Raw genomic sequence first — 112,013 nt, forward strand, 5'->3', positions numbered from 1 at the left:
ATTTAACATAAAAGGGGCTACATAACATTCTTTCTATCCATTATTTATATTATTAAAAAAATCATTAAGAAAAATAAAAGGAATAGATGTTATTTCACACTCGAAAGAAAACTAGACGACGAAATGATTGAAAAAATTGATAAATAAAGGACTTTTATTATAAAGTTTTAAAAGTTGGGCAATCCCAGGGCAATCCTGAAAGAGCTTTGTCCCTATAAGTTGAATTGGCCTTTTCACTAAGAGGTGTTGCTAACTGAACCAATCTTTCTATATTCGTTATCATCACTTATCAAAAATTACAGGCCTAAATTTTTTTATCAAGTTAAATTACAACCCTAATATCTATTTTAAGGTAAAATTAAAACCCTAAATATCATTCCCCACAAATGATGCATTTTGTACAAAATCTCTATGAAAAAGTACCACTTGTTTTTTTGGGTACAAACATGAAAAGCTCAAGAAGATCATGGTTCAGTTAAAAAAGTCAGGAAAATCTAGCGACACCTACACGTTTACGTTACGCAGGGAAACATTCCCTCTCTAAACTTTGTTGATCAGGGCCCCAATGACAGCAAAGAAAATGGAATCCAAACAAGAGAGGAGGGAAATTTCCCAAATAGAAAATATTTTTGGAGAGTTTTTAGATTCTTCTGCATACCACCCAACCCAACTCTCCGATTTTTCACAAACCCCCCTGCTGGACCCTTTCATCTCCACCCCTTTCCTTCTCTCTCTCCTCTCTCTCTCTCTAAATAAAAACAACAACACAAAACACTGCGCCTTCTTCTTTCTTCTCTCTATCCGTCAATAGCACCAAACAGGAAAAACAATCAGAAGCAGAGAGAGAAGCCGAAACCAAAACCAAAACCAAAACCAAAACCAAAACCGAAGCCAAAACCATAACCAAAACGGGCTTTGCTTCTCTGCAATTCCTTCTCCAGCAGTATCTGTATTCTTTCATCTCCGATGAAGACTAGCCAATCGGAAGCAGCTTCATCGTCGTCCAACGCAGCCTTCTCCGACCCACCACAGCAACCGCTGGCGGTTCCTGCGACGACATCGTCATCGGCCGCATCGGAGAAAACGGCTTTTCCATCGATTTCACCTGCAGAAGAACCCGCCGGGTCTCGTGAAGGAGGCGGCCAGGAATCTGTTTCCGTGGAGCGTCGAGGAGATCATTCTGCGGTTTGTCGATGGACGGTCGTTAATTTCCCTAAAGTGAAAGCTAGGGCACTATGGAGCCGCTACTTCGAGGTGGGTGGATATGACTGTCGTCTCCTCATTTACCCAAAAGGAGACTCTCAAGCCCTTCCTGGTTACTTCTCCATCTATCTTCAAATCATGGATCCTCGGGGTTCATCTTCTTCAAAATGGGATTGTTTTGCTAGTTATCGCCTCTCCATCGTTAACCATCTCGACGAGGCCAAGTCCATTCAGCGGGACTCGTGGCATCGATTCTCAAGCAAGAAGAAATCTCACGGTTGGTGTGACTTTACCCCTTCTTCCACAATTCTTGATCCCAAAGCTGGTTTCCTCTTCAATAACGACTCTGTTCTTATCACCGCCGATATCCTCGTATTGAATGAATCTATTTCCTTCACCCGTGATAACAATGAGTTACAGTCTTCTTCGTCCTCCTCCTCGGTTGTCGTCGCAGGTCCTGTATCCGATGTATTGAGTGGAAAGTTCACTTGGAAGGTCCGTAATTTCAGTCTTTTTAAGGAGATGATCAAAACCCAGAAGATAATGAGCCCTGTTTTCCCTGCTGGAGAATGTAATCTTCGGATTAGTGTCTACCAGAGTTCTGTCAATGGGGTTGAGTATCTCTCAATGTGCCTGGAGAGCAAGGATACCGAGAAGTCTGTCGTTCCCGACCGGAGTTGTTGGTGTTTATTCCGAATGTCGGTGTTGAACCAGAAACCTGGGCTTAGCCACATGCACAGAGACTCGTATGGCCGCTTTGCAGCGGATAATAAGAGTGGTGATAATACAAGCCTCGGTTGGAATGATTACATGAAGATGTCGGACTTTATTGGGTTGGACTCCGGGTTCCTTGTCGATGATACTGCTGTATTCAGCGCATCATTCCATGTGATTAAGGAATCAAGTAACTTCTCTAAGAATGCGGGGTTGCTTGGCGGGAGGAATGGTGGAGCGAGGAAGCCTGATGGACATCTGGGTAAGTTCACTTGGAGGATTGAAAATTTTACGAAGTTGAAGGATCTCCTGAAGAAGAGGAAGATAACTGGTCTCTGTGTCAAGAGCAGGAGGTTTCAGATTGGTAACAGGGATTGTCGTCTCATTGTTTATCCCAGAGGTAAATTCATAACTTGCTCCTTTTATTTGCTTTGTATTCTGAATTTAGTGTTCAGTTTATTAATGCTATCAGTAGCTTTTAAGGACCATTTTCAGACATAGTTGCTGTATCACTAGGAAAAAGGTTCTGTACTACTTGGGATCATTGGGTTGGATATAAATGAAGCTTTTAGGGTTCTCCCTGTCTACTAGAAACTATTCTAGCAAAACTTCTTTTCAATTGTTTTAGACTGTAAAAGGAAAGACAACTGATGGAATTTCCACTTGCATTTGATGCCATCAGGGCAGTCTCAGCCACCATGCCACCTTTCTGTATTTCTTGAAGTCACAGATTCCCGAAATACCTCCAGTGACTGGAGCTGTTTTGTTAGTCATCGATTGTCGGTTGTGAACCAGAAGATGGAGGAGAAGTCCGTCACAAAGGAGTCCCAGAACCGTTACTCCAAGGCTGCAAAGGATTGGGGATGGCGTGAGTTTGTGACGCTTACCAGTCTCTTTGATCAGGACTCTGGGTTTCTTGTTCAGGACACTGTCGTTTTCTCGGCAGAAGTGCTTATCTTGAAGGAAACATCCATGATGCAGGATTTTTCTGCTCAGGACACGGATACAAGCAATGTAGGTTCCCAAATTGATGGTGTTGGAAAAAGAGGGTCATTTACATGGAAGGTTGAGAATTTCCTAGCCTTCAAGGAAATAATGGAAACCCGAAAAATCTTTAGCAAATTTTTTCAGGCTGGTGGGTGCGAGCTTCGGATTGGTAAGTAGATGATGCTGGTTTATTTTTTCTGCTCATAACTGAAAACTTCTAGATGTCCAATTTGCCTTGGTGTTTTTATATCATGGTTGTCTCAAACAAGTCATTTGTTCTGCTACTCAATTATGCCTATCTATATTAATTAAAAGTTTACAAAATCATGATGCAGGTGTTTATGAGTCCTTTGATACTATCTGTATATACCTGGAGAGTGATCAATCTGTTGGGAGTGATCCAGATAAGAATTTTTGGGTCAGATACAGGATGGCGGTGGTGAATCAAAAGAATCCTGCTAAAACCATGTGGAAGGAGTCATCTATCTGTACGAAGACATGGAATAATTCAGTTCTTCAATTCATGAAGGTCTCTGATATGCTGGAAGCAGATGCAGGATTTCTTGTGCGTGATACAGTTGTTTTTGTTTGTGAGATTATTGATTGCTGCCCATGGTTTGAGTTTTCAGACTTAGAGGTTAGTTTTTTATGCAAATTTCATACATTTACCTTGTGTTTGTCATAGAATTTATTCTTGTAATCGTAGTCCTTGAGGTTCAGAATGTCTTGCCAATAGCTTTCCTTTTTCTCATTAAATTTTGATGGACCTGCTTGTCTTAGAAAAAGAGCTATTAACCAAAGAAGGAAAATGGTTTTTTTCTCAAAGGAAGGGTTGATTGCTTTTATCTTATTTTTGGATAGCTGATTGAATACTATTGACAAGAAAACATAGGTTAATGGTACATTGGCAGCAGCAACAACAGTGCTCAAATAATCGAGCCTGAGATATAATATAAAGATTACATATTTCGGTGCCAACCCCCCCCCCCCCCAAAAGAAAAAAAGAAGAAAAAAAAGGAAAAAACCTACAGGGGCCAGGGAGAGAGCAACAAAGTAGCATAACATACACAATAATCAAATGGTTGTCTCATGAAACAAATCTGCAGCCAGATAATTCCTTGTTTGGCTAGACCATCCACTGTTTTGTTGGTCCCTTTGGATTCCAATTCTCTATTTCCCCCGCCTCAACCAAAACATTGTTGCAACAAGCATCTAAATTGACTTTAATCCCAAATATGAAGATAGGATTTCAGCTATAGTTGAATCATCTTCTCCATTGCAAGTATTGCCACTTTTTTTTTAGAAAAATACATGACCGGTATTGTCATGTTTTCATGCCTTCTTGATGTATCTCTCTATTTTAAAGCGTGATGCCTTTACCTTTGGTTTGAGGCTTCCTCTTGTTAACAGGGTACTTAATTATTCTTATTATGCTTGTCATTGGTAGGAGGTACCTAATTTGGCTGTTGGAATGCATGGTCTATTGGCTAATCATTTCAGCTATGCCCTACTGAGGCAGGTCATATACGCAGTGGCATTGATATGAAACCTCCTGTCTAGACTAATATTGAATCACTCAAATATGAATTACAGCAAAAAATTAAAAGCTAAACCTGGTTTTGATGGTGCCAGTCACCCCCTACATCATTCATACATTATTGCCCTCAGCCAATGGCTGCCCAAACCTTGCATAGAATAACCGATACCCATTTTCACGTGTTTCCCTCTATTTATAATCCGTTTAGTCATGGTAACTCCCCCTCACTCTATTTCTTATCCCAGGGCCCTATCAGGCATAATCCAGTATAAATCTTCAGCATTGCTTTTGCTTGCTATTGTATATACTTTTCTTTTGCTTTCTGTATTGGTGATATATGATTTCAGCTCCCCAAAGATGGGAAATAAGAGAAAGTGGAGGGGGTTTTTAAGGACAAAATACAAGAACCAAGTTCTCAGCTTCTTCTTCTTTCTCTCTTTCTTTCTTTCTTTCCTTCCTTCTCCTTTTTTTTTTTGGGGTGGGGTGGGGTGGGGGGGGGCGGTAATGAATTGCTTATTATAAGATTTGTTTTCTGTTATTTTGGTCGATTTGTAGCTGCACTCCGGATGACAAATTTTTTCCTCAATTTTGTGCATGGATATAACTTTCAAGATGTTGGGATCTTCTCATCCATATTACACTAAAAAATATTACATATTAGTGATCAGTACATAACTTCTGTGAATTCTTTTGCCTGAGATCAGTGCACTCTAATTTTTTGGAACTTTATTGAGATGCTTTTTGGATGGCTTCATACCTTAAGATCTTTTATATGCTTGTATCTTATTATAATGTTCTAATTAATTTAACTCAGAATCAAGTGTATATATTTATTTCATTACTTCATTATACACATTATGCGTATTGTGCTATTTACTGATCTCATAGCAGCAATTTTAACTATCTTTTTTTTTAGTTCTTTTTGTTTTATGTATTTTCCACTGATGAACATCTGGTTTTCCTTAGCTCAGGTTTATGCTTCTGAGGATGATCAAGATGCGCTGTCTACCGACCCTGACGAGCTTATTGATTCTGAAGATAGTGAAGGAATTAGTGGTGATGAGGAAGACATCTTTAGAAACCTTCTTGCTAGAGCAGGATTCCATCTTACATATGGAGATAATTCTTCACAGCCACAGGTCACTTTAAGAGAAAAACTTTTAATGGATGCTGGTGCAATAGCTGGCTTTCTTACTGGGCTTCGTGTCTATCTTGATGACCCTGCTAAAGTAAAGCGCTTGCTTCTCCCAACTAAGCTTTCTGGCAGTAGTGATGGGAAGAAGGACGTTACGCGGCCAGATGAGTCTTCTCCCAGTGTGATGAATCTTCTGATGGGGGTTAAAGTTTTGCAGCAGGCGATTGTTGATCTACTTTTAGATATAATGGTTGAATGCTGCCAACCTTCTGAAGGAAGATCTGGAGATGATTCTTCTGATACGTGCTCAAAGCCTTCCCTAGATACCAATGGTGCTGGCAGTCTATCAGAATCCTGTAGGGAAACCGGAGCAACAGAATCAGTCCAATTTCCTGTCTATGAGAGGTTGGACTCTGCGGCAGATGAAAATACTCATATATATGCTGTACAAAGCTCGGACATGAATGGATGTGATGTACCTGAAAAGGCTTTTCCTGGACAGCCTATTACTCCTCCAGAGACATCTGCAGGGGGTCTTCCTGTTGACAATTGCTTCATTCGATCTTCCAAGGTACACCATTTGTATTCGATTTTGAAAGGCTTTTCAAACTTGATTTTCAGGAACTAACTGGTAAACGCATTGCTTTTAAGGCAAAGTGCCCGGAGCAGTCGGAGGAGCTTTTGGAATTGATTGTAAACTCCCTGCGAACAATTGATGGTGCTGTTCCACAAGGTCCTCCAGAGCCACGGCGAAGGCCTCAATCTGCACAAAAGATTGCTCTAGTAATTGAGAAAGCCCCTAAACGTCTGCAACCAGACCTAGTTGCTTTAGTACCCAAATTGGTTGATCATTCTGAGCACCCACTGGCTGCTTGTGCACTTCTAGATCGACTTCAAAAGCCAGATGCAGAGCCCGCACTTCAACTGCCGGTAAGTACTTCGTTATATCTGTTTTCATGTTCTTCTCCCCACTCAATTTACTGGGTATTCTTTTGGTCTTTTTACTAGTAGTTGTTAATACGTATTTAGGGCATGTGTTTTTATTTTTGGATTAGTGTGCGTCACTTTGTTGTTAAGTTTCTTCATGACCAACTTAAATATTTTTTATTTTTTAAATTCTTGTAGGTTTTGGGTGCCCTTGGTCAATTAGAATTTGGTAGTGAAGTGTGGGAACGTGTTTTATATCAGACTTTCAAGCTGTTGACAGATTCAAATGATGAACCACTTGCAGCAACCATAAGTTTTATATTCAAAGCTGCGTCAAGATGCCAGCATCTTCCTCAAGCAGTATGACCAAGATTTGAAAATTTCATAGATATATGCATATTTTCTATAAATTTTACTGGTGTTCTGTTTTAGAAGATATTCCACATTATTTATTGTTATATTTTTTGGTGTCTTTTTGGTAGGTCAGAGCTGTTCGGACCCAGCTGAAAAGTTTGGGCACTGAAGTGTCACCTTGTGTCCTGGATGTTCTAGCCAAAACTGTGGGTAGTTGGGGTGATGTCGCTGAAGCAATGTTGAGAGATATTGATTCTGACTATGAGCTCGGCGAGAACTGCTTAATGACAGAATGTGGGCTTTTCCTGTATGGTGAAAATGGATTTACTTCCGAAGGGTTGCATTTGGTAGAGGAGCAGGTTGTGCATGCTGGTCGTCATTTTGCTGATGTTTTTGTTCTCATAGAGATGTTGTCCATACCTTGCCTTGCTGTTGAAGCTTCTCAAGTTTTTGAGAGAGCCATATCTCATGTGTCCGTATTAGATCAGTCTATAGCCATGGTTTTGGAAAGACGCCATGCCCAAAGATTCAGTATTAATTTTAGATCTGTTGCTGAAAATTTTCAACAGAATAATTCAGTAGAGAGAAAGAGCAGTGAGTCAGTTTCAGTCCCAGAAGATGATTTTGCTCCTGTTCTTGGTCTTGCTGAAGCATTGGCCCTCTCTAAGGACCCTCGAGTACAAGGGTTTGTGAGGATGCTATATGCTATATTGTTTAAGCTGTACGCTGATGATAGATATCGGGGCAGGATGTTGAAGGGACTTATTGACCGGGCCACCAGCACTACAGATAACTGTCGTGAAGTGGATCTAGATTTAGATATTTTGGTGTTTCTGGTCCATGAGGAACAAGGGATTGTCAGGCCAGTTCTAAGCATGATGCGGGAGGTTGCTGAGCTAGCCAATGTGGATCGGGCTGCTCTTTGGCATCAGTTATGTACTATTGAAGATGAAAATATCCATGCTCGCGAAGAAAAGCAAGCTGAACTTGCCGATATGGCTAGGGAGAAAGCTATTTTATCCCAAAGGCTAGGCGAATCTGAGGAAACTAATAACCGTCTCAAGGTACCTGAGTTTATCTCTATTATCCACGTTGGTAGTGAATTTCTTTCATATTCTGCTAACTTGAAAAGGGATTGTGGATGATGATTCTATTTGTGAAAATGGATGGCAGGTGGAGATGAAGGCGGAAATGGATCGCTATGCTCGGGAAAAGAAGGAGCTTCATGAACAGATACAAGAAGGTGAGAATCAACTCGAATGGCTACGGTCAGAAAGGGATGATGAAATTTCAAAGCTCTCCACTGAGAAGAAGGTCCTTCAGGACCGTCTCTATGAAGCTGAGGCTCAACTTTCACAGTTGAAGTCTCGAAAACGTGATGAACTGAAGGTAATACATATACCCTCTCATTCCGGCAAATTGTTGCTGCTTCTATTTAAGTTTGCAAGTAAGCCACTGGTGAAGTTTAGTACATGTGATAGGTTTCTAGAAGCCTAAGGGATTAGGTTTCAGAAACTCAGTGACTCCAGAATTTTACTGATATAAAGTGACTGGAGTTCAAGAATCAATGATAGCAGTCATCTATACATCAGATTTGAATAAATGGGTTGCCATCTTCAGGTATTGGAACAGATATAAGAAGTTGAACTTGAGCCAAAAATCAGATCACAAGTTTCAAAAAAGCCGTACTTGATATTTAGTGTGATACCCCTCATATCTTCAATGGGTTACTCTCTTGTTACAAGGGGGTCTAGAGCTCACAAACTATTCTGTTTTACCCCCATTTTGCAGAAAGAATTGGCTTATGATTGCTATAACTTGGAAGTTCTTTGTGAAAGAAGACCAAGATGCCAGGAGGCATCATATGAAAGCCATGTATTGGAAATGTTTGGTTTTTTTTTTTTTTTTGGTGGGGGGCGGGGTGCGGCTCTTTTCTCCTGTAGCAGGAATCAAAGATAGCCACCCTAGCTTTAGGTGCAAGATTTTGCAAGCCAGGAGAACATCAAACCACGTGGAAGTGCTGAAGTGAAGGGGCGACATGTCTGATAGGTGACGCTCTATTGATCATTGCTCTCACAAAGTTGAAGATGGAACCAGGTCACTCACAATGGGAAATAGAATTTCTAATGTGTCTCCTCATATTTGATGGAAAGACAAAGATCCAGTCTACTCTCTAGAGTGCAGACTTCAAGCTGGGCTTCTCTTCTCTTATCTCACTCCTGTCCTCTTTCCTCTTCTCTGCTAGGAAATTGAAGAAATTGAAATTTTGAATTGAAGGAGAGGAAGACAGCAGTGTCCCATTGATTTCAGAATTGAGAAGGAAGGAGATTCGAGAAGGGCTTTAGTCCTTACTACCTTAGTGCTTAGGCTGCTTCTGCTGCTGATTCTTAACTGATTCGGGAAGGGTAAGACTTAGATTGATTATGGAGGGATTCCAAGATACCTACTTTCTATGTTCACCAGCTAATCTGTAATCGTATCTTGATTTGGGCTTTTGAACATGGAAGTAACAGTGTCACTCCAGTCCCGTCATCCGCCTTGAGGGTGACAGTATCTTCATTTCTGGGGCACCTGAGCATCTTGGATGTGTTATTGAAGTTCATGCCTAGTGACAGGTTCTAGTTGCACCAGTATCATTTGAACTTTGGAGCTCTTTGACCTCAGGAGGAGGTATACTAGAGCAACATGGCTCAAATCCATAGCCCAGAGCAAGAATCTAGTGGCTAAGGAGTCAAATTTAGCATCCAGCCAGGTCCTTGATCTCTTTCAGCACCTTCATTAATTTATGCCCCTGCTCAAGCGTCAGTTCCAACATCTTCAGCTTCTTTTTTTACCGCAGTTATTGTATTCTTAAACCAATGAACTTGTGAAGGCTGAATGCTGTTTGATGCAGTCCATCAAAGAAGGCTTATTTTGCTAGGAACAGGTCTAGGATTGGGTTTTTGATCCATGAGTTTTCAATGTAATACGCCGCTTTTATACCTATCCTATGGCTAATGGGAGGAATTAGCTTCTTCTTTTTTTATATTTTAATTTTAATTTTTAAAGTTTATGTGGTGACAGTAGTTTTTCCATCATAGTGTTTACTTGGGTTTGATTGGGAGACTATAAACCCATCCATGTTTTGAGTGTATTCCTTCGGTATTTCAGTTTCTTAGTCAGTCTAGGTTACTTAATAGTGCATTTGGTTGAGCCTTTTCTTGTAAGTGTTCCGAGTCCACTTTTGAGTCTTTTATATGAAGTTCTAAGGGCCAAAGCATTCGACATGGATTTTTTATGAATGAAAAGCTTTTTGCTGCTCCTTTATTCTTCTCCATTGAAGATTTATCATGTACCCGATCAGGCTAAATGAATCAGTGCTTGATCCGATTGACATCTTGCACTGGGAAGCCGGGTGGTTTGTCTGTCTTCTTTTTGTGTCTCTGTAATACAGTTTCAGTCAACTATTTTTCCACCCATTTCCAATCACAGGAATCCTCCCAAGCCTTGGCCAAGTGTTTGGCTGTCCCAATAGGGAATTCAATCCAAGTTGGGGGTAATTCTGCCCAGCCAATCACTCTAAATCCTGCTACCGCATTAATCCCTAAGCCTAGTTTTGTTGTGTTTTCTCAGAAACCTTGTGAGTTGTGGCTGATGCTGTTCTAACTTGGTTGGTTGCTGAATTCAATTTAATACTTAGCAAGAATCAGAAAATTAACAACTCTTCTTGATGTTAACCCCATTATCCTAATTCTTGTAAATGCTACATTGTTTTCTTGGTTCCCTCCTACAGTTTCTTGTTTAATGAGGTGTTTTCCTCTAATATTTTACCCTAGTTTAGAAACTCAATTTAAACTATCCTTCCATAAAGATGGTTGGTCCCGAGAAAAGATGGAAGACAAAAAAGAGAGATTCTAGGGTTCGGAAGGAGAAGGAAACATGGTGAGAAAGCATTAAGACAAATGACAGGGAAGGAGTTTTCTAGTATGATTCAGAATATGTTTCAACTAGATTGCTTCCAGTCCAGTCCAAGGTTGTCAAAGCGTTAAGGCGACCAAAGCGGTTGGGGCTCCGTCTAGGCGGCAATAAGGCGACCAAAGCGGTTGGGTCGTATTTTTTCAATACAACTACTTTTAAGCTAATAAATTTGTATTATAAGCTAAACAAACATTCAAGAATCACATTCATCTAAAAAAAACAAGCATTCAAGAATCATAATTATGAAAGATTATTCAAAAAAGAACACAAACATAAATTCATTTCATCAAGCATCTCTAATAAAACCAAGCATTCAAGAATCATAATTATGAAAGATTATTAAAAAAAAACACAAACATGAGTTCATCTCATCAAGCATCATAACAATGACTATAAACTATATCAAATTATAAGTATGAAAATGAAAGTAGTAATTTTACATTTTTACCCTCTATGATAGTGTGATGCCAAATAAGTGCCTTATCCATTTAATGATTCATTGATTCCCAATTCCAAAATGACTAACTATTAAGTTTGTATACGGCTTTGTAGAATAAAATTTGATTTTTGAAAAATCAAGAAAAAATATTATCATGTACAAAATGTCAAAAAGGCGATTGTTTTGGCGTCTAGGCGTCAATAAGGCGCACAAGGTGATAAAGTGGTAGCAATTAGGAGAAAGAAAGGGCAAAAAAACTGCATGTTAACAAAGCGGTTCAAAACAAGGCCGTTGGAAAACCGCCTTGCCGCCTAGGTGGACGCTTCGACAACCATGGTTCAGTCTCATTGGTTGGGTAATCTGGTTTTTATAGGTTCAGCCTGAATTGAGCTGAAACTGAATTGTTCTAAAAGCGTTAATCTAAAGCAGTTCCATCACGCCATTGGTTTGGGTTTGGTTGAGGTTAATTCAGGTTGTTGGGTACCAGTCCACATTTAACACCCTTATGAGCAATTTAGGACTGAAATTTTTTGTGTTGATCCTTAGTGCAATGGTGATGTTGCTCCATTGCTAACTAGTGGTTGTAGGAACAAGTTGGGAAAATATGACTCTCCCCAGACCCCAGCAGAGGCAGGAGTCTTGTGCGATGGGTTCATGCTTTTATTGATGAATCTTTCTTTCATTGGCATGCATTGTCTTAATGTCAGAGATTGCATCCGTGAATTTTTTTTTTTTTTTTTTTTGTTGTTGTTGTTGTTGTTGTTGTGTGTGTGACATGTTTCACTGGTCAACAGCGTCTCCATGTTACAAGCATGGTAGTCTTCCTGGTAGTGATTTGCTTTTGCTGATATTGAAAATTCTGCTTCTGCATAATTTACTTTTGCACGTGTCTTGTCTGACATTTTGCTCCCAAACTTCAAGACCATTGATCTATGTGGTTTTTCTGGGGGGTTCCATTGACTAGTATCTTATCTGGAGACATGCATTTCAACTTCAAGGTGTACTGACAAATGATAAAAAAAAATCTGTTTCTTAACTATTATGGTGGAGTAATGCCTTTTTCTTAGGGAGCTGAATTTAACTTGAATATGACATTCTAATGGCGCAGAGAATAGTGAAAGAGAAGAATGCTCTTGCTGAAAGGTTGAAGAGTGCAGAAGCTGCACGGAAAAGATTTGATGAAGAACTCAAGCGTTATGCCACTGAGACTGTGAGCCGAGAGGAAGTCCGTCAGTCACTTGAGGATGAAGTCCGGCGATTGACACAAACAGTTGGACAAACTGAAGGAGAAAAGAGGGAGAAGGAAGAACAGGTTGCTCGATGTGAGGCCTACATTGATGGGATGGAAGCAAAATTACATGCTTGCCAGGTATTCCAAACCCCACCCCCCTTCCCCCTGGGTGCATTTCATGGGTTTTGTAATTTGTTAGTTCTTTAAGTTGTTCCCATGAATGAGAGTCGTCCAACATGGTTTTCTGCAAGCTTACATCCAGTGGTTACTGTTTCCATCATATAGTTCAAATTTATACTCCTGGTACTGGTGTGAGTTTATTTCTGCTAAATACCTGTATCTGGTGACTCTCATACACACTATTCGCCAGAAATTGTTATATCCCTTGAGTATCATTTCTGTCCATGTCTTGTCTGACCACTTTGCCCCAAACTATTGACCATAAATAGACCTAACCCTAACTCATACTGGATCTAGGTTTGGAAGAACTTTGTTGACTTTATTTTCTTTTAAGTTACACTTTATTCTGAAGTTTAAAGGTTGTCTTAGTGAGGCCATGAGAGTGTATACTTCTAGGAGAAAAATTGGTATCGAGTATTTAGGAGACTCAGCACTCTTGATTTTGTGACACCGTCTTCCTCAGTTCTTCCTCAGGCAGATTGCAATCAGGAAGTTAAATTTGTCTAGTCCTCTCATGAGGGCTACCTCAAATGTTTGTTCTATAAAATATTTAGTTTTCTGAGGGTTTCTTCCAGATGCTCTAACGCATGGCTGTTGGGTATCAAGTCTTTGTGATTGTGTGAGCGGAAGCCGTAATGTTTTAGAATTGACTTTCTAATACACTGATTAATCCACAAACATTCCTACAGAATATGAATTACTTTCCTGGCAAGAGGAAAGTCTATAATTAGATTCTTGATGGACTATTGCTTGTACATAATCACATGTTAGGAATGATTAATCAGATAATTGACTTACAGAAGCCAGTGAACTCAAGGTCCACGGGGGAAAACTGTATCATGGAGAGAACTCTTATTGTCTAGGCAGCTTTTGGTGAGGAATGATATGGTCTCCTCTTTGTCAAACCCCCCCCCCCCCCCCCCCCACCTTTTCCTTTTTCAACTTACACCATAGTTCTTTTTCTAGTGGACGATGAGAAGTCTGAAAGTATCACTTTGGTTCATGGTGTCTTTTCAAAAAACAAAACCTTGTTTGATCCCACTTCAAGATGTGGTACATCAGGGGAAATTTTGTATATCTTCAATTTCTCATTGTATTTTCGACAACCACCTGTATCACTGAATGAACTTGGTAGGTCCACTGTTTGCTTTGATGGCCTTCTCCAATGACTAGAAACTCAAACATGAAATTATTGGTTACTTGCAATCACCTGTATCACTGAATGAACTTGGTAGGTTCTCTGTTTGCTTTGATGGCCTTCTCCAACGACTAGAAACTCAAACATGAAATTATTGGTTACTTGCACAATGGTCTTAATTCTTGAGTGGCTTTTGGGGTCTGTCACCAGTTGTGAGGCCTCAAGGTGGGAATCAATGCTTCATATTACGTTGGAGCTATTCTGCTTGTTCAGTATGAAAAATTAGCACTCACAAAAGTAGCGTGCAAATTATAGTTAACCTATTTTTGGAAAAATTATTGGAGATGATGTTGTAGACAACTTGATCATATTTATTATTACAAGATGACACATTTAATGACATTCTTTAATGTCAAGACTAGTTAGATGCACAAGGGAGTGCATCACCATGTCAGGTAGTCATCATTGTAATCAATGTAAAGGGGAGAAGTTGGGTGGGGTGCTTAATTGTACACAGTTACGGAGCTTAGGCCATGATGATTTGACGGCAGATTTTCTTCTGATTCTCTTCACAATTTACTAAATTTGCGCAGACAGATTTGGTTTTTCAGTTGCACTGGATTTTCATCTGAGGCAATCTGAAGTTTATTGAGGATTTTAAATCATTAAATTCCATTTGGCCATCATTTGATTTATTTGTGTCTCTTTCTTCCCTTTCCCTCCAACTTTGATGTACATGTTTAACTAAAGAAAGCTGTTGCTATCTTGCAGCAATATATTCACACTCTGGAGGCTTCTCTTCAAGAAGAGATGTCACGCCATGCCCCTCTTTATGGTGTTGGCTTGGAAGCTTTGTCATTGAAGGAGTTGGAAACGTTGTCACGTATCCACGAAGAAGGGCTCAGGCAGATCCATGTACTTCAACAGAGGAAAGGGAATGCTTGTGGTAGTCCTCTGGTGAGCCCCCATAGTCTCCCCCACTCCCATGGGATATATCCTACGGCTTCCCCTCCCATGGCTGTTGGAATGCCTCCTCCGCTTATCCCAAATGGAGTTGAGATCCACAGCAACGGGCATGTCAATGGTGCAGTGGGGCCTTGGTTTAATCCTAGCTGAAGCATGTACTGGACTGTTGGTGCAACTCTGTCCAAGTGATGCTGGCATTTTGGGTTACCAGTAGAGCTCTGTTAGTTTCCATGCTAAAGGGCTTTTCATAATTTTTTGTTGCCTCCTCAATTCTTCTAATATTTCATTTTGGCCTTCTTTTAGAGTCACTTGTTGGCATTTGAACTGGTAGGACTGTCGGATGATCTGTTAAATAAATAACAGAAAGTGGGGGAAATGCATGGTGAAGGAGGAGAAAATAGCATTGTAATAATCAGAAAATGTAAGAAAGTGGAAAATCCAGTGGAACTATCAGTTGAAATTGCCACATTTCTTTTAGTTGTCGGTAAAGCATATAGGGAAGATTATGGAAACCTTTTTCTTTCTCTCGCTTTTATTTGAAACTTTCTATCACTTGGCTGTTACCAGATCATACATTGTGGCCTGGCCCAGACCTTTGGAAACTTCCTTGCCCTGCCCCAGCGCTGGTGGCATTGTGTTAACATACAAGCAGATCCTCTCCCGTGTGGGTTCCTTGTCCTCGTCACCGTGTATCTGACAGATGGACGGATGTGACGCGCGTCGGTACGCTCATCATGTGTGCCATCTGTCATTGGTGTGGAAGAGGATCCGGGTCTTCAGCCCCCTAATGTTGCTTTCTTGTGATAAATCCAGTAGAGATGCGATCGGAAAGACTGGTAGCTTTAACATGGACAATGCACGTTCCTTGAATATAATCATATATGGCTTAGTCAAAGATAAGATCAAATGACAACTCACATAAACTATATCGATTTGTTTCTTCAACAGTGAGTTCGAGGTTATCAACTTTTCATATGAACATATCCGTGAAACTGTCTCTAGCTTATCCTTTTACTCAAGTATACTGTTTTCAGGTCTCATATATCTTTAGTAATTGTAATTCTGGAAATGTCAATACTTATCAAGGAGATTACTGGTTTTAAAACGTAACTCAAACCATGTTTTGTAAACTTATTGTATCATGGCCATCTAAACGGGTTTTTCATTTTCTTTATGAATAAACCTGCAGTCACCAAGCCAAATGCATAGAAATTTGAGGGTTCATGTGAAATCGGAAGAAAAGGACTTGTTTGGCTGCAAACTCTGAATTGAAGAGTTCTGCGACGTATGACTGCAGTAAATACGTAGTTCCTTAATTTGTTTTTTCCTTCCTAGGTTCATGGATGAAGATGGTATAGGACAAACAAAATGATGTCGTATACAAGTGTTTTACGTTTGCCATGTGTCACTTTCGTCCATGTCAATCAACACGTGTAGAAAAGTCTCCAAAAAACAATGATTGTTCTCGTCCACGTATATATATATATATATCATATATGACCTGGGCAATGTGGAAATATATCAAATATATCATGTGCCACAAAGAAAGGTCAAACAAAGAGGCAGCAAATCAACAGCATGAAACAAGATTTCAAGAAAGAGAGAAATACCTGATTTTGAGGTTGTCCATGAGTTGAGGGAGAAGCCACAAAGAAAGGAAAAAGGAGAGAGTAGAGTTTTCCAGTTTTCCTCAACCATTAAACGATCAAATCATCTGTGGACTATATTTTACATTTGACTTTCATACGTGTTTTCTCTTCTCTCATCCTCATCCACCTCCTTTCAAATTTCAAACCTGGAATTTTTAAGAACTTCTATGAATCCGCATATAAGAAATCGTACTCACAACCTCCCGCTTTATCTCTCCCTCTCTCTCTCTCTCTCTTTCTTTCATATAGAACAGCAGGAGTTCTTCTACCACCTCTTACAGGTCTTCCTTTTTCTGTCATTACTGCTTTCCATTTTTCTCTTTCTTCCTTTCCTGGGATTTGTTAACAGGTTTGTTCTTTCAGATCGAACCCAGATGGAATTCTCTCTTCTTTCTTGATAATTTTCGTTTCAGTTTCATATTTTCTGTTGGATTTTGGCAGCATGAAGCAAGTTTGTTGGCCTTACTTTGATCCTGAATTTGAGAACCTCAACGAGAGGGTTAATGGTCCCAGGTCAGTTTTATCACTAACTCTTTCTCTGAAATTAATGTTAGGTAACGAAGAAATTAATTAGAAGAATTTAATCCTTCTAATCTTCTGATCATGCCTTTCATGTTCTTCCCATGCATGCAGTTGCAGGGTTTGTATTGAAAATGAGAGCTGCAGCGAGTGCACCGTAATCAAGGTAAGAAAACAGGATTGAGAATGAAAGCATTGAAGCAATTAACCCATTTCATTTGATGATGTTGCATGTTAACATGGATTGCTGGGTAGGTTGACAGCGTGAACAGGCAGGGCCTCCTCTTGCAAGTGGTGCAAGCACTATCAGAAATGGATCTCTCCATCACAAAGAGCTACGTTTCATCCGATGCTGGATGGTTTATGGATGGTATGTATATATGCTAACCCATCACTCACACCCCACATTAAATGGTTTATCTGGTCTATGAATCCATTTGATGGGTCCTATGTTTTAATTGCATGTGGGACCTATGAGAGTCTGGATCTCCTTGATCACCATTGATGTGCCATTCAAACTCATGCACCCAATCACCATTAATACTGTTACTTTTTTTAGGATGTTTGTTTGTTAGAGGTATTTGAGTTATATTTCATACATATTCCAATGCAGGTCATCAGATTAGATTGGTTATCATTCAGAGTTCAATTAATCGTAGAATGTAGTGTTGTCTATAAATACTAGTTGGAAACAATGGTCAGGGTATTCTAAACTGGATGCTTGGAATGTAATGCTTTAAGTAAATCTTGTGCTTAAACTCTAACCCTAATCCTAACTTGTGTTTGTGCAGTATTTCACGTCAGAGATCAAGATGGCCGCAAGCTTACTGACGAGAAAGTCATTGGTTATATCCGAGAGGTAATGTACTCTTCCAGTATTTGGAAAACAATAGTAAATTTCGATCATATATATCTTCATACAGCGATCGACGAGGTCCAAGACACTCTAGGAGTGATTCATATTCTTCTCGCAGGCCATTGTAGCTAGAAGAGAACCTGAACAGGTGAAGAATGGGAGCAACAGGAAGGCCATGAGTCCTAGGACCATAGACCCAGAGGGTGCAACCGAGCATACGGCCATAGAACTAAGTGGAAACGATCGACCGGGTCTATTCTCAGAGATATCGGCAGCACTTGCTGACCTTAGATGCAATGTAGTTGAAGCTCATGCATGGAGCCATAACGAACGCCTAGCCTGTGTGGCCTACATCGAGGATCAGCTCACACACAGCAGAATCGACGATCCACATAGACTGGCTATCATTGAAGACCATCTCTCCACTGTTCTTCACGCAACCACCAACCCTGTTTGTGACCCTTTTGGGGCTCAGTGTGATCAGGGAGGAGTCAAGACCGCAGGTCTCCCGGACAGTGGAGATGGAACAACAACAAATGTGGAACGACGGCTTCATCAGCTCATGTTTGCTGGTAGAGACTTCGATGGGCCTTCAGGGTCAGGGACCCTGAGCGTATCGTCTTCATCAACTTCTTCCATCGAAGGCGACGACGAAGGACGAAAGATAAATATTTCCATTGAGGAATGCAATGAGAAAGGTTACTCAGTTGTGTTCGTAGAGTGTAGGGATCGGCCAAAGCTCATGTTTGATACTGTGTGTGCCCTTACTGACATGCAATACGTGGTCTTCCATGCTTCCATTTCCTCTCATGCCGGCTACACATTTCAGGTATGCTACATGGCATCTTTTTTTTTTTTTCTTTCCCAGCTGCATGCTTCATTGCTTCATGAGGATAACAAGTTCTGCTGTATCCAAGAGGACTTTAACTAAACTCGCTAATATCCAGGAATACTATATCCGACATGTAGATGGGTGCACTTTGAACACAGGAAGCGAGAAGGAACGTCTAGTGAAATGCTTAGAAGCTGCCATAGAACGAAGAGTATGTGAGGTGAGCAAGAAATGAATTCTGGTTGCAGTCATCTAAAAAATTATTAGTGTCATATATATGGACATGTTAATCTTAAGTTGATTTTCGATCTCCTTCCATTTTAATTAGGGTGTTCGTCTGAAGTTACAAGGACATAATCGAGCAGGATTGTTGTCTGATATCACGAGGATGCTTCGTGAGAATGGGCTTGTAGTTGTTAGAGCAGATGTAGAGACGAAGGGAGAAGATGTTGTGAATGCATTCTATGTTAGAGATATGTCAGGAAACAAAGTAGACATGGAGACTGTAGAATCCATGAGAAGGGAGATGGGGCCAATAGCTCTCGAAGTGAAGAATGAGTCAACTAGTAGGCCAGATTCCCCTGAGAGATCTCGTTTCTCCTTGGCTGACCTGCTTAGATCACAGTTGGCACGCTTCTCACAAAACTTTATTTCAATTAGGTGAAAGACTACATGAAAAATGAAGTTAACCAAGGAGAGAGATGGAAGCAATTGATTATTTGAAGAATGAGAAATCAGAAGAAGACGTTCAGACTTTAATTTGCCCTGGACCCTTGAAGAGCAGCTTAGATCTCAGTGATCAGTACAGGTATATAGGTACGTAGGAAGAAGGAAGGTCCATCCACTGCATTTGATGTACATATATACATAGCTGTTTTTACTGTGTATGCAATTTTTCCTGTACGTATTTCACTTGTACATAAATAAACACCATCGCATTAATTTGACCTCTTGGCAGATCATGTCTTCAATTCTCGTAGTAAAAACTAGAAGTACATGGTAGACTTCTATGCACTCTTCACATAGAGGTGGAGTTAGGATTTAACATTGTGAGGGATCAAGTGCCGATAACACACAGAGCATAACAAATTTTGTATTCTTTTTTTTTTTTTTAATTGTTAAAAATTGTCTTCAAACTATACTATATTTCACACATGGAAAGAGGGTTTGAAGAGAAATTTCAAAATTTCATGAAGGTAATGAGGGAACCTTCAATAAATTGGAAAGAATTGGGGGAGCGCATTGGTCCTCTGGCTACAATGTAGCTTTGACATTCCCTCATACTTTTGCACCATATATTTGGAGTTTTAGCAAAAACAAAAATATTTAATAGGAGACCCTGCGTGAGGCTCACTGGGCCCACATTTTATTCATTTTGTTTTAAATTGCTTGGGAACTGCGTAATTAATGCACAATATTTGCAACGAGTTTGTAGCACAGTGCTGTGCATTAAAAATATGGGGGTGAACTGCGAAGGAGCACACAGTCCAATTGGGTTTTTGGGACGCAATGCATGCTTATTTTTTGCTCATAAAAGGAATTTCTACCTTTAGAGCCGGACGCCGAAGGAGCTCCACAGAACGCTGCCAAAGACGCCGTTCGTGTAGAACGGCGTTCGTGTAGCGTTGTGGTTTTCCTTTAGCGACAGAAGCCCAAGACAATGTCAAAACGTGCGCCTTCCGTCGCAAAAGAGGTGTACCTATTTAAAAGGATAGTACGTATTTAGTTTTCCCATTGGGTTACTTTTAGGGATGGAGGACAGAAGACTGGCACGCGCGTGTAGAACTTAGTCGCGGCAGCAGTCGTCAAATTCGCTACGTTTATTTCAGCCAAACTAATGACCGCGTGTGTTTTGCATTTTGGGGACATATTTGCGTCGCTAAAGTATTATATACAAAAACAAAGAGTAGTTAATTAAAGAAAAAATATATATAGTAAGAAAGGAAAGTACATCGTTTTCCCTTCAATCCACTATCATTAGGATATTACTCGAGATGAGATGTGTAAAAGATAGTACTGCAGACTAGCTTTTGATTTATTGAACAATGTTTTGATAGAATCTAGTGATATAATACGCTTTAAAGACAAATTCCTACTAAGTCAAGGAATGGTATTCATTTCCTTGAAAAGACCATGCATATACCTATAATACTACTAGATACATAAATTATGCACACGTTGCTAGTATGATACTCTTTTTTGGTATGGTACTCTTGATACAATTATTTGTTCCATTGTATCTCAATGTTACCTTTTTTATACCGTTGTCTGTTTTTTTTTTTTTTTTTTTTTTTTTTGAATCTAAGGTTCATCCGGGCCAGCTTGCACGCACTACGACTACATCCTTAGGGGAACTTTTATATAATTAATAAAGGCGGGACTTCGCCTTTAACCCTGAGAGGATTCGAACTCTGACCTCCTATGTGGAAGCATTGGTCTTTAAAAGATATTGAAGGAGATCACTCAGAAGGAGTGATACCATATAGGCAGCAGGTATTTTGCTCCTTTATTTAGAAGAAATCTCCCAATGAGTGCCCTATTGGTTATAAGATTCGTGATATTCGGGTACAAGAGATTTACCTTAAACCTTGGATTAGAATATTACAGTTGGTTTGAATCCTCTCATTAGGCGTTTCCTGGAAGAGCCTCTGTAAGGAGAGGCCCAAGTTGGAGAGGACCCAAACTTGGGCGGCAGTGGGGAAATATTTTCAACACGAGATTGCCCAGATAACCAATATCCTTAATTTTCTGTCATGATATTCTTTGAATGACCAATAGGCAAACAGATACGATAGTGGTTCCCTAACCATTTGTAGAGTGAGGAACAAAACATGAACTGGAAGCATGCAGTAAATAGGAGTAGAGATATTGACTCACCATCACGGAGTAATCATCAAAGATGCACTTTGCCCCTCTGCAGGTTCCAAAAGCCATAGTTATTCACACCAAGAGTGACTATATACAGAATACACATAAATGATCCATCAAATTCGATCGAGTGACTGATCATGTCAATTCATTTTGATTGATTATCAATCTACATAAATATGCTTATTTTGCTGGTTCAAAGCTGTAGGTATAAACCAGGAAAAATGGCACAGAACTTTACAGGAACTATTCATGAAGCTGCTAACCATTCAGTCGAAACCATCAACAGTAAGCCAGTCATTTGACTCCTCACCTTCAGAACCTTTCTCGCTAGGAATTGGTTGAACTACCTTTTTCTTCTGAGAATCAGAGTTTTCACTCAGTTGAACCCACTCATTGGAGCCATTTGGTGAGGAAACTCCTACATCCTTTCCTGTATTCAAGGCCGGTGGTCTAATAGATGCATTATCATCGTCATCGTCCTCCTCCAGGTCGCTGAAGGAAACATCCTCTTCATATACAACCTGTTTCTGAGGAGCAGTTGAGGTCTCTGTCTCATCATCTTCTTCTTCTTCATCAAACCATTGTTCTGAGATTTCCTGTTCAGCAGTTTCTATGTGATATGGTGCATTTACTGTGTCAGCCTCCTTTTCCTGAATTGTGTTGCTCTCTTCTTTAATTTTAGTATCTTTATCCCTCACTTCTGTAGATGAATCATCATCCATAGAGCTCCCCAACTGTTCGTTTACTCTCTTTTGCACTTCCTGACGCAAAACATCTCTTGCTTCAATAACCTGTAAAGAAGTCTAACCAATAGTGGTTAGCATAAGTCAAACAGAGTGTTTTGAATATTAGTTTCCCTATTAAAGCCATTAGTTGTTGGAAAAATGTGATTAATGTATGTCAAAATGACTAGTCTTTAAAAATCATTCTAGTTTAGGTGAAATTTCCTTTTTCATGGCTTTAAGGTAAGTATTGCTATGCCTCTATGATATGGAAATCGGATATTGCAAATGATCCAATCACTCATGAGAGTTCTGTTTGATGATACAGCAAAACCAGGTTGTCTTCTGATCAGGCTTCTTGTTACCAAAATAAATGTTCAAAAACTTAAGAGGGAATCATAGATATCCATATCGGATTTTTATTTGCAGCAGCCGCTGCTGGGCTGCTGCCAACGGTGGTGATCGTGCCACATAATCAAAATAAGATCGAATGGTTGAGAATCAAATGGAGGGGATTTACCTGTAAATATTATTTTTTAATTTTTCATTTTAAGGGTTTAAAATTTACTGATTTACAAAATTGGACCCTCATTTACCCGACTCCTAAATTCCTCTTTCATTTTCCCTGACTCTTCTCTCTCTCTCTCTCTCTCTCTCCACCGGTGGAGATGGGTTGCAAAGGGAGGAGTACCGGTGGAGTAAGAGAGAGAGAGAGAGAGAGAGAGGGTCAAGGAAAATGAAAGAGGAATTTAGGAGTGGGGTAAAGGAGGGTCTGATTTTGTAAATCAATAAATTTTAAACCCTTAAAATTAAAAATTAAAAAATAATATTTACAGGTAAATCCCCTTGATTTGATTCTCAACCGTCTGATCTTACTTTGATTATGTGGTGTGATCACTACCATTGGCAGCAGCTGCTGCAAATAAAAATCCATATCCATGGTAGGAAGAGGTTGACAGCCTACTTTTTCCTAGCCTTTGCTGACATCATAAAGTAAATATGCTCTCAGAAAGCAAGGAAACAAAAATTTTCCATGTAAACATTAAGAATGGCAAAAGTGAATTAAGTCTGTGGCATGCTAATCATTGCCACCTAACTGTGGCTATCCACATTCAATGAATGCATTGCTTCTTCAGTGCCTAAGGGAAGGATCAATAATAAATAGTACTTAATAAAACATATCAGCTAATAACTAAAGAAGCGTAAATAATTGTCAGTTATGTTATTTGTTCCTAGGTAATCTTCTTCCATCTCCTATAGGGTTTTGCTTGTGCCCCCTTTATCCTTTTCTCTGTTGGGCATCAAGCGACCATTCATCTTGCATCCATGAACAGGACTTCTCCTTTGGTGTTAGGTCTTTCCCTCAAGGTTCTAGAGAATGTCTTTCGTTTTGCCATGGTGTTTAGCCTGTGCCTTAGGATTCTAGTGAAGTCACCAGTATGATTTTACCCCTTGATGCTTTCTATTAGGGATTCATCTCCTTTCTCAATGTGACACTTACCAACAAAAAGATATGAAATAAAAGCAAATCATACAGTTGGAACAAACAAAAATGAGGTGGCACCACTCTGCTCCACTAGTTGATTACTTGAACGAGGATCATAGATTGGCACAACACCTGCTCAAGATATGCAAAAACAAGCTTCAAAGTATTCCAAATCACGTGTAAAATATAGGCAATAGACTACAGATGTTGGAGGCTACATTGTGACTTTCCAATACAAGTGATTAAATAAGCCAAAAGGACATCCTAAAGAAACAAAATCCCCCCTCACTCCTTTGGAAGGAGTCCTTCCATCTCCATGTTGGCGCAGGATCAGGGAGACCACTTTTTCCGAGGTAACTCAAAAGAGTAATCACAGCCACTGTGATCAAAATAAGCAACAGCAAGGACAATGGACTCGTTCTTCCAACCACAAACTGATTCAGGCCATCACTCATCGATCTTCTCCAGCCCACCCTCCCACTGCAAACCCTCCATCCTAACATGTTCTAGGTTGTAACTGAATTCCTCTTCTCTATGCAGCTCTAAACCCTGGCTTAGGCCTTGTATCTAGTATGGCCTCAAACAGAGCTGATTGGAAGGCTAAAATCCATATAGCCGATCCCATTTAGTTGGGACAATGCTTGTTGTGTTGTGTATGCAGCTCTAAACCCTCTGCATATCTGTACCAGAGCACTCATTAGCGTGATGAGTTCTCTCTTGTCCAAAGAACAAAGAAAATGTACCCACTATCTTTCCCTCTCAGAGTGCCAAGTTAGAGTTCCCCTCCCCTGCTTTCTCCCACTCTGCAGCAACACTCCTTGCCCTGGATCCCTAACGATTAGGCTTTTTCTTCTCTTCCCTCTCCTGTTCCCTCCTGTTACTGTCAAGGGTCTTTTTTTTTTTGGTTATTTATTTATTTATTATTTCTTTGCAGCCACAAGATGGTGACACTTGACACTTGCCCATCATGCTACATGCTAGCCAAGTGTCAACAATGTTTGATTGGACAGGTTGCTCCATCTAGGCTGAACCACGAATGCCCAATCTGGGAGACTGGAATGCTTCAGATCAGGGTTTGTGATAGAAAATCTCAATCTGATTCATCCGATTCAACCAATCTGATTTTTTATCCTGGTCCTTTGACTCATGTAAGGCTAATTGGATCTTTGACCAACTTCACACAACTGACATCAGTTAAAAGTCAGACAAGTGATCTTATTTTTCAGCAAGAGATCATGGCTCATACATTTTGAGGACACGCACATGAAAAGCTAATGCACCAGTAAGGATATGGTGAAAACCAGCAGATGAAGATGATAAAAGGACAACGGGAAGCACAAAAACAACTTGTTTTGAGGAGGTGAGAAAGCACATAACTGGCAATGATTAAAAGCTACAATGGCTCTATCAGATAAGGCTCAGTTGATGATGTGAGTATATCAGCTGCTAACTTTATGCTACTCACAAGTCATGGCCCTTATACCTACGATATGCACAACATTCCAGAAGGCTGTAATCCATACACATTGCTGTTCACACCCAACCCCCTCCCCCCAAAAAAAAAAAAAAAAAACACCCCAAAAAGGGGAAGGGGGGGGGGGGGACACACCAAAGAGAAGCACAAGAAAAGAAGTAGTATTAACTAGATCATCCTAAACATCCGATTAGCTGCATGATTTTGAATAATCACTTTATTAAATAATCAAATATGAAAATAGTCCAACATATGAAAAGTTAGAAGCTTACAATGAGCAGACTGATGTGAGCTAGAGTTACACCTGATCCAAGAAACAATCTTATCAAGTGTGATTTAACTCTTACAGGACACACAAAGTTCCATCCTTGTAACTTCCCGAATATGAGCCACTACCATTACTTGTTGTGTATAGGTTTAACTTCAAATCCTATGGCTAGGGTATCAAACAAGCTCCACCTTACATAGATAAAGATATGATAATTTTATTAGGGAACCAAAAACGATAATTCTCTTTCTTTGATCAATTTGATTGTGAAAAATATATTATTTTTACTATACCTTTAGAGCTCATAAGAAAGAAGATACAAACTAAATAGTAACTGCCTAAAGACATGGCATACCCTCCTTTTTAATGGCAGAAAATAAATCCTCAATCTAGTAGATAGTCCAAGACTAACTGAAACCCCCCACACTAGAGAGATCTTCCACCGGATACTTAATCCAGGAAGGCCTAAAACTCGGTTTCTGCTAAATTTGGAACAAAAATCTATTCTTTTCCTGGTAGTTTTCTTTTTTTAATTAAAAATTTTTTAATTAAAAAAGAAAATTGTATCCTTTTGGACAAAGAAGTCTTGCCTGAGGAGTAGATAGAAGCTTAGAATCATGTTCATCCAGCCTTGGGTGCAACAGAATAAAATATATCAGCCAAAAGTGTCCCTCTTTCATGTGACTCGGGCAAAGCCTAACCCTAAGAGCTGCCAAACTTGGAACCAAGTCTTCAACACAAGAAACATGTTCCAGTTGAGCTTCAGACATTTCAAAATCTGCAAGAAACCATGATGACAAAAAATGTAAAATTCATAAGCAAAAACAATGTGTTAAGCTTTGGTCACGGCCTACAGCTTATAAGCAAAACAGTGTTGTGTAAAGCTTGAGCATGGTGAATAGTTAATTTTTTACAGAAAAGGGGCCAAAAAAAAACAATACTAGATCAATTTTTAATATCCCTTTTGGGGAGTAAGGAGTTAAGGACATAAGACATATGTCAAAAAGAAATATAGTAGTCTGGTTTGTGGAAATAAAACTCATCTTCCATGAACTTAGGTTCTGTCTCAAATTTTATTGGGAAAATTACGTGATTAGCTGCTTTTAGGTTTCCCTTTACAAAAATAGCCACTCAATGTTTCACTATACAAAATTAGCCAAAACTGAGTTTGCATTTACAAAACTAGCCAAAATATTGATTTTTCACCTTTTTGGACATTTTTAACCCCTAAAACTGATCACATCGAGTGGGAAAATCACTATTTTGTCCAAAAGGGAAAAGTCATTATTTTTTCATACCCTTTGGACAATTTCACCCCTATGCCGGTATGGTCAATTTTAGGGGGAAAATGTCCAAAGAGGTGAAAAAACACTATTTTGGCTAGTTTTGTAAATGCAAACTCAATTTTAACTAGTTTTGTAAAGTGAAACATTGAGTGACTATTTTTGTAAGGGGAAACCTAAAAGCAGCTAATCACGTAATTTTATTTTCCAAATTTCACTTTTTTTTGGAAGTACTAAAACCTAAGCTTTAGCGACAATTATCTATTTGTTATAAGACAAACTCAACTATAGTAGTGGTCCTAGTGGATCAACCAGCCACCTCAAATGGCTAAGACAGCATCATTATCGTAACTTCAATCAAAGTATTTGTCCATTTCAACATAATGAATTTGAATGTTCCCTCACCGAAAACTGCAAATTTGGTAGGAGCTTCATAACTCAGAGAAGAGATTCTAAAAAAGAAAAGTGGATATTTATTTGTTTTGGTGCTAGGTGTGGGCGGGATTGGAGGAACATTTAATCCAGTAAACAAATAAAAGACAAGCGATGTGAACGAAGTGAAATCCATAAGCCACCAAATAACTAATCTGTGTCATCAAGAATGTTGGCCAAGAGTCAAGGGCCCTCCAAAGAATAAGAAGCCCTTAACAAAAACCCTGATGGATCCACTTCAACCTGGAAAAGTCTAGAAAGTTAGTCATTAACAGAGCACCTGCTAACTTCAACCTCCATTTTCACTTTATTTTATTTTGTTCCCTAGAGTAGAAATTAAAGAAAATGAAAAACAGAAAACCCAAAATTAAATCTGTAGTTCCATCCCTTCCTACCAAAACAGTAATAAACACCCTATGTATTCGCTATTTATAAGAGAAAAACAAAAATCTAGACAAACGGCAGACCAAATCAATGAATTTAACGAGCCACTCTTCAACCCCAATTTGGTAAAGGTTCTAATTAAATGATAACAGCAATAGTTACGAGGAGTGGATGATGCCATAATTTCCAAAATCTCACCTTGCATAATTATTAAGCAAAGAGATAGTCACCCAAATCACAGTTCAGATGCAACAGAAACGAAGGAATTGGATCTTATTACCATTATCAAGGGAGAGGGGGCAATCCGTCCAACATTCGGGTCGCAGTGATAACTCCCGAACAAATAACAAAATCTCCTCCGTAATACCAACAATGTCGCCATATTGATCCTCCAGAGAAGACTCATCAACATCTCCAGCTTCTTCATCATCATTATCATCACCGTCCTTTGGAAACTGCAAGAAATTGGAGGCCAAGCGAGAGATTTCGTTAACAGCCTTGTTGGTGGAGAGTATAGAAAGCCCAGACTTGAAGCTGCCACTGATCTCGGCAAAATCATTGCGAATGCCGACAAGTCTCTGAGAAGAAGAATCTTGGGTGGTGGCAGTGGAATCCAAAGTAGCCTCAGAAGAAGAGCTGAGTGAAGGGGGAGAAGGGGGAGAAGGGGGAGAAGGAGGAGGAGGAGCAAGGAAAGAGGCGACTCCCCATAATTGCCGACCAATGGTTTTCCCCAGCTCCGATAGGTCCTCTTTTACTCTGCCGCCCTGAGGAGACTTCTCTTCTGCTTCTTCTTCTTCTTCTTCGTTTCGAGCTGAATTCTCTTCATCATCTGAATGTTCTTCATCTTTGAAGAGATTAGGGAGTTGAATTGAAAGCCAAGACATTATCAGAGTTCGAATTTACAAGAAAGGGCGACCATAGAGAAGTGAACAAGGAAGAAAACTCGAGACGAGATTGAAGATGAAAGCAGGTGTCTTTCTCTTTCCTTCTTTGTTTCTTTCTTCTCACGTTCTAGGTCATTGCGTCTCTGATGGATAATAATTTTTTTATTTATTTTAGATTCCTTTTCTTCTCCATGTCTGTGTCCGAATTAGTATTAATTGATTTACGTTTACCCCAAAAAAACAATTTTATTTAATTGGACGAATTTCAATCTATCTATATGGTTGTTTTCCAGCAGTATCCTTATATGTATTCCATTCAATTAATATATTAAGAAAAACTTTACCCAAAAAAAAAATTTTTAAGAAAAACTTAATTTTATTTTTAAAAAAATAAATCACGGTGAACGGGTATTATATAGAAATCCATAACAGGAATGAAATTTCTGCCTGGTCAATGTACTGCAGAACATTCTTACCGAAAAAAAATGTAGTGCAGCACATCAACTGAACATCACATATATGAAAATTTGTTGTAAAGCACATGATAAGTTGAAATAATGCTTGTGGAGTTTTTTCATAGGAACTTATATGACATTCTTTTGTTCTCAAAGAATAGAAGGAAGGACAGTATGTGTTTGTTACATCGGTGTATTCTTTTGTTTCTTAACAACGAACCAATGAGACAAAATAATCTACAGAGCAGAATTTGAGAAACATGTTTGACATGTTCTATCGGAAGAACAAAGATTTACAATGAGGTCTCCCAAAACCCCCTGCTCAATTGCTCATAGGACCCCCCCCCCCCCCACCGTCTTGCTCTATTACATTGCTAAAAAAATGAGATGTTTTCCATGTTGTGGGCTAAATCGGGGAATATTTCTAAAATGGGTTTTGTCAAACATCTATTTCCAAACAAAGAAGAGTCTCTAAGCACCAAAATTGGTATCTTAGATAAAAATGTTACCAATCAAATACAAAGGCATGAACTGAGTATCAACAGAGAATAGTGTAGTCATCGCCATTAATTGCCTCGTCTTTACGGCCCAATGTCAAAGTCATTCATTATACCACAAAAAGGTTGACTCCCTTGAAAATGACCAACACTTCTTAGTGAAAATGTTAAAGTTTGATCGTGTATGTAATAGTTCCCACCCTTGATATATATAAAATCACCTAGTTTAAAGACAAAAAGATAATTGAGAAGAACATTATACGTTTTCAGAAGGATTACAATACAGTGGTAGTAAATTTTAATGTTGAGCAAGGATTCATAAAAAAGAAAAAATTTTAAAAAAAATTATCATCTCAAGTAAGATAAATTTAACGTATTTAGCTCATTTAATAATTTTTTTCTTCTTAGTGTTACCAAACTTGGTTACACCGGATGCTTAGACTGTTTAGTTCATTTGGGTTAAAAAGTACATAATTACCATGATCAACTCAACGAATGCCACCAATATCCAACTATAACCTAAAAGTAAATGTGAAAAATGAAAGAATCAAAATGCATCCTTACTCTCTTTATATGCAAATGTGATAACAGAACACAAGTACAAACGGGTATACAGCAATCAATTTCCAGTGAAGAGAACAAGAATTAAGTTTCCAACCCTAACACAGAATGCAGGTTAAATCTTCACAGCATCTCCAACGTATTATTAGAAATCAATTTTTTTTCCCACAAAAATAATCAATTACCTAGACCTTCAATCCCTAAGAACTACTTAAAACATTCACCTGGTAGTAACTGCACATATGGTACACCTGTTCAGAAACCATTCCTTTACCATCCTCCAGAACCATCAGATCTCATCTGCTTGTCCTTCATTTTCATCTATATTTCTCATGCTCTTAAGGCAAAACAATGGCCACTGGTCCTTACTTCCTACAAAAGGCCTGTGTATGGATTGTAAGCTTGAGACTGCGTACCAGACCAATGCTGGTTGCTTGGAGCTCCGTATGGATTACCAAAAGGATTTGAAGGCTGCTGCTGCTGCTGCTGCTGCTGCTGCTGGACCCATCATCATCTGTTGCTGCAGCATGAACGCTTGCTGTTGCTGAGCCATCGCTGCTATTTGAACAGAATGGGGTGCTGCCACGGTGCTGGAGGCAAGGAATGGATCATGCGCTGGTTGATGCATCATAGAATTTGGCACAGGTGCTGGCTCCCATGGATTATAGCTCACACTCTGGCTATTTCTCCTAAGTGCGTCATCATATAAGCTGTCCAATGTAAGCTTGTCCAGTCCTCCCGCCTTGTCCAACAAGTTAATAAGCATTAACATATATGGCCACAAACACCAAAAAAATAAATGACTAGTTGTCTCTAGTCTCAAAGAAGAATCACTAAAGAATCTGACTAGGATTTTTTCTTTTCATTTTTTTGGGGGAAAAGGGGGGGGGGGTGTTGGCTAGCCAAGACCAAATCATGTTTCTGGTGAACACTTAAGAGAAAGTAATGGAGATTAGAAGCACGTGCTAAGTAGGAAGCTACCAATTAAATTTTAATTTATCAGATCAAACCATGGATTGAGAAGATGGAACTGGTGAAATGCAGCTCTTTTAAACATATGAAACTTGCAGCGGCGAATAGAAAGATACCAAAGAAGATCAAACAGTGTCATCAAAAGCGCATTATGTAGCTGTCAAACTGATTTGGCCAGTTGTGGGAGGTGATTCAGTTATTTGAATTTGAATCAGAATATATCAATTAAAAAGTATGATTTTTCTGATATTTCAATGATCATATATCCCAAGGAAAGAAATTCTGACATGCTACAATATGCCATGCAGTGATGGACACTACAAAAGTATGATTTTTCGAATGGCACATTAACAGGAAATCCTGGGCCTAAGAACAATGGGAACTGTAATTGTAAAGCAGGCTTTGCTTATGGGATATTCCCAAGAGGTAGCAGCTTTTTTCAACACCCAAGTTATTGCAACTATTTATGCGCCCAAAACATTGCAATTTGGGCATGGTTTGTCGGAAAAATGTTTGCAGAGATGTACACATATTGTTGGTTAATGATATTTTTAGGGGAAATTTCCCATATGGCCAAATTTTAAAAAAGATTTACTCAATAAAAAATTCTTATAAAATTTTACTTAAATGGATCCTATTTTTTAAAATAATTACCACATTCCAAATTTTGTGAAATTTTTTCCCACCCAACTAATATTCTACCCAGATTACCTGTATAAAACTTTAGAAGTGCTTACCAATTCCTTCAATCTTTTGACATTTCTAGGGCCGACAATATCTTGTCTTTTGTAGCTGTCAGTCCTCTTATCATTCGTTAGTTTCATTGTTTGCAATGAAAGACTTGAGGGCAACTTGGGTAGTTCATGGTAGAATATTAGTTGGGAGGGAAAAATTATCACAAAATCTGAGATTTGGTAATTATATTAAAAAATAGAATCCATTTAAGTAGAACTTTTTCAAAAATCTGAACATCAGGGAAATTTTCTCTATTATATTTTATTCAACTCAGGTACAAATCATCATCTAAAGCACCCTGTGGCTCAGAAGGTCCTTTTTTTTTCTGTCTTCTCCATCCAACACCCACACCCCCTTTTACATGTAAGAAAAATATGTGGTCCTGTTCAGGGGAAAAGTGCATGGAAGCATCAACAGGGGTTGGATTTTTCACCTTCTGAGGAAAGTGAGGCAGACATTTCGCACCCCGTGCACAGGGAGCCAGATTTTCTTTTAGGTCTCTTTTTCCCACGAAAATTAACCTACTGCCAATCTGGCATGTAACCTACAGCACGACTGACCTAGTTCAGAGTTTTTAAGTCCCATCATCCACGAATGTCTAACCCTGCACCACCCATACTTAAATTTCTTAACATAGTTTCCTAAGATTTCCTAGCTTGAGCATTCAGAGAAAACCCATATCATGCAAGGATAAAACATTGTTTGTCCAAAACATCCATGGATGCCTCTTCATTTAGGAAAAATATTACTTCATGTGGAAATATATAACCTCCCAACATCTAATAACGTAAATAACTTGAAGGGACTCAGCAACATATTCCACACACAAAAGAATGCAAGATATAAAGAGTAATACCAGTTTGCTTGCAGCTGTGGCACTCTCATTTGAGCTTGGAGCAGTTACAAGTGCCAACTCCCAGCCTGTAGCTCCATTTGTATAATCAGGAGCAGAAGCATAATTTGTTGATGAATTATCTGCAAGGAGATAAATCATAAATAGACATTCAGATATTATTAAAAGGTCCAGAAATTCAACTGGACACTTTTATCTAATTTCAGAGAAACCTAATCTTGTCCATACACGATCCACACTTGAGTAGTTTGAGTCAGCAAATCCCTTCCATTCAATAACGTTTACAGAGCTCAATGGTTTCACACTCCCAAATGTTGGCCCACATTAAATTTCTAAGAAATCCTTTACCCTTTTCACTACCCATTTCATGTTCCCAATTACCTTAACAGGACCTTTTTGTTAAGGGAAAAAAGAATTCCTCATAGACTTAATTGATTTGTTTGAGTCAATTAAACTTGGCAGAAGTCAAAATTCAAGGCATTAAGCATTCATACTTAATGAGTTCTGACTTCTGAGCTAATGGTTTCACACTAATTCTGAAGAACTTACCAACTGGAACAATAGCCAGAGCCAAGGCATTCTTCTCATCAAGTTCTGATGCAGCTGGGACAGGATCATCCAAATGCTGCAAACCAAGGAAAGTACTCTCAAGAATGCCCCAGAAAAATTTTACGCAAAAATTTGATTTATGATAGACACATGTTTCTCATGGAACAAAAGGTTGAGAAATTACCAGCAGATCAGGTGGTTCTGAAACAGAAGCCTCCAATTGAACAGGTCCTTCAGGTTCAGGTTCAGGTTCCGGTGGAGGCAGAGGTGGGGAGGTCGGTGGGTGTACTTCTTGCACTTCTGGGGTTTTCTCATATTCTATTGCCAGGACCTCCTTGGGTGCAGCAATTCTCTCAACCACCTGTTGCATGAAAAGAAAAACTTTTTACTTTGGGGCAGTGGCACAACTTCATCAAGTAGTTATCCATCAATTTTATTCTATCAATTCCATCCCCAGACAATTTCATCAAGGGTACACAGTAGAATAACTTGATTTATTTTATTTAAACAATTAAAGACGATTAGTATTCTACAAGGAACAAAGAAAAAAATCGAACCAAAAGTCCATGAAACAAAAACAGAAATTCCCCTGGAAATTTGTCATATTAAGCAAGAACTTTAAGGGAATCATAGTAAACTGCAATTTTTTGACATAAATATAGGAAGAGATGAGGCTAGTTTGTAGTTACTATGGAGGCCTTCTGGTTCATTTCAATCTAGATCAGTATTGCCAAGGCACAATCTAGGTCAGAACTGATCATCAGTACCATAGTTATCAATGCATCACCTAGGAAATGACTAGGAGTCCAAAGCCCCTTGGTCACCATACGTGCTTAGGTGGGTGTCTTGCACACCTTGTTGTTGTGGCCTTACTTTTGGACCGCCTCTATCAAGGCGCCATGGCTACTATGGTTGGCATTACATCTTCAAAATGGATGCTCCAAGCTCATTAGTGCATGCAGCCATCACAAGGACACATTATTATTTTCTAAATAAATAGCATATTACATTCTTTCCTTTCTTTTGGTATGAACTAAATATCATGCCGAAACTTTAATGTTCCCTAAAACTTCTACCATAGAAAATAGTTTAAATGACAAGAAGAATTCAAATACCTGATCGTTCCTGACTGATGAAGCTAGAGGAGCATCTCTGACATACTCCTCCATGGTTGTCAAAAATGATGCTGGCGGCTGCATTGTTAACAAGTAACTCAAAACTTTATTCAACTGATAGTAAGTAACCCGAATTTTTTCTTTGGGCATTAACTGAAAAACTGTTACTGCACACAAAGCAAAGGAGACGCCCGGGGGGGGGGGGGGGGGAGGGAAGGAGAGCCAATACACAAACATACTCAAGAAATTCACACCTGTTCAATTTTTGTAAACTTTTCTCCACGTCCAAGATCAAGGCTTTTACATATTTCATAAAATTCTGACAGTCTCTCTGCCTATACAACCAGAGGATAGCTATGTGTAAGGGACAAACGGACAGAGAACAAGAAGAAATTTCACACTCTTACTAAGACACGTTAGTCCAATCTTTTCCAGTAAAAATCAAACAGCTGAAATGGTGAAAGGGTACAATAGATACCTGCTGACCAGCCCTCCGGTATATCTCAAGAGCCCTAACAGCATCATCACGTGGCATTTCAAAGAACTGTAATTCCCATAAATTGAGCAGGACATGTTAAACAAAAAGCCAGGAATTTTGATTAGTAAATGAACATTTAAAAGAACAAAATACCTTGTCCATCATATTAACTGTACCGTCACTTATCGCCTGATAAATCTTAACGCTCTCTGAGGCTACCTATTGAAATGTAAAGTTAAAATCATATAAAAATTGCTATCAGCAAGCGACATATGCTAAAACTTCAGAAATAAACTTATCACCATTGAAACAGCCAACTGAATGATGAAATTGTAAACTGCTGCTCCTTGCGGCTGTATACAAATTTTAAAACAATATTAGCATGCAGTATATACCAAAAGGTGCACAGAATATTTAACAGTGTCAAAAAGGCAGGCAGAATTAAGGTGGCACAACTCATATTTGAACTACACCAGTAAAGCAGAGGAGGTACCTGGCAGCCAAGAACACGATGCAGAAGCTGTTGCAAAGCTGGTAACTGCACAAGCAATTCAACAGTATCCAGTTCCTTGGTTCTCTGTTAGCAGCATGGGATATTATTTGAGAAAATGGTATTCTGAGTGCGTGCAGAATGAGATCACTATACTAAGGCTCTTTTTGGTATCAATTATCATTGTCAATTATGAGAAATTTTCATTATTTTATTGTTTGACACATTCTGATTTGTTTTATTAAAATAATAGAAAAACCTCCAAATCCTAATGCTTTTGCCTTGGTGAATTCATTTCTTCTTTGTGTAGTTTGTCTTGTAGATGGGAATGTCATACCTCTTTTACACCTCTTTTCCTTCTTTCCCTTGTTTCTTCTTTTTACTCTTTTCTGCCCACTTTTTTCCTTTCTTTTTTTTGTTTCCCCCTTTTCTTTTGCCTGTTCTGCTTTTTTTGGCTGGGTTGTGGCAAAGCCTTAAACTTTACATTATCAAAGATTAAAATATAATAAAATAAAAGACGAATTGATCCTTCATTGCTCTAGATTGTAATATATTTTAAACCAACAATCAAGGACATCTCTAAAAGGAGGAGGGAAGGCATCCGGTTTGGATCCTCTCCTTGGAGGGGCTCTCCCAATGAGTTTTAGGATTCAGCCAGGTACAATATTCTAAGCCAAGGGCTAGGGTAAATCCAACAAGTGCTCTTGGATTAGAAGAGTACACATGGCTGAACCCAATAACTCATTAGATTCAATGGGAGATTCCCTCCAGGGAGAAGCCAAATACGAAGGGGTCTACATTGTTGGTGGGCTTTGAACAGGTCAAGAGTGCCTTGAGGAATATTGTAATCATATAAAGTGCAATAAACAGAATAAAATAAGGGGAAAAAAAGATTTCTGTAACTTGGCCTTTAAAAAAAAAAAGATCTTTGGTAAAACCCTTGGTTAATATTACTTACAAGGAACTTATAAAAACATAGAAAAGAATGAAGCAAAGGCAAAGACAAAAGCAGCACAAAGAAAAAGAACGAGCAGCACAGGGAATGGCATACTTCAAATCTAAAATTTTCCCAAATAGATGATCCATGCAACTAAGAATTTCCAGCGAGTTAGACCACAGTGTTTTTTTTTTTTTTTTTTTTTTTGATGAATAAATAATTATATTAAAGAAGGAAAAGGGAAACAAGGTCTTTAAGAAGGAGACCGGAAAGGAGAACTAAGACCCTAGGAGACAACAATGAGCCAATTCCAAGGGGTATCATCAACCGAGGGATGGGGAATAACCATCAATCTAGAAGAAACATCAAAATAGATGAAATTCCAAATCCTGTCTATGGATCGGGATTTGAAGGTCCATCTCCTGAGATTGTACTCCCACCAAAGGTGGTGGATACAAGCACTGAACACTAGCTTGCCAATTTGATCGCAAATGGAGGAGCCAGAAAAGTTTCTCAGGATCCAAGACTAGTCCCAAGTAAACCCAAAAGATCGCCTCGAATGGGGCTAAGGGGGTTTAGGGTTATAGGGTCTAAGGAGGTTCTAGGCAGAGGAAGTGGAAAAGGTTCTGGAAGGGGAAGGGAGCCGACAAGGAAGGTCGCTAGGGGAGTTTGAAAGAGGGGGAAGAGAATCTCAAACCTGTGTAAGAAAGGGGAGGGGGACCAAGGACCAGACACCATTAGAGATGAAAGTGGAGAGGGGGTAGACTTGGGGATACGGGAGTCATAGACTATGCGGGGACCAAAGTGATCATAAAGAATGCCCATCGGATGCCACGAGTCAAGCCAAAAGGAAGTGGAGGATCCGGAGGAGATGATGGTAGAGATAGCGGAGATGGCTCGGGGGCGCAGCGAGAGGATCTTCTTCCAAACCCAGGAGGGGTTGGAGGGGATCTAAGAAGATAAGAATAGACCCACTTAACCCAAATAGAATCATGCTTTGAGGCAATTTTCCAAATGAGCTTGAGAAGGCAGGCAAAGTTAACATCAGAGATCCGACGGATGCCCAGGTGTTAGAGTGTAGCACATGTGTATTGTTAAAGTGTAGCACATGTGTATTTTTTCACATATTGTACTGCTGTCATATTCTATAAATATAAGATTGTGATCTCATATTGAGATCAAGGATTTTCAGTCATTTAATATGGTATCATCACCGAAGGTTCGTTCCTGAGGTCTTTTATCCCTGCTATCCTACGCTCCTTTTCTCTCTCTCTTATCTTCTTGATTCTTTACTCGATTCTTTGGTCTTTCTTAACCTAAATGGCCTATGATTCTGTTACATCTGCTTATGCTCCTTCCATGGCTGCTCCATCCATGGCGTCTCCATCTGGTTTGTCTTCTCCATCAACGAGTTTTCCCAATATTCATCATTTTCTTTCAATTCGGTTAACTCCTGAGAACTATCTTGTCTGGCAGAGTCAATTTCTCCCTCTGCTTCGATGTTCTGGCATGATGGGTTTGATTGATGGTACTAACCCTAGACCTTCACCGATTTTGAATCCTGATTCGGCTTCACCAACCGCAAATCATGAATCCCTCACTTGGCAGTATCAAGATCAACTTCTTCTTAGTTGGATTCTGTTGAGCCTCACGAAACCTGTTCACTCGCAAGTCGTTGGTCTTAGCACCGCTGCTGAGGTTTGGGTTGCGTTGTCATCGGCGTTTGCTTCGTCTTCTCAGGCGAGAGTTATGCAGCTGCGTATGCAACTACATCATGTTAAAAAGGGTTCTGATTCCATGGCTAACTATTTGCTAAAACTCAAGAAGATTTATAATGCTCTTGCTCTCGCATCACAGTCGGTTTCCGATTCAAATCTGGTGTTGTTCATTCTTGGTGGTTGTGAGCTCTGAGTATCAGGCGTTTGTCACTTCTGTCACTACTCGTGACACTCCGATCAAGATTTCTGATCTGTATGGTCTTCTCTATTGTGAAGAGATGCACTTGTCCTCTGTTTTGCAAGATCTTACAAATGTTACTGCTCAAGTGGCAACTACCTCTGCTTCTCGTCTGTCTCGCGGTGGTTCTGCTTCCCGTTCTTTCAACTCTCAATTTTCTAATGGCTGTTTTGGTGGTCGTTTTGCGTCCTCTGGAGGGCGTCATGGAGGTCGTCTTGGTTCTTCCCTGGTTTGTCAGATCTGCGATCGTCCTGGTCATAATGCAAAGTCTTGCTTTCATCTTCAACGCTATGCTTCGCGCTCTGCTTTGGGTTCTACTTCATCTTGGAACTCTCTCGAGCTAGTATTGCTACTGCAAATCATGGTGTTATGAATTGGATACCTGATTCGGGTGCTACTCATCACATCACTTCTGAGTTGGGTGCTCTCAATTCTCCGGCAAAGTATCTTGGTCCTGATTATATTCGTCTTGGTGATGGTTCAGGTCTGTCCAACTCTCATACTGGCTCTTCATCATTCTCGGTTAATGATCATAGTTTTGACCTTGATAATGTTCTTCATGAGCCTCTTGCTGCTCATAACTTGTTGTCTGTACATCGGTTTGCTTGTGATAATGATGGTGTGATAATATTGGTGCACTCTATTTGACGGCAAACCCTATTTTTCATGCTCGAATGAAGCACATTGAGGTTGATTTTCACTTTGTTCGTGATAAGGTTGCTAAACATGATCTTTGTGTTCGCTATGTCTCTACCAGTGATCAACTTGCTGATATTCTCACTAAAGCTCTCTCCTCCGCTTGTTTTGGTATTCTACGTTCCAAACTCAAGGTTCTTGAGGGACCCTTGACTTTGCGGGAGGGTGTTAGAGTGTAGCACATGTGTATTGTTTTTCATATATTGTACTGTTGTCATATTCTATAAATATAAGATTGTGATCTCATATTGAGATCAAGGATTTTCAATCATTTAATACCAGGCCTCCATCCAAAATATGCCGACAGATGGATGACCAACTAACAGGGTGGATGAAGCGGGAGGCTTCATGTCCTTTCCAAAGGAAGGCACAAGAACAAGGATTCCATAGCCCGAATAATCAATTTAAGAATGGAGAAAATTCTGCACCAATAGAGATAGGAAGATTGAAGGACGGAGCGGATGAGAACTACTCTACGCAAAGCACAGAAGCTTGCCCTTCCAGAGTTGAAGCTTCTTTCGAATATGATCAAGCATCGGGAGGTAGTGGTGGCGGGTGAGCCTACCAGGGATGAGCGGCAGACCCAAGTAGGTCACAAGGAAGGAACCTGACTTAAAGCCAGAGAGCTGGAGGAGGGAGATCCGGGTTTGATGGGGGATAGCGGAGAGAAAGAGGGTGGATTTATCGAGGTTGACACAGAGGCCAGAGAGAGATTCAAATTGGGAGAGAGCCGAGAGAATGGAAGAGCTAGAAAGGTGGTCCGCTTTGGAGAAGATCATGAGATCATCAGCAAAAGCAATGTGAGTGAGGTTAAGGGACTTGCACTTGGGGATGGGTGAGATAAGACGCTGATCAGTTTTGGATTGGAGGATGCGAGAGAGGACCTCTAAGGCTAAGGAGAAAAGGAAGGGAGAGAGGGCAACCTTGGTGAATGCCAACACGAGAAGGGAAGAAACCACCCAGGGAGCCATTAGTTATGATGGAGAAACGGGGAGAAGAGATACAAGTCTCGATCCAACGGATGAAAGGAGGGAAACCCATGGAGAAGAGGACATCATTGATGAAGTCCCAGCGAATAGAATCAAAAGCTTTGTGAAGAAGATCAACCTTAAGGAGCGCAGCCGGGAGTGGTCGGATCTATCAAATCCGCGGACAATTTCCACGCAGAGGAGGATGTTGTCCGCAATACTCCGGCCCGAGATGAATGCCGATTGATACGGGCTCACGAGGGAAGGCAAATCTTTTCTAAGCCTATTCCCTAGGACCTTAGAAATGAATTTGTAGAGGAGATTGCAAAGAGAAATGGGGCAGAAATCATAAAGGGTGGAGGCTCCAAGTTTCTTAGGGATGAGGCAAAGGAAAGTTTGGATAATGAATGAGAGTTGAGAAGGGTTGAAGAAGAAGCTATGGATGGCATAAACAAGATCCTTCTCAATGAGATCCCAAGAGGCAAGGAAGAAACCCATGCTGAAGCCATTAGGACCAGGACCCTTATTAGGCTTGTGGGAGCGAATGGCAAGAAGAATTTCTTCCGAGGAGGGAATGGCACATAGAGAAGGGATGAGCGCAGGATCAATGAGTTTGTTGATGAGGTTAGATGGGAGGGGCGTATGGGGAGGGAGGGAGGGGGAGCAAGGAGATTAGAGAAGTAGGAGACGATCTCAGCCTTGATGCCAGCAAGGGTCAGAAATGCAAGAACCATTATTGGTGATGAGGGAGGGGATGGTGTTGAAATTTATCCGAGCTTTGAGAGATCGATGGAAGTAGGCGGAATTGGAGTCTCCGAGCTCAAGCCACTTAATTCTAGCTTTCTAGCGAAGAAAGCTTTCCTCAGAGGAGAGGAGGGAGGAGAGCTCGGAGGAAAGGAACCTCTCCTCTTCAGAAGGGAAGGGTTGTAAGGGTCATTTTGGAGAAGGTTTTGGGCATGCTGAAGACTCAAGCGGCAGGAAGAGACCCTCGAAGAGATATTACCAAAAGTAGAAGAATTCCAGGAGCGGAGGGCTTCCTTTGTGTTGCAAAGCCTGCGGGCAAAGGCAATAAGCGGGAGAGAGTGGCAGTGGGCAGGCTTAGACCAAGCTTCCAAGACAGTGGGGATGAAAGAGGGGCTCAAAGTACACATGTCGAAGAATTTGAAGGGCTTTTGGCCAAAGGAAGAGGGGGGTTGGGGGGGAAGATGGACAAGACAGGGGAGTGGTCAGTCTTATGAGCACTAATGAACCCCAACTTGAGAAAAGTGCAGAGAGGTTCACTGATTTCACGAAGCAACCAAGGCAGGCTCTGCCTTAAGATGTTCTAGCACCCATGCAACCAGCCTCACTGCCATCTTTACATCCAGATATCAAAGACTTGGTAAATCACTAAGCCTATGTCGACAGAATGTAGTCCAACAAGGTGTTGGAATTCATCTGGCACATTTACTAGAAGAAAAAAAATAAATGTCAAAAGTATATACCAAGAATCCTACATTTGTTACAACTTGGAAAAAATAATCAACCCACCAATCTTCATTTGGAATCCTACTATTGCTGGAAAGTTGAAAATATATCTAGTGTGTAACTGTAGCATCCATATGGAAGCCTGAACTTCCAAGTAGCTAAGACTTGACCAAGCCTAGATTCTTAGCAAAAAAGGAATCTGCTCCCCCTTCCCTATCTTGGCATCTCCTTGGACCTGACCAAGGCTGGTTCCCATGTCATTTAGGCTGTGCAAAACCTTAGCAACCATACATAGAAGTATCCACATGTTTATAGCAATCTCAAACTAAGGCTTACAGTACAACAAAATACAATTCAAAGTTTGAAGTCAAATCACCAAGTCTTCCCATAATCAAATGCAGTCTCAAGAACCCACCTTGGATCTGATTAGAATGTCCTGACCAAAATTTTGAGTAACCTTTTGTACTAGCAAACAATAATTGGTATATATATAATATAGTACCAACACAATACCTAAAACAGTACATGAAAGAAACCCCATCCTTTATATACCATCAATTCATTGTACTCTGTCTTCCTATTTTATAAATGCAATAGTCTATTAATAGTGTTTTATGCTTTAAAATTGTATTTTGTACATATCTTAGACATTTCCATATGTTTCTCGACCATTTCCATATGAATATAGCAAGGTTTAAAGTATCGGTATCGAATATCATATCAATCAGGTGATTTTAAGAGACGTATCGTTCTACATCGAGTATTGTGTCGCTTTGGCTAATGTATTTTAATATAATTCAATGGAGAGACATATCGAGATGTATCGTATCGGTTGGGTCAAATATGGATACGTGTTGGCTAGTATCGTATGGTGTCGTGGGATACTTTAAACCTTGGAATATAGTACCCATGTATCTTGAGCCTCTCTAACCAACACAATAATTCTTTTAATTATTATGCTTCCAGTACCAATGCGTTAAACCTTGTTCCTAAGTCCTGACACCTTCCCTACTCATAGCTTCAAATTCAACAGTCCCAACACATAGGAATAACTTTACTTCCAAGTCCAAAAAGGCCAGCAAACTCCTCACAACAATACTGCTTGACTTGTGCTAGTAAAACAATCTGAACTATTGAAGAATATCAACATTAGCTGTGAACAAAGAAGATATGCTACATTTGAACAACAAAAGAAGGTTCAAAGAGGAGATGTAATGAACAAAAGGAGAGAGCAAAGAGATGTCAAAGGTTTCAATCAGAGCAAAAACAAAGAGCACCCATTTTTTTATTTTTTTAACAAGATAAAATGAAAGAGCATGTAGTATTGACATAAAATTAATTTCTTACCAGTCGATCTGTTTCAACATCATACATCAAGATACGGAAGCATTCGAGCTTCTCCTCTAAGAATAAAGCATATGCACGGACAAATGCAGAATAATCCCATGCTGGACAGACATAAACAGATATTGTCATGCACCAATTTATTCCTTTAGAATACTGGACTTCATCTAATTTCAGAACAACGAGTACCATTTGGACTGGAATCATCTCTAAAATGAGCCAAGTTGAGCATATGGTTTTTGGTCCTTCCATAATTAATGAGTTCTTCTCGGAAGGTAGCATCCACTTCTCTTAGAGCACGATGTATCAAGATTAAGGTTTTTAATGCCACCTAATTACCAAAAAGCACTGAATCAGTTATAAGAACTATTATACATTATTGGAGTAGAAGGAAATCACCATAACTCAGAAAATGATGATTATACCATCAATCAATTCAAGATACTGAGCCCAAAAATAAATGCATGGAATGAGAGCTTCACAAACTACAACAATATAGACTGTAGGAAAAAAGAACTTCATGCCGAGGACCTAATACTTTAAAGAGATTTGGATAAACAAATGAATATATGTTATGTAATAACTGAATAAATTGCCACACTAATGACCAAGGTGAATCACACATAAATATTCCTTCACCTATAACAAGTGAAGACAAAACTTCTTCTTTTTTTTTTTTTTTTTATTGATTTTTCCTTGTTTATTCAATTACATCGTCTAGATTCCCTTTTAGTCTGTAACTCTCAGACACTCCCTATGATTCCTTCTTTTTTTTTAATTAAAAAAAAAAAAAAAAAAGGGTCAGTCTCCACCACTATGGGTTTTCTGTTGTGTTCAAGGCCATTATCCAATTAGAGCTCATACTTTCAGTTCTTATCAACTGTAAACAGTATTTCCACCAGCCTAGTCCCAAGCTAACCTAACCATCTAGCTTGTTCATGATTTCCAAACTCCATAGTAAATTCTGTTATTCACATTCTGGCCTAATATGTGTGTGTGGAAATAGCCAAAGTAAGTTTGCTCACCAATGGAAAAATTAGAAATGAGTTCATATCCGGAGTGACAGAATTGAACATGCAAACCAAAGAAGAGAAGAGAGGACAAGAGCTGGGAGAACCAGCAGAATTGCTTGGGACAGAATTTGATTCCTGCAGTTCCCCCCTAAACCCTTAATTATAGCGCAGCAGAGTGACAAAGAAAGGATTCCTAACCCTACGAGGAAACAAAACTAAATTTACAATTTGGAAACAAAACTCAGACTAACTAAGACTGGCTCAAATTACAGTAGAATACCTTGCTCGAATTACATAATTAACAGCACTCGTGCCCCCATTCCCCCCCCCCCCAAAAAAAAAATGAAGAAGAAGAAGAAGAAAAAAAGCTGGAGTATGCATGTATCAAAAGAAGGCTTTAGCCTGGATCAATAAAGACAAACATTAATAACCACATAAAATTTGCAGATTAATAGTAGTGATAGACACCAGCAATAGGGCTAACAGCATTCAGGTAGCAGTATCAGCTCAAGCACATAAATTGTCAGCAGGCACCATAACAACCATTGGGTTGAGCGCATCTAATTAGCAAAGAGAAAAATAGGCAGTGGTGAACACCAATTGGAATCCATGATATCATACACCAACAGCGATATCAAAGCACTTCACAAAGAAAGCTAGTAGGAGATAACACTTCACATCAAAGATGACTAGTAGACAAGAAACTTCTCAAAGAAAGATAAGTGTGGCATCCAACTGCTACATCAAAAGAACTTCTCAAAGAAGGTCGGTAGCAACTAGTTTCCTACCCAAATAAACGCGAACATTGAGCCTCAAACAGAAGTCTCAAATAAGAACTCTAATAGTGTATAAGCAGTATAGCTTATTGTAGACCAGGCAACATCAAGTTGTTGCAGACTAGACAAATGCACAGATTATTGCAAACCAAATAGGCAGATTATGGGTTATTGCAGGCCACAGAACATCAGATTGCTGTAGACCGAATAAATATGAAATGTTGAGGACACAAAAAAATAAATAAGAGTAATCTTTAAATGAAAACAGCCTTGAGGATAAGATAAAGAAATATCTTCAATAGCAGAAAAGAAAATAATAATCAGTCACCAACCCCTTACGTGCAACATTATTTATACGTGGAAAAATAATGACACAATATAAGCATCTCAAAGGATGAGGCCTCACAAAAATAAATCCGATAATCAAGATTAGCGCTGCAACAACATCAATAATCCACCAATTCACCCCTTCACAAGATTTATAATCATCATGCAAGTAAGATCCTATAAAGAACTCTCAGTCTCCCTTTGTAGTAGCAATTAATATCCATAAAAATACAAAATCTTCATAAATTGTTAAATCCCAAGTATGAAATAGATAATGGAAGGGGCTAATGGCTGAACCATGATTAAAGAAATGTCAAAGTGGCCTCACTTAAAGGTTGCGAATTTGCAATCTAGTATGGAACGGTTGTGGTATGATCGACCACTTGTAATAAAGTTCACTTTCAATTACAAGCTCAATCCAAGAGCAATGGGTAAACAGGGAAAGATCAAGAAATTAAAGGACAAAACAGTTACTAACGTGAGAAGATTGAGTAATACCGAAGTTTGAGGTCAATGGTGGATAACACGGCGGGCATGAACTAATTATGCAGTTTGAGAAACCAAAATAAAGTAACCAAGAGAAGGAAGCAGCAACCCACGCAAACAGCAATTTAGGGGGAGGTTCCACTCAATAGACAAGGGTAAAATAAGGACAGCACATAATTAGAACTAAAAGATGAAGGGAAAAGGTATCTAAAGACCTAACAAACAAAAATCAACTTCAAATAAATACCCAATTAAAGATTGTCTTCAACCTTCAGTGATGAACAGAGCAGGGAAGTCCAGGATGCAAGCTCTCTCATATGGTCCCAAAGGAACCTAAAATTTCAGGCGATAACCGAGGGGATGGGAGCAACCCAGCAACAGAGAAACAAGCCGAAGAAGACAGCAGCAAATATGGGAGACCCAGTTAGGGTCTTCATTCAACTCTACAGCAACAAACCAAGCACTCGATTACAAACAATCCTAACAGATTTAGAAGTCCAAGGAAATTCAATAGCAGCAAACCCAGCTAGTTGAATCAGATTCTGATATTTCCCAATCGGACGACAGCAATACCAGATAAGCAGTAGCAGTAGCTTCCAAGACACCAACTATCTCTCTCTCTTTTCCCTTTCTTTCTTTCTTGTTTTTTGTTTTCAAAATCACAGAGAACTTGCCTTTCTCAGTGGCAGATTTTCTTGCTCTTCTTTTTCTTCATTGTTCTGATACCATGTAACAGAGTTTAATATGCAAACCAAAGAACTGAAATAAAGAAGATACGGAAACAGGGGAACCACTTGGGACACAAATTGATACCTTCAGTTTCCCCAAAAACCTTTAATTATACTGCAGTAGAGTTACAAACATCGGTCCTAATCCTACTAAGAATCAGAATTAAATTCAACTTTGAAACAAGACTTAGAGTCTAACACTAACTAGTAGCAACTCTAATACAGTAGAATACCTAAACAGGACTCTAAATTAGAATGGAATATTCTACTTGAGATACAAAATTAACATCTGGGACTTCAAAGTAGCAAGAATAGGACCTTGACACTTGAAAGAAAGATAAACTGTCTTTAAGAGGATTAAGAATTCAATATATATGTGGCAGAGGATATTTGGATTTTGAAATGAACACAGGTTGGTACATGATGAAGAAAAAGAATAGCACAAAGCATTCTCACCAGGAATATGAACTTGGTAAAAAGTGGCACAGAAAAAGCAAAGCAGAACCCAAAAAATTATCAGCACAATACAGTGACAGTTGTGACAAAAAAAAAATTCTTCTATGCATTCTTTATATCCCATATATTTTATTTCCAACAAAAACATTGGACAATCACAGGGAACACAGTACAAATTAAAAAACTAAAACTAAAAAAAATGATGAATAAAATAGGTCCTCTCTTTGGCATAATCTATTCCTACAAAACAAATCCAGTACTTTTTCACAATAAGGCCCATGGACACAAAAAAAATGACATGTTTTTGTCAAACTAGTTTTATCCTTGCACCCAAAAGCAACAGGGTTTTGGACTTTAGTTCCACATAGTCAATTGATCCAGCAACAGTAATTAGTCATGGTCCACATACCGCCCAGGTATGAGTTTTGGCAAGACGTCTAGCAAGCGCATGGATGCAGTAAGCCACGTCTGCTCGAGGCACTGTAGCTGAAATTGCAGTAAAAACAGCTGCAAAAACCAATATAAAAAAGTTTGAGTATATCAACTGTTTCTTTTAATTGTCTTCTTTGGAGACAGAGATATGTGGGTGGCAGAAAGAAAGAAAAAAAGGAGGGGGGGGGGGGGGTAGAACAGTAAGCTGCATGAAACCTAAATACTGCACCACAACAAAATCTGGTGTAAACCCAGGATAAGCCAGTCAGATGAGGTTGGTAGGATCCAATAAACCAATGGTGTGAGCAGGTAGCACAAACAAGCTTGGCACAAATAGATACCATAATATAATGAATATATTTGTTACTTGTACATTGCTCTTAAAGAATGAAGACACATCCAAAGTGAGATATCAAATAACAGAGTGTAGATAGTTGGAATGTAGAAGCTCCAAGGCTAAAACAATAACAGGGACAGAACTTCCATAAAGCAGATGGAGGGCATAAAAAATCTCACACGTGCAATAATTTTATAGGTATAATATTAAATATTAAATATTAATAAAAAAAACTGAAGGGAAAAGGGAAAAGGGAAAAGGTAGAACTCCTATTGCAAGTGCCATTCATTCCCAGAGGTAGATGTGAGATACAGATAACTGAGGCCAGAGAAAAGTAGTCCACATACCCCTCACATGCTTTTCTTTAGCTGGGCGCTCAACATGGTTTGTGGCCTTCACAATAGCAATGTCCAACTCCTGCAAAATTAAGTACCACCACCCAATCCCATAGGAGAAAATCAGAAACATTCAATTTAAAGACACCCATAACCATGATTATTTGAAAAATCTTTACCTTGTAGTCACTATTAACTTTTGCCAATGAAACTGTAGTGCTGTCTTTGATAGCCCCCAAAGCTTTCCTCAAGCTATTTTGTGTACCTCCCCCAGACATCTTTTCTCCCCAGCAGAAGATTACACATAGACAAGATTAGTGGAGTGGAAGTTGACATTCTACATCCATAGCAGTAAAATAAAATAAACCTTCAAACAGTACCCCGAAATTAAGCTGGAATTAGGAATACAAAGACCTTCGTATGCCAAGGAATAAAACATAGGTTTGGCACAACAGAAGAAACGAAGTTAGGAACAACTACACCATTATTAGGTGCCTAAAATAACCACTAACCGGACAAAACTAACACTAGAAATCCATTGACAATCCGAATTAACCATATCCATTTAGTAGTGCCATAATAAAAGAAGCGAAATGAACTTCTTGAACAAACAGATTTTATGTTGTAAAGCAGTACAAAATCTTTCAGCACATAACCACAATCACCAAAGATAACAGGAAGACCAGCAACATGGAACAAGCATAACTGCAGAAGAGCTAAACATACAAGAAATAAGCAGAAGAAGATCAGTTCATCATCGAAGATCCAATTGATGATATCATTTTTGAAAGAAAAAAAAAAAGGCGAATTTCATTCCGTCTCTTAAGCTAGTAGCTGTTCAGTCAAATACAAAACTGAAAAAACAAACACAGAAGAAAAAGCTCGAACTCACCAGTGCCTGAATTGAACAGAACAAGAAGGAGACAGAGCGACAGAGAAGAAGAGATGAAGAACTCCGGAAGCGGCGTCGTCTGCTCGGAGGCCCAAAAGGTCGATGAAGAAGAGAGAGAATATTATTTATTTATTTATTTAGAATAAAAAAGAATGAAATGAAAATTCGCTTTGGTTGGATCGTCGGTCTCTTAGATATATTTTTTTATTCTTTTTCAAATTTCGTGTCTTTTCTTTTGTTTTGAAAAATGTAATAACTAATAACAGTTTTTCTCTTTCTCTTTCTCTTTCTCTTTCTCTTTCTCTTTCTCTGCTGTGGAAGGTGGAAGGGTGACTCGGTTTGTTGGGTAGAAAGTAGAATCTGCTGTTCAAATTATATTTTAATTCAGGACTGGAAACCTGGAAGCTGAAATGAGTTGCCAGAAAAGTTGAAACGTTGAATGGTTGAAAGGTGAAAGTGACCCATTAATCAATACTGGCAAACTGCAGTTTTTTTTGAATTCTCATTTTTAATAAAGACAGCTACTTTCAAATTTTATCGTATATTACAAATATGCCATCTCAATTATTAGGGTTATTATGCATTTTCTATAAAATAAAAGTTAAAAAAAAAATTTAATTCCAAGTTTCCCTTCACTCATGGTAATATATTTATTCATGGGAAATTTCCAAGAAATAGCTATATGGTGAAAGTTGCCGGCAAAAGAAAAAAAGAAGTTTATATAAACTTTAGTGTATGAATCATCATCTTTCTATTTTGACTTGGGAGTTAAGTTGTATAGTCTATTGCCAACTAAAAATATGAGGATGAGGATTAAGAATTCCATAATTGACTTTTTTTTTTTTTCTTTTTTGAAAAGCGAAGGTGCCAGGGTCAAGGAAAAGATTCCGCCTGAAAACGGTAAAAATTATGTATCAAATTCTCATCGTATGAGAGTAAACCTAGAACCTTATGCACTGAGTATGACATTTTCTTACACCAACTATTCATCTTTCCAGAAGGTTAAGTGCTCAAATCAAGGAATGACTGATATGCATCACTGAATCCACACTCTCAATCCGCATAATCCAATCCTAAGAGATAACTAAGATTGCATTTGTTAAGATAATGAACTATATGCATGACCTTCTATATAATGCATGATCACACATAAAAATATTAAATTTTGATCTTCCTCTTCCATTTAATGAATCATTGACTGATAGGAGAGATTTCACATGCTTTAATTACATACAAGGAATTTGAAAAATAGACACATTTGAAACGAATGGTTTAAGATATTCAAGAAATTTGAGATTAATCTCAAATGACCATAAAATGTTGAATGACATCTACAACTTAGAATTGATAGAAATTATTGAATTTGAATATAGTTGATCCATAAAAGAAAATCCTAGGTTCTTTAACATAAAGGAATGAAAACCCTGGAAGGTCATGAAAGATTGGCTATAATTATGTTAACAATGATACATGAAATGGATAGCCTTTTTTTTGTAAATTTGCCATTACCGAGCACCGTCGTTTTAATTTGTAGAATTGTAGCAGAGAGAGTAATAGCTTTTTTTTGTCATAAAAATAATAAATTGTCCTTAATTGATCTTATTGAATACCTCAGGGGAGGCAGATGCAAAGTGTCATTTTTTTGGACTAAAAATGACATGGACTATACCTCAAGGGTCCAGATGAAAATTACCCTAATTTTAATTATAATTTTAAATATCTAAAAATCAATGTTTTTCTAAATTAAGGATTGGCTCAAATGGTAAAGAACAATGCCTCATAATATAATATGAAATCAAACTTTCAAAACTTATTGGGGCTAAGGTCTATTTTTTGTAGAAATATTAAAAATAGTTACCCTATATAACACGCTGCCAGTTTCGCAAAAAATATATTTTGTTTTTTGTTTTTGCTCAAATTGCCAAATTTGCCAGCCAATCTACCTGTAAACACTTCATTAATCCCTCGTCAACGAAAGTGATTTTGTCTGCTTTTGCTATTGCTTTCGGTTTACGTTATAGTACCTTAAAAGACAATTGCAAACATGTTTAATTTTGAAAAAAAGACAAATCCGATAAAAGTCACACCAAGTGCACATTTTGTTTAAAATGCCTATTTAAGAAAACTAGGGCCGGTGGAAAAAGAACTTAACAAACCCACCTGCGATAGTTTCTGTTTTAACCATAACCACACTTCTAATAGTGACAAGGGGAAAATTTAAGGAAGAAAAACGAAAGGAGAGCTTAAATAACACTGAGATTTTAACATCTTGCACCATTTGGGGAAGGTTTAGGAAGTCATGATAAAGTAAACTATGGCTAATTGCAAAAGGGATCATCAAGGGATTGGTTTAAGTCAACTTGAGCAGTCCATTCTTGCTCTGGGATTCATTAAGGACCACAAGAAGCTGATATAACAGGAACATCATAATCTATTAAATACGTTTTCCCTTCTACCAGGATATGAAAAGGTGATGGCATGATTCTTGTAATCATCTCCTCGGCATCCTACTTCTTTGCTTTCTTCTTTATCTGTGCACTAGTGTTGCTGTTTTTGAGTTTCTTTTGGGATGCCTCCACCTTTGTCTTTTGGGTCTTGGACAACTTGCTTCTGCCTTTCTCTTCACTGTCATTTCCATCATCATCACTATCACCACCTTCTTTGAATTTCGTCTTCACAGGGGGCTTCACTGCTCCACCTTTACCTGTCTTCTGGCTTGACCTGGCTTTTTTAGTTGTTTCCTTTTCACTTAGTTCCTCCTCATCTTCATCCTCATCTCCATCTTTGTCAGTAGACTGTTTTTTGGATCTACTGCGAGCCTCACCCGTATCCTTTGTTTTTTGGGTCTTGGACAGCTTGATTGTGCTCTTCTCTTCGCTGTCGTTTCCATCATCTTCACTATCACCCTCTGTGGATTTCCTCTTCACAGGTGGCTTCACTGCTCTACCTTTACCAGTCTTCTGGCCTTTCTTTGACCTGGCTTTTTTAGTTGTTTCCTTTTCACTTATTTCCTCATCCTCATCATCTTCATTTTCATCTTCATCTTTGTCAGTTGACTGTTTTTTGGATCTACTGGGAGCCTTACCCGCATTCTTTCCTGTTAGTTTTTGCAGCTCTGGCACATAGGCTGATGTCTGATATGAAAATGATGGATATCATTAAATAGGAGGGCTCAAAAATTAATTGAACACACATAGAGATCATTTTTTAGAATGACATACCCTGCCTCCTGCAGTGATAAAATCAATTTTCTTCCCTGCCATTAGATGGAAACCTCAGGTGTTTCAGAAAAACTTCCACTATTCATCTCAGAGGGACAATTAATTCCTTAGAATATCATGGAGCAGCATAGAAATGCAAATAATAACCAAACAGATGATTTCCATGGCTAAAGACAAAAATATATGGGTATGAGAAAGAACAACCAGCACTATTAATTTTGTACAATATTTAGGATGAGTTGTTCGGCTTAGCATTGTAATTCTAAACATGCAATGATTTTCTCACTTGATAAATAAATGGAATGGACAGGTGCTTGTACAATTCTCTAATCAGGAACCAGCGACTGGTATCCAGGTCCCAATTAGAAGAGCTAACTCATCACCACATCTTATTCGAGATATGTACTATCAGTGATGGGAGGAGAGAACTCCCAATTCTCCCCTGTAATGAAATGATCAAAAGTAATACTTTGAAGATTAGAGTTGGACAAAAACCTGAAAAATTCTTCATAGTTCTCACATTTTTCAAATCTAGTCAGCCATGTCTCAACTCTGAGACCAGAAGTATCCAACCTCCCTTAAAGATGCTACTCAAATAGGGGATTGGGGGAGGGTGTGGACGGATGGAGACTCAATACTGAGACCTCCTTGGTCTTACCACCTCCATACTAAGTCAGCAACCAGTTTGCTACAAGGACGGTCCACAGGAGTAACCAGAATCAGGGGTCAGTAAATTCCACTGATCTGATTCCACAAACATTTTTTCCCTCTTTGATCAATTGTACTTGCCTTTCTGCTGGTAATTGATAAAGATGGTTTGCTGATGCAAAAATGTCTAAATGAATAAAATAAATAAATAAAGAAAAGAGAAGAAAAAGAAAGAAGTCACACACTCAAATAAATCCCCCCCCCCCAAAAAAAAACACAACTCTTCCTAATTTGAAGTTCTGTCAAGTGGCATATGCCTGAATTTTTACTATGGCGATGAAGGGAGCCCTCTCCGTGAACTTAATTCCCCACATTGAGGAGTGTAGTTCACAAGTCACTGCGACTTCCATTGCAAAAACAAAAACAAGGCCAAAATAAAGGTGATTCATTCCATGAACAGTGCAGTTGAGTCGGGAGCCAAACCGTCAACAAATGCCTTGCCAGGTTTCTTTTCGCGAGAATGGAAAATCCAACTACTAGGAAACTGACTACTATCTGCTCCAACCTCCAGGGCTTTTTCAATGACCTGTAAAATCAACTACTTTTTGTCAAAAGGATCATAAAATTTAGAACATTATCTTACCATTCACTTTTCCAGATCTTTTCCCCCACCGAAAATGAAACAACCACTCAATTGGAAATTGGCTGCAATCAGCATCTACTTCAACCGCAAACCAGACAACCTACACGTATCCTCTAATCTTTGCGATAACGATCTTAACATAAAGTTGAATGCCTACAAAGTAAAAACAATTTAAATAGAAACAACACCATACCTCTTTGATGCACCTGTGAAGAGCTTCACAGCTCTCTTTTGACAAGCTGGAAGCCTGTTGCAGGGGATGAATTCTCGACTGCGTGGAAATAACAAAAGGGTCAATTATTTTATAACCCTACAGTTTAGAATCAACAAAAATACCTAATGTTTTACACGTTATGCCAAAACTACATGGTAATACCAAAAGAGTTTCACTATTTTTAAAACCCTCAAGTTGAACCCCCCCCCCACCCAAAAAGGAAAAAAAAGCAAGAAAAGAAAATGTACCCTTATATTACAATTTCCATTTATACAACAATCATTCATCTCATCTGGATCCATCTAAAGTTCTAAACCATTCAAATTACTTTTTAAGTTCAATTTCCCCCAATATTTTCCACCTATCTTTCCATTTATAAATATTTCAACATATTGATTTTATACTCAAGGTATATCTTTGCAACAGTCATTAAATTTCAAAAAATCCATTTTGAAACATTATTAAAGTGATTTTACGCTCAAGATATCAGGTTTACAACATTTAATTTCAAAAGATCCAGGTAGCAAGATATTGAAGGCAAAATCGGCACCTCGGATACTATATGGCATCCAAATGGAATGAACAAGAGAGTTATAAATGGAATGTCAGGTCTTATTGATAAATATTCTGCTTCTTTGGAGTATTCACTCAGCACAGTGAATAGGAAGCTGATGGGGACACCACACCACGACCGCTCGTCACTACCAGAGGCGAAGGCAGCGGAACCTTTCCATTTGATTCAGCTACTAGAGAGGGTCATTTGGACCCTTGGGACCGTGGTCCACATACCACTTTTTTCATATATATTGGTATTTGTGTTAATGGATTATTTTGTAAGGGTAGTTTAGGATTTTCATTCCACAATTTAGAATTATTAGATTTTATTTTATTTCCTTGTGTAATTGGGGGTAATTTGGGTAGCTTTTTTTCTTCTTCTTTTAATATGTAACCAGCCACAAAAGAAGGATGGTTATGAAAGAATTAGAAAGGAAGACTACTCAAGCTGCTTTCTCTCTCCTACAGACAGCTCCTTCCCTCCCTCTCCAGGTAAGCTTTCTTCTCTTCTTTGCTCTTGTTTTCTGCCTAGATAAATTCCCCTCTTCAAACATCTAATCTTTTTTCCCCAAGAAAACCTTTCTTTCCTATCCTGGAAAATTTTCTTTTCTTCCCAAAACCTCACAGCAGCTCTGTTTCTGCAGAAAATTTCTCCTCTTTTTTTTTTTTTGGATGAATGAATAATTAAATTAACAAAGGAATAAACAACAAACAGCCTCTACAAGGGAGACTGGTAAGAGGAAGTGAAACCCCAAGAAACAACAATAAGCCTGTTCCTTGGGGTGTCATCAACCGGGGGATGGGGAAGAAAAGAAACTCTAGCAAAAACATCAAAATAGATGGCTTTCCAAATCATATTAATAGAACGGCATTTGGAGGTCCATCTTCTAAGGTTGCGCTTCCACCAAAGGTGACGAATAGAAGCACTAAAGACTAGTTTACCGATCTGGTCACAGATAGAAGAACCTGGAAAGTTCCTCAAAACCCAATACCAATTCCTAGCCAAGCCAAATGAGCAACGCGGATGGAACCAAATAGAAGCAAGGGCTTTTCTCCAAAGGGAATTGGAGAAAGGGCAAAGGAAAACAAGGTGGTCAAGGTGGTCAAGGTCCTCATGGTCACACCAACAAATGGAGCAATTTGGGTTAGCAGGGATGTGATGGCTAATGAGGAAGGCTTGGGTGGGTAGGGCAAGCATGAGAGCTCTCCAAAGAGTAAGAAAATGGCGGGGGATGTGACCTTTGAACCAAACCAATGGGGGCCAAGGGGGGGAGGGGAAGGGGGTGCGAAGGAGGTCCCAAGCAAAGGAAGTGGTGAATTTTTTTGAAGGGGTAGGGAGCCAAGCTATGATATCATGAGGGTAACTTGAAGGAGATGGGAGAGAATTCTAGACTTGTGTGAGATAGGGGTGAGGGAGAGGGGCCCAGGAGCCGTCAAAAATGAAATGGGAAAGGGGGGTAGATTTGGGAATACGAGAGTTATAGATAGTGTGGGTGCTGAGGAGGGCGAAAAGAATGCCCATCGGATGCCACGAGTCAAGCCAAAAGAAGGTGAAGGTGCCAGTGGAAAAGAGAGAAGAGATTGCCGTGAGCGCACGCAGCCTAAGAAGAAGAAGCTTTCTCCAAACCCAGGAAGAGTTGGAGGGAATGGGAGGCGGTTCAAAAAGAGTCGGAACGGAGAAGGTGAGAGTGAACCAGTTTTCCAGATGAGCTTGAGGAGGCAAGCCAAGTTGACATCCAAGATGCAACAAACTCCCAGACCTCATTCGTATTTTGGGTGGCAAATAGCCAACCAACTGATGGGGTGAAGGAAACGGGAGGCTTCTTGACCCTTCCAAAGGAAAGCACATAAAAGAGATTCCATAGCTTGAATGGTAGATTTGGGAAGGGAGAAGATACCCACACCAGTAGAGGTAAGACGACTAGAGGACAAACTTGATGGGCACAACTCGACCGGCGAATGAGAGGAGCTTGCCTTTCCAAAGTTGGAGTTTCTTTCGAATATGATCAAGCATGGGAGAATAGTGGTGACGAGTCAGTCTACCAGGGATAAGGGAAAGACCCAGGTAAGTCACTGGGAAAGAACCAAGCTTGAAACCTGTGAGCTGGAGGAGAGAGGAACACAGGGAGTCAAGGATACCAGAGAGGAAGATGGTAGATTTGTCAAGATTGACTTTGAAGCCAAAGAGGGTCTCAATAGTAGAGAGAACTAAGAGGATGGGGGAAATGGATTGATGATCAGCTTTGGAGAAGATCATATGGTCATCGGCGAAAGCAAGGTGGCAGAAAATTTCTTCTTATTTTTCCCTTCTTCTCTAACCCTTACAGCAGTCTCTGTTCTCTGCTGAAAGTTTCCTCTCCTTCTTTCTTGCTTCCTCTTCTTCTACATAGCCTCACGGAAGTCCCACTTGCTGCCATTATTTATTTTCTCCTCCTTTTTCTGGGCTCCCTTTCCTTGCTGTCAAACCATACTGGCAAAATTATTTTCTGCAATATTTTGTTTGCCAGATCTTTGTTTACCTACCTGTTCATCTTCACCTTCCATCCGTCACAGTAGTGCTTCATGCTGATTGATTGGTTATTACCTAGGACTGCTGGTTACATACTTGTTACTCCTTATTAACTCCTACTTGGTGTTGGTTACATATTAGTTGATTTGGGTCTGGGAATGTGAGTTCTCTTTATCTTTTTACATTGGTTGTAACTCACACCTAAAGACTATAGTGAACAAAGTTGGTTATATTATGTATTGTCTGAATTTATTTAATTCATTGAATGTAATGCCTCAACCCCTTCTTGTCTAGTCTCATGGATTTGGATGGTTAAATCTGATTTGCACTTCCACTGTCCTCAAGTTTGATTTTTGCATGTTAGTTATAATTTTCTTTGGTGGAATTTTAATTTCGTACATTTCATAAGTATGGAAATTAATTGTGTGCTGTGCAAAACCCCTCCTTTCATGATTTAGGATCTTTTGTCTTGTAGAGCACCCTAAGCCTAGGGCTGTCCTACATCAGAAGCAGAAAGGAAAAGTAGTAGTTCCAAAAGGAGACTCCAGCTAGCTAGCACACTCAACAACTCAATGGTAAACTTAGGCAGCTATAAGATAGCACACTTAAGAAGAAAATTATAGGCACTACTTGTGTTGACCTTTACAGGCTAAGACAAGCATAGAGACACTATTTATTTTATTCTTATTTATCGGAGTAGTTCCAGTTTAAAATTGAATTTGATAACCAAACGAGATTGAAAATTGTTTGCAACAGGACCACAAACAGATGTTACCTGGAAAAATGCAAACCAGAAATTGAAATCTAAAGCCAAAACCAGAATGCATAAATGCTTCTACATACATCTTGGGTTTTAAGTTTCAATTTGCATGTTCAACTCAACAATAGCAAAAAAGAGTGTTGATAAGACCACGAATTCAGTAGAATAACTATGAAAGAAGTGACACACAGCAGCAATACGATAATAGACTTAAATCAAATAATCAACAGAACAGAACACGCTAAAGCAATAGGTGATCCTACTCTACCCGGGAGCAATAGCCCTTACTTCCCTAACAACTCAAAACGCAATATCTCCTATTCTCCCTTCCCCTACTAATAGTAATTACTTTCCTAACATAATCCCTTAACCAAATCACTCCAAATTCAATTCTAAAAGGCATCCTGTATCTCAACAGAATCACCCCATATTTATTCCTATAAGACAGCAAATATTTCTCAAGGATTTCCTTTTATTCCTGGTGCTGTGCAGCAGATCTTGTATCTTTCTTTCCTTGCCTGCGAGTATAGACTCGTGAGATGAGGGGTCTATCAATACTCCCCTCCAAAAGTTTCACCTTGTCCTCAAGGTGAAAGTCTGGAAAATTGGACTGCAGTGCATCAAAATCTTCCCACGTATTCTCACAAGAGCGAAGTCCTTTCCAATACCCCCTGAACGGAGAAGCAAATGCTGATCAAATGTTCTGGTGTGAGTTGTAACTCGCCGTTCTCTCGCAAACAGGAGGGAAGAGGCTGGGGAACCATGTGTTGACCAACTGCTGGCTTCCATTGTGAAACGTGGAACACAAGGTGGATGCGAGTCCCCTCTGGTAATTGTAACCGATAGGCAGCTGGGCCCACTTGCTCAATGATTTGGTACAACCAGTAGAAACGATGACTTAGCTTTTCATTTGGGCATTTGGCAAGCTTCTGGAAACGATAAGGCTGGAGCTTAAGGAAAACCTCATCCCCCACTTGGTAATCGGAACATTTCAACACACTTCAGTCCCTCTGTTAACCATGCCATCTCCCAATGCTACTTGAAAGTCCTGCTTCTGTACCATCAGTCCTAACGGCTCCACCAGCTCTTTCGCCACGAAGTTATGCGTTGCACCACAATCAACCAAAACAACAATGTCGAAGCCATGGATCTACCCTTTCAATTTCAAGGTATGTGGAGAGTCGATACCTACCAGAGACGTGTGTGAAAGCTCCATTTCTAGCAGAGGTTCAATTTCGACAACGTCAACACCATCGTCTGTCACTCCCACCATAGCTGCAAGATCTTGTTCATCGTCTTCATGTAACAACAACAACCGTAGTTGCTTCAGGGAACATCGATGGCCTTTGGTGTAAGGGGCATCGCATCAGAAACATACTCCCCTATCCATTTTCTCCTTGATTTCTTCTTGAGACAGCCACCGTGAACGGCTGAAATTCCCCATCGCTGAAGACACTGCAAATCGTGTTTGAGAGGAGGAAGAAGACGGCTCAGTTTTTTGGTTTGGGCGAACCGATATGTTGTTTCCTTGGTTCATTCCGGTTCCGGTTCCTTGGTTAACGGTCCCTTTATAATAAGTACTGGTTGGGCCCAAGTTAAAAAATCGTTGGGTTGAATTTTGGGTTGGTTGAATCGGATGGGCCCATGGTGTTTTCTTACTATAACTTGCCAGCCCAATTTTTGGCCTCCACGGCTTGGTTACAAATAATAGAACTTCAGCCCTCACTTCATCGTGTAACCCTGCCAAAACAAACCCTTAAGCCAATCTTCATCTACAGCTCCGGCGGTCACTGCAACTTGCAAGTATCTTGAAGCCTTCTCTATATGCTGCGAATGTCCCAATCTGCTTATGGGTGATCAACGCCTCTTGGGGAGTCTTCATCTGCGCCGAACTAAACCGCTGGATCATTGCCTCTTTCAAACCTCTCCACGATAGCAATGGCTGCCGTAATTCTCCGAAGCGTATCCACCCCGATGCTGCTCCTTCAAAACACAAAGTTGCAGTTCGGAGTTTCTCTCCATTGCTCAGTTTATACAGATCAAAGTACCTCTCAGCCCTTGCGATCCACCCCATCAGATCTTCCCCCATGAAAATCAGCATCTCAAGTTGCTGAGGAAGGAAATCTCTCGATTTTTCTGTTTCGACCATTCTTTCGCCATATTTTGGAGTTCCATCGGTCTTAGCCACCTCCGGTGTTAAGGTATGCACATCCGCTGATTTTCCTTTCAACAACATAAACCATAATTCCTCTCTGAAGTCGTCGTTAGCCTTTTCTCCTATTTCTATTTGTTGTGCTAAGAACCCTACTTGGCCTTGAATATCTTTCACGATACTTTCCAATTCCTCTACCCGCTGCTCCATTCGACTCTTTACCATTCCCCTGGAATCGATGGCTCTGATGCCAAATTGATAAGACCCCGAATTTAGTAGAATAACTATGAAAGAAGTGACACACAACAGCAATACGATAATAGACTTAAATCAAATAATCAACAGAACAGAACACGCTATAGCAGTAGGTGATCCTACTCTACCCGAGAGCAATAGCCCTCTCCCTTACTTCCCTAACAACTCAAAACGCAATATCTCCTATTCTCCCTTCCCCTACTAATAGTAATTACTTTCCTAACATAATCCCTTAACCAAATCACTCCAAATTCAATCCTCAAAGGCATCATGTATCTCAACAGAATCACCCCATATTTATTCCTATAAGACACTAAATATTTCTCAAGTATTTCCTTCTATTCCTGGCTGCTGTGCAGCAGATCTTGTATCTTTATTTCCTTGCCTACAAGTATAGACTCCTGAGATGAGGGGTCTATCAAGTGTAGACAAAACTTTTAATTTGAGTTCCATATTTGAAATAAGCACTTGAAATTGCAAAATGGGAAATTTGTTCTTTCTAATGGAAAATGCATATCATTTTGAACTTCAACTGAAAAGGCAAGAAAGAAAGACATTAGGAAGACCTACGTTCCCCATCAAGCTCAATACAAAACCTTATCCTGATCCCCTAGAATCAAGTGAGAAGAAAGAATGAAATTGCACATACAACACATGCTGCAGACGAGTGAGTACCACCCAATTCTTTTCATGATAATAAAATGACCATTTTCCATCTAATGTACACATGTTTAATATGCACCCTCTGCACTTTTTGGAGAATCTATCCCTAGGGAGCCAGTCCAAATCTGATAAATGGATCCTAATGCCGGTTCAATTCTTCAGGAGATTATCAACTATCAACTTCAAGAGATAATCATACTTCTGAACTCCTTGTGCTGGTGTTAACACAATGTTTTGAGTTCAGTTAATAACAGCGATCTAATTTCTATTTCTGTATGTGTTTCTATTTTCTGTCAGGTTGATGAGTTTGAAATTCTTATCCCACTTTTTTATTTGGAGTCTTTCTGTCTCTCAATTTCTAGTTGTCACTCTTTCAGTTACAAAATCTGAGTCACAAGTTTGATCACCTGCTAGCTCTGACTGTCTGGTATCATAGGATCCTGCCATCAGATATGAATCAGACTTTTGGGCATTGTTCCCTTTCCCTAATGGGTTCACCAAAAAGATCAGATTTATTTGAACCACCTTTTGTGAGGAACAGCCAATATCCAAATATGGCTTGATTCCTATTTCCTGTGGTCCTGTATATTCCACTGGGATTCTAAAGCCTAATCCTCTAGTAACCCAGATTCCCACCACCCTTGCAGGCCTCTCTTGATCCCTTGTCTTGTAAAAGGTCTGGTCCATTCATTCTTCATTAGATATCGATACACTGTTCACTCCATTCTTTCAATAAATTGACCTTCAAGCCTTATAAAAAAATAAAAATAAAAAGAAGAAGAAGCAGACAGATCTCTCTCTAAAAGAAGTATCCAGAATCTGCCACTGCAACCCAGATGTCACTGAGACAGCATGTAAGTCAGTTTTCTAGTCAATAGCTTTTAGCCTTTTAAGAAAAATTTCTCCTTCCTGGTGGCCATGATAGCTCTAAAAGGATACAGGGCAAAAAGGAAAATGGGCCAAATATCTGAGAAAAGATTCAAATTCTATGCTTTAACAGATTTTAGTACTTCGGATGGAGTATAATGGTGGAATGTCATGCTTTTGGTTCTCGACAACAAGATATTTATGGTAAAAGATCGACTTGACCTCAATCAGTAACTACTAAAAATGAACTACAAATAAATGAAGCAGCGATACAATAAAAAAGAAGCTCACTAACTTGATAGAGCACTTCATCAGCAATCCAATTTCCAATCCCCGAAATGTAACTCTGCCAAGCAGAAGTGATTTGAAGACCAACATTAGAGTAAGGAATGGGGAGGTAACATCCAAAAGCGTTGGAAAAGGAGGAAGGAAAAAAACCAAATATTAAACAATCATAGAGTTTTGGAATACAATGTGGAGTAAGAGCATGTTTTCTTGAAATACAGAAATCCTACAACAGACAGACAAAAGAATGTGGCACAACTCAATATGTAATTAGAAACATCCTTGAAAATGCTATAAGCTTCAAGTACATCTACTTGCGGAGGATACAGATTGGCAGGAACAAGTTTTTCCTTATTTAAGTGCAGTATCAACAAAATAACATCCAATTCTGATTAAGTGCACTGGTAAGAAGCAGAATATACATTACTTTTGGAGCATTTAGATGCCCTCTATATTTATAGTGATTGTAAAAACAATCTCTTTATATAATTTAAAACTATTAAAACCTTGAAGAACCCAGACATCAATGCAAATAGAGTTCACCATGGCATGATATTAAAGGAATCCTTCGATCTATAAAGCACCTGAACCCACCTTTGGACCCCTCTCATCTAACCTTTTCATGGTAAGATAAAAGGATGAGTTCATTCAATAAATTGGTAATGACCAAATCAACCATGAGTTAGCAAATAAGCCACTCTCTTTACCACAATCATCATTTAGGAATTCTTGACCATAGTAGGCACATCAAGGATGAGTGTACCTTGAGTTTGGTCATGTCAAATCAACCATTATTCATGTGAAACACCACAAATGTAGAATAGCCAGTCTAATCTGACCCAAATTTATTAATCCAAAGAAAACCTGGTCATTTTTACAATACAAGGTATCAGTTGGAAAAATGTTTTCCTGACCAGCATCTGTATCAGGTAGTAAATGCGGACCAGAAAACATGTTGAACAGAGCAAAGGAACCCCTGGCACATAGCCAGAGACACCTCTTGGTCCTCTTCGGCCAGAAGACTCAAAAATAACATTGTGCATGATGGGGAACATCAACTTTAAAAGTCTAATAATCTTTGGGATAGTTAATAACAGATTTTCATTTCTTTAAAATAAAAAAAATAAATAAAATAAAACACACAAAGAATTAAAGGATTATAAGACATTTGATCAACTTAAAACAGTGGAAATCATTTCACCATACTATAAGGCAAATCCCAAAAATGCTAATGAGAATATGCATAATATTTTTAACCTGATCAAGTAATAAAGCCTTAATTGCAGTCTTCTTTTTGCTCAAGGATTCAACAAACTCATCTACGGGCTTAAGCTCATACAGTGCATCAGGACCAAGTTCAGATATTGGGGCCACTGATTTTGGCTGCACCAGCAAAACAATCATCACAAAATAAAGAGAAATCCTATATAAATGAATGAAAAATTTTGGAAAAGGAAATTAAAAATATATATATGTATGTATGTCCCGTACATCTTTAAGCAAACGAACTTTTGCAAACCGCCTCTTGTCAGTAAAAGATAGCTCTAAGCCATCTTCTAACTGCAAAAAAACATCCAATAACTCTTATAATGAACCATAACATGAAAGCAAGGGATTAAAAAAAAATCATATGAGCAGAGAATCAAAAGAATAATCAGCAGGTAAAATAACCTCACAAGAATTAAGAACCAGAGTAAAAATAGAAGAACATTTTCTACCATGTATGCATGATCACATGCAAATGAGTAGCAAAAATGCCAAATTTACTAAGATTTATCGTAGGCATCAGACACATGTAGGAAACATATCCTTTTCATACAAATTGCCTTGTTGATATTAAATTCCATGCCAAAAGTGACTACCATAAAAAAATCCTAGTGGCAGTTTGATCCATGAGCCTTTTATGAAGATCTCATTGCTATCGTTGAGATCCAAGAAGGTTGAATAGTCAAAGCTAGATTTGTTTTTACAACAACAACAACAACAATAAGTCTTGTCCCAACTAAATGGGGTCGGCTACATGGATTCTTGCCCTCCAATCAGTTCTGTTCAAGGCCATGCTAGATACAAGGCCTAAGCTATACATATCCTTTCTCACCACTTCTCCTAAGGTTATCTTAGGTCTACCCCTAGCTCTTCTAGTTCCTTCAATATGGATTATATCACTTCTCCGTACAGGAGCATTTATAGGTCTCCGTTGAACGTGGCCGTGCCACCTCAAACGACTTTCTCTAAACTTATCACTTATGGGAGCAACTCCCAACCCAACTCTATTATGATCGTTTCTTATCTTATCCATCCAAGTTTTGCCATTCATCCATCTTAGCATCCTCATTTCTGCTACACTGAGTTTATCTATATGATTCTTTTTAACAGCCCAACACTCTGCACCGTACATCATTGCTGGTTGAACAACGGTCCTATAAAATTTTCCTTTAAGCTTTAATGGAATACGCCGATCACATAAGACCCCGGACGCACCTCTCCACTTCATCCACCCTATTTTAATTCTTTGGGAAACCTCATCTTCCAAATCACCTCTTTTACTTATGATTGAACCTAGGTACCTAAAACAATCACTCTGAGGAATCTCTTTATCGTCAAGTATCACCACCTCATCATCTGGCCGATCATGACTAAAGTTACAAACTAAATATTCTGTCTTCGATCTACTAAGTTTAAAGCCTTTTGATTCCAAAGCTAATCTCCATGATTCTAATTTGGTATTAATCCCCACTTGGGTCTCATCAATCAACACAAAATCATCCGCAAAAAGCATACACCAAGGGACATCATCTTGAATGTCTTTGGTTAATTCATCCATTACCAGTGCAAATAGATATGGGCTTAAAGTTGACCCTTGATGTAGCCCAACTGTTATCGGGAATTCATTACTTTGTCCCCCCACTGTTCTAACACTAGTCACCGAACCATCATACATATCCTTAATTATATCTATATATTTACTTGCAACACTTCTTTTCTCTAGTACTTGCCAAATTAATGCTCTAGGGACTCTATCATAAGCTTTTTCTAGGTCAATAAATACCATATGAAGATCTTTCCTACATTCTCTATACCTTTCCATAAGTCTCCTAATTAAGTAAATAGCCTCCGTTGTAGATCTTCCCGGCATAAACCCAAATTGGTTCTCCGTGAATCGTAGTTAAGTGTCTCAAACGGGTTTCAATTATTCTCTCCCATAATTTCATCGTATGGCTCATCAATTTAATGCCCCTATAGTTATTACAACTTTGAAAATCTCCTTTATTTTTGTAAATTGGAACCACAACACTTCTCCTCCAATCATCTAGCATTTTCCCTGTGCTCATAATCTTATTAAACAACTTAGTCAACCAAACTAGTCCATGGGTTCCTAAGCTCTTCCATACTTCAATTGGGATTTCATCAGGACCTTGTGTCTTGCCGAGTTTCATCCTCCTTAAAGCTTCTTTTACTTCGGACATCGAAATTCTACGTATATAAGTTCGGACCTTGGTGCCTTGGTGAAAAGTGTAATCGTCCGAAACATAAGTGCTTAAAGAATGCTCATTTAGTAAACTAGAGAAATAGGTTTCCCATCTTTTCTTAATATCCTCCTCACAAACTAATAATTTACCATCTCCATTTTTAATACATCTAACATGGTCAAGATCTCTACTCTTCCTATCCCTTGCTTTTCCTGCAATTTTCTTAGCTTCATTTCTATCCAACCTATACCTATGAAGATCATCAACATCTTTAGTTCTTTATCATGCCTTAAAACTAGCTTTTTTATTCCTAATGGCAGCTTGAACCTCACTATCCCACCACCACGTCTCTCTATAAGAATGGGTCTTTCCTTTTGATTCACCTAGAACATCTTTAGCCACCTTCTTAATACACATAGCCATCTCATTCCACATTGCATTGGTATCCCCTTTAAAATCCCATTTTCCTTGTGTATTAAGAAGGTGGCTAAAGTATACATCAACACTTACTCTTGAAAGTGAGAAGAAAGGAAAAAATGAGACCAATAGATTTCACAATTTGCCCTCAATCACCTCCACTTTATTGGTCAGTTTCATGAGGTTTCAGCATTGTTCTAGCATATGCACAAACCAACACTCCAAAATAAAAAGTCAAGCCCTCTAATTTAGTTATACACACAAATAATAAGATATTACATTCAAAACAATGTTCGGTATCTAATAGTGTACAGTGCTACTACCTTAGATACAGAACCTAGGAGCCACATGCAAGGACAATGCCATGTTTTCTCTCCATTCTCTCATAACTTTAGGAGCCTACATTCAATTGTTCTGCCACCCTTCTATGTACAACAACATGGATCCATCTCACCTTATCCCTACCAAATAGATCAGCTACAAGGGTCCTTGCTCTCCAATATGCTCTATTCGATTTAGGCCTGCCCTTGGCTCTTTTAGATCCTCCAATCTGAATCAGATCACTCTCTCATATTGAAGGAACCCAGCCTCCATTGAACATGACCAAGCCACCGCAAATCATGGTAGAAGATCTCGCTCTCAGGCTAGATCTCACCACCTTGGAAAACCGAGATCTCGGTCGAGACATTAGATTTTTTGGCGTCAACTCGGTGGCCCATCTCAATGGATTTTAGGGTCCCAATTGGGCTAAAACTTGGTATTTAGCCTATTTAAGGCCTTATAAACACATTGGTGGCCTTGGATTTATCAGAAAACAATCCTAAGTATGATTTCTACGTCTACCCATAGTGTGAAACCGAAATATTGTAGGCTTAGAGAATGCAAGGTTATACAACATATAATATAAAACCTTTAAGGCAAATAAATGAAAAGCAAGAGTATCAAATGCATCAAATAACCTAATTGTCATCAAAATTCATCCATATGAGTATCACAATCTCAATTTTTAGGAATAGAATAATAAAATTATACGACCAATAGAAGTTCTATAAAAGCCATTAAATCATAAGTTCATAAGACAAGCAAAGAATTATTGATCTTCCTTCAATGTTGTAGATGTGCTAAGAGTAGTTACAAGTGAAAACCCAGCTAAAATTCGCAAAAAATGGGCAAAATGGCGAGTTCCAGAAAGATATGGCGAGATCTCAAGTGAGAAATCCAACTCTCTGCTATCCATCTCCATCTCGTCTCGCTTCTTTGAAAAAGCAAGATATCTCGCGAGATCTCCCACCATGCCTCAAATGAATTTCTCACACTTATCAGGCCCAAGTATTTCCAATGGTCATTCCTTCTTCACCTTTCCTAGTTTTGCCCCACATCTCAAAATCTCATTTCCATTACACTTGTTTACATATCGTGTTCTGTTGCACTTGCCATTTGCTTCCAATAAAATTAATACACCCATCACAAAATGTTCTTTAAATTTTTCTTCTATTTATTACTCTCTTCCTCTTTCTTTCTTACTTCTTCTTTTCTTTTTTTTTCTTTTTTTTTGGGTGAGGGGGTGGGGAGGGAGTTGAGAAAAAAGAAAGAGGGCAATTAACCAGACCTTCGTTTCACAAACAACCAAGGTTGGTTAACTAGGATCTTCAAAAACTATCAGGTTTTAACCTTTTTTTACCATACTTTGGAAATTCCAGAAGTTTCAACCTAAGCACTAATGAGCACATTTATGTGTGAAATCTTAGGGCATAAAGCATGCATTTTTAACACTTTGAGTGGAGCTACCTTGGGTTTTATGTTGTTTTTGCAGATTTTATGAACTTTTAGGACTTTAGCGAATATTTGGAGTTTTGGGTATGAAACATGCGATTTTACACGTCAAGAGGTCCGTTCAAATTTTGAAGTGCGAAAGTGGGCCTGATTTGGAGCATGATGGGCTAAAGATACAATTATGGGCCAGCTCTAGAATATATTGTAAAATTAGATTAGGATTTTTATTTTATTTTTCTTTATAGTAATTGAGAATTGTATGGGGCCCACAAGTAGTCAAAGACTATGATTTTCTATTTTTTTAGAAGATTTTATTTTGTTAGATTTTATTTATTTCTCTAATTAGTTTTTTCTCTCTCTTCCCACTTTCTATTATTTTCATTATTTTATTTTATTCTTTTTCCTTAATTAACCCAAAATCGTTTTTCTAAAAGTATATATTTTTCTTCCTTCTTTCCTTCTTCCACTCTTTCTCTTTCTTCTCCACCTTCTCTACGTGTAACTCAATCTTAAGTTTTTTTTTTTAATTTATTCTTTTTCTCCACTTTCCCTCTTAACGTATTTCTTTTTTTTTTTTTTAATTTATTCTAACGAATTTTGCTCTTTCTTTATTTGTTTTCTTTTTCTATTTATTATTATTTTATTATTATTTTATTATTATTATTATTATTATTATTATTATTAGGTATTATTATTTTATTTCTTTGTTTGTAAATTATTCTCCTTCTTCTATAAATATTACCTCCCTCTTAGGTCTAGTACACACTTTACTTTCTCTTTAGTTTTACTTTAGTCTTACACTTTACTTTCTCTTTAGTTTTACTTTAGTCTTACACTTGATTTTCTCTTTAGTTTACTTTAGTTACACACTTTATTTTTCTCTTTAGTTTACTTTGGTCTTGCACTTTCTATTCTCTTTAGTTTGCTCTAGGTTTTCTCTAGTTCTTTGATTATTTTGTGGGTTTCAGTTTTTAGATTAAATGTTTAGGAAGATTGAAGTTGTGTAATTTTTCTTTTATGCAAGTGTAATTCCTTTAGTTTTATCAATGCAATTTCAAGTTCAAGTTCAAATTCAAGTTTCAAGTTTGAGGATTCGCTTTCTCTCTGGGTCTAGCAATTGCAAATCTAGATTATTCTAGATCTGGTTGTTAGGGTTGGTTGAGATTCGAATTGTTTATTCAAGTTTTGTTTGGAAGATGCAAGTAAGTAAGATTCTTCAATAATCTTCTCTCCCCCCTCCATTCCCGCTTCTATCTACCCCTCCATATTCTTAATTTAGGATTTAAATTTCAGCATTTACTCATTGTTCTCCCTTCCCCTTGGGTCCTTGATCAAAGATGCCTACAGTTGTGCCTCTCTTTGGTTAAGGTTTCCCTTTTGTTATTATTGCTTTGTTATTTACTTTCTGTTATTTCCTTTCTACAATTTCTTGTTCTCTAATATCCTTTTCCCCGATCGGTGGACTGTAAGCTACGGCAAAGGGTCCACGGTCAAAGCCATTATTATTATACTCCCCTTCCCTCGATCCAGAGCTGACACTCGGATCACTTCCCTTTTTATTTTTATGGTTTGCATTTTTTTTCCTGTCTTTTATTTATGCTTTGGTTATGTTTGCTTTATTTTTCATTTTAATTCGATTGCATTAGATGTATGGATTAGGATCGTTGGTTTAGTTTAAGTAATTAGTTAACAAAAATTGAATCATTTCACTCTCGCATTACTATTAAGAAGTTGAATTCTAGGTGGCATATCTCCCTGAGATCGACCCGTTAGCTACACGATACTGTGCGCATGCAGTTATTTTATTTTGCAAACAAGCACCTATATAAATTCATTTATCTCCATTTAAGATATTTCATTTACTTATACATTATTCATAAATAAGCAAATTACTTCCTATCTGAATCCAATAATTTTCGATGGTCAATGCAATTTCCATCTTCTAATGTTATCCTTCAAAGGAAACTTTTTCTTAGTTTAATCTACAACATGGGTTTACCTCTTTCGTGGAGCCAAGCACCAAGAGAGAGGAGAAGACTAAGAGAGATAGACCACAAGCATAGTTTGGAGAATGAGATCAAAACATGTAAAAAATGAGAACTCAGAACCCATCAGCGATCAAATCAAACCAAATGGTCACATTGGAGGAAGAAAAATACAAAGCACAGGCACAATCGCTTGTTTCTGGTTACACTCGTTTATAAGGAAAACAATCAACTTCATGGTTGTCAAGGCATAAGATGAATCAAGGTGCTTGAGGGTTGTTGGACTTTAGGTAACACCATGGCCCCCCCCCCCCCCCAAAAAAAAAAAAAAAAAAAAAAAAAAAGAAACGGCGTAGATGTCTTGCTGTTGCCTTGACACCTTGGTCAACAAAAGGGCAAATCTGGTGCTGAAGGCTTCCGCACAAGCAGCGTCCGGGGGCAGTTTTCCTGCGTAGCCTTACTCCCAACAATTTTTTGCTGGGAGGCTGTTCGGATGCCTTGACTTCAGGCTACAAATGTGGTCCACCGACCGCTGTGCCAACACCCGCCCGTTGATCAACATAATACAAAATTATTTTCTGAAGCAAAAGACATCAAGCAGAATAACACTTTTATATAGTACTAGAGAGAAAATAACAAGCGCAGCTGAGATGGTTCATTGATGGTGAATCGACTTGAGCTTATCTCAAGACTTTTTTCTATTTGCTGTGTAAGTAAACTCTCATCTAGGTCCCAACTGCCCTAGGAATATACACATTACAAACAAATGATAGCAACAAGAATCTACAATAATTTACATAATATGTATGGTGTCTAAAGACTCTAACCAAACAAATTTTTATTTGATTTATTCATAAAGAAGAAACCAATGAAGATGACAAAAAATGATATTCAGGTGACTTTAAAATAGACAACAAAAACTCTTACTTCCAGAAATAACTTGGAATATTTGGAAGGCCACTCATCAGTGTCCTTTACTGCAGACCTGAAAACACCACTCATTCATGTAAAGGCAATCAAAAATCCTGATTCACAGTGTTACCTATACGTAATAAATTTGATTTATATTCACAGGTCATTCATCAATAATCCAAAGAGGAAATCCAGAGCAACTAGTACAAGAGAGCAATTGATTTCAAAAGCTACAGTATCAAGTGCCAACTTTGACAAACTTTCTTGGAGTTAACTTGGACAAAGTCACTGCATGAATCAAGGAACAAATTTCAGTCAAAACCAGGTTTTCAATCCAACAAAAGACCAAAATTTTTAGGTTTCAACTGAAAATTCAATCGAAACATATGATTTTTTTTTTAATTTTGACCGGGCCCTTATACGACGTCCATTTCATATAATTTCTTACCTCCTACCTATTTAAAGCATACTAAACACAATAGAACTAGTATTTTGCCAAAAAATAAAAAATCACTAAAAATTTACCATTCAAGTATACTAACAAATGACCGGTTCTCTCCCCAGTTTCCCCTTTATTTTCTCTTTGTATCCCTCTTTATCCTTGGTCTTTTAATATATTTATTTATTCATCCCAAAAAAACAAATGATCGGTTTCGACAAGTACAAACTGTATTGCATACATGCATAGAATCATCAGCATACATGAATTGGTTGATAGAATGGTTACATATACAAGAAGTCAACAAAATAAAATGACCAACTAGATCAAGTGATGGTGTCTCACATATATTAAGTTGAAGCCCATATATCACATATACATTAATTTAGAAAATAAAAAATAAAAAAAATGGTAGCAAATAATAATAAAATAAGTTTAACAAAACACAATCATATATCATAGTCCTAGGGTAAACATATATTAATTTTAAGGCAATACAAAATCATTTAAGGCATGAACAAAACAAAACAAAAAGAAAAAGTTTGGAACTGTTGGGTATGGCTCATGCTTCACATTCTATTGTTGTCGGAGTTTCATTTGCAGTTGTTGTGGCTCCGAATGTGTTTGGAGGTAAAATATGAGCAAAAGAGGTGCTTTAAGGCAAAGGAATCGTGGAAAGTAGGTGAAAATGGGGTAGAAATCAACAAAAACAAGTTGGAGGGTTGAAATAGTTGAAACTTCGTTAGTCGAAACCTTCGAAATGGTCGAAATCTCCAAAATTTCAGTCGAAAACTATAAATTTTTCGAATAATTGGAACTTCATTTCGGTTTTCAAAAATGTAGGCATTTCAATCAAAATTTTGACCTAGATTTCTTCTTTGGCATGGATTGTGGAAGGTCATGATGTACACAGCGTTGCCCCTAGTCGCTCTGAGCAGCTATTTCCTGAACTAGAGTTTTCTTTTAAAAATATGTTAGATACTCATCACAATATTCAAAAGAACGTGGAAGATACCACCAATCCATATTCTTCATTATATTTCATGTAATTAAGTGCACTTTCCAATATTCTGAAACTTTATCTTTAATAAAAATATGAAACGATAAGGCAAATATAGCCATGGGCTACATAGTATGATTATTTTGCTATATTTTCTCATAAAATAGTTCATACAACGATCAGCTAAAACATATTGCCTTTTTTTCCACCATATTCTGTAATTTTATTTCCATTAACCTCAGTTCATTTTATCAGATATTCAAAGAAAAAGGTCTAGCAAAAGAATGAGTTATTTTATTGCTTTATCGAGTGGAATTTTCCTTTAAACTGATGAGCTACTTGAATATTGTTACTCTAGATTTAGTATTTATGTGTTTGAAAACTAACAAAGGTATCTATCTCATTAAATGACCACATGCTTATGCCATGTTCCTGTGATGAATTTCTATTTATATATCATTTCTAGAAATGTCATAAGTGATTCTGTAATCTCCATAAAGTTTTCCCATTTTCATCCCATTTACCATACTCTACAAGGACTAGATGATACCTGAAATCGAGACTTGATTCCTTTACTGATCTATTATTGGATTGAGTTAACTAATTAGTCTTCATTTTAAGAAGATACAGGTATATATCATCCGCTTTAAGGGGATGGAAGTTTGAATTTAGAATGAAGATTTGTCACGTTACAATCAAATAATGCTAGGAACAGATTGTCATATTAATTACTAAACATAGGCAGCATCGCTACAACTTTCTTTAACTATTCAATTTGAGGCAAGAAACTTGGAATCAAAACTGGCGCTCTGGCTATAAAACTATGAGAATCAAAACTAAAAAGTGAAGTATTTGCCACTACCATAAACAATTCTCTGTCGCCAAAAACAAACGATCACGTTACTTCTCAATGGATGAACTTATTTCTAGATATTCCCAGAGAAAAAAAGAAAGAAAGAAAAAAAAAGGAAATAATTTGGATAAGAATACAACGATGCATAAAGACCAAAATTTGGCAGGGATACAAATTACAATCCCAGTTGAAAATAGAATGGTTACCTCTTGTATTTCGTTACTGCAACCCCTTTGATATATATAGCACCAGCCATCCCTGAAATTCCACATGAACAACACCTCATCATCAGCGAAAAATGACTTCCATAAATCTAAGCGTTAAACCCTAAAACCAAGCACATGAACGGAGTGCGCGTCTTGAGATTACAAGAGTAAATAAAACTCACCAAACTGGAATGAAGGAAACGGAGGAGAATCGAGTTCAAGCCACATGTTCTTGCCCTTTCTGTGCGCACCAACAATGGTTTTGCCGACGAGAGAGGCTTGAAAGTCTGAAGGAGAGACGCCATCGATGACCTTCGTGTCGTCCGCGATGATGGCCTTTTTGATCTTCTGGCCCAAACAATGCGTCTCGATTGCTCTTCTCGCTGCTTCAACCTCGGGAAGCTCAGGCATGGCTTCAGGGTTTAACACACGAGCTTTCGCGCGCTTTTTCTACCTTTCACTTCACTGCAACTTTGTTCGGAACGGGAAGTGTTTTCGTCTTTATTAAAAGAGGAGGAGGATGATACTGTGTTTACCAACTCACGGGACCTAAAATGTTTTCACCCAATCTTAACATATTTGAGCAGCATTGACTAGATCGTCAAATCAAATTTGGATCCAAAGGTCCAAAGTGAATACGACCCCAAAGGTCCATAGAGGGGCAGCAAGCTAAGCGTGCGTTTGAATTTTAAATGTGATTTTGGAGACGCTTCGTATGCGTTTGGTAACGTTTCCGTTCTGAGAAACCAGTTCTTATGTAAAACCATTTTTCATTGTTTCTGTGCTAAAAGACCATTCTTTGCTTGAAAATGGGCGTTTGATAAACCCATTCTAAAAATATTTTTATAACACTAATAGAATATGTTGGTTTTTTGAACCAATTTTATCACTTCCGTTTCTGTTCTTTGATAAAAACATCTTTTTGATGTTCTGTAAAAAGCGTTCTTTATAACACTTTTATGACTGGTCCGTTCTTAAAGAACAGAAGAACGAACTGTTTTATCAGATGCCTTTAACCTATTCTTCCGTTCCCAAATAACAGAAGAACGCTAAAAACGTTTTTCAATAACGTTATCAAACGCACCCTTCGTTTCTTGTTTCTATTCGTTTATGATCTTGAAAGCCCCTAAGCTTTGGTGGGATGTGAATATTTCGTTTTTAAATGTATACTTTTTTTTCTATACATTTTTCAATTTTATTGTACTTTTTAATGTTTAATGTTTTTCCTAAACCTTGAATTACCTTTAACTGGGGATTTAGGGTTTTAACTATTAAGATAATTGAGAATAATCTAGATTTTAACTACTAAGGTGATTAGGGTTTTATTATAATTTTTTGGGTAAATATCACTTACCTCCCCTCTTAGCTAGACAAATAGCACTTACATCCCCTCTTAGTTGGATAATATCAATTGCCTCCCCTCCTACCTAGCAAATATATCAAACACATCCTTTCTCTTAATTTTTTCGATTAAATTTAACTTGTACTGTTAAATATTTTTCTAATACCCCAAACTACCCTTAGCTGCAAATATATTTTTTTTTTTAAACCTTAAATTACCGTAATCATCATAACAATTAAAATATTAATCATCCCACCAAAACACTAAGGTTAAAACCCAAATTATCTTTTAATTATTAAAAGCCCAACATACTTTTTTTTTTTTTTTAATTATCAAATAATTAAAAAAACACATACTAGTATCAAGTAAAATTAAAAATACAATTAAAAAAATGGTATGTTGATAAAATTAAACACGTACTACTATTTTGGGTTTTTTAATTGTTTGCTAATGCGATGCTTTTAATAATTAAAAATAATTTGGGAAAATCTTCACTGAATACTCACCCACCACAACCAGGTGTGCGACACTAGTCGAACACTGGTTTATAAACCGAGTTGGCAACCATATATATATATATATATTTTTTTTAATTATAGTGTTTTGATTTTTAACAATTATTTTAATTGAAGGTAATTTAGTATTTTAACGTTAAAAGTTAAATTTAACCTATAAAGTTAATAGAGGGGAGGTGTTTGATATATTTGCTTGGTAAGAGGGGAGATAAGTGATATTATCCAACTAAAAGAGGGTGTAAGTTCTATTTGTCCAGCTAAGAATTGAGGTTAGTGATATTGGCCCTAATTGTTTCTATTAAGGATTATTTAGCTTTAACTACTAGGACAATTGAAGAATAATTTATAATTTACACTAAAATATCAGTTAAGATAATACTATTTTAAGTTTTAAAGTTTAAACAAAATATTTGAAAAATACAATATAATTGAAATTTTTAATAGTCATGGTGATAGAATGTAGACTTAAACCCAGCCATGGTTGTTTGGTGATGATACCCCTTACCCGGAATCTCAATAGAGGTAATCAATCCATGAAAAATCATAGTGACTAGACTTATATAGAGGAGGACTGGTGTTATACCTTAAAGCATGTCAATCGTATTAAATACTTGCATGTTTAATTACTATATGTATTCATACTTATACATATCATATTTTATTTATGTTACTTACCATGATATGATATTGACATGTATATGAGATATATTTCATTAATGGGTTCATCATAACTCATTCATTTCGTGGATTATTGTTAAGTTACGCAGATGGTGAATTTGGCTAGGGAGGACTTGAAAACTTTGAAAACGCCAGTGGGAAGTGATGATGTATACCACAAAGCCACCTGTTGGTGATGATTCGAGTTTTCTTAAAGCTATATTAATGAATTCATAAAGAAGATAAGGTCTACAATCTATAACTCTTCACACTATGAGCATTTTTTCTAAACTGACTGAAGAAGGGGTTGGCAAGTATGTTGGAATAAAATGAACTTTCTCCGCGAATTGAGTGAATATTGTCAAAAAATTCACACAAATAATTAAGCTCGTGTACATGTTACGCAAAGGAATAGCTTGCAAAGTATCTCATACATCCTTAATTTTAATAAGATACTTAGAGTATAACAAGGGATTCAATAGATTCCCCTCACAATGTGATAATTGTCTATAAATCAGGCAGGCAGGCAGCACTTGAATGAGAGTCAAAATGTATTTTGAAAATTTATCCACTACCAAAGACTTAGTTTGTAAGTCTGTTGGTAACCTCTTAGAGGCCATGGGGTCAATTCTTTGTAATAGTATCCCTCCCCCCCACCCCCCCACCCCATTCTCTTCATATATACGAAACCCACATGCTCTTCGTATATATGAAAAAAAAACTTCCTTATACCCACAATTTTTTTTTATCCCAATAAGTGGGGATCAAACGCTTTAGAAGTCTAAAATCAAAGTGAGAAATGCCAATAGAGGATTGGTGGATGATCGATAATCTTACTTTTCAGTAAAGAAATTGTGGATTCAACCCTTACTTGAGTTACCAGTAGCATATATAATATTTCCTCCCCAATTATTATGTATAAATACAAAGCAAATTTTTATAAAAAAAAAAAGGGATAATTTTTTCCCCCACCTGTTAGAAGGATAAGCCCATTTGGTACTCAAGATAGTGGGCTAAATTGATAAGCCCATTGAATAACTGGTTTTCAGCTTTTACTTGTTAGCTAACATGACAGAAACCGACCCGACCAAACCCTAGACATTTTGCAACCCTAAAACCTCGAGCGTTTGGTATTTAAGGGCGGCGGCCTTATTATTTTCGCCGTTGATAATTTCGCGGCATTTGTGTTTGCTCTGGACTTCGGAGAGTAACAGGAGGTTCTGAAAACCCCAGCAGCTGATCTACACTTGCTTGGAGCCATGGTGAGTCGTATTGATACATTCATGTCTAAAGCTTCTACTGGTTTTCATTCTACTTCCAAAATTACGGACTATATCTGATCTAGAATCATAAGGAACTATATCATTTTTGCTAATTAATTCATTTGTCATTTTTGATAATTAATTCATTTGTCAGTGTCGACCATGCTTCAAAATCTCTCAAGTTGTAATTGCATGTGTTCAGGTCGCCGTGGGAACTTTAAAGCATATGTTTCGTGATTTGAATTTGAAACAGGGCTGCCTTTGTTGTTTGAAAACTTTCACTTTCCCTCTCTGATTTTCCTTCGAGCCAAAACAGGTTTCTGTGGATTGTGAAGTTTCATGAACTTGGTAAACCAGGTGAATAACTTATAGTTGCAATCTCCATGAGTCTAGCAATGTGCCTTTGTCGTTAATTCGTTTTTGTTGACGTCTGATCTTGATTTTTGAAGTTCCCACCGTGTAGACCGGTAGTACTAGGACTTAGATTTTGAAACTTCAGTGGGTTGTAGTATTGCAACAATTTAGAATTCAGTAAAACTAGTACTCGCTTCATCTTGAACGTTTTCTTTTTGGTTTTTTTTTTGGTGGTGTGGGGGGAGTGTTCGTTTCAATTTAGATGTCCTACACTTTATAACCATAGGTTGTAGTTTTTTGTTTTTTCCACCAGGTGGGGTGGGGTAAATAAGCATAAGATTAGGTAGATCCCACACTCATGGGCTCTGGGTTCCTTTCCTTGTGGCGCTGCCTCATGCTTGAGCTTGCTTGAATGCCAATACGTTATGTTACTAGAATAGACGGTTGGCTGCTGCGCTACAGATCTCACCAGAAGGGCGCTTTTCCTTTGCTTGCGGAAGAGACCTTGCTTGCCATTCTATCACCCCTCGCCTGGCCTTTGAACTTCAGTGGGTTGTAGTATTGCAACAATTTCTAATTCAGTAAAAGTAGTCCTTGCTTCATCTTGACCTTTTTTATTTTTATTTTTGTGTGTTTTGTTTTTTGTTTTTTGGTTTTTTCTTTGGGGGGGGGGGGGGGTGTTGTTCGTTTCAATGTAGATGTCTTACACTTTATAACTGAAATTCTGTAATTATTGAAAACCTTGACAACCATTGTTGGAAAGCCAGGCTCCTGTGGTGACATTACTTGGTTTGGTCACATTTTTTTTGCTGAACTGTCTTTCATTTTGTATAAAGCTTACTGTTTATTGTTTGTTTTTCAATATTCTTATGCCATGAAGCCCTCTCTGTCGGGGCTGTTAACAATAACATTGTGAAGTCAAGAATTAAGCAGGGGCTATTTGTCCACTTTTAAGTCAAGTATCCTATATATTGATAGTAGTGAAAAGTTATGGCATTACAATTTTATTATTTTCATAGCACTTGTTTGTGTCCTATCTTTTGAATGTTATGTTTAGAGATGAAGCATCTTCTTGGTTTAAGGTGATAGCTGAAGTTGTGATTTTGTAATCTTTCATCAACCAGCCTAAGCTTTTTTCAATTGATATTTAAGGGATTGTTTTATGAAGAAAAATTATCAAGGAAAAATATGGATGTAATAATTTTTTTAAAATAGCAGTCGTATCGTTAATTTATAATTTATGCTGCTCATTGTTTTCATCATCCTATTGTGGTGGTTAGTTTGCTTCTGTTGAACGGCTTTACAAAATACGCTTTCTATATACAATAAAAGAAAGGTAATGCTTCTGAAAGATGGGAGTTAATAATTTAATTATGTCAGGATTGCTCAATAAGTGCAAAGGTGCTTAACAATTTAAAGTGCAATCTCTTATAATCATTAAGGGAACTTCATGCTCATATTGCAGGCAAAGAGAATATGAGAAGTAAGAATCCTTGGGTTATATCTTTGTGTCAAGAAGATTGTAATATTTTAGGTTGACGAAGCTTTTAAACTAGTTATTCCCATGGCATGTTTTCCTTCAGTTCTTTGGTACATCTTTGACGGTTTCTTATCTTTTTGTTGTCACCTGTTCTCACCTTCTTCCAGCAGCTTGCAAAACCATTAGTCTCTGTCAAGCCTTAATAGCATTAATTCAATATCAATTGAAATGTGGAACTTTTACCGTTTCCTTTCCTGCTAAGCTCTGGTCCCTTGACATAATTTGCAGCGTTTAAAATTTCTTAATTTGTTTACCCTAGAAAAAAGGAAGGTTCTGCAAAGTTAACCCTGATTATCTAAGAGCTAATTCCTGACCGATATTTAGTTGTTAGTTTTGAATCACATAACACGTTACATTTTCTTGTTTATACAGGATAGATTTGTTTTCCCATCATTTACAAGTTTAACATTTAAACCAAAACATGATTATGTTTATAGGTGAACGTCCCAAAGACGAAGAAGACCTATTGCAAGAGCAAGGAGTGCAGGAAGCACACCTTGCACAAGGTCACACAGTACAAGAAAGGTAAGGATAGCCTTGCTGCGCAAGGGAAGCGTCGTTATGATCGTAAGCAGTCTGGCTATGGAGGACAGACCAAGCCCGTCTTCCATAAGAAGGTGAAATTCAGCTCCAGTAGTTTTCTTCATTCGCTTTTTATGTATTTATTTGATTTGAAAGAAAAGAGTCCCATTCTGCATGATCATGTTAGCAGTAATGAGAGGTTTTTTGTTCACTTGTCTGTTGTCTCAAGAGATTAAGCTGAATGGTTTTCTGCTACCCATGCAGGCTAAAACTACCAAGAAGATTGTGCTTAGACTGCAATGCCAAGGTTGCAAACATGTTTCCCAGCACCCCATCAAGGTTAGCATCTTGACATAAGTTGTCTTTTATCTCTCCTGCACTGCGTGACCCCTCTCCCTCGCATGTCTTAATTAGTTTTTTTTTTTTTTTTTAAATGGTTTGTCTTTGCAGCGGTGCAAGCATTTTGAGATTGGTGGAGACAAGAAGGGGAAGGGAACTTCTCTATTCTAGATGATATCATTGGAATTTCGTCGATGCCAATTCAGGGTTATCATTATGGGTTCAGTACTGTTTCAAGTGTCACTGTTCAATTTTGACTTTTCTTTTTTTGCATTTTCAGGGCATATGTAAGTTGGTGTGAATTCACATATTGGTAATCATAGCTTCCCTTATTACATGATGATGGTTGAATTTGTGATTTCCTTTGTTGCCCTAATTCATGTGTAGAGTTCCCGCGTTCTATTATTAAAATTTCCAATTGTAAAAATTAAGGGTTGAAAAATATTTGATATCCAAGCCTAATGAAGTGTTGAGATGTACAATTCAAAATGAACGATATGATCGATCTTTTGGTGGAAACATTAGAGCAACGGTAAAACCCTAAACGCTCGAACCCTAAACCTTCAACCCCCAAACTCTAAAAACCCTAAAGTTGGTCTTGAACACTAAGACCCCTATATGACCAAACCCTACACCCCTAAACTTGGTCTTAAACCCTAAAACCCCTAGGACCAAACCCTAAAACCCTAAAAGTTAAAACCTAAATAGATATGTAACTTGTTCACAAAAATTGTGGTATGACCAAAATATCTTTTTGAATAGACATGTACCTGTTCACAAAACCCAACTCCCACGGCACAAAATGTCATACTTCATGCTACTATATATGATCATATTGTCATACTATTATATAAATGGAGAACTTGAAACAGTTATGGTGTATTATTTATTTTGACAAAAATACCCCCCATCTAGAGCCACTAACCTTCCCCACAATACCTGTAAGCCCCCAAACCCCCCCCCCCCCCCGCATTTAGGTTTGTTTTGGTATAATACTTCATTGGACCACAATAACCTTACAAAACTTCAATAAACACATCTCCTGAAGAGTCACATCTCTACACCTTTTTGCTCCCTCCCAAGAGATACCTCCCCACATTAATAGGAATATTAAGACAAGTTACAAAATTTCTTGAGATGCTTCACGGCGTCACATGTCACACCTCACCCACCAATATCGGTTCCGCTAGACAACCTGTGGGTGCGATCCATAATCACAAGATCCACGGTTTATTCATCAATGACAATAAATGAACATAATAATAAATCAAGAGCAAGAATAATCCAAATAATTAAATCAAAAGGGAATTACATAAGTCCAATGTCTCAAAAAAAAAAAAAAGTAATTGTGTTTCAAAAATGGAGTCTTAGCGGAAGCAAATAAATATTAAGTTTGGTTGTTTCTCTGTTTTCTTTCATGGGTAGTGGTCTTTTCTTCTAGCTTCTCAATGAAAAGGGTCATCCAAGATTCTTTCATCGATTTCTCGAAATAACGAGCTACCTAAATCCTCTTGCCATAAATGGGAGTTGTAAGCACACTCCAAGCACCGATAGGTGACTTTGTGGTATACATCGCCACTTCCCACTGGCGTCTCCAAAGTTTATTCACAAGAGTTATCTTTGCTTTGTGGAAGTCCTCCCGATCCAAATTCACCATCTGCTTAGTTTAACAATAATCCATAAAAAGAATGAGTTATGACTAACTTAGTAAGGAAAGATATCTCATATACATGTTAACATCATATCATGGTAAGTAACATTAGTAAAATATGATATGCATAAGTATGAATGCATCTAGTAATTAGTTATGCAAGTCTCTAATACAATTGACATGCTTTAAGATATAACATCAGTTCTCCTCTAGGTAGGTCTAGTCATTCTGATCCCTCACAAACTAGTTACCTCTATTGGGATCCTAGGCAAATGGTACAATCATCATCAAACAACCATGGCTTGGGTTTAGATCCACACTCTCTCACCATGACTATTAATTTTTTCAATTAGATTGTATTTTTTACACATTTTGTTCAAACTTCAAAACTTAGATTACTCTTATCTACACAGATATTTTAGTGTGGATTACAAATTATTTTCAATTGCCCTAGTAGTTAAAGCTGAAATATCCTTAATAGAAAAAATTACAATAAAACCCTCATCACCTTAGTAGTTAAAATCTAGATTATTCTCAATTATCTTAACAGTTAAAACCCTAAGTCTAGATTATTCTCAATTATCTTAATAGTTAAAACCCTAAACCCTAGGGATTTAGGGTTTTAACTGTTAAGATAATTGAGAATAATCTAGATTTTAACTACTAAGGTGATGAGGGTTTTATTGTAAATTAACAGAAAGGAAGAGTTTGATAGAGTTGTCAGGTAAGAAAAGAGGTTAATTGTAATATTCAACTAAGAATAGCCTAAGTGTCATTTAATCAACTAAGAGATGAGGTAACTCATATTTATCCATAATAAATTATGCGTAATTCATAAATATTAATTCATGGGTTGACTCTGGCAGATGGTATGTATAGTAAAATCGTCCCCCATATGTATTAAAGACATTTTTTTTATTTATAATTAACATAAAATAGTTTTTTTAAGGTAAGAAATTAACAAAAAATATCAAAGGCTTAGCTGTACAACTGTACGTGAACCATCTCTAATGGGCTCATCAAGACGATAATATTAACATAAATTATAAGATCCAAAGCCCAAAAATGTACGCGATCCATGGAATGATGGAAATGGCAGTTTCTTCTGTGTGATCTCTTCACATTGTACAAAAAACTAACTAAAACTTTCATGTAGAAACCAAACAATTTCTCTATTAATATATGACTTAGAAAATCCTAGTATAGCTCAACTAGTCTCTAGCAAGTCTGACGTTCAATCTCCTAAGCCATATCGAGTGCAATATCATATGAAATACATCATACTGCTTAGGTGGCTGGTTCAGTACAAAATGTCTCTTCACTGCCCTGACAGCCTTCTTTAGTTTTCTATACTCTTCCTCTGATATTGATTTTAGTTTCTTCTTCAAGTTAGGAATATCAGACACATCAACCTGAACTGAAAATGACTCCCATCTTAGAACATCACTAAATGGCAACACATAGTTTTCTGATATAATCACCGGCACACACTCTGCATAAATGGCTTCAACAACTCTTGGACTTGCAACTTCATATCCACTTGGGCATAAACAAAAACTGGATTGAAGCATGTATGTATAATAGTTGTTTCGTTGATTTTGAAACACACGAATGTCATCATCTTTTCCCTGCCAGTGTTTGAAGAGGAGGTGCCTTATTGAACCATGAGAACCCCCAGCGAAGAATGCTAGATAAGGTCGTGGACCGTCTTCCGGTGGCACGGTGTGGAGCTCTGGCGAAATGGTGCCATCGTAGAGGTATATTTCAGGGAGAGTAGCATCTTTTTGGGGGTTGAATCCTTCAGATGTATTGGCATTGCATAGAACTCGAATTGAATTGTTGTAGAGAAATGGGTTGCCTCTAGAGGCATCGGGACCCTGCATGCAAACATAGGAGGTCAGAGTTTGAGAAGCCCAAAGTGCATCCCCACCCACCACTGTCCCAAATATAACCCCCTATACACCTATTCACCACCTATTATGAGGGGTTCACATGGGCCCCACTGAAAATCCACTTCTAGTTTATTTTATCAATGTTAAGAAGTGAATTTCCTAGATAAGTGTGAAGGAAGTGCAGACATCTTTGATCGGGTAAAGCATCCGTACTTGCCTGAGCAAGAGGGTCTTTATGAAGATTGGATCATTTGGACCACCAAGTCACTTAGATAAGTATGACAATGGCCAAACATGGATGGTTCACCATGGATATCCATCATGGATGATTGAATACAAATTCATCTATGGATGAACTGACCACACATGAATTGGGATCAACCATCCTCTCCAACGGTCGGATAGGAAGGGAGTCCATCTCTCAACGCTAACAAGGTATATCTTCCCTTTGAATATATGACGACAGAGCATAAGGCTACTTCCCCTGTATGGGGTCATCACCCATGGTGCATTTTAGCAGTAATATCATATTGAAAATAATAATATTAAAAAAAAAAGAATGAGTGAACCCACCCAATCATGGCATGCCACCGTGAAGTGATCAGCTCCTTGAGACCTATTCCAATAAGGATACTTGGTTGAGATAGCTCTCAAGTAACCCGAAACGAACTGTTGGAGCGGAGTGGTGTCGTAACTCTTGTCATGTTTGTACAGGAAAGAAACCATCATTGTCACACTGTAGGGCATGAAGTAAACGTGCGCACGGTGTGGATCTTTAGTCCTGAACATGTTATCACCAAATTCCATCTCCTGTATAAATCTCCCTTCCACAGTGTACAAATCCTTACATGGCCCGTCATGGATAAATGGTGGATCTCCATCTGGGTACACATATACATTGAACCTCTTCTCCATCTCCGCGTAACTCCTGCAAATAATAATTAAGGAGATCGATTTTCATCATTAAACAACAATAGATCAGCACCGATCGAGGTTAAAGGCAAAGAGAAGCTTAAAGAGCAAAACATGCATGAAAAGCAGTAATCATGAACAGTGCTGCAACGTGGTTTAGAAGCACCGTGATTAGAGGTGAAGATTAAGAGAAGCTTAGACAGTCAAACAGAAAAGCAGTACTGATGTGGCTTAGAAGGGAAGAGAAGTTCAAAAGAAGGAAAGAAAAACTTACTGGTAAAATTCGCTGGGGTTATGGTATACATCATTGCTTAGGTTTTCTCCATTGTCAAGTGGAAACGAAATGTTTCGACGTAAAGCTTGACGGATTGCATCACGAGCTCGAGCAAGTCCTTCTTCGGGTTCCTCATCGCCATTCCCAACTCTCCTCTACATAATACCAAAACATATGATCATAAGTAAGAGAATTAAGTAAACAATAACAGAACGAATAAGAGGGAAAACATGTTACAAAGAGCTTTACAATCACGGTAGGGTTTTTGAAGCGACTATTTGTTACTGTTCGAGCTTCGTTAGGGTTTGTGAGTATCGTCTGCAACTCGAACTTGTTATACAATGGGACTTTGAGTTTCATGAAAAAGTAATTATCCAAGAAAGGATTCCGATGACACCAAAAGACGGAAATCGCGATGAGTGAGAAAAGGAAAAACAGGGAAAGAAATGTAACTGACAACACACGAGCAATTGGCATTTCAGATCGTTGAGAGAGGAGATTTCTCTCATTCATCCATTCTTGAACTGTGTGGTAAGATTGGAGACGATCGCTCGCCTCAAGATCATAAGAAGCAATGTTTGTGTGAGAGAGAGGCAGCACAGAGGAAGGAATTGTGTGAGACTGGGAGTCTGGTGCTATAATATATCTACCACTCATGCGATCAACGTTGTAATTATAAACAAGACAGAAATTTATTATTCATGCTTATGATTTCTGTTTGTTTTTGGGTAGATTTTAGTTTGAGAAACAATTTCAGATTTGCAGTGCTAAATCAATTATTATTCATGATTTCTGGCTGTTAATGATTTTTTTTCTAAGAATTTGTCATGTTTCCTGTAAGACCGAAACCTATCCAGCACGGTGAACGTGCTTCCTGCTTGTTTTCTGCAATTTAAAGACCCCATAAATGAAACTTGAGCCGTCAGTCATGGCGGTTTCTGAGGAACAAGTGTCACTGTCAAGTGAAGCAGCTTGATTTCCAAGGACAATTAACAAAATTAATATTTGAAATCATAGTTTTTTTCAATATTCGTTTGCTGAAACCTACTATATACCACTAGATCCTACCTCCCTTTGGTTAACGCCGAACTAGATGAAACATAACAATTTCATAGAAAAGGAAGATCAAATAAAACGGTAAGCAAGATATGCAACCTTTTTTTTCCGTAAAGGAAGATTTGAGGGTGAATTGTGGAGTGCCACGTGTTAAAGTATGATTCAAGATTCTCAAGAGTAAAAAAAGTCAAGATTTGATGGTATTTATAAAGCAAAAGTTAAAAGGATTAATCAGAAGATAATTAAGGTCGATCTACGCATAAACCCAAAAATGTTGGATTATCAACACGCATTTACGTGCATTGAAGACATTCACGTGAAATCTAATGCGAGAAGACCCTAGGTAAGCTATAAATTTTTTTTATTTGATTTATCTAGTCCATGTTTTATTTAACAATTGGAAGAAAAAAAAAATCCAAGTTAAAAAAAATGAAGGAGATGGTCAGAGGTCAATTAAAGTGAAACATATTGGGGTCCTGAAAAGCCTTTGATTGAGGAGTCAAAGTTGATGTTGAGTTCTTTGTTTTTATTCTGTGAGTTTAATGTCTTTGTATTTTTTAACGAAAAAATGGTGATTTTTTATATATTGGGATGTGATATTGCGTGTTATACCATCTAACTAACGGAAAAACCTTGCGATGATTTGAATTTTATTATGTTTCGAGGGAGCAAAATAGCTAGCCCTTGAACCTAATCTCATCTCGTAGGACATTGGTTTGAATCCAATTCTAAGATGGGAGATTTGATTCATTCCAAATAAATTTAATTTAGCATGAAAGGGTTCACCGTTAGGAGTAGGTAATCCATTCCTCGTTGAAGGTTTGAAGACTTCCTGGTCCCCCGGTAAGGAGGACCTGAAAAATGAGCTTTCCGTCTTTCTTGACCAGAGTTTCCCAAATCATTGAATTTCAGACTGGCTCAGAAAATCATTGGTAATTTACAACAACTAATAAATTTATTTTTTTACAAGAAAAACAATCACTCTGGCTAAATATTATATATAAATCACATGGTTGCACTTCATTAGATTACAAATTCTCCAATAGTTCCATAGCTGAAGAGATTCTCTCTTCACCCTTTGAAAAAGGAAATCAGTGTGGAAGAACTATACAAAACATGTTCTTGTACGAGAAGATACAAAGTGGTTAGCCTGACAATTTAAAGTCAAGTCTCCTTAGCCAAACAGAATGGAGAACCATGTGAATAAGATCATAAGGCTTTGAAGGTCTATGGATTTCAAAATGTCTTTGCACTTGTCTCACTCCCATAAATAGTTTCAAGTATCTCTTTTGGGATATCCCTTGTAGGATTTCCTTAATCTTTGGTATCTTCTCAACTGGAATCTGTACTGTAAACTTGCTCCAATCAAGTATCTCATTGAAAGGTAGAGCATAGTGATCAGAGATTAACACAGGAACACAACCTGTGTAGATGGCCTCAACAATCCTAGGACTTGCAACTTCATACCCACTAGGGCACAAGCAAAACTTGCTTTGACCCATAAGTTGTCTATAGTTTTGACCCTTAGGGAGGTACTCATGTACTTGGATTTCTTCATCTTTGTCTTTCCAATGCTTCAGTAGTATCTTTCTTATGTACCCATGAGATCCACCTGCAAAGAAGGCAAGTGTAGAGCGTGTTCTGGGGGATTGAACCTTTTCTATGATGCCAAGGGTTCCTTTTGGAAGACTAACTTCAGGTAGAGATGCATCTATTCTGGGCCTGAAACCTTCTGATGTGTTTGCATTGCAAAGAACCCTAATGAAATATTTAAAAAGTTCTGGATTGGCTTCATTGAAATCTGGTGCCTGAAATCTCACATATATAGAAATGGAATAAAAAAAAGGTTCAGTTGTTAGTATAAGTGAATCTTGAATGTTTCCCTAGCTCACAAAGTTCAACACAAGGGATGACAAAACAAGATGGTGAAAAATGTGACACATAAAATGCATGGGTGGATTTGAATTAACATCGGTTTAAGCTTGGACTAATTGATCATCATTGGCTAAAAATTAAATATTCAAATTAATTTAACAAATTGAACATCTTTAGATTCTCTTCATTAGAATGATACAAAATTTTGGCTGTTTACATGATATATAATTAGAATACTAAAGGGAATATAAAGCATTCCCATGGCATCAAATCAAAATTTTTAAGAAGTCTTAGAAGTACATAATATTTTAAAATTTTCAGTGATATCCCTCAATATATAGGATTTACATCCTCTCTACCCATTCAGACCTTTTGCATGCCCATCCCTTTTTGTACTTTCGGGTGGTATCATGGGCAGGTCATATGGCTCCCACCATCCAAAATGTGGGGAGATGGGCAAACGACCTGTTCGGGTGGAGAGGATCTATTCCTCGATATACATCAACAATGTAAGAATCAATCTCAAAGGAAGAAACTGTTACTAAACGACTAATATAATGGAGGATTTCATCTCAAAGACAATAGTGTGAAAGTATTCCCCTCTACTTCAAGGGTGACAGATCCGGCTTCGTCTCCCATCCCCACCCTTACCCTTCGAAAAAATATAACTTAAATTACTAGGTTTTATGTCTCCAATGACTTTGAGATTCCCAAATCCAAATAATATTATATGGCACATCAACACGTGTATATGATAATAGGTCATAGGGTCAAAGCAATGCTTAAAAGGACAGTAATTAAAATTAAATTAAAGGAGCAGTAAAAACCAAATCTCCAGAGACTTTATTGACCAATGGGAATGAATGAGCGCAGATATCAAGATATCCATTTTAAAACTAAAAGATTCCTGATTTGGTAAGTCATGGGCCCTCACATAATCCTTCTATATTAATATTGTCTATTATATTATATATTAACAGAGCTACAACATAATCCTTTTATATATATATATACATCGACTGTTGTAATCCTTCAATAATTATTATATTATATTAAAAAATCTTTCCTTCCTTCCATCTCTAGAGGATTATATATATTTATATATACATCGACTGTTGTAATCCTTCAATAATTATTATATTATATTAAAAAATCTTTCCTTCCTTCCATCTCTAGATACTCTTAAATTGTTTCCGATTAATCACTAGTTGGGGTTTGTTTGGTTAGTCATTGTCTTCTAGTTGGGGTCTGTTGGTAAGTTCAATTTATGTATGTACATGCAAGTGTAGGGCGAGACCTGAATGCTGCGCATTAACTGTTGTCAACTGCCGAGATCGAACTCTACTGTCCGTCTCGTAGGTGGTTGAAAGCGAAATGAACAATCGATATTTTAATCTCTAACCGTTAGAGTTGTGCATTAATTGAAATTGAAGTGATCATAAGCATGGGAGGGGAAGAAATAAAATTAATTTTGGCGATAAGTTCAAGTGATAGTTACCCAATCATGACAAGAGACCATGAAATGATCGGCCCCACTGCTTCTGTTCCAGTAGGGATATTTATTTGCCACAACGTCGACATAGTCGATGACGAAACGCTGCAATGGTGCTCTTGAGTAGGAAATGACTGGTCTGTATAGGAAATGGACGACGGCAGCAATACTGAAAGGGAGGAAAAATGCATGGGCTTCGTCTGGATGTTGGGCTGCAAATGGGCTTAGCCCACTTTCCATCTCATCGATGAACTGTCCTTCTGTGGCGTAGATGTCATTTACGGGCCCATTGTGAACTAGGGGTGGTTCTCCTTCCTTGTATGTCCACACCTTGAATCTCTTCTCCATCTCAATATGGCTCCTGTGATTTATTCACGTTTCACATAAGTGTTAATCATGTGTTTACAACTACAATCCCAACATTTATGACTCGGTCTTAAATCGTTCAGAATCTGTTTACCATGTCTAATGGATGGGTGGGTGGGGAGTCTGAATCCTCCGTCCTATTCTTCTATTTTTTTTACCACACAATAAGAGTGGAGTCTATCAAAATGAACCAAAGGTGAAAGGTTTTTTTTGCCCACAAGACAAAAATGAACTGATGATGGAACCCTGGTGAACTCTATACGGGCTCATCTCCTAATATGTGGTGGACAAGTGTGAGGAGAATACAAATATCTACCCGATAGAAAATCTAGAATCTAGAAGTCTGAAAATTTTATATTTAACCACATAACGGAAATAATTTTTCTTTCTTTCTATAATTGTAGATCCATCCCCACCTATAGGATGGGGTCTTCTTCTTCTTCTTCTCGTCCTATGGCATTTTTATTTGCAGCCATATAGAAAGGATGGAATACTCATTCTCCTAGTGGTCATAAAACAACAAATGGGTTGACCAGGGGTCAATATCATCGTGACATCCCAAGCAGGGCGCTATGGAGTGGAGTCTTGTCTTAATTTCTCTATTCTCTAGAAATCTTATGATGATGGGTGGAATGAAATTGGAACCGTCGAAGTCAACCTTCTTCCTAACGCCTAATCAGAACTAATGGGAATGATTAATTCAAGAAACCAAAAAAGCAAATTACTTGAAGAGACTGAAGAGTTTTAGATCTTAACTGGTGAAATCCATACGGGTTTCTGTAAATGGATCCTCTGGGGATGAAGAGCTCTTCTTTATCTGAGGTATAGTTACGAGATATGATAGCTTTCCGGATTGCAGCTCTTGCTCTTGCAAGACTTTCTTCAATCTTCTCCAAACTGCTCATCACCTACCCATACACAAGACAATCAAATTCAATAAAACCCATGAAAATAAAAAGTATAAATGATCACAGATAGTGTTTTACTCACTCTAATATTAGTATCTGTTGCAGAACTACCACTTCTGCTGTTTCTACTGGAACTGTTACCGATATTACTCGGATTTAGAGTAGCCTCGGGAGATGGGACAGAGGAGGGAGAAGATGTTTTAGGGGGAGAGATTTGAGGGGCCATTTTGTTGATTCTCCTGTGACTGAAAGCAGCAGAAGGAGGTGGTGGAGAAGAAGAAGAAGAAGAAGAAGAAGAAGAGAGGAAGAGTGTAAGAGAGTTGTGATCTAAGGGAGATAAGCAGAAGAAAAAGATAATAAGAAGAAGAATAGGGAAGATTAACAACTGGGTTCGGTCGCTCAGGTCTGCCATTACTGCTGCTTCAGTTTCTTCTTGTCTGACGCTCTCTCTCTGTTTCCTCCTCTTTTTACAGAGAAGGCAAGTGGAGAAGAACGTTACAAGAAAATCCTTGCAAGAAAAATTTTTGAGGGAGAGTATTTATGGGGTTTAATGGGTTTTTGAGAATCTAGAAGGACACCTATATATATGATGTCATTTGATCCTACGGTCAAAAAAATACGAGTAATCCATGGGAGTGACTTGTGAGTTTAGTCCGATGTAGTTGCCGTGAGGGATAAATTGGGACCTTGTTTCAGTCCTGCGCATTTAGGTCAAGTAGTTCACCTCCGTCTGGCAAATCGAGATTTTGATCCTACGATAAAAAAATAGGAAAATATTTGAATCTAGACCGTTGAGAGCATAGTGCTTGGCATTAATTGCTCAACATTGAAATTGAACTGCAGAAAAGTACGAGTAATCCATGGAAGTGAGTTTGATGAGATGAAGTTGGCGTGAGGGATAAATTGGCTGCTTGATTTGGCGATCCCAAGGTGAAGAAGTCAAATTCCAAAATGTAATTTAAAAAATAGTTTTGATTTCTCTATGTGGACATGAAATGGAGGATCTCGATTTTCAAAGGTTGCGTCTGCGTTCTCCTCCTTCTACTGTTCTGCTTGTCTTGGTCTTATAGAACCTTCTCTTCCACGAAGGAGGAGAGGATTTGCTTTTGCTCCTTCTTGCTTTTAATTTTATAATCCTTCTTAATTTGTGTGCAATTTAGATTTCCAATCCTTCACATATCACATGCCCATTTGCAACTTTCTATCCCAAACTTTCCGGTTAAGTGAGGGAATTAATTGCCTGATATAATTTATCTTCCCTTTTCCTATTATATATAACTTATAAGTGAGGGAATAAATTAATAATTTTTTTTCATAAAACTAGGTATTTGTAATTAATTACTTAAGAGGAATTGGATATTTATGGCAACAATATATCATGTATCTTCAAAACCATATATATATATTTTAAGTTGAGATTTTCTTTCCATTAGGATAAAAGTTTATGGTCTTCTCATATCTCTCCACTACACATTAAGAGGGGTTCATCTTTGAATTCTAACTAGAAAAATCAGAAATGAACATGCACTTGATGATCACACTCATAATGTGAACTAGAGAAGTGTGAGCAAATTTTTACTCATCAAAATAGATGATCCAAATTCTATATTTATCTCTCTTAAATGATCAAGAGAAAAGAGGAGAAGACAAAGAACATCGATCAGTCACAAAAAGAGTATCACGATTTCTATTCTCCATGGGGTTTTATTTATTTTCCTTTTGGATGGTAGGATGGGTGACGAGGAGGATGAAGAGAAGTCATGCATCATTTTCACCTGAACAATGTAATCCCTTAAATGGATTGACCATAGTAAAACAATATCACATGAGATCCCTCCCTTCTAATTCTAATTTCATGAAGCTTGCTTCACACAAGCAAACAAGAGAGAAATAGAGAACAAAAGCATGGAAGGAGTTGGGGATTTTTTTCTTCTTTCTTTTTATAGAGAGTTGGGGAAGTCAACAAAATATCATTTTCAGCTTCTCTCTTCCTATAATTTATAAAATCACATTTATTAGGCTTGCTAATTTAATTTCCGTGTAGTTGAGGTTTCCTATCACATGACCATTTGCAAGTTTTTTTTTAAGCTGGAAGGGAAGAGATAGATCAGAAGAATTTAATTAGCTGCCGTATTCCATTTTATCCAATCTATATTTATTTATTTATTATTATTTTTTTTTGCATATTCTATTTTTCTTTATTTACTTTCAGTTGCAAGTGTGCATCACGGTTCAAGCCTCTGCTTGGATCTGAGCAGAGGGGGGGGGGGGGGGGGGGGGGGGGGGGGGGGGGGGGGGGGGGGGATAATAAAAAAAAAAAAAAAAAAAAAAAAAAAAGAAAGACGCCCCCCCCCCCCCCTTTGGGGGGGGGCCCCCCCCCAAAATAAGAACCCCCCCAAAAAAAAATTTTCATAAACCCCATTGTTTGGACAACCAACGAAGATCTCATTCAATCTTGAGGAACATATAAGAGGTCCCCAGACGTCTGTGATTAGAAAGAAAACTCTTTTTTTGGTTACCAGACAAGAAATTGCAAACTTTATTCTATTTTTGGAATGGCAATTCTTCATAAATGATACACGTACAACTCTAAATCATTGTTAGAAAAGGTAAAATGAACTTTAAAAATAAATCAATCAAAAAACTATTTTACAATATATAAACATGAACAAATTCTTACACTCTCCCCCAACCCACCAAAAAAAAAAAAAAAAAACAGAAAACTTATACATTTTATCAACAATTTTCCACAAAAAAATAAAATTATTAACACCCTACAATATTGCGCCATTGTATATATAGAATAGTTGCAGCATAATGCGCCAAAGCTCCCATAATCACAAAAACATGAAATATCTGATGACTGTGGCCAACTATATCAAACATGCCTGGTTTCAATCTCTCAGGAACCCTCGTGATATAAAACAATGTTCCTATCCCATAAGAAAGTGCCATGATCGCATCATACACAAGCGCCTCGAAGTGGCCAGGATCATTCCAATGGAGAAATAGAGCATGGGTTGCCGGAAAAATCCCAAATAGAACCATGGAAGAGAAGAGCAATGCTCGCAATGGCCGAAATGGACCGGTTGTTAACCCAGGTGAGAACAATGTAATAAGAGTGAAGATACCCAAGACTGTGATCCCAGTGAGGTAGATGAATTGCCAATGTGGATCACATTGGAAGGTGTAGTAAATTGGAGGGAAGAACGAGGTGATGATCATGACTGCAATTCCCATATAATCAACTCGTAGTAACAGGACATTTAAACGTTGAGAATGGCAGAGGAAGAGATGGCAAATGCTGCTGCAAAGGAGACAGAACATGGAACCACCTAAGAAGACGAAGAACGGCCATCGTGCCACTGTTAAGCTCTTCACATCATCAAGTGTTGCTATTCCCTGCATGGTTTTGGATGCCAAGATAGAGTTAGGGCAATAAAGTAATTTCATACGTTCGGGAATATATCTAATAGTTTCTTTGGGTGACTTTCAGTGCTGAGTTGCCCCTAAAATTAATGTCACCCCTGATTTATTCTTTTTTTTTTGGGGGGGGGGGGGGTTGTTGAGTTGGGATCTTCTATGCCGAATAGGTGAAGAATTGTGTGTTTCCTTCACGTCCTTAGCACCACATATTTATGATCCCTCCTTAATATGTGGTAGACAAGTGTCATCAAGATGGCAATTCTTTACATGTCAGGATAGAGGATATTGACACATTGTCAATGTTCAAAAGTGAACCATCTTCCTAAATGTATAAATAGTGATACGAAGATTTATTTTATACTTTTTCATGGGAATAAGACACTCTATGGATAGTCTCATAGTCTAAAACTGTCTTTACCTATACCCATATGAGTAACAAACTTAAAACTCAAACTTTCATCTAACTAAGATCCTAATGAAGAAATGACTTTTGAGTACGTTTGTTTGGCAATGAAACAAGGCACGATGAGGGAACTTGTGACCCATGAATTTGCTGCGCATGACTGTCAAGTGAGATTTCGGTCCGACAGCCCAAGATGTTTGGCTTGACAGTACTGCACATTAAATGAACAAGACTGAAGCAAAATCTTGTGACCCAGGTCGGAGCAAGATTTCTTCATTTTTCATAAAATTTGAATTCATATAACTTACCGGCAACAAAGTTTTGGAATCACTTGTCATTGCTGCGGCTGTTGGAAAAGACCTGCCAGAGAAGCCAAAATTAGTTTTTCACTTTTTCCACCTTATCATGTTTCATGTTTGTATGGGTGTATTAATTTTTTTTAGATTACCAGAAAATGCTATGATTGTTTTGATTATTACTTTTGGAAAAGGGTGACTTTAACCTATAGTATATCCAATATTTTCTTATCAAATTACATACAATTATTTTTCGGAAAACAACCAATAAAAAATTCATATGTGAGATCGCATGGAAAATGCCACACTTAATCCGTATAAATTATCAGTTATTATTTGTTTTTTAAGTACCGAAGTGATTTGCATTGCTAATTGATTTAAGGCACGCCACAACAAAATATAAAATTGATATATTTCTTTTCTTCTAATGTTTGTTTTGAGTTGAAAAGTTTAAAATTGTCAATGATTATTTGTCTGTTGTTAATCATATTTTATTTTTCTAAACTAGTTGGTCACAAATCGTTGCCACATGTCGATTTAAGAGATTTTTTTCTTTTATTTTTTTAATATCGAAACAAGGGTTCAAATGTTCAATCAAATAATAATAACAAACAGTGATTGGTCCATTTGATAGAAAAAAATAATTAAATTTCAATTTGAGAGAAGCATGCACTTTGACATATGACTAATCCAAACAAGTTATCTCTAATTAATGTTTTGATTACCTTCTTACATTTTATCCTAGAAATAATTGTGTGAAATCTGATACCCTTCCCGTATATTTAGATAGCAGTTTTTTTCTTTTTCTTTTCTTTCATTATAAAACTTTTATTTTTGGGGAGCTTTGTTCATTCATTTGGGCCAAGAGTTGAACCGCATCTTCAAGAATCAAACCCATGACCTCTCCACTAAGAAATATGAATCTTACCACTCTACCAACCCTGCATTGACTCCATCATAAAACTTTTATGGACGCCATTTCGTTCTTTTTCTTCCAACTTTTAAGAAAAGTGGGAAAAAATGTACATTTCAAGTCTCGCCTTTTAATTTTGTAATGGTTATGGAAACTAGTAATAAAATTTTGATTTCTTTAATTTAAAAGCTCCCAAATGACAGAAGTGCCCTTCTCCGTTTTACATACCTATGGACAAAAATCGATAGAAAGAAAAAGAGCTTTTGACTTGTTTATTTCTTGACGAAACTTCAATCTTCTAACTTGTAAGATTGTACTTGTTTGTCTCTCTCTTTATATGTGAACCATTTAAAAAGAGATAAATAATTTATAGAATTATACAAAATAAATAAAAAACAGAAAAAGCTTAACTGTTAAGGTACCTGTTGAGTTTGCAAAGGAAATCTCCAGCTCCTTGGTGGTATTGGCCCCAAATTTAAGATCGTCAATCCCAAGAAGATAACAAACCCTAGCAGATGCCTGCATACATGCATAAACAGAAATAATCAGAAACAGAAACTGAATTCAATTAAACTCATTCATCTCTGCTGCTGCTAGTACTGTCATGCTACAAATACGTACGTCCAAACGTTGAGGGTCTCGTTGTGCCAACTGAAGATGCTACAGAGAGACTCTTTGAAAGGCCAATCTGCTCTGTAGTAATTCAAAATGAACTCATTATCTCTCAGGTATTCCGGCGAGTCTCGATACGACAACAAATTGTACTTGTTCTTCTTCTTGTTCTTGTTCTTCCTCATGGTCTGATTTGTCGTGGTAGTTCTTGCGTTCACGATCACCTTGGTCGGACTTCCTGTATCCTCATTATTCAATGAACATGATGAATCCGAGAACTGGAATTGGGTGGTGGTCCTATTCTCCATTTCCATCTCCATCTCCGGCGTATTAGTTGAGGCTCCTCTTCTCTTACACACCGGCAACTCATTAATACTAGAAGATGTCATCAATATCTGATTGTGTATGTTCTCTAGTTAATCCAGAGAAACAATTCTAACCGAATTTGGATTACAGAAGAAGAAGAAGAAGAAGTGGGTTTGTTTTCTGGGTTGTATATCCGTGCTTCTGGGAGGGAATCTTTCTCTGGAGGGGAGGGACTCATGAGGGAGAGTATTATTTATTGCAATTTCGGCGCTTGAGCAGCTCACCCAACAGAGGGAGAGAACGCCTTAAGCACTCTGCTTTCTTTCTGTGTTGAATGCTGACACGACACGGAAAACATAGAAAATTATTAGTCATGGAATGAAGTGGACGGGTGAAGAAGCAGAGAGGAATATGCTGTTTGGAATTTGGATTTTTGAGCTGGGCAATGTGGAATATCTTTGATTCATAAGGGTATCTTCTCATACGTAGTACGTACTAAGATCTAAGCCACTAGAATTGAGCCAATCAGCAACTGTTACTTGATGGTGATTATAAAAAAACTATTGATCGACGACGAATGCCCAACCCCCCTCAACAATAGTACAAACAAAAGATACGACAGCAACAACTTCAACAGTCAAGAAGAAGAGTACAAGCAAAACATATCATTCCATAGAAACAATATTTATAGAGAAACTCAACATTAAGGTCTACAAACACCAACACCTTCTACTGAAGAAGTTAAGCTTCGATTATCTGATGGTATATGTATAACCAATTGACACAAATCCATACTTAGTAATGAATTTTTGAGGTGCTGATGAAGGTCATTTTTGGCGTTTTGAGTTTTGAAATAACAAGTAGAGGACACATTGGTTGGTTGAGTGGATAGAATTCCTCCCGATTCCAATTTAAAATTTCAAATACTTTGGAATTGGCGGGTTAAGACTGGGCCACTTCCTTCGATTTTGCCGATTCGAGTTTTAGAGTATAAATAATAAGTGGCAAACAATGGCTGAGATTTATTTATTTGTTGCCACGTGGCAATCATCCTACTGTTGGGTCAAGGTCCACAAATTATGATTGTAAGACCATACCCGGGTTATTGACACACTGAGTAATTTGTAGAGATGATGAAGGCAATGCAAGCCGGGTTGCTTGGATGTTGGACCTTTTGGATGTTGATTTGGTAGGTTCGCAAACGATTGACTACATGATATTGCACATTTGTTAAGAGGCAATTTGGTCACATTGTACAATAAAAAGAACTAAATTGATGTGCATTAGATCGTTACTTCTAAAACTGGATTTCTTGTAGGTTCACTATGAAGATGTACTGTGGCAACCAAGTTGCTACCTGCATTGCTCGCAATCCAAGTTGGATTTCTTGTAGACTCAATGCACCAAATATGATAGAGATGCTATGGTGAAGAAGTTTGATTGTAACTCTCTCTGTAATATTCTGGCAGACATGTTTACTAAGGGGCTATTTGTTCCTAGTTGTTGTTCTAATTGAAAAAAGTGACTCATATAACGTGAACACAGGATTATAGCTCCACTAATGGATATCCTAAACTAGTTAAAAGACTAAATGGTCTTTCAAACAAATCTAGCATGCATAAACCGGAAGAGAAGTTTAGATATAGTGTTTTAGATAGAAAACCAAAAAAGAAGCTAATTCATAAAACTCAGTTTTATTTTTTGATTTGCATATTTTTGATTGCCCCGGTGGACTTCATAAAGGTGATAAATATATCCCAGCTTGAAGGGAGAGTTACTCTGTCACAACCCCAATTTTCACAGGCTTGGTGGGGCCCACATTACAGACATTCAAAACGGGCACATGACAGTTCGTCTCTTTATCAACTTTTTTATAACCACTAAAAACAATGCTAAACTAAACATTTCCAAGGACTAAGATAAATAACACGTTTGACTATTTGACTGATAAACATATGCATACAATCCAAAGTCCTATTATGTTTATATTTGAACTTTCAATAACATCTAGTTATACAGTCTCAAAGGAATATATTGGGTAGCAGCACCCTTGCCCTTGTCATGTATCTGATGACTTGTCAACATTTACAACAGTGAGCTTTGCGGCCCAGTAAGCAATATAGACAACCATGTAAGTAAGTCAAGCAATTCATCATGCATCGATTATCACATCAAAATCATATAGCATTATGCATTCCAATTTTCTTTAATTTTTCTCTCTTTATTAAACCAGAACTAAGCGCTACCTGTAGAGAGGACACCATCAGTCTAAACTATACAAGTGGCATCAGTCTCAGTCTCAGTCTTTAAGAGGTTCTCATTAAGAGATTCTCTTTTTAGATTTTTGGTACAAAGCCATGTGTTCTCTACAGGAGGTCATCATCAGTCTAGTTTATCTTTCCATTTTTCAGTCTTGCTTCATGCCTTCCCATTTAGGTACACTAGGTACCAAGACTTACAAAAGCCATTAACATTTTATTTCTTTTCACTTTTCAATCTCGCTTCATGCCCTCCCATTTGGGTATGTTAAGTACCAGAATTTACAGAAACCATTAACATTTTATTTCCTTTTCTTTTACTCTTTTTATATTCAATTTCAGTATTGCATTACTATACCATGTCCATTTCAATATACCTCTTACATTTTAATCATCACTTAGCCTTATCTGAATAAGACTTAACACAATCCATATAATCCCATCATTTAAATAAGAAAGTATGATAATTGTAAATTTAACTAACATGAACATCATTTCAAATTCATAATTTAATAGTTCAAGTAGAGTATTAGCATTTCAATTCAAACACTTCAATCAAGTTATTAAGCTGTCATTCAATTCATGCATTCTATTTCATTCACAAACCAATATATCATGTATTTCCATAGATTGCATCAGTGAATAAATAAAATAGATTTTATGTTAACATGTGAATGCTATCTGTCTAGTAAGTGGAATCATGTCTCAGTTCAAGGCTCCACGATTATCTATGGATCTTGTACAATGCAATCATGTCTAAATAACTCAAGAAGCTTGTAATTTTAATTTCCTTTTGGAATTGAACTTAATAGAGTCAAATAGTATTTTGTTTGATTCTTTTTTTACTCCAACAACAACAACAAGCCTTATCCCAACTAAATGTGGTTGGTTGGCTTCATGGATCCTTGCCATATTAGATACAAGGACTTCAATTTATGGCTACCCTTAGTTCATTTAATTTCTTTGATCTAAATTAAATAACTTCTCTGTACCGTAGCTAATATAAACCCCCACCCCTGGAGAACCACCAAAACTAGGCCTATGGAAGCTTAGGAATTGAACTCAAATAGTCCCTGAACCATGCGGCAGCCAAGGCTAGTTGAATACCCCTAAGGGTATTTTGGTCATTTTCACACCCCTTCTTGGAGTTTCATGAGTAATGGGAGATCCTTTGTCCTGTCCGGACTCTAGAACTATTTTATTTTCTCTAATTAGTTGAGTCAAAGTCAAGATAAATAAGAGTTTTAGTCTAAGTGGAAGTCCTTGTTAGAGTTTTACTTTGTTATTTTCTTGTGGTTCTAGTTGGCAATTAGTTATTGGTTTTAGAAGATTCTTTATTTTGGTCATTGTCCAAATGAGTTTCTAGTTTTAAGTAAGTCTGTCCATGTAAGGCTATTTATAGCCCCACCCTCCTTGTAAAGGCTGAGTTGTGGGAGAGAGACACCACAGCCTAGAATGAGAGTTTTCTACAATTTCAGCAAATATTTTCCTCTTCTTCAAGTGCAAGAGCAACTTCCCAAACAATAAGCAGTCTCCTACCCTAAGCCTCTACCCTAGTCCCCTACGCAGCCTTCCGCTAGCCTCCTCCCTCTCTTCTAATCCCTTCGACAGCAAGCCCACAACCCCACCCCTCTCTTTTTTCGCTTGCAAGAAGCAAGCCCCCATTCCCCTTTCTTTCCTTTCTGTGCAAGAAACCCATCACAGCCCCTTTACTTGGATTGCAAAATTTTCTGCAATTCAAATTCTTTTGAGTCTGCACATAATTCCAAGATGAAAGAACAGAACAGAAAAGAAAAAAAGAGAGAAAAGAACGAAAGAAGAAAGAAAAGAAAAGAAAAGAAAAGAGGGAATGAAAAAGAGAGGAAAGACCAAGAAAGATCAAGATCATCCCTAACCCCTTCCTATTCTAACTGCAGTCTCAACCCCTCCCTTCCTTTACCCCATACTCCGTAAACTTCCCCTATCGCTTTCTGAACTCCAAATCTTCAATCCCATTCCACCTTGGGTATCTTTTGGGTAGTGCAATCTGTAATTTTTTTAATCCTGTTTATTTTGTTTAGATCCTAAACTTCCCCCTCCCTGAAGGACTACTTGTTTCAGTAGGTGGTTCACTTTGAGAGGGTCCTAGAGGTTAATCAAGACCCTGGATTATATCAGGGGCATTTAAAGGCTTCTGCTGAACGTGGTAGTGCCACATCAATCGACTTTTCCTAGCTTATCATTTATCGGAGCTACTTCCATACCACCTCTAATATGATCATTCCTTACCTTATCCTTTCTAGCTTTCCCACATATCCATCTCAACATCTTCGTTTCTGCTACATTTAGATTATCTATATGATGCTTCTTAACAACCCAAAATTCTGCATCATACATCATAGCTGGTCTTACGACAGTTTTATAGAAAAATTTCTTTGAGCTTTAAAGGAATCCATTGATTACTCCTACTTGTGTTTCATCTGAAAAACAATATCACTAGCAAAAAGCATACACCAAGGAACCTCATTGATTATAAGTGCAAATTAATTAAGGCTTAAAGTTGATCCTTGATGCAGTCAAGCAATTGGGAATTCGACATCTTGTCCCCCACAGGTTTTTACACCTAGTTGACATTGCTAAATACAACAAAGGGCTGGTAAAAATAAAATGTTGTTCTCCTAGTGGAAATCTCCTCCTCCATGGTGGTTCATTCAATCTTTTTCTTCTCATCTCTTCTATCTCTATGATTATTTCAGGCTTTGATATTATTTCACTAGGCTCGAAAACTAAGTAAGCAAAATGTAGAAACAACTTGGCCAGAACAAAATAATGACCCAGACACACTAGAAGCCCCAAAACAGAAACTCAAGCTAGAAAATAATCTCATAGAATTCAGCACACTAGAGTTTCAGCTCAAAAGATTATCCCGATTACAAATATTTTACACCTCTGAAAGGGGAAAAAAAAAATAAGAGAAAAAGAAAAGAACATACCTTATAACCCAATGGAGCTTTGACTATAGACTTAATGAAGCCCAATCAATAGGATTTGCTTCTTTTGCTGGATCATATAGAGGTGTGCACTTCAACAGAATTCAAGTGCAAAACCCACTCCAATAGTTTCTAGTTGGATTTGGACCATTTGGTAACCATTAGACTAACAATTAGTAAACGATAGGCCTTTTCTTAGGTGGAACTACTGATTCTGGCATGAGATTGCAGATTCGACATCCTATGTAGATCCAGTTGTCAGATGTTTGTAGCCCCTTTACCTGTTAAACTTTATAAGAACATCAGCTGTTATTTGGGTTCATACCATGGTAGCATATTAAAGGACAACCTATGGACACTTACCTGCATAATCTGGTGCTTATCAGCCTCATCTTTTGATGATAATGGTTGTAAAGACTAAAGGAGGGAAATCCTTGGTCCTAGTGACTTGGTTAAGATTCTTTTAACAGGTTGAGAGTTGCACAAAATAGACTAGGTCATTCGATTGGGCACCTACAGGGCTCATATCCAAGGTTTATCCAAAATCATATTCAGCAACATTCCATCAACCTTGCTGATCTTTCAGGACATTTTCTTAATTCTTTCCAGGTTTGAGTGGGGCCATTCAGCTGGATGAGATTGGGATTGAAGATCAATTGAAGACTCATATGCATAAACCAGCCATAGAATAGGATGAAGTTTTTACTTTTATGTGTTGTCTTCTAAACAGCTGATAGCATCTCATTTCCTAGATAACCTAGGACCGTTGGATTTTCGCTTTATACAATTGAAATGGACATTGGCCTAGGGACATGATTGATGAAGTTTTAACTTTTAAGTAACTTAACCTTCATGCCTTTACTGCTCAGAGAATCATAGAGCATTGAGAAACACCAGGAAATGACACACTGTTCTTTTGATTGGAAAGAATCTAACCAAGCCTTTGGAAAGCGATTAAGGTCCCATGATCCCATCCCTTCTATTGTTGCTCTACCTTATTGCATATATGTTTCTGTTTACCTCTTCGACCAATTGGCACTGCTGCATTGCGATTGGATCAGCAACTGAAAAGTGGATCCATATGTGAAGGACATATGTCAGAAACTTTAGAAGAATACCCAGTGGATGATATATTCAAGAACATATTTGAATAGAACTGTTATTCATCACAGAGCAAGATCCACCTATCAGTTAATGGAGATATTTTGGGGCAATAAAATACTGATCTAAAACTGACTTGGCCAGGGTGTTAACGAGATCAAACCTTCTGATCAGGGTGCTAAAGAAAATAACTTAAATGTTGAATTTTAATTGTTGATCAACAACTGTACCTCCTAGCAAGAATTATCCAAATTGAATTCCCAATAAAGTTGAGTACTGACTATTGAGACTATATTGCATTGGTAATGTACTTTTGGGGCTTCTTTTTGGTGGGTACCAAGGTACATCTTGACCCTCTCAGCTTTTGTTTTTGTTTCAACATTGTCAGATGGCCTCTTTTGATTCTTTGTTGACCAACTTCCATAGTACAAGTATCGCAAGGAACTTCAAATTGAAATGAGAGATAAGACCATTCTGTTGACATCAAATGCTATCCCCTAATTTGTTCACCTTCTGAAATAACATTTACTCCGTTTCAGACACATCAGCTGGGATAACAAGGTAAGGAAGATAATCCTATAGGGAGATCTCTTGAGCCATGTTAGGTGGTTTCTTCCGTGTTTACCTTCTCTAATCCCATATTGAAATAATAGAGGCAAAACAATGACTCTGCTTCAATATGCACAATTAACGTTCATTACGAGATCATTCACCAATAAAAAATTCATAAAATTTGACAAAGTTCAGACACTTTGAATTGTTAAACAATTTGATAGGGTAAAGCATTTTATTTCAAATCATCAATCTCTTGCGTATACAATCTTAATCTAATAAAATATGGTGAATAGAGATAACTACCATAGCAAAAAGATTCATACCTTAAAAAGAGCTGTCTTCGCCCTTGGAAATTTTTGTGGAATTCGGATAGACATCTCCTATAGAGTAAATATGCTATTGTTGAAAAACAACAAAGGAAAAGAATAAATATGCCATCTGGATCTAATGGGAAAAAGAATCTCAGTTTTGAATAATATATAAAGCATGCAAAGATCAGATAATCCAAGTGAAACAAACAAGAGAAGAGAGAGAACATAGAAAACCAAAACAATAATAACATATTAAAAAAAGTAAATAACCAAAAATATATGTAGTGCATGTAATGCACTTGTTGAGAATTGTGAAGAAGCCTTGGTGCACAAGTCTGAAGAGTTGCAGTTTCGGTTACTTTCTATTTTCAAACTTCCTAATTCTGTTCTTTCTATTTTGCACAGAGTTTTATGTAAGTTGAATCTATTCTTTACAATGTAACTTTATTTACGCTTTAGAGGGCAAGATTTCTTGCTGCTCAAGGATGTATTTTCAGATCTCGAAACTATAGATAAACCAATCCTGGGATTTTGTGAAGGTATTCCAGAATCACAGGCTGCTGTTGCTATTCTCTCTTCTTCTTCTTTCACTTCTCCCTTGTTTTCTCCTTCAATACAGTGACTGATTTGATACTTAAGGCTTGACTTCTAACAGCACTATCTCTTGTTTAGCACTTCCTTCTTTACCTGAAAAAAGAACAGTTTCATTTACTTATGCAGGTTCTGCAAAAAGGGAAGGACCAACTTCATGGGTGTAACGCAGGAAATAAAGCAATTTCAAAGTCCAAACTTAAGTATCAACCTAGTGCATTTGTTTGCGTATACGTGGCTTACCTCCAGTTCTTAGACTAAATATATCTAACAGATAAATAGCTTCCATATAGACAACCTTCTGCACATGACTGTACAACTTTATCAACTTCAAAAATAGATTCTATGATAAATGATCATAACCTTTTAAGATCCATATCTACAGGGTCTTCATCATTGATGGTAATGGACGTGTCTCAACATACATGAGTCATCAGTCATAACCACATAGTCTACATTATAAAACCTTCACCAGAGCATTCTAGTTACAGTTAAGCCACATGAATACTGCACAGCAATAGGGCGACCCCCTTTACTAAATCAAAAAAGGGCACTAGCTGTAGTAGCATCCCCAGCAAGCGGAGGGTTGTTGTAGATCACAGCCAATCCTTCCATGCATGTTAGCACAACGCAAGTTTGATTGCTACTAACTGTAGACCACCCAACAAAGGTTTAGAGCTGGGGCTTTCTTCGCCCTGATTGTAAACAGCAAAGGTTTGAAATGCACTGGATCCTCTGTAATCACCATGATCCATTTTTGGAGTGTGAACACGCAGGCTTTTTCTGGAAAAAGGTATTCCTTGATTCATACAGAACTGCTTTCACCATATCCACAAGACTTGATTGGACCGCCTCAATCGGAGTGCTTTCCCACAGAGTACCCTTCTTGTGCTATTTCATACAAGTCATACAAATTGAAAAGGGAGGGGCGGGGGGGGGGGGGGGGGGGAGTATGCAGATTATTAATTAGTTGCCACTCCGTCTGGGAAAAGACTTCCCTCAAATCATAATCATTGGCACCTTACCGTAGTAGTTCACCCCAAATCCTACTATTCCTCAATTAGTCCTTTAACCAATAAGAGCTAGCACCAAAGAACACTTCTAATGCACCAACTGGTCTTTGTGCACATAAACAAACACTTTACGAATTTCCCATCCCTCAGCTCATTATATAACAGACTCAAATAGGGTAGAAGAAACTCAACTGCCTCCTCCTTCGCATCTTGGGGTCTTCAATAGATCACCCTTCAGTGTCCTTAATCTCTAAGGTATGACTTCAATTATGCTTACTGTTGTACTGTGAAGAATTGCTCATCAAAGTATATTATTCAAAAGACCCCAATAGGTATTTATAGTTACAACCTAGTTAAGTCCTATACAAAGTAGGAAAAAAGAAATAAAAAACAAATAGAAATAAAACTCTAGACTTATTAGGAAACATAATCCTATTCTAATTAAAAAACCTCAGTCCATGTTTCAACACTCCCCCTCAAGTTTGAGCATAGATTTTTTTTTTGGATGAATAAATAATTAAATTACCAAAAGCCAAAGAAAGACGAAAGAAACAATGAAAATGGGGCAAGAGAGAAGCTGAGAGGCTGAGAGACTCCAAGAACTAACAAATAGCCTATTTCTTGGAGAATCTACAATAGGGGGGGGGGGGAAGAGAAAGCAAATACAAAGAAAGACATCAAGTGAGGGGTAAGAAAGAAGCTGAGAGACTCCATGAACTAACAATTAGCCTATTTCTTGGAGAATCAGCAACAGGGGGGTGGGGGAGAGAATGCAGTCTCGAAAAAACATCAAAGGAGATGGCATTCCAAATCAAATCAATTGAACGGGATTTGGAGGACCATCTGCGCATGTTACGCTCCCACCAAAGATGGTGAATAGTGGCGGCAAAGACAAGCTTACCCACAAGGTCACAAGCAGAAGTACCGGCAAAGATTTTCAAGATCCAGTTCCATTCATGTGCAAAACCAAAAGAACGACGGGATCTAGGCCAAATGGATGCAAGGGCGCGAGTCCAAACGGAGCGGGAAAGAGGGCAACAAAAAAATAGGTGGTTAATATCCTCTGAACTATTCCAGTGGATGGCACAGTTTGGGTTGGCAGGAATGTGACGGTGTTATGAAAAAGTACAACGCAAGTGTACGCTGTCGTAACAAGTAATATAATGATAAAAGATCGATCCCTCGAAGACTATAGATTAAGTACCAAATTAATTATACCAATTTTATTTGAACAAATAATAAGGAAGATAATTATTCTAGACTATAATGCAAATTGAAATTGAAATTGAGATTTATTAATTGCTAAAGACCTAGGGGTCAGATCTCACCATAACTAAGCATTCCCACCCTTTTCTCCCTCTTTATAATTTGAGAAATATTTTCCTGATTGATAGTCGAGATTCCCTTTCATATCTATTAGTCTCTCTCGAGTACTAATAGAAATTCCCTCAATTGCTAACCCACTATATTTCTATGTGGGTTACAACAAGTGAGAAATCATTAAATTCTGTGGATTCCCATGTAACAACTACACAAACCATGTAAGTATATCTCTATCCTACATGTAATTCATGGCTTTTACTCCAATGAACTAAACACATAAATCCCCTCTCGTTCATTATGATTAACAAATCAGTTGATTAGTGGCCAATTAATCAAAAGCATGAAGAATAAGTAAAAACTCAATCAAGGAAACAATATTCAAAATTATATTGATGAAGTCAAGAGTGGGAATTCAAAGATAGGCTACATCTGATCCCTAGAAAAACTAAATTAGTTCATACTAGAAACTAGAAACATTACAGAGGAGTTCAAGAACATTGAAAGAAGATCAAGAAAAACTTATTCCCAAGATTCAGATCTCCAAAGCCAACCAATGTCTCCTGGTTCGATCTCTCCGCTCTTCCAAAGCTCCAAAAAACGTCCTTTCTTTCTTCCTGAAGTTTGCTCTCATTTTATAGATTTTAAACTCAGAGTTTGAATCAAACTCAGAGTTCTTATCTGACTTAACCAAGGAGTGTCTTGACGTATGAATCGGACTAACTTAGAGATCTCCAATGCATAATCCCACCGTTGGATTTGAAGACCAAGAAGTCGTGAAGCTCTCCTCCAAAAATCAGCTCGATCGAACACCATATGACCATCCGATGAAGATCTTTATCAAAACTGGACAGAGACACTCAAAATCGGGATTCTTCTATCCTTCTTATTTGGATTGGATTCTTTCAATGTTCTTGATCTTCTTTCAATGTTCTTGAACTCCTCTGTAATGTTTTTAGTTTCTAGTATGAACTAATTTAGTTTTCTAGGGATTAGATGTAGCCTATCTTTGTTCCGATTCATACGTCAAGACACTCCTTGGTTAAGTCAGATAAGAACTCTGAGTTTGATTCAAACTCTGAGTTTAAAATCTATAAAATGAGAGCAAACTCCAGGAAGAAAGAAAGGACGTTTTTTGGAGCTTTGGAAGAGCGGAGAGATCAACCAGAGACATTGGTTGCTTTGGAGATCCGAATCTTGGGAATAAGTTTTCTTGATCTTCTTTCAATTTCTCGAACTCCTCTGTAATGTTTTTAGTTTCTAGTATGAACTAATTTAGTTTTTCTAGGGATCAGATGTAGCCTATCTTTGAATTCCCACTCTTGACTTCATCAATATAATTTTGAATATTGTTTCCCTTGATTGAGTTTTTACTTCTATTCTTCATGCTTTTGATTAATTGGCCACTAATCAACTGATTTGTTAATCATAATGAACTGAAGGGATTTATGTGTTTAGTTCATTGAGTAAAAGCCATGAATTACATGTAGGATAGAGATATACTTACATGGTTTGTGTAGTTGTTACATGGAATCCACGAATTTAATGATTTCTCACTTGTTGTAACCCACTAAAATATAGTGGGTTAGCTTGAGGAATTTCTATTAGTACTCAGAGAGACTAATAGATATGAAAGGGAATCTCACTATCATCGGGAAAATATTTCTCAATTATAAAGAGGAGAAAATGGGAATGCTTAGTTATGGTGAGATCACCCCTAGGTCTTTAGCAATTAATAAATCTCAATTTCAATTTCAATTTCAATTTGCATTATAGTCTAGAATAATTATCTTCCTTATTATTTGTTCAAATAAAATTGGTATAATTAATTTGGTACTTAATCTATAGTCTTCGGGATCGATCTTTTATCATTATATTACTTGTTACGCTTACACTTCTTTACTTTTTCACAACAAGTTTTTGCGCCTTCGGCTATTAGATTAATATCAATATCAATTATTGCTAGTTTTAGTTTGAATTCTTTTATTTTTATTTGTTTTCTATTATTTTATTTTATTTGTAGTTTGTGAATTTGATTTTTCAGGTCCTCTGATTTTGCATAGAAGGAGAGAAACGATACTTTACTTCCTTTTGATCCTGAAATTGAAGCAACTTGTCGAAAGAACTCAAAGCAAAGAAAGACATAACAAATTCATCTTCCACTTCTAGAACAATGAATCTTGAGTTAAGCACCAAGGCCAAGACTTTGGAGAGTATTTGCACCAATCGAGAGATAATAGACACTATAAGGCGTCCACCCTGCCTAACAATTTTGAAATCAAGCCTGCTATCATTACAATGGTGCAAATAATCAATTTTCTGGATTGCCTATGAAGACCCAAATCTTCACATTGATGGGTTCTTGGACATTTCCACATTTAAGAGCATGGCTTCGATGATGCCATAAGATTGAGATTGTTCCCTTTCTCATTGGGACAACGCTAGAGTTGGTTGCATTCTCTACAACCGGATTCATCACTACTTGGGATCAAATGGCTCAAAAATTTTTGGTAAAATTCTTTCCACCATCTAAACTCTAGTTTATTAACGGATATTTCTATTTTTTTGCGGTATGATTCAAACACTATTTGAGGCATGGGAAAGATTCAAGGACTTGCTAAGGAAATGTCCACACCACGGATAGAACATGGAGGCAAATTCAGATTTTTTATAATGGTCTATCTAATTCCACAAGAACATTAGTAGATCTTGCCAGGATCATCATGAACAGGATCCAACGAATTTTTGATCTGTTGGATGTTTGGCCTCAAATGCATATCAAGGCCAGGGATGGTTCCCGAAGATTTTCAGGAATGACGATCCCATGCCCATGGCCTCCAACTTGAGCATTAACAAAGCATAGGGTTGTTCCTCGGCACCAAACCTCCAGCTGTGATATGCACTATTGTGGGAACACATTATAGCATGAATGTCAAATGGCTAATCCTTTTGAACAAAATCAGTTAGAGCAGCAAAATATGTGGGAACTTTAACCACAGAATAATCCATATTCCAACACATACAATCCGGTGGAGAAACCATCCAAATTTTGGATGGAAAAACAATCAAGATCTTGAAAGACAACCTAAAATCAACAAGCTCAATCATTTCAAGAAAGCCCCATGGGAAGATGCTCTTGAAAATGGCTCGTTTCTTCACAATTTATCATCAAAGACCACCAATCAATCTTTTTGCATCCATTAAAAATTTGGAAGTACAAATGGGGCACTCCCCATGGGATGAATCAAAGGCAAAAGGATCACCGCCTAGCATCCGAGACAAATCCTAGAGAGTATGCAAATGCTTTGAGCTTCAGTGGAAAAGTATTGAGGAACCTTTCGAAAGCCGTAGTCTAACCCTCTTCGGCGTTCTTGAGCAGATGCGGGATACGTTAAGGAGGAGGAGGCCAAATCCAAATTGTTTCCGACAATCCACCACCTTATAATCCACCCATTCCATATCCTCGCTTCGGCCTGATAGCATTTTCTAAATTTCTTGATGTATTTAAAATTGCATATTAATATTCCTTTTGCATGCTTTGACAAATGCCAGTTATGTCAAGTTTATGAGAGACATTCTTGCTACAGAGGAAACTTAAGATTATGAGCTTCTTCGATGCTCTTTCTCGTCTTCCACCTAAGCTAAAAGATCCGGAGTTTCCTACCTGCCTATAGGAAATTTTCATTTTAATAAGGCTTTATGTGATATTGGTGCTAGTATTAATTTAATGCCTCTATCTTTTTTAGGAAACTAGGCCTTGGAGAAGCTAAACCACTACATGTCACTTCATGGCATGTCAATTAAATATCCAGGGGAATCATTGAACGTCTTGTTAGTGGACAGTTTATATTTCCGTGGTTTCTTAGTATTGGATATGAGAAGATCAAGACATACCCATTATTCTTGGTAGGCCATTCTTCCGGACCTTGTTGATCTTCACTGACTTACTATGAGGTACAGATGAAAGATCACATTCAATGTATTCATGCCATCGTTTCCAAATGATCATCGCTTTTGTTCTATTAGAGGTGTCGGAGGTATTTCAAATAAGCTATCCAGTTGATCCATTGAGTTTATTTGGTAGGTGTGACAAATCAAATAAGAATTTCCTGTGGATGCTTCTTTATCACCTATATCCTTGACAAATTTCCTCCGAGGACCATGGCTAGTAACTTAATCACTCCTTTGGGTGCTTCACCCCGTCACTCTTATCTTCGACCTAAGTTGGGTGTTCCTCAACTATGATCGCCTGTTTGAGCAACCCAAAGTTTTTCCTTACTACTTTGATTTTTCAATTGTTAATTTTTTTAGATTCATGTTTTTTGTTTCTTTTTCCATAATTTTTTTTTAGGATGCAAAGAAGAGCCGGATTTGGACTACATCACTCTTAAGGCTATGAATCAAGGAGTCTCCTTCACCTTACTTCACATCTTATTACATATCTTTCCCATTGCATGCATTTAATATTTTCATTTTTTCTGCATTGGGACATGCTCATTTTAGTTGGGGGTGGATGCTATTCCTGTCTATGGGTTAGACTCACTATGTTGAAATTTCTTTTCAAAAGCAGATTTTTCAAATCATTTCAAACTTTTTATCTTTCTTCTTGTCTGTTGTGGTAAATAGAGTTTACATTAAATCTCTGATCTTATTTAGTATTTCTGTTTTGTTGTGTTCATCTATAATTCTTTGAAATGATGGTTTACTAATATCGGATAGTATGTAATCACTTTAACCTTACTTCCCCACCCTTTCACTAACCTGCTTTGTTTTCATTTGGTTTTCAAATGTTCATTTTCTTGTTCATCACATATTAGATCCACCAGATTTCCTCTTGGCAATTCACGAGTGCCACTTGTTTAGGGATATGATAGAGGCCATTCTTCTTTCATTTAAATTTTTGAAAATATATATATTCTCTTCTAATCTGTTCCACTTCTACTATACAATGTTTCACTTTGTGGAGATGTATATGGTTTATATGTTAGATCTCATTGGTGACTCTCCCAAGTCGTGTGATCCCTTGAATAGACCGAAGGTGATATGGATTGTTAAAAGCATGGTGAGGGTTAAAAGCATTGTGAGTAGATCTTCTTTGTAGTTGCGGGTCTCCGTAGTTAATACCACTAAGTGAGCCTTTTGGATTCTCACTGGGTTAACATTGCACAATTGGAGCTTAGGGACAAAGGCCACTGCAACGCTTAGATAGATAGTTATTTGAGAGCCATGTTACGGGTGTAGGATATGTCTTGGACTGCTTCTTGGGAGATGTGTTATCACCTTGAAAAAAAAAAAAAAAAAAAAAAAAAAAAAAAAGAACTTGAGTATGAAATTGCTAATTGTTGGCAAAAGGAAGAAAAGAAAATTAGTACTTCAATGTTATCATCTCCATATATGTATTTCAGCTCTAGTCTACATTTCTTCCACCTTCACAAGTCCTCTTGACCTTGGATAAGTGATTGCTCTTCATTAGTGGAGAGAGGGATGATAGGCTGGACATATAAGAATTGACCTTCAAACTAGGGAGTTGTCGGTTGAATTTGGGATCTCAAACATGCATGCACTTGATTGGTTAAGGTATACACACACACACGGGTCAAACTTTTGATTTTGTGATCAATCTACTCATCTCTTATTTAGCTTATTTTATACATTCTTTCAATTATGGTTGAACTTGACTAATTTAATAAAAAATGAGAGTTTGTCTGATCCTGATATTTGCTCGAGGACTAGCAAATGTTAAAGTTGGGGGTAATTTGATAAGTTGATTTCATGCATATTATTTTATATGATTAATTAACTATATTTCCATTTATTTACAATTGTTTTATATCAATTTACCCTAATATGATATGAAAATGAATATGTTGCACCCTTTCCTTTAATTTCTATAATTTTGGTGATTTTATATATTTCCTAACAAATTCTAATAAAGATTTATTACTTTTACATGTAGGAAATTATCAATCAAATATTGGTATTATTGCAAGAGTCCTACCTCAAGTCAAAAACATAAAGAGAATGAGTCATTGCATGCTTCTACGTTTTATGTCCTATTTAGGATTTGATCAAAGAAGGGAAAAGAGGAAGAAGAATCCAATTCAAATAAGAAGGATAGAAGAATCCCGATTTTGAGTGTCTCTGTCCAGTTTTGATCAAGATCTTCATCGGATGGTCATATGGTGTCCGATCGAGCTGATTTTTGGAGGAGAGCTTCACGACTTCTTGGTCTTCAAATCCTAAATAGGACATAAAACGTAGAAGCATGCAATGACTCATTCTCTTTATGTTTTTGACTTGAGGTAGGACTCTTGCAATAATACCAAGATTTGATTGATAATTTCCTACATGTAAAAGTAATAAATCTTTATTAGAATTTGTTAGGAAATATATAAAATCACCAAAATTATAGAAATTAAAGGAAAGGGTGCAACATATTCATTTTCATATCATATTAGGGTAAATTGATATAAAACAATTGTAAATAAATGGAAATATAGTTAATTAATCATATAAAATAATATGCATGAAATCAACTTATCAGACGGCTAATGAGAAAAGTTTGGGTAGGCAGGGCAAGGCTAAGGGTTCTCCAAAGAGTAAGGGCATGGCGAGGGATGTGACCTTTGAACCAAACAAGAGGGGACCAAGGGGTTCTCAGAAGGTTCCAAGCCGATGAAGTAGAAAAGGGGGTAGAGTGGGGGTGCAGCCAAACAATGCGGTCATCGGGGAGGGGGATAAGGGGGGGAGGGAGCTCCAAACAAAATGTGTGACTAGGGTGGGGGGAGGGAGACCAGGAACCAAAGGAGATGAATGAGGAGAGGGGGGCGGTTTTTGGGATGCGGGTGTTATAAACCGTTCTGGGGCCAAGG

General features: G+C 37.8%; 9 protein-coding genes and 1 pseudogene across 10 annotated transcripts; 3 read left to right on the forward strand and 7 right to left on the reverse strand.

Annotated features, from left to right (window-relative positions):
* The first annotated feature begins 710 nt into the window (after positions 1–710).
* On the forward strand, positions 711–15,633 carry LOC149009448 (uncharacterized). Its single transcript, XM_089161238.1, has 10 exons — positions 711–2,317; positions 2,600–3,073; positions 3,240–3,541; positions 5,413–6,147; positions 6,228–6,506; positions 6,702–6,863; positions 6,986–7,921; positions 8,031–8,246; positions 12,362–12,622; positions 14,574–15,633. The coding sequence occupies exons 1-10, from the start codon at positions 967–969 to the stop codon at positions 14,916–14,918; spliced, it is 5,061 nt and encodes a 1,686-aa protein (XP_089017364.1). The 5' UTR covers positions 711–966; the 3' UTR covers positions 14,919–15,633.
* A 1,217-nt stretch (positions 15,634–16,850) lies between these two features.
* LOC149009449 (ACT-like superfamily protein) lies at positions 16,851–19,288 on the forward strand. The gene is made up of 7 exons (XM_089163791.1): positions 16,851–16,930; positions 17,051–17,102; positions 17,192–17,306; positions 17,728–17,795; positions 17,911–18,621; positions 18,740–18,844; positions 18,953–19,288. Exons 1-7 carry the CDS (start codon positions 16,860–16,862, stop codon positions 19,286–19,288), a joined length of 1,458 nt encoding a protein of 485 aa, XP_089019917.1. The 5' UTR covers positions 16,851–16,859.
* Positions 19,289–21,317: 2,029 nt separating this feature from the next.
* On the reverse strand, positions 21,318–28,579 carry LOC149009450 (uncharacterized). Its single transcript, XM_089163874.1, has 3 exons — positions 27,825–28,579; positions 26,036–26,223; positions 21,318–22,286 (listed from the first exon to the last, which is right to left on the reverse strand). Exons 1-3 carry the CDS (start codon positions 28,426–28,428, stop codon positions 21,762–21,764), a joined length of 1,317 nt encoding a protein of 438 aa, XP_089020000.1. The 5' UTR covers positions 28,429–28,579; the 3' UTR covers positions 21,318–21,761.
* A 1,335-nt stretch (positions 28,580–29,914) lies between these two features.
* LOC149009451 (putative clathrin assembly protein At5g35200) lies at positions 29,915–48,606 on the reverse strand. The gene is given in 17 exon segments (XM_089160623.1): positions 29,915–30,433; positions 30,435–30,683; positions 32,505–32,623; positions 33,051–33,126; positions 33,235–33,411; positions 34,166–34,243; positions 34,420–34,500; positions 34,644–34,709; positions 34,797–34,862; positions 34,946–34,996; positions 35,137–35,220; positions 42,505–42,605; positions 42,691–42,832; positions 46,697–46,794; positions 47,404–47,473; positions 47,571–47,669; positions 48,284–48,606. Coding segments are annotated over 16 exon segments (1,677 nt in total). The 5' UTR covers positions 48,284–48,606; the 3' UTR covers positions 29,915–30,313.
* Positions 48,607–50,328: 1,722 nt separating this feature from the next.
* MMH-1 (MUTM homolog-1) lies at positions 50,329–72,580 on the reverse strand. Of its 2 annotated transcripts, none has more exons than XM_089162956.1 (10): positions 72,293–72,580; positions 72,111–72,162; positions 69,628–69,685; positions 62,547–62,615; positions 62,313–62,438; positions 61,066–61,116; positions 52,989–53,066; positions 52,636–52,738; positions 51,505–51,539; positions 50,329–51,417 (listed from the first exon to the last, which is right to left on the reverse strand). In XM_089162956.1, the coding sequence occupies exons 1-10, from the start codon at positions 72,519–72,521 to the stop codon at positions 50,791–50,793; spliced, it is 1,428 nt and encodes a 475-aa protein (XP_089019082.1). In that variant the 5' UTR covers positions 72,522–72,580; the 3' UTR covers positions 50,329–50,790. The 2 variants fall into 2 exon arrangements, with proteins under 2 accessions (XP_089019082.1, XP_089019083.1); XM_089162957.1 differs by lacking the exon at positions 52,636–52,738 and adding an exon at positions 52,796–52,895.
* Positions 72,581–75,755: 3,175 nt separating this feature from the next.
* LOC149009453 (large ribosomal subunit protein eL42) lies at positions 75,756–78,978 on the forward strand. The gene is made up of 4 exons (XM_089164091.1): positions 75,756–75,886; positions 78,218–78,397; positions 78,567–78,641; positions 78,753–78,978. The coding sequence occupies exons 1-4, from the start codon at positions 75,884–75,886 to the stop codon at positions 78,810–78,812; spliced, it is 318 nt and encodes a 105-aa protein (XP_089020217.1). The 5' UTR covers positions 75,756–75,883; the 3' UTR covers positions 78,813–78,978.
* Positions 78,979–81,455: 2,477 nt separating this feature from the next.
* On the reverse strand, positions 81,456–84,105 carry LOC149009454 (putative glycosyltransferase At5g25310). The gene is made up of 4 exons (XM_089163743.1): positions 83,620–84,105; positions 83,371–83,525; positions 82,758–83,112; positions 81,456–82,169 (listed from the first exon to the last, which is right to left on the reverse strand). The coding sequence occupies exons 1-4, from the start codon at positions 84,025–84,027 to the stop codon at positions 81,504–81,506; spliced, it is 1,584 nt and encodes a 527-aa protein (XP_089019869.1). The 5' UTR covers positions 84,028–84,105; the 3' UTR covers positions 81,456–81,503.
* Positions 84,106–85,351: 1,246 nt separating this feature from the next.
* On the reverse strand, positions 85,352–89,601 carry LOC149009455 (putative glycosyltransferase At5g20260). The gene is made up of 4 exons (XM_089161793.1): positions 89,150–89,601; positions 88,916–89,067; positions 87,800–88,154; positions 85,352–86,234 (listed from the first exon to the last, which is right to left on the reverse strand). The coding sequence occupies exons 1-4, from the start codon at positions 89,477–89,479 to the stop codon at positions 85,572–85,574; spliced, it is 1,500 nt and encodes a 499-aa protein (XP_089017919.1). The 5' UTR covers positions 89,480–89,601; the 3' UTR covers positions 85,352–85,571.
* A 2,232-nt stretch (positions 89,602–91,833) lies between these two features.
* Positions 91,834–95,732, reverse strand: LOC149009456 (heptahelical transmembrane protein 1-like). The gene is given in 5 exon segments (XM_089164363.1): positions 91,834–92,469; positions 93,205–93,256; positions 94,528–94,556; positions 94,558–94,624; positions 94,727–95,732. Coding segments are annotated over 5 exon segments (1,164 nt in total). The 5' UTR covers positions 95,107–95,732.
* Positions 95,733–107,684: 11,952 nt separating this feature from the next.
* LOC149009457 (small nucleolar RNA R71) lies at positions 107,685–107,784 on the reverse strand (annotated as a pseudogene).
* Positions 107,785–112,013: the final 4,229 nt, after the last annotated feature.

The sequence above is a fragment of the Hakea prostrata genome, chromosome 7 (genome assembly GCF_041222555.1).
Source record: "Hakea prostrata isolate BN-2017 chromosome 7, UWA_Hpros_2, whole genome shotgun sequence".
NCBI classification, from domain to species: domain Eukaryota; kingdom Viridiplantae; phylum Streptophyta; class Magnoliopsida; order Proteales; family Proteaceae; genus Hakea; species Hakea prostrata.

Bases quoted from the DNA above. Each gene is read 5' to 3' on its own strand.
- LOC149009450 (XM_089163874.1), bottom strand. From the start codon at position 28,428: ATGTCTTGGCTTTCAATTCAACTCCCTAATCTCTTCAAAGATGAAGAA. The intron at 26,224-27,824 runs GTAATAAGATCC...GGTTTCTTGCAG, and splicing joins CCCCCTCTCCCTTGATAATG to ATTTTGAAATGTCTGAAGCT. The intron at 22,287-26,035 runs GCAAGACTTCTT...ACTTCTTTACAG, and splicing joins AGCTTCTATCTACTCCTCAG to GTTATTGAAGCAAGAGATGT.
- LOC149009448 (XM_089161238.1), top strand. From the start codon at position 967: ATGAAGACTAGCCAATCGGAAGCAGCTTCATCGTCGTCCAACGCAGCC. The intron at 6,148-6,227 runs GTACACCATTTG...ATTGCTTTTAAG, and splicing joins GCTTCATTCGATCTTCCAAG to GCAAAGTGCCCGGAGCAGTC. The intron at 8,247-12,361 runs GTAATACATATA...CTAATGGCGCAG, and splicing joins GAAAACGTGATGAACTGAAG to AGAATAGTGAAAGAGAAGAA.
- LOC149009449 (XM_089163791.1), top strand. From the start codon at position 16,860: ATGAAGCAAGTTTGTTGGCCTTACTTTGATCCTGAATTTGAGAACCTC. The intron at 16,931-17,050 runs GTCAGTTTTATC...CCATGCATGCAG, and splicing joins GAGAGGGTTAATGGTCCCAG to TTGCAGGGTTTGTATTGAAA. The intron at 17,103-17,191 runs GTAAGAAAACAG...ATTGCTGGGTAG, and splicing joins GCGAGTGCACCGTAATCAAG to GTTGACAGCGTGAACAGGCA.
- LOC149009455 (XM_089161793.1), bottom strand. From the start codon at position 89,479: ATGGCAGACCTGAGCGACCGAACCCAGTTGTTAATCTTCCCTATTCTT. The intron at 89,068-89,149 runs GTGAGTAAAACA...GTGTATGGGTAG, and splicing joins CAACAGATACTAATATTAGA to GTGATGAGCAGTTTGGAGAA. The intron at 86,235-87,799 runs GTAACTATCACT...GTGAGATTTCAG, and splicing joins TGGTCTCTTGTCATGATTGG to GCACCAGATTTCAATGAAGC.
- LOC149009453 (XM_089164091.1), top strand. The intron at 78,398-78,566 runs GTGAAATTCAGC...CTACCCATGCAG, and splicing joins AGCCCGTCTTCCATAAGAAG to GCTAAAACTACCAAGAAGAT. The intron at 78,642-78,752 runs GTTAGCATCTTG...TTGTCTTTGCAG, and splicing joins TTTCCCAGCACCCCATCAAG to CGGTGCAAGCATTTTGAGAT.
- LOC149009454 (XM_089163743.1), bottom strand. From the start codon at position 84,027: ATGAGTGGTAGATATATTATAGCACCAGACTCCCAGTCTCACACAATT. The intron at 83,113-83,370 runs GTAAGTTTTTCT...TATTATTTGCAG, and splicing joins AACCCCAGCGAATTTTACCA to GAGTTACGCGGAGATGGAGA. The intron at 82,170-82,757 runs GTGGGTTCACTC...GTTTGCATGCAG, and splicing joins CGGTGGCATGCCATGATTGG to GGTCCCGATGCCTCTAGAGG.
- MMH-1 (XM_089162956.1), bottom strand. From the start codon at position 72,521: ATGCCTGAGCTTCCCGAGGTTGAAGCAGCGAGAAGAGCAATCGAGACG. The intron at 72,163-72,292 runs GTGAGTTTTATT...GTGGAATTTCAG, and splicing joins GTTTCCTTCATTCCAGTTTG to GGATGGCTGGTGCTATATAT. The intron at 52,739-52,988 runs GTATGGTGTTGT...TTGATTTTACAG, and splicing joins TTCACAGGTGCATCAAAGAG to GTCATTGAAAAAGCCCTGGA.